Genomic DNA, 138,992 nt, shown 5'->3' on the forward strand with positions numbered 1-138,992 from the left:
GAAGCGACGGTGGATCATCCTGGATTCCGGCGGACATGGAGGGCTTTTTTGGGCTGATTAAAGTGGTTAACCAGGGTATATGTTTGTGTTTTTATTTCTAATAAATGATTTTTTGGGTGTGTGTGTTTATTTACTGTAATTTACAGATTAATCATGGAAGGTGTCTCATAGACGCCTGACATGTTTAATCTAGGACTTATTGGCAGCTATGGGCTGCCAATAACTCCTTATTACCCCGATTTGCCAACGCACCAGGGCAAATCGGGAAGAGCCGGGTACAGTCCCAGAACTGTCGCATATAATGTATGCGGCAATTCTGGGCGGCTGTTGGCTGATATTGTTAGGCTGGGGGGCTCCCCATAACGTGGAGCTCCCCATCCTGAGAATACCAGCCTTCAGCCGTATGGCTGTATCTGGCTGGTATTAAAATTGGGGGGGACCGCACGCCGTTTTTCTTAATTATTTAATTATTTAATTCACTGCACAGTATAGACACGCCCACTGGCTGCTGTGATTGGGTGCAGTGTGACACCTGTCACTCAGCGTGGGGGCGTGTCTCACTGTAACCAATCATAGGCGCCGGTGGGCAGGGAATACGAGATTGTTTAATGGGCGGCCGGCTTTTTCAAAACAGTAAAAGCCGCCGGAGCAGTGTGAATGCCGTGCAGTGCCGCGCCGGAGATCGGGGATCGGTGAGTATGAGAGAGGGGGTAAGAGGGATAGACTGACATGGACAGAGGAAGAGGGACAGAGATAGTGACCGACTGACAGAGATTAGTGAATGACAGACATTGTGAGGCGCTTCAGAACGCAGCTTTTCAGCTGCGCTCTGAAGCGGACCTTTTTTAAGCTGCGGTGCAGAGTGCACACCTGCGCACATAGCATCAGACACCAAAATCGTATGAGGGATGTCACACGTTACAATTGACTAGGTTCGTGCAACAAAACGCTCAATTCTAGACAAAGATACGATGTGTTTTGTATCAACGGTTTTGCGTTCAATCCTGATCGCACGTAGATGTCACACGCAGATACCTCACAAACGATGCCGGATGTGCGTCACTTACAACTTGACCCCAACGACGGATTGTGAGATATATTGAAGCGTGTGTTGGGGGCTTAAGAGGTAGGTTCTGCCATCTCTCCACCTCTGTGATTATTTTAGTTATTACAGGGGGGGGAATTCAAATTATACACCCAATCTATTTTCCGCCCCATTTTTATACCCAAGTATTTTATGCTTTTTTTGGCTAAGGGGATATCGCACACTTTTTCACCTCTGTTTTTCTGTTCATCTCTTTCCCTAAGATAAAGTACCTCGCACTTCGCTTTATTTAACACAAACCCAGAAAAAGTACCAAACTCATCCAACAAGTCTAGTACCCTCGGCAAGTCTCTCTCCATTTCGGCCATAAAAAGTATGTCATCTGCAAAGTATGCAGCTTTTAGAGTTTTGCTCCTTATCTTAATTCCTTTGTATGGTCCATGTTGTTCTAGTAACCGTGCCAATGGTTCCAACGCCAGGTCAAAGAGTAGAGGAGATAATGGGCACCCTTGGCGTGTCCCCTTTTGCAACGAGAAAACGCTCGACAAGTGGCCCGGTATTTGCACTCTCGCCAGCGGGTTGGTGTAAATCGCTCTTATATAGGCTCTGAACTGACCTTCCAAGCCCACCTTGTCCAATACTTTTTCCAACCAGCCCCACTGCACATTGTCGAACGCCTTCTCCGCACGCAGAGTCACCAGCGCCGGCTTCCCTCTCTCCTCCACATCCTTGCCTACGGCATCGATCGCCAACAGCGTCCGCCTGATATTTGTAACTGCGCTTCTCCCTTTAATGAAACCAACCTGCGCCGGAGCTTCTATTGCTGGCAGGACTTCTGCTAGTCTATTCGCCATAATTTTGGAAATTAATTTTATATCTTGGTTGATGAGGGAAATTGGCCTATATGATGCTGGGTTTTCCGGATTTTTCCCGTCTTTCGGTATGAGGTTAATATGTGCTAGATTTGACCCCTCTATTAGATTACCACCCTGTAATAAATCATTATACTATTTTGTTAGTATTAGGGTTATCTGCTGGGCCATGGCTTTAAAAAAGTCCCCTGTATACCCGTCCAGACCCGGAGATTTCCCCGACGGCAAAGACTTAATGGCCACCTGGACCTCTCCTTCTGTGACAAGTCTATTTAAATCACTCAGTTGGTCCGCTGTTAGTCTAGGAAGATTTATTCTCTCAAGAAAGGCATTATAGTCTCGCTCCCCAGTCTCTTCTTGGGTGTAAAGTTTTGAATAAAAGCTTTGTAATTCACTAACTATCTCTACTGGGTCAGTAACAATAGTCCCATCTTTCCTTTTTAGCTTTAGGATAGTGCTCCTAGTTTGCCGCCCCTTAGCTAAATTAGCTAAAAGTTTACCTGCCTTATCCCCAAAGCGCCGCAAATCTATGTCTAGTTGTGTTTTCCTCATGAGTTCTCGTTTTTCTGCCCACATATCAAAGTTCTTTTTGGCTTGTTTCCATTTTTCTCTATTTTTTATTGACACATCACTCAAGAATTCTGTATACGCAGCACGTAATTGGGCACTTGTGGTATTAAACTTTGCATTCACTTGCTTTTTAAGCCCAAACACTCGTGTCATCAAGTGCCCTCTCATTACCACCTTTCCAGCCTCCTAATATAGCTGCGGGTTCATCTCCTCTGACGCATTGTGGTATTCAAAGTCACTCCACCACCCCTGCATTACTGTTACAAACTGCTGATTCATAAGCAAAAAGGAGGGGAACCTCCAAATAAAGTCAGTACCCCTAGGATAATGGTCAGCTAAGTCTAATGATATCGGCGCATGGTCGGATATTACCATGTCTTCTATCTTAGCCCCATGCATCTATCCATCAAATCACTACTCGTCAACAGATAGTCAATTCTAGACCATGTTTGATGCGGGTTCGAATAGAAAGAATACTCTCTTTCGCTCGGGAACTCTTTTCTCCATACGTCTACCAGATTTAGATCTGCCACCAGCTACGACAGGGGTGTTGGTCTGTTCCTACGCTCTGTATGGCCATCTTTTGTTTCTTTTCTATCCTCTACCAGCGAAGACACTGAATTAAAGTCTCCTCCCACAACTGTCTTTTGTCCTTCTCCCTGGAGCAATCTTACCCTCAATTTAGCATAGAAGGGCCTCTGTTCAGTGTTTGGTGCATATACATTATGAATTGTCAGTGTGCCCTCCACCCCCTCTAATGTGAGCACCATCCACCTGCCCTCCGAGTCCCGCTCTACTCCTTTAACCTTGTATGCTAAATTTTTGTGCATCAGTATGAGTACCCCTGCTTTCCTCCCTTCTGATAGTGACCCCACTACCTCTCCCACCCACATTTTCTTCATCCTGAAAAAGTCCTCCTTCCTCAAGTGCGTTTCCTGTAGTAGCGCTATGTTTGCCTTTAACTTTTTGAGATCTCTTAATACCATCATACGCTTTCCTGGCGCTTTCAACCCTTTAACATTCCATGAGATGACCTTCATATTATGTGATTGGTATTTCTGGGCTACTTATGCATCCGGTATTCCCTTTGGTGGGTGAACGTCCCCTGCGGTTTCTTATTTGTCTATATTCGTGCTGCTGTGTGATTTCCCCCTTTTAACCCCTCCCATTGACAATATACCCCAAATGCTACTACAACTATCAATAATATCACAAACTTTAACATTGCAAACAAATGTCTTAGTACTCCCTTTTTTCTGGTTTTGCATCCCACCTCTCTACGCTCCCCCCCCCCTGACCTTGTGTAACGTGGTTAGGCAAGGCGAAGGAGAGACAAAAAAAAAAAAAGGGGGGGAGGGAAATCCCTCCACCCATCTTCTCTCCTCCTCCCTCCCATCAAAAAGTCCAAAAATGTGAACCCCCTCTCACATGTCCTTGCGTTTTTCTTCTCCACCGCTTCTATCCACCGAGTCCATGTTAGCCGATCTCATCTCGTTGGTTTGGACTTCTCCACCTGCTTAATAATAAGCCAGCTAAGCAAAGGTATAATAGAAATAGGTGGTGACAATTAAAACGTAGCTTTTAATAGCCTGTAATAAAATATAGAACCACACAACAAGAATTGGTTGTAAATCCAACCATAAAATAATTAGGGCCTAAGTCAGGCTCCTACTATTATAGAGATAGGACAAACGGAGACGGTAGGGAATACCCCCACCGTGACCAAACTCGCAAAGATTGGTAAAGCATTGACACGATCTATTTAAATTCTCCACCTGCTTGCTCTCTTTTTGGCTGGTGTCACCCTTATGGAATGTCTTAAGAGGTCTTTGCCTTTGCATCTTTGGCGATAAACTGTTGAGGCTTGGTCGGTCTCCATCCTTCGAAGCTTGTTCTTTTCCTCTGGGTTGGTCTGGCGATGATCTTTTTGCCTGCCGTTCCTCACTTTCCTTCTCTAAGAGAGAGTCTATGTAGAGCTCCACAGCTTTAGGGTCCTGGAAGTTTTTTGTTGTGCCATCCGTGCACCATATTTTCAAGGTGGCCGGGTAGATCAGTTTAAATTGCACCTGGTTCCTATATAATTTGGTGTAGCTCGCACTGAACATTCTGCGTCGCTTAGTAACCTCCACTGAGAAGTCATTAAAAAGGACAGTTTTGTAACCCTGGAACATCAGGGGTTGTTTACGCTTCCGAAAGGCTCTTATTATGTCCTCTTTATCATTAAAGTCTAGGTATTTTGCAATAGCTTGTCTCGGCTTCTGGGGCCCAGCTTTATCTGCGGTTATTCTCGGCGGTCCCACTCTATGCGCTCTTTCCACTCTTCTCTTAGGTTCCAGACCCAGGGCGGACGGAAGGTCATCCTCAAAGATTCTTTGCAGCTGCCTTTGCTGTATTGTTTCTGGGAGACCCACTAACCGCAAATTGTTCCTGCGGGATCTATTTTCCAGGTCTTCTATCCGATCCAGCAGGATGTGCACATTTTTTTCCAAGAGATCCACATCCCTACTCCTTTGCTCAACCTCATCCTCCAGTCTGCTCACACGGCATTCTGCTTCATCCAGTCTGGCACCTTGTTGCCCAACCTCATCTGTTAACCCTTTCAGGGCATCTTGAAGTGCTGAGGCTATGATCGGGGCTATTTCTGCCTTTAAATATTTTGCAACCTCCTGGGCCATGTCTTTATAATTTATTACTACAGGTCCAGTTGAAGAAACTCTTGTTTGTTTTTGTATGCCATGTGCTACTCCATGTGCTTCACTCTCTCCACTTTTACTTTCGTTTTCACAGTCCTGCATAGGCAGTGTGTTAGGAGCTGCAGCACTGTGTTTGTCATGGTCTGCAGCCTCCTGCTCTGTCTCTACACTCCTTTCCATGCCTGGATCTGCATTTTTATCGTGTGGTTCTTCCTGCCCCAGGATTTGTGCTGTGCCGTGCTCCAGGTCTCCTTCATCTCCCATGCCTCCTCTTTGGCCCTCCATTACATAAGTGCAGGTCACCTCTTTGTCATGCAGAGTGGGATCTCTCACTGCAGCTTCCCTTATCTCCTGTCTCCTGCGGTGTGCATCAGGAGCTGCCTGCACGCCTGACTGCTGACAGCCCTCTGCCATCTTTGAAGTTTCCTGCGCCGCCGGCTCTGTTATCTCTCTCTGCGCTCCCACGCCACTCCGGAGGACATACCGCTCCATCGCTTGGCCGGTAAGCTGATCATCTGTTCCAGTGCCTTATCTATGTGGGGGATTCTCAGTATTTGCTGTGTGAGGGGTGATTTTCGGTCAGGGTACTGCAGAGCTCCTCACTTTCACTCCTCTTCAGCCAGCGCAGGAACAGGAAGTCCGGTACCTTTGATTTTATACAGAATTTACTTTTTGGTGTGTTATGATCATCAGTCCATAGAGTCTACTTGCATTTCTTCCCTAATATACTATACCATTCCGTTTGTGTTGTAATATAGCCTTTCTATTTTGATACTGCTCTGCATGTGCCCTCATTGGTTCTTTTCTTTGCTCCTACACTCATTGGGGCTCTTTTCTAGTGACTCATACATGTGAAGATGACTATCTGACTTAAATAATTGTAAACTTTATTTTATAGGGGTTAATTGCACTGTTTGCCATTGTTTGTGAATTTGTTAAGGATATTGATTGGTGAGAGGCAACAAAGTTTTTTATGGCAGTTTGGTTCACTCTGTTAACCCCATAGCGACGGCCTAATGTCTCAAGACGTCGGAAAAACAGGGTACTTATTCTGTTCCGACGCTTTGAGACGTCAACCCGGAAAAAGCTTGTAGCGCCCCCCCCCCCAGTGACGGAAAATCTCGGGTGTTTCAGCTACCGGAGGTAGCTGAGACCCCCAAGATTATGAATCGGGGTGTTTTTTTTGGACCCTGATAATGTGATCGCCGGTGTACACCGTATACCGCCGATCACATAAAAAAAAAAAATGGCAAATAATACTGATTTCTTTCTCATCTGACATGATAAAACATGTCAGATGAGAAAGAAATATAAGCCCCTAGTGCCCCCAAAGCCCCTGGTACCGGAGAAATCAACCCCCACCACCCCAACCCCCTCCGGAACATCAAAAATGGCGCCGCCGCGCGCCGAAAACTGCCGCCGCCGCTGGCTCTGCATTCATTTCCCTCTGATCTGAAATGATGAAACATTTCAGATCGGAGGGAAATGTCCTACCCTTGAGCCCTCCACCGGGACACCGGAGCTCTCTGGTCTCACGGAGCCCCCACCGGTTCTCCAGAGCCCCCCTCCGGAACATTCAGGATGGCGCCGAAAACTGCAGCCGCCGGCGGTGTATTCATTTCCCTCTGATCTGAAATGATGAAACATTTCAGATCGGAGGGAAATGTCCTCCCCCTGAACCCTCCACCGGGACAACGGAGCTCTCTGGTCCCCCGGAGCCCCCTCCGGTTCTCCAGAGCCCTCCCTCTGGAGCATTCAGGATGGCGCTGACGCGCGCCGAAAACTGCAGCCGCCGGTGTATTCATTTCCCTCTGATCTGAAATGTTGAAACATTTCAGATCGGAGGGAAATGTCCTACCCCTGAGCCCTCCACCGGTACACCGGAGCTGTCTCTGGTCTCCCGGAGCCCCTTCCGGTTCTCCAGAGCCCTCCCTGCGGTCCACCGGGGTCCTATCCGCTATTCCCGGTATCTCCCACCCGATCTGGGATCCCCCGTTCCCCCACCACCCCCGCACAGTACCTCAATAAAGAATCGTTTACCCCCCCGGTCCCCCGTGGCCCCCCTTCCTCCCTTCTCCGGGAAAATGGCGGGCGCATGCGCAGTGTGCTTGGCATAATCTGACTCCTGCACCCGGCAACGAAAAAAAATAAATCTGATTGGCTGTTGTGATTTGAATACTGTGATAGATCCTATCGCAGTAGTCAAATTGCCAATATTTGATAAATATGGCAGCACTTAGGTCTGCCTTTCTCCTCTCTCCCTTGTAGTTGATCTGGGAGAGAAGAGAGAGAGACTACGTGCTGCCATATAGAGAGAAAAAGTTATAAATCTACAAAATTTCTGATAATCAATTCCCAATTTTCTGATCACCTCCCCGTTATCATCCCCCCCCTCCGTCATTCCGTCGTCCCTTGCTGCGCCATTCCCCTAATCAATATTTTTTTTTTTTATAATCATTATAAATCTTTTTTAGGGTTAGGGTTATAAAAAAAAAAATACTAGTGTTAGATTAGGTTCAGGTTTATTTTTTGTTAGGCAGGGATACATAAAAAAAACCAAAAAAAAAACCATGGCCCGCAGAATGTTTACGGCAGAGCAAGCGTACTCACTGCTTGCCTCCGGCAGTTCTGGGTCAGAGACCGAATCAGCCTCAGAAAGAGAGGCGTTTTCGGATAGCGGTGACGATTCGGCTTCCTCCACGGGGTCCCACACCCCGCTAGTCGCCGCTGCTGAAGCATCAGGAGCAGGACCTAGTTCTGCAGTCCCCCATCCTCCCTGATATCCCGACCCGTCCTTTACCCCACAAATTCCCCCTTTCATAGGAGACCCTGGCATCAAAATAAATGTCACCAATTTTGCCCCACTGGATTTTTTCTAAATTTTTGTTACCCAGCATGTGCTTGATCACCCACCACACCAACTTGTGCGCCCGTCAATATATTGCCCAAAAGCCGACATCTGTCCATTCCTGGTCCTAGATCCCCACAAGTGTCCCGGAAATCAAAAAATTTTTAGGCATTACCCTCAACATGGGAATAGTGTAAAAAACCCAGTTTACGCTCCTATTGGCCAACTAAATCTGTCCATGCCACCCCTGTATTTGCAGCCGTAATGCCCAGAACCCGATACGAGACCCTATTGCGATTCCTCCATTTTAGTGATAATTCCCAAGTCCTCCCAAGAACTGACCCCAATTATGACCGCCTTAATAAATTGAAACCCCTAATATCCCTCCTGAAAGAGTCCTTCCTAACTTCCTACAGCCCAGAGGAGAATGTTTCGGTTGACTAGTCCCTAATGAGTTACAAGGGCCGTCTCTCATTCCATCAGTTTATTCCCTCCAAAAGAGCCAAGTATGGCATAAAATTATATAAAGTGTGCGAAAACACCAGCGGGTACACGTGTAACTTTATCATTTATGAGGGTAGGGACCGCCAAATAAGCCCACCCAACTGTCCCCAGACAATTAGCATCCCAGGATAAATTGTCTTGGAGCTAATGACGCCATTTCTTGGTAAAGGTTACCACGTGTACACAGACAACTACTACACCAGTATCCCCCTATACCAATCCCTCAATGCTGCAAATACAGGGGCCTGTGGAACAATAAGGAAAAACCGTGTTGGTTTACCGGCACAGTTAGTGTCCAGACGTCTAGAGAAGGGGGCGTCATTCGCACTGGCAAGTGACAAACTGCTTGCGTAAAGTAGAATGACCGCAAGGACGTCTACATGCTCACCACCCTGCATGAGGACACCACTGTGTCGGTCAGAGAGAGGGGAGCCACCAGGGACAAACAAAAACCCTTCTGTGTGACACAATACAACAGGTTTATGGGTGGCGTGGACCTTTCTGACCAGGTGCTTCAACCATACCTGGTATGGCGGAAAACGAGGGCCTGGTACAAAAAGGTAGCAATCTACCTGGTACAGATTGCTACCTACAACAGTTTTGTACTGTATAAAAAATCCCAAGGGGCCCTCATATTTCTGCAATACCAGGAAAAAATTATTGAGTCCCCCATGTTTGACTCAGCGGCACCAGAGGCAGCCTTCGAGTCAGAGAATGCCTGGAGACTAACAGAACGGCATTTTATGCGTCTCATGCCTCCTACTCCCACCCAAAACCGTCCTAAAAAAGGTGCCGGGTCTGCAGCATGTGCCCATCCCAGCCAGGACTTTGTGTTACCCCCTTGCTTCGAAATCTACCACACATCTCACAATTATTAGATGTCATAAACTATTCCCAAATTGTGTGGTAGGGTTTTTCTTTCACATTTATATTTTCTATGTAGTGAGCCCCTGCGTTACTTGTCAAATAAAATTTACTATTTTCATCAGTAAAACACATTTTACCCCATTTCACAAATAATTCCAGGACTTGATCACTCACATACCGAATTATTATGCAGACAAATTCTTGTTATATGCCCACGTCTGCGTACTCCAGAATGTGGACCCCGCAAATGTTTTTGAAACATCTGATCATCTGACAAATAATTCCAAGATTTGATCACTCACAAAGTTTTAGCACCAGTCATCTTAGTCTGACTGCTATTACAACTATGTCTTGGTGATCCGGGCATGATCATTTTATTGGAGGATCTGAAGCTGTTCTGTAATTTTACACCTTGGGCTTTACTGCATGGTTCTTGCCGAACCTCCTGCACTGGACAATACTTTTATAACCCTGTAGGGGACTGGTTGTTTTGTGCTTGGCAGGTAGGAGCCTGTTATGGTGTACCACGTCGGCTGGCACAATTGTCCCTCATATAGGGATTGATGGTGCTAAACAGACGTTGTACGACCAGTCTCTGAAAAATTACCGTGTCCTTCTAGCCCTCCTGGTGTTCCTTCATCTCTGGAACAAGCACAAGTCTGCCATATAGTTGGCGATATTTTCCTTCACATTTTGCACTTCACTCCAAGATAAAATATACAAAAAATCCATTTATGTGGGTTTTCAGTTGTTCTGATAACACATAGGCTCTGCAAATCAAATAATCCAAAATTTGAAAAGTGCACCTTCCCTTCCAAGTCCTGCCGTTTGCCCAAACAGAAGTTTTTGACTACATGTTGGGTATCGCAGCACTCATAAGAAAGTAGGTAACAAACTGAGGGGTCCACTTTTTGGTGTTACCTCTTGTAAAAGTGGAAAATTTGGTGCTAAAGCATCACTTTGTGAAAAAGAAGAAAATGTTCAATATGACAACGTATTGTTATAAAATTCTGTGAAGTACATGTGGGTTCAAAATGCACACTATACCCCTAGATAAAATCCTTGAGGGGTATAGTTTCCATAATGGGGTCAGTTGTGGGGGAGCTCTACTGTTTAGCCACTTCAGGGGGTCTCCAAACGCAACATGGCGTGCGCTAATGATTCCTGCCAATTTTGCAGTCAAATGGCGCTCCTTTCATTCCGCGCCCTGCCGTGCACCCAGATAGTTGATTTCCACCACATATGATGTATCGGCGATCTCAGGAGAAATTGCAATATACATTTTATGGTGATTTTTTTCCTTTTACCCTTGTGAAAAAAAAGCCACATGGTTGAAGTAACAATTTTGTGTTAAAATTTATTTTTTTTATTTTCATGGCTCAACGTTATAAAAAACTGTGAAGCACCTGGGGGTTCAGGGTACTCACCAAACATCTAAATTCCTTGAGTGGTCTAGTTTCCAAAATGGGGTCAGTTGTGGGGGAGCTCCACTGTTTAGGCACCTCAGGGGGTCTCCAAACACAACATGGCGTTCGCTAATGATTCCTGCCAATTTTGCAGTCAAATGGCGTTCCTTTCATTCCGAACCCTGCCGTGCACCCAGACAGGTGATTTCCACCACATATGATGTATCAGCGAACTCAGGAGAAATTGCACAATACATTTTATGGTGTTTTTTTTCCTGTTACCCTTGTGAAAAAAAAATCTACATGGTTGAAGTAGCAATTTTGTGTTAAAATGTAATTTTATTATTTTCATGGCTCAACGTTATAAAAAACTGTGAAGCACCTGGGAGTTCAGGGTACTCACCAAACATCTAAATAAATTCCTTGAGGGGTCTAGTTTCCAGAATGGCATCAGTCGTGAGGGGTTTCTGCTATTTAGGTACCTTAGCAGACATGTAAATGCAACATGGTGCCCGCAATCTATTTCAGCCAAATTTGCTTTCCAAAATTCAAATATTGCTCCTTCTGTTCCGAGCCCTCCCATTTGTCCAAACAGAGGTTTCTGACCACATGTGGGGTATCACCGCGCTCATAAGAAAGTGGGTAACAAGTTTTGGGGTCCTTTTTGTTGTGTTATTTCTTCTAAAATTGATTACATTTGGGGTGGAGCAACATTTTTAGGTAAAATTTTATTTTTTGCTTTTTTCATTCCACATTGCTCAAAATGTAAACATAGTACTTAGCTTATTCTAGAAGTCCTATGAATGATGTAAATACACCAGGGTCCAGATTGACACCTCAGAACATTTCCCAACGCGTTTCATCCCGATCGAAAGTCACATCGGGGTTCATCAGGGGCTCCCTATTAGGGTGAGAAACACTGGCTACAGTCTGCCACGTGTGGAGCTTGATCACGGTGATGGTTTACATTTTGAGATTTCTTTTGGGCAATGTTCTGAGGTGTCAATCTGGACCCTGGTGTATTTACATCATTCATAGGACTTCTAGAATAACCCCTTAGTGACGGAGCTAATTTTCACCTTAATGACCAGACCAAATTTTGCAATTCTGACCAGTGTCACTTTATGAGGTTATAACTCTAGAACGCTTCAACGGATCCAGGTGATTCTGAGATTGTTTTTTCGTCACATATTGGACTTCATGTTAGTACCAAATTTAGGACAATATTTTTTGCGTTTATTTATGAAAAAAATTGAATATTGGCAAAAATTTTGAAAATTTTGCAATTTTCAACTTTTGAATTTTTATACCGTTAAACCAGAGATTTCTGTGACACAAAATAGTTAATAAATAACATTTCCCACTTATCTACTTTACATCAGACCAATTTTGGAAACAAAATTTTTTTTTGTTAGGAAGTTAGAGGGGTTCAAAGTTTATCAGCGATTTCTCATTTTTACATCAAAATTTACAAAACCATTTTTTTAGGGACCACATCACATTTGAAGTGACTTTGAGAGGCCTAGATGATAGAAAATACCCAAAAGTGACACCATTCTAAAAACTGCACCCCCCAAAGTACTCAAAACCACGTTCAAGAAGTTTATTAACCCTTCAGGTGCTTCACATGAACAAAAGCAATGTGGAATGAAAAAAAGCAAAAATTAAATTTTACCTAAAAATGTTGCTCTAACCCAAATTTATTCACTTTTAGAAGAAATAACACAACAAAATGGACCCCAAAACTTGTTCCCCACTTTCTTATGAGCACGCCGATACCCCACATGTGATCAGAAACCTCTGTTTGGACAAATGGGAGGGCTCGGAACAGAAGGAGCAATATTTGAATTTTGGAAAGCAAATTTGGCTGAAATAGATTGCGGGCACCATGTTGCATTTACAGGTCCGCTAAGGTACCTAAACAGAAGAAATCCCTCACAAGTGACACCATTTTGGAAACTAGACCCCTCAAGGATTCTATCTAGGGGTATAGTGAGCATTTTAGATCCACAGGTACTTCACAGATTTTGTTAACGTTACGTTGTCATATTGAAAATTTTAATAATTTTCTCAAAAATGTTGCTTTAGCATCAATTTTCTCACTTTTTCAAGAGGTAATTCCAAAAATTTGACCTCAAGGTTTGTTAACCACTTTTTTATGAGCGCGGTGATACCTCACATGTGGTCTGAAACCTTTGTTTGGACAAATGGGAGGGCTTGGAACGAAAGGGGCAATATTTGAATTTTGGAAAGGAAATTTGGCTGAAAAAGATTGCGGGCACCATGTCACATTTGGAGGACCCCTAAGGTACCTAAACAGCAGAAACCCCGCACAAGTGACCCCATTTTGGAAACTAGGCCCCTCAAGGAATTTATCTAGATGTTTGGTGAGTACCCTGAACCCCCAGGTGCTTCACAGAATTTTATAACGTTGAGCCATGAAAAAAAAAAAATAAAATTTTACCACAAAAATTGTTATTTATTTTTTTTACAAGAGTAAAAGGAAAATATTCAGCATAACATTTATTGTGCAATTTCTCCTGAGTTTGGCGATACCTTATATGTGGTGGAAATCAACTGTTTGGGTGCACAGCAGGGTTCGGAAGGGAAGGAGTGCCATTTGACTGCAAAATTGGCTGGAATCAATAGCGGACGCCAGGTTGCATTTGGAGAGCCCCTGAGGTGCCTAAACAGTGGCTGTCCCCCACAAGTGACTCCATTCTGGAAACAAGACACCTCAAGGCTTTTATCTAGGTGTATAGTGAGCAGTTTGAATCCACGAATACTTCACAGATTTTGATAAGCTTAGGTTGCCATATTGAAAATCTTCATTTTTTTCACAAAAATGTTGCTTCAGCATCAAATTTCTCACTTTTTCAAGAGACAACAACAAACCGTGGACCCAACAGGTTGTTATCCAATGTCTTATGAGCACAGGGATACCCCACATGTGGCCAAAAACCTCTGTTTGGATAAATGGGAGGGCTTGGAATGGAAGGAGCACCATTTGAATTCTGGAAAAGTTGAGATAAATTGCGGGCACCATGTCACATTTGCAGGGCCCCTTGGGTACCTATACATTAGAAACCCCCCACAAGTGACTCCATTTTGGAACCTGGATTTTATTCAGGAGTATAGTAGCATTTTGAATCCACAGGTACTTCACAAAAATGTTGCTGTAGCAACAAATGTCTCACTTTTAGGCTATGTGGCCATGATCCAGCGACACGGCGTCTAGTACACAGTGTCAGCCTCCTGCAGAGATGTGAGTGTTGTCCACGGGAGAACGCAGCTGCCCATGCCCACGATTTGGGTTCAGGCCGCTGTGGAGCTCTATGCTACCTGCAGAGAACACTCATCTCCGCAGCATAAATTGACATGCTGAGGCTCGGGAAGCTGCCGCCACAGGTCGGTTTATGCTGCGGAGAAGAGAAGTACATTGGGCAAGCACATTGGGCATGGGATTTCTAAAAATCCTTCCACTGTGCTTCTACTGCACAATGCAGCGTTATGGACGCAGGGAAAACACTCTGCGCCCAAAACGCTGCAAATCCCGATTGTGGGCGCACAGCCTAAAATGCTACAATGGATGAATGGATAGATGTCAAACAAATATAACGTCCCACCCCCTGCATATTCTAAGCTGGCGCCCTTTAGTGCCTTTCATGTGGCACTAAAAGGTGCCTAGCCTTGTATTTAGCCCCCCAAAAAATTAATAATTAAAATAAACGACGTGGGGTCCCCCCTATTTTTGATAGCCAGCTAGGGTAAAGCAGACAGCTGTAGCCTGCAAACCACAGCTGACAGCTTCACCTTGGCTGGTGATCAATTTGGAGGGCTCCCCAGGCGTTTTTTAAAAAAAAAACAAAACGTGGGGTCCCCCCAAATTAGATCACCAGCCAAGGTGAAGCAGACAGCTGGGGTCTGGTATTCTCAGGGTGGGAAGAGCCATGGTTATTGGACTCTTCCCAGCCTAAAAATAGCAGGCCGCAGCCGCCCCAGAAGTGGCGCATCCATTAGATGCGCCAATCCTGGCGCTTCGCTCCAGCTCATCCCGCGCCCTGGTGCGGTGGCAGACGGGGTAATATATGGGGTTGATACCAGCTGTAATGTCACCTGGCATCAAGCCCTGGGGTTAGTGATGTCACGGCATCTGAACAGATACCCGACATCACTAACCCAGTCAAGAAATAGAAAAAAATAAAGACAAAAAAATATTTATTTGAAAAAAAAACTCCCCGAAACATTCCTCTTTTACCAATTTATTGTAAATAAATAAATTTCGGTCGCTGTAATCCATTTTTGAGGTCCCACGCCGTCTCTGGATCTTCTAGAATATGGGGGGCACGTTCAGGGAACGTATCCCCCATTTTCTGGAAGAGCAAGCTCTCCATGAGCAGTGTGGGTGCAGTAATCTGAGAATACTGCACTCACACTGCCCCGGTCCAACCTAGGGCAGAGTGACCTGCAGTAACCTCATTCTAGAATATGAGGGGCACGCTCACAGAACGTACCCCCCATTTTCTAGAACAGCAGGCTCTCCATGTGAGGAGTGTGTCTGCAGATTACTGCACTCACCCTCCCCCGGTCCACAGTGGAGCAGCCTACTGCAGCAGCGACGTCAGCGTCCCTGCTTGCAGGGATCCAGCTGACAGCCGCTGTCTGCGCATGCGCCGCCAGCATTCAAGAGAAGGAGGCGGCGTGATCGCGGGGCCGGAGCACCAGCAGCCAGGTAACGTATGACCGGGGGCTGGGGGGGGGTGACGGGGGGTGACGGGGGGACCTGGGGACAACTTTCTGCCGCATGTGACGTGTCACATGCGGCAGAAAGAGTAGGATGAATGCGGCCGCCATTTTCCACGCTCCGGAGGGGAGAGGGGGGAGGCGGCTCTGGAGAACCGGAGGGGGCTCCGGGGACCAGAGATCTCCGGTGTACCGGAGGAGGGGTCAGGGGGAGGACATTTCCCTCCGATCTGAAATGTTTGATCATTTCAGATCGGAGGGAAATGAATGCAGAGCCGACGGCGGCGGCAGTTTTCAGCGCGCGTCGGCGCCATCTTGGATTTTCCGGAGGGGGGGTAGGGGTGGTGGGGGGACTCTCCGGTACCGGGGGCTTTGGGGGCACTAGAGGATTATATTTATTTCTCATCTGACATGTTTGATCACGTCAGATGAGAAATAAATCAATTTTACCGGCCATTTTTTTTTTTTTAATGTTGTCGCCGGTATACGGTGTATACCGGCGATCGCATTAACGGGGTCCAAAAAAAACACCCCGATTCATAATCTTGGGGGTCTCAGCTACCTCCGGTAGCTGAAACCCCCGAGATTTTTCGTCACTGGGGGGCGCTACAAGCTTTTTCCGGCCTGACGTCTCAAGACGTCGGAACAGAATAAGTACCCTGTTTTTCCGACGTCTTGAGACGTTAGGCCGTCGCTATGGGGATAAGCTAAGTACTATGTTTACATTTTGAGATTTCTATTATGGTTACCTGGACCTTATTAACCAAATTATATTCCACTGCATGCACCATCTTCTGTGAAGTTTATTCTGCCTTCTATGAAAGTGTATGATTTGTTCTGCCTTCTGTGAAGTGCGTACCTTCTGATTAATAACGTATACTGTTTGACGTCTCCCAATATATTTTTAGGGAGGACTGTTATGGGACCATCGAGTCTCCAGGAGACTTTTCTTAGAGTAACGTTTGCTCTGGTTTAACGTCAGGAAAAATTACCATTGTCTCCATTCTATCTGTACACAGAAGGTGTTCATAAAATATTTTCACGTACTTCAATACACATAGATAAGGCATTTATGCACTTCTGTGTACTTATCTGTTTAATAAGATTTCCTTTGGGCATTTGCAGATATATATATGTGGACCTATTGAGAACTTAATGACTAATTACAGTTAGGTCCAGAAATATTTGGACAGTGACACAAGTTTTGTTATTTTAGCTGTTTACAAAAACATGTTCAGAAATACAATTATATATATAATATGGGCTGAAAGTGCACACTCCCAGCTGCAATATGAGAGTTTTCACATCCAAATCGGAGAAAAGGTTTAGGAATCATAGCTCTGTAATGCATAGCCTCCTCTTTTTCAAGGGACCAAAAGTAATTGGACAAGGGACTCTAAGGGCTGCAATTAACTCGGAAGGCGTCTCCCTCATTAACCTGTAATCAATGAAGTAGTTAAAAGGTCTGGGGTTGATTACAGGTGTGTGGTTTTGCATTTGGAAGCTGTTGCTGTGACCAGACAACATGCGGTCTAAGGAACTCTCAATTGAGGTGAAGCAGAACATCCTGAGGCTGAAAAAAAAGAAAAAATCCATCAGAGAGATAGCAGACATGCTTGGAGTAGCAAAATCAACAGTCGGGTACATTCTGAGAAAAAAGGAATTGACTGGTGAGCTTGGGAACTCAAAAAGGCCTGGGCGTCCACGGATGACAACAGTGGTGGATGATCGCTGCATACTTTCTTTGGTGAAGAAGAACCCGTTCACAACATCAACTGAAGTCCAGAACACTCTCAGTGAAGTAGGTGTATCTGTCTCTAAGTCAACAGTAACGAGAAGACTCCATGAAAGTAAATACAAAGGGTTCACATCTAGATGCAAACCATTCATCAATTCCAAAAATATGCCAGAGTTAAATTTGCTGAAAAACACCTCATGAAGCCAGCTCAGTTCTGGAAAAGTATTCTATGGACAGATGAGACAAAGATCAACCTGTACCAGAATGATGGGAAGAAAAAAGTTTGGAGAAGAAAGGGAACGGCACATGATCTAAGGCACACCACATCCTCTGTAAAACATGGTGGAGGCAACGTGATGGCATGGGCATGCATGGCTTTCAATGGCACTGGGTCACTTGTGTTTATTGATGACATAACAGCAGACAAGAGTAGCCGGATGAATTCTGAAGTGTACCGGGATATACTTTCAGCCCAGATTCAGCCAAATGCCGCAAAGTTGATCGGTCGGCGCTTCATAGTACAGATGGACAATGACCCCAAGCATACAGTCAAAGCTACCCAGGAGTTCATGAGTGCAAAAAAGTGGAACATTCTGCAATGGCCAAGTCAATCACCAGATCTTAACCCAATTGAGCATGCATTTCACTTGCTCAAATCCAGACTTAAGACGGAAAGACCCACAAACAAGCAAGACCTGAAGGCTGTGGCTGTAAAGGCCTGGCAAAGCATTAAGAAGGAGGAAACCCAGCGTTTGGTGATGTCCATGGGTTCCAGACTTAAGGCAGTGATTGCCTCCAAAGGATTCGCAACAAAATATTGAAAATAAAAATATTTTGTTTGGGTTTGGTTTATTTGTCCAATTACTTTTGACCTCCTAAAATGTGGAGTGTTTGTAAAGAAATGTGTACAATTCCTACAATTTCTATCAGATATTTTTGTTCAAACCTTCAAATTAAACGTTACAATCTGCACTTGAATTCTGTTGTAGAGGTTTCATTTCAAATCCAATGTGGTGGCATGCAGAGCCCAACTCGCGAAAATTGTGTCACTGTCCAAATATTTCTGGACCTAACTGTATGTGCTTGTTTTTTGGAGAGTAACAACTCTGTTGATATGGTCCGTCTTAAACATTATAAATTATTGAACCTCTACTGTTTCATTGGTATGTGTGTGTGAGATCCTTTTTTGAGTGTCTCCCATAAGTGCAACCTCCCTCACCTCCCCCTTTCCCAGATCAGCTGCACATTAGACCAGCGAAGGGAAAGTAGGGTGAGTCTTCGTAGAGCGGGGGCGCCACAGCGTTTAGGTCTAGGGTGCCAACCTCTGCGGTGAGGTAGGGCCACTATAGGGATCTATTGGCCATACCCTGGTTGCACTTTTAGTATTGGCTTTGGTACTCATACACAATACTTGATTGTTCAATGAGCAGTACTAACCGTTTGTTCAATAGGGACATTTGAATAATCCCCCTTTTTCGCCACTTTGACCTGTCAATTATACAAAAGGATCTTTTTGCATATTGGCGAATTTGGGATTGTGTGTCCTAGATATGTGTTTTGTTTGTTTGGGGTTTGTTTTAGCAGTCATAAACAGGAAATATTGCTGGAAAGGGAATTGTTGTTTAGAATTTGGATTACATATATAACCCCAATATGATGCCTTTAATATGGGTACATGTTAGCATTTTTATTAGACCTACAACTTCATGACAACCAACAGTTCAACTAATCTGGACTAGGTTACTATTCTGATCTAAATTCATTTTGATGGCTATTGTGCCCATTACAGGTTTATCACTTTGAACAATCCACATGCAATGTTAAACTCTACTGTGACCTGCTTATTCAACATGTGAGTACAGGCTCTGCCAGTTAGATCCCAACTCATCATTTGCTGATGGCACATCCTAGTGTAGTATCCAAAAAATGTTTTCTTCATATTGTGTTAAAACATGTAAGACTGGATTTGGCATGCAGTTTTTTTTGTTTGTTTTTTTTTTAGCTAAACAGAACATCATTCAGTGGATTTTCTGTAAGGGGTCAGAATTAAAGGGAAATCTCTGTTGCTCTAAACATTGAGTTTCATGCTTATGCACAGAAAATTACAGGAAATGTCCTCTCATTCAGTTACTCGCTAAGTCGGTTCACTGCTGTAACCATTGATCGGCTGAGAAGACATTTCTAGCCATATGCTGGGTTATCATGATGAAGACTAAAGGCTGCTTTACACGGTACGACCGATTGTGCAATTTCACAATCGATTGTACCCGCCCCCGTCCTTTTTGCGTCACGGGCAAATCGCTGCCCGTGGCGCACAAACTCGGTAACCCCCGTCACACGTACTTACCTCTCGTGCGACCTCGCTGTGGGCGGCGAACGTCCACTTCCTGGAGTGGGAGGGACGTTCGGCATCACAGCGACGAAACACGGCTGCCGGCCAATGGAAGCGGAGGGGCGGAGATGAGCGGGACGTAAACATCCCGCCCACCTCCTTCCTTCACATAGCCGGCGGCAGCCGCGTGATGCAGGTGAACTGCTGTTCATCGTTCCCGGGGTGTCACACGGAGTGGCGTGTGCTACCCCGGAAACGATGAACAACTAAATTAAACGATATTATGGAACCTAGCGAGCAGTACACGACTCACGATTTGTGAGCGATACTGCGTCGCTAGGAGGTGTCACACAGGCCGGCATCGCCAGCGATGCCGGATGTGCGTCACAAAAACCGTGACCCCCGACGTTCTATCGCACGATAGATTGTCTGGTGTAAAGCAGCCTTAAGGCTAGGTTCACACTTCCGTTGTTTTGCGTCAGTCACAATCCGTCACCTTGAGGAATTACGGTATCCTGCAAAATATTTTGCAGGAATCCAGTTTTTCCCCATAGACTTCTATTAGTGACGGATTGTGACTGATGATGATGATAACGGACCGCCGTGCGGGAGCAACGCAGCCTCTAACGTTTTTTGAGCAGCGCAATCCGTAGGATTTTGCTGCACATGCTCTCTCTGGTTCCCTGCACCCGTAACCAGGATACACATCGGGTAACCAAGCAATGCGCTTTGGTTAGTTACCCAATATTTACACTGGTTATGTGTGCAGGGAGCCAGCGCTAAGCGGTGTATGCTGGTAACCAAGATAAATATCGGGTAACCAAGCAAAAAGTGCTTTGCTTATACCCGATATTTACCCTGGCTGTGCAGGGAGCCCGACACTTCCCCGCTCGGCTCCGCCCCCTCCCGCACTCAGCATGTACTCACACATTCACACACACTCTCACACACACTCACACACACACACACTCACCTGTCGCCAGCCCTGCAGTCCCCGTGGCACTGACGTCCTCAGTGCCACGGCCTCGCTTGGCTCCACCCACCCCGAACTCCGCCCCCTCACGCTCTGCCCCCCGCACACAACGGAGTCCGACAAAGAATTCTGTTCTTTGTCATCCGTTGTACAACGCATCAGTCACATGCGTTAAGCAACGCATTTGACTGATGCAAAACAACGGAAATGTGAACTTAGCCTAAGAAGTATAAAGCAGCAATAACTGTGACGTAGTGCGGAATCAGTGAAATATGTGTTTTTTTCTTGTTTTCTTGGCCCAGGTGCCTGAAGGGGCTTTAAAGGGAACCTGTCACCAGATTTAGCCCCTATAACCTGCGGTCACCACCAGTGAGCTCTTATATACAGCATTCCAGAATACTGTGTTTAAGAGCCCAGGCCGCGCTGTATAACCTAAAAAACACCTTTATAATACTCACCTAGGAGGCAGTCTGGTCCTATGGGTGTCGCTGCTTACCGATCTAGTGTCCACTCTCTGCGACGATCACAGTCTGCTTTCTTTTGAGGCCTGTGTGCATGACGCGTCCTATGTCATCCACACTGGCCAGCTTTGCATGGCAGATCAATGTGCGGTTACACAGGACCACAAAGCCAGCCTCTGTGGATGATGTAGGACGCATGATCCACACTAGGCTGAGTAGAAGAAGGATGGCGATTGCCGTAAGCTGGACCGGAGAGCAGCGACACCCATTGGACCAGACCACCTAACAGGTGAGTATAACAAAGATGTTTTTTTACGTTATACAGAGTGGCCTGGGCTCTTATATACAGTATTCTGGAATGCTGTATATAAAAGATCACTGGTGGTGGCCACAGCTTATAGGGGTCACATCTGCTGACAGGTTCCCTTTAAGTCTCCTTTGCATATAAACAGGTCACCATTATAATAAATTGCACTTAGTAGGTAGATTTTGCAATGGACTTATGATCTTTTTGTTACACTTTTAGTCTATTCTCACATGAACATATTAAGGATGCTTATGTGAGACTATTATAGGAATGTCCTGGCTTTGGCCCATAAATTCATGGTTAGTCTAGGAGACTTGCCTTTATTATATGCACACATAATACTACTTTGTGAAACTAGCCATTTGACTAATTATTTCTTGTTTATTTTTGGCTCCAGTGGTAGTTAAAAAAAATAATAATGATGTAACCAGGCATATTAACAATGATAAGCATATTGGATTAGCCAAGGCTGTTGCGCAGTCAAAACCAGTATCTACCTTCTTCCCTGCTTCCAATTCCAAATTTGGAGAAAATGTCATTAAAGCAGCAGTCTTATTTACTGTTTTTTTGGTTGAGCATAATATCTCATTAGCCACAAGTGATCATGCACGGCCATTAGTGAAGAGGATGTTTCCAAAGTCACAGATTGCTGATAGATATGCATGCGCAGTAACTAAGACAACCCATATTATTCAGGGTGCTATAGCTCTAGAGGCACTCCAGAATGTTAGAGATGTTATCCAAGGCCAGAAAAAATATTTTGGCATCTCACTGGATGCAAGTTCTGATGAATTTGAAAAGTACTTTCCTGTTCTTATCACTTATGGACATCCAGAAACTGGGCTAATTGTGACGGAATTTTTAGACATGGTGTCATGCCCACCTGGTAAAGCCCAAGACCTTTTTAATGCTGTGGATATCATATTAAAAAAACATCATGTCAACTGGAATATGTGTGCAACATATTCAGCTGATAATGCAGCTAACATGCAGGGAAAACACAATAGTGTGTTGTCAAGAATTAGAAGCGCCCAGAGTGCAGAACAAAAAATTTATGCTGTTGGCCGTCCCTGCCACTTGGTCCATCTAATGGCTGAACATGCAGCAAAACCTTTGTCCATAAGTGTAGAAGACCTTATTGTTGACGTTTACTTTCATTTTCAAAAGAGTTCAAAAAGGGTAAATGCCTTACAGGAATACATGGTGTTGTAACACTGGGGTTAGAAAACTATTAAAACACGTGAAGACTCGTTGGCTGTCACTTGAGAAGTCTGTTGAAAGGACCTTAATTGGGATGCTCTCAAGTCATATTTTTTGTGTACATTTGAGGAAGACATTGGTTTACTTGGTGCTAGGGAAAAGCGCATTCTTGCCAACATGCAAAATCCTATGACAAAAGTGTACCTTTTGTTTTTGCACTCAGTTCTTCCCGTATTCAATTCCTTTAATGTGCTTCTGCAGACAGAAGCTACAATGGTACATCACTTGTACCCAGCAATGTTACATTTGTACCAAGATCTTGTCAGATTTGTCCAGCCAAATGTCATTGCCAGTGCTGAAAACATTTTGGATATTGTGTATTCTGACTCTTATGTTCAGCTCTCCAAAGGGGATATTCTCATTGGATTTGAAACACAAAATTATTCCAGGAGAGAGAACCTGATAGATACCCCAAAGTTCCTGCAATTCATCAAGGAGACTGTTGACTTTTATTGTAAAGCGCTGGGCTATATGAAAAAGGCTATGCCTCTTCAGGACCCAGTTCTTAAAAGTCTTTCTTTTATAAATCCAGATGTGCGGTTGTCATCAAGTATTGAGGACATCCAGACTGTAGTCAACAGGTTCCCAAATGTAATTGGGGCCCAAGAAATGGACAAACTGCTAAGTGAGTTCAGGGACTATTTTAGTTCAGTGATGTTTTAATAAAGTGAAGCATCAGAATTGATGAGTTTTGGCATCAATTATCACAAAGCAAGGATCCAATAACTGAACAATTTCAATACAGTGTGTTATGCAGGCTGGTAAAATTTCTACTTATTCCCCACAGCAATGCTTCATGTGAGAGGTTGTTTAGCATTGTTCGCAAAGTCCTCACAGATCAGCGGAGCACTTGGGAAAAACACAACAGCCGGGCTCAAATGTGTATGAGCCTGTAACTACAGTCAGAAACACACTCTGTGCAATACTGGCCAGAAAAATTAATATTTTTTCCAGCACACCATGTCACAAATGGCAACCACAACTGCTCAAAAAAGCAAAATCTGCAACAGCTGTGGCTTTATCCAGCAGAAGAGAATCTAGTATAGAAGAACACGCAAGTAGTAGTACAGCTGGGCCTTGTACGGAAGAAAGTCAGTGTTACCGAATCTGTGTCTGAAACTACTAGAAGGGAAGCTCCAGATAGACAGCAGATTGAAGACACTAATTTTTCCACCAAGAAGCAAGCATCACTGTTTGAGGTTTCTGATACTTTGTCAAGTAAGAGTACTGCAGCAGCAAAGAAAAAGTACACAACAGTACCACAGAAGGAACAAAAATCTTTTGCAACTAAAAAACTATAATTCGTGCCTAGTAGTGCACAGGCTGCTGCTGATGATGATGATATTGTTATCCTGGATTAGAAAATGAAGGTTTTGCACACTTTAATTTTGTTCATGTTTTGCACATTGTACATGTGAGTACAGTTTAGAATTTGCAGTTATTTATTTCAGTTCTTGCATTTAAAGCCTTTGTAATATAAAAAAAAAATGTATAAGGCTATGTTCACATTTCATTTTTGCCACATGTCAGTGGCTCTGTTGGAGCTTCTGTATGAAACTCTGAAAAAGTTTAGGGCTGTTGCCTTTAATAAGGCAGACAGAGTCAATTTCTATACTGTCTGGCCTCATTTTTGGCAGTATCAACATTTCTGAGGCGAGTGCAAAAGTACAATCGACCATGCTTTTGTGCATTCCTGAGAAAGATGGACAATAACAAAAATGAGGCTGAACAAAGCACAAAGTGACTCTGTCTGCCTTATTAAAGTCAATAGCTGCTTCATGGGTTGTGTTAAAATCCTATTGTTTTTAGGGCTTCAGACAAAAGACCCTGATGGAGCGACTGACATTTGGCGAAAACACAATGTAAACATAGCCTAAGGGGCACTTTGCACACTACGACATCGCAAGCCGATGCTTGCGATGCCGAGCGCGATAGTACCCACCCCCATCGCAGCTGCGATATCTTGTGATTGCTGCCATAGCGAACATTATCGCTACGGCAGCTTCATATGCACTCACCTGCCCTGCGACGTCGCTCTGGCCGGCGAATCGCTTCCTTATTAAGGGGGCGGGTTGTGCGGCGTCACTGCGATGTGACACGGCAGGCGGCAAATAGCAGCGGAGGGGTGGAGCAGAGCGGGACATAAACATCCCGCCCACCTCCTTCCTTCAGCATAGTCGGCATGAGCTGCGGTTAGCAGGTAAGGTGATGTTCCTCGCTCCAACGGCTTTACACACAGCGATGTGTGCTGCCACAGGAGCGAGGAACAACATCGTACCGTCGCAGCAGCGTAATTATGGAATTCAAACTAGAAAGAATGGTTTTTTGAGGCAGTATATCAAATTTTAACTAGCAATCCTACCTTCATTAAATATTTAAAACATCAATTTTAATTAGATACTTTTTTAAAAATACAAAATAATTCCACACCGTGAGTGAATACACACAACCAACATAAACAAAAAAAATAATAAAAATTTCAGACACAATGAGGCCACAGTTGGGGACCTCCTTATATGCGGAGTTATTGTGGAATTCTCGGTACTATATATCTAGATTAGTGCAAAAAATCTGAATACACCCTACATTAATCTGTCCGCTACCTGTCAATGGAGATATAACTTACGTTACACGCACCCTAAAGTTAAAGAGGTGCCCCCATTCCACGGCGGCTAGCCCTTGGAAGCTGCCCCTGAACTCCCTTACTAGTGCAGATATAGGCAGTTTAGGAATATAAGTAATTATTCAAAAAATGGTCACTTATCATAATATTCTTACGGCTGCTAACACAAATACAATCCGCAAATGAGTCCACAGAAAAACGTATGAGGCCACAGTTGGAGACCTCTTCATATGCGGGGTTATTGTGGGAAACCTCAGTACTGTCTATCAAGATCAGGGCAATAAGGATCTAAATACACCCTATAACAGTCTGTCTGCTACCTATCAATGGAGATATAACTTTCGTTACACGCACCCTAAAGTTAAATAGGTGCCCCCATTCCGCGGCGGCTAGCCCTTGAAAGCTGTCCCTAAACTCCCTCACTAGCTCAGATAAAGGCAGTTCAGATATTTAAATAATTATTCAAGATGGTCACTTATCTTAAAAGTTCTCACAGCAGCTTTTCCACATAAATATAGTCCGCAATGAGTCCAAAAGAAAACTCGACGCGTTTCCCCCCCATTAGTGTATATTGGGGTTCATCAGGAGTTTAGAGACACAATCGCCTGTGGAATAAATAATTCAATTACAAATCCTATCCCAAAAAGATACCTCTGCACAGATGGAGGTTCCCCATATCTTATTACGTACCGTTCTGATGTTCAGCTGCACATGTGGCAGCAAGAGTCCCTCAAAGACGGTGCTTGTGGCAGACCAAGTCATATCATGACCTGAAGCTCTTAAATACATTCCCTAATGGCAAAATACAACCCACCTGGATCCGGGCCGCCCACTCTCCATGGATACCTGGTTTGTTTATATGTCAGGGCATCCTGTTCCATCGGAGTCTCAAACAGACCGCCGACCGGGTGGTATCACATGATCAAGCATGTGACCACTCAGTCCCGCCCCCTTTCATCATTCACTATGTTAATATATTATCGTAAGTTATTTTATATTAATAACCGGCCTATTCAGGCTGTCATTTACCTCCTCTGCTGGTGCCATATCCATAGTCCTATTTTGTATTTTCATAGTGGAGCGCTGTATGGTTTCAGAGATGAAACCGGCCGGGCGGCATCATGTGACCGGACATGTGACCGTCCGGTCCCGCCCCATTACGTCATCCACCATGATTACATTATGTCGTGAGATATTTTGTACTTGTAATCAGCCTAATCTGAGTGGTATTGACCTCCTTTGCTAGCGCTATATTCATACTCGTATTTCATGCTATTATAGTGGGGAGTTATAGAGTTTCCAGAGGGGCCGATCAGATGCTATCCCATAACCAAACTTGCCATTAGGGAATGTATTTTGGCCTCATACGTTTTTCTGTGGACTCATTTGCGGATTGTAGTTGTGTTAGCAGCCGTAAGAATATTTATGATAAGTGACCATTTTTTGAATAATTACTTATATTCCTAAACTGCCTATATCTGCACTAGTAAGGGAGTTCAGGGGCAGCTTCCAAGGGCTAGCCGCCGTGGAATGGGGGCACCTCTTTAACTTTAGGGTGCGTGTAACGTAAGTTATATCTCCATTGACAGGTAGCGGACAGATTAATGTAGGGTGTATTCAGATTTTTTGCACTAATCTAGATATATAGTACCGAGAATTCCACAATAACTCCGCATATAAGGAGGTCCCCAACTGTGGCCTCATTGTGTCTGAAATTTTTATTATTTTTTTTGTTTATGTTGGCTGTGTGTATTCACTCACGGTGTGGAATTATTTTGTATTTTTAAAATAATTATGGAATTCCCCGACACTACACCGATGATACGATTACGACGATTTTGCGCTCATCTAGGATTTACACACTACGATGTCGAGAGCGACGCCGGAAGTGCGTCACTTTCAACATGACCCCACCGACATCGCACCTGCGATGTTGTAGTGTGCAAAGTGCCCCTTAAAGTGGCAGGTATTATCTCCCCAATAATGGTAAAAATAATAAAGTGATGTTGGTTAATTGGGTTATCCCACCAGGACTTTTGCAGTTTCATTTCACCTCAGAGGTGATGGTAATGGTTCCCATGATTACAGCAGACAAGGAAATACTACCAAGTTAACATTAATAATTTTCACTACTTGTAAATATTTTTTTTTCTGTTTATAACTATTGTTTATAAAATAATGTGATCATCAGTGCTGAATTGGTGTGGATGGGGAGTGGATATGGGAGTGACTGCTTGCGAAATGGGTGTGGTTAGGGGTGTGGCCTAAAAACTGTCACGGCGCGCGTTGCGCGCCGCCAACTTTGTCCCTCTTTTCCTTCTTTAAAAGTTGGGAGGTATGCAGTACTAATAAAGTTTTAACTCAGGAAAAGTTCAGAAATCAATATTTTGTGGAATAACCATGATTTTTAATCACAGCTTTCATGCGTCTTGGCATGCTTTCCACCAGTCTTTCAAACTGCTTTTGGGTGACCTTATGCCACTCCTGGTGCAAACATTGAAGCAGTTCTTCTTTGTTTGATGGCTTGTGACTATCCATCTTCCTCTTAATTACATTCCAGAGATTTTCAATGTTTATACAGTTGATAGATACACAGTCATCGCTAAAAGTGTTGGCACCCTTGAAGTTGTTCCAGAAAATGAAGTATTTCCCTCAGAAAATTAAGAGTAATTAACCCCTACACTCCCCCTTTCCATAATACACCCTCTACACTGACCCTCTCCATAATACACCCTCTACAGTGCCTCTCTCCCTATTATCTCTCCAACACTGCCCCTCTGTATAATATCCCCCACACAAAAATAAAAACAATTCTTGAAAAAAACTGCTCCAAGAAATGCTTCTACAGAGATTTTTTTTTTTAAAGTATTAAATTTTCAAGTCAATTTTCAGCATTGTTCTTTGTGGGTATTAGCATTTGCATAATAAGCATTTGGAACGTGCTGTATAGGTTTGGTAATAGCACAGTCATAATCACATGAAGTGCTATAACTCCTTCAATCAAGTGATCAGCGCTGGTGTCAGGAGTTGACCCCCCCACTGATCCAATATTGATGGCCTATTATGCATTATGGTGCTGTTGCCAGGAGATGCAGATTTGGTGCAGGAATATGGTGTATAAATTTCAGGACCAAATCTGCATGTCTTGGCAAAAAAAAACACAAAATCAATTTTGATCTCATTTCGGTGCGGTTTTCTGCCAGGAGATGCAAATTTGGTGCTGAAATGTCTGCACCAGATTTCTGCAACAAATTTGCATCTGCTGGCAGAAAAACACAGCTTTCTGCTTTGAGATGTAGGTCTGTGAACTCAGTGACTTCACCTGAGGTGAGGTCAATGAGTTCATTCAGGTTAATTTAGGTCAGTTTACCTGCGGTCCAGGTGGTATACTGTGGGAACCTCCAGCTGTGATAAACAAATAAACAAACAAATAAACTGAGTGACGTAAACGCTCATCGCTGTGGCTCAGTCAGTTTCTGTCTGAAGTCACAGCATGCGGACATGTTCTGTACCTGCGCGCTGTGACTTCAGTATGCATGGCCAGCATTAGGCATGTGCGACTTGTGCGGTCGCACAGGGCGCCGACGGCCATGCTTTGGGGGGGCGCAGCAGAGAGGTAAGAAGTTGTATATTTCCTGGCTCCTCCGGTTCCAGCACAGCGTTTTTACTGTAACCGCTGCCGGTTACTTAACTTTCTGTAGCGCCTGGCCAGCCGGGCCCACCACCTTCACCGAGCCCCAGTCACAGCTGCAGCAGAGGGGCGCGGTGTCGCTTCAGCCACTACTGCAGTCTGCACATGACTAAGGTGCATGCGAAGTCCTCCTAGGGCATCGCATGCAAATTAGCCATGTGGTGGGGGAGGCACTGTGAGTGGAGCAGAGCAGAAAGGTGGCGCGTCATCCCGCACCCCAATGTGATGAGGTCATCACTCTGCACCTCATCAGTGCTGCGGGAAACGCGGAGCTGGCGAGCGCGGGGCATCTGGCAGGGAGAGGTAGGCGCTCTGTGAGCTGAAGATTGCCGGGGTGGTGGGGAACCCGCTGACTCCAGCCGCGGGGGGCAGGGGGTGGGCCGCTGACTACAGCTGCAGGGGGCGGGGGTGTGGGGTTTCCGCTGACTACAGCTGCAGGGGGGCGGGGGGGGCGCTCACTACAGCCGCAGGGGGGCGGAGGGGGGCCGCTGACTACAGCCGCAGGGGGCGGGGGGGGCGCTGACTACAGCCGCGAGGGGAGGGGCCGCTGACTATAGCCGCAGGGGGCACTGACTACAGCCGCGGGGGGAGGGGCCGCTGACTACAGCCGCAGGGGGGCGGGGGGCCGCTGACTACAGCCGCAGGGGGGCGGGGGGCCGCTGACTATAGCTGCAGGGGGCGGGGGGGTGCCGCTGACTACAGCCGTGGGGGGAGGGGCCGCTGACTATAGCCGCAGGGGGCGGGGGGGCGCTGACTACAGCCGCGGGGGGAGGGGCCGCTGACCACAGCTGTGGATGGTGGTGGGGCAGCTGACTACAGCCGCGGGTGGCGGGGGGCCCGTTGACTACAGCCGCGGGGGGTGGGGGGGGCCGCTAAACTACAGCCGCGGGGGGTGGGGGGGACGCTGGCTACAGCCGCGGGGGGTGGGGGGGCTGCTGACTACAGCCGCGGGGGGTGGGGGAGGGGCCGCTGGCTACAGCCGCGGGGGGTGTGGGGGCTGCTGACTACAGCCGCAGGGGCGGGGGGGCCGCTGACTACAGCCGCGGGGGGGGCGCTGACTACAGCCACGGGTGGCGAGGGGGCCGCTAACTACAGCCGCGAGGGGTGGGGGGTTGCTGACTACAGCCGCGGGGGGTGGAGGGGCCGCTGACTACAGCCGCGGGGGCGGGGGGGCCGCTGACTACAGCCGTGGGGGGGCTGCTGACTACAGCCGCGGGTGGCGGGGGGGCCGCTGACTACAGCCGCGAGGGGCAGGGGGGCTGCTGACTACAGGGGCGGGGGGACGCTGACTACAGCTGCGGGGGGAGCTCACTACAGTGGCGGGGGGGGTGGTGGTGGGGCCGCTGACTACAGCTGCAGGGGGCGGGGAGGGGCCGCTGACTACAGCCGCGGGTGGTGGGGTGGGCCACTGACTACAGCCGCTGGTGGTGGGGGGGGCCGCTAACTACAGCCAAGGGGAGCGGGGAGGGGCCGCTGACTACAGCCGTGGGTGGTGAGGAGGCCGATGACTACAGCCGCGGGTGGTGGTGGGGGCTGCTGACTACAGCGGCAGGGGGCGGGGGGCCGCTGACTACAACCACGAGTGGTAGTGGGGGGCCGCTGACTACACAGCCGCAGGGGGCAGGGAGGGGCCGCTGACTTCAGCCGCGGGTGGTGGTGGGGTGGCACTGACTACAACCGCGGGGGGGGGCGGGGTGGGGGGCGCTGACTCCAGCCACGGGGGGCAGGGGAGGGGCACTGACTCCAGGGGTGTGGGGGCAGCGCTGACTCCAGCCACAGAGGGGGCGCTGACTACAGCCGAGGGGCGCTGACTACAGTCGCGGGGGGGGGCGCTGTTCCAGCCCTGGGTTGTGGGGGTGCCTGCTGACTGCAGCCCCTGCCTTGCTTTAGCTGGATGTGTGGAGGGCACACATCCAGCTGAAATGCATCGCTGCTCAGAGAGGACGCTGCAGGATGTGGGAGCCAGGGAGGGTGAGTAAAATGTTTGTTTTTTTTCTTTTTGCAGTAGACAAATATACGAGGAGAAACCCAGGAAAGGCACATATACACAAGAAGGTGGAGATATGTACCAGGAAGGGGACAAAAACAAGGATGGGGACATATATACTAGAATGTGCCCAGGAGGGGAATATACATACATCAGGAGGAGCCTAGGATGTGGATATATATATATATATATATATATATATATATATATATTTGCTGGGAAGGGACAAATAAACCAGGATGGGAACATATACCGGGAGGAGGACATATATACCAAGAAGGGGACAGAAACAAGGATGGGAACATATATACCAGAATGTTCCCAGGAGTGGGGTATACATACCAGGAGGTGCCCAGGATTGGACATATATACCAGGATAGGGACAAATAAACCAGGATGGGGACATGCATACCAGGAAGGGCCTAGGATGCAGACATATATACCAGGACTTGGACATATATACCAGGAGGATATTATACAGAGAGACAATGTGTGTGGGGGGATAGTATACAGAGGGGTAGTGTGTGTGGGGTGATATACAGAGGAGCATTGTGTGTGTGTGTGTGTGTGTGTGTGAGGATATATATAAAGAGGGGCAGCGTGTGTGGGGGATAGTGTACAAAGGGGCAGCGTACATGAGGGAGGGACAGAAACAAGGATGGGAACATATATACCAGAATGTTCCCAGGAGTGGGGTATACATACCAGGAGGTGCCCAGGATTGGACATATATACCAGGATAGGGACAAATAAACCAGGATGGGGACATGCATACCAGGAAGGGCCTAGGATGCAGACATATATACCAGGACTTGGACATATATACCAGGAGGATATTATACAGAGAGATAATGTGTGTGGGGGGATAGTATACAGAGGGGTAGTGTGTGTGGGGTGATATACAGAGGAGCATTGTGTGTGTGTGTGTGTGTGTGTGAGGATATATATAAAGAGGGGCAGCGTGTGTGGGGCATAGTGTACAAAGGGGCAGCGTACATGAGGGAATTTACACAGAGGGTCATTGTGTGTGTAAATATTATACAGAGATGCAGTGTGTGGGGGGTATATAAAGGGGCAGTGTGTGTGTGTGTGTGTGTGTGTGTGGGGATATTATACAGAGGCGCAGTGTGTGCGGGATATTATACAGAGGAGCAGTGTGTGTGGGAGAGATATTATACAGAGGAGCAGTGTGTGTGTGTGTGTGTGTGTGTGTGTGTGATATCTTACAGTGGGGCAGTGTGTGGGGATATTATACACAGGGATATCATGTGGGGGTACACTATACCCCCACACGATAGGGGCAGTGTGTGTGGGAATATTATAAATAGGGGCAGTGTGGGAGAGAGATTATGGAATAGGGATGGTGTAGAGAGTATATTATGGAGAGAGGAGGTGTAGTGGGTGTATTATTAATTTTCTAAGGGAAATGCTTTATTTTCTGGAACAACTTCAAAGGTGCTAACACTTTTGGCCATGACTGTGTGTGTGTGTGTGTGTGTATATATATAATATACACACACGTTTTTCCAAGAATGGTGGTGAGTGTGGAGGGCTTGAGGGGTGGAGTCGGAGCTGGGGTGGGGTGTAATATCCATGGATTCAGCATAAATGGTTGAAATCGGAAGACCTTTAAAAAAACGAGATCAGACGTCATGACATTAATGTGGATTTGACGTGCAGATTTTCCAGCACAAATTTGTAATTTATTGTACATTTGAAGAGATCAATTTTCTTAGGATATAAAAAAAGATGGCCTCCTGTCCTCCTTTGTTTCCTGGATAACTGGTTAAAAAATCAGTAGGGGGGGGGCACCAAAGGGCAGTTTTGCACAGGGCGCCATTCAGGTTAAGGCCGGCCCTGTCAGTATGTATGTAGCAGGGCCAGAATCACTGTGTGACCTCATATGGATTACATTGGAACTGGGTGTTTGGGGTTAATAAAGGGGTGAAAGAGTGTTTCTTTTTTGTATTTAACTTCAAATATAGGATTTTTTCGGTTTATATTTATTTTCACTTACAGTTTAACAATGAAGGTGTCATAGACCCTCCCCATTACTAATCTAAGGCTTAATGGCAGCTGTGAGCTGTTGTTAACCCCTTATATTATCCCGATTGCCACCACACCAGGGCCATTGGGATGAGCCGGGTAAAGTGCTGGGATTGTGGGATCTAATGAATGCAATAATTCTGGGTGGCTGCATACTGCTGTTTTTAGGCTAGGGGGGCCCAAAAACCATGGGTCTCCACAGCCTGAGAATATCAGCCCCAAGCTGTTGGTCTTATCATGGTTGGGTATCAAAATTGGGGATAACCGCACGTCTGTTTTTTAAATTTATTTAAATAATTTAAAAAAGAAAAAGAAAGCCGCATGAGGTTCTTCTTATTTTGATACACAGCCAAGATAAGTGCACAGCTGGGGGCTGCAGCCTGTAATTTTATATCTCGATTTTTCATTTGCATAGATACCAAACACAACGCACCTAGCATGATTTTGTTGGCCAATATCAATTTGTCGGAATACCGGCGATCACCTAGCAAAGTCAAACGGTGCTCCGCATTCAGTGCTTCACTGGGATTCCGACAATATGCTTTTCATTTTTCTAGCATTAACCTGGCACCTAAAAACTGGGTTAATAGCATTTCTACTTAAAAGAACAAAGAAACTTTTTTTGTGTGTACAGATTTGCCTCCAGCTGCTTCCTCCCCCCTGGTTGTAACTACTCTCAGGCCGATCAGATAATGTCGTCATGGCGATCTGTGCTAGTGCTGGGGTGGGGGGGTATAAGGGACCTTAAGGGGTACTTTGCACATTGCGACATCGCTACTGCGATCTCGTCAGGGTCAAATCGAAAGTGACGCACATCCGGCGCCAGTAACGACGTCGCAACGTGTAAAGCCTAGACGTACCGATAAACGATCGCAAAAGCGGCGAAAATCGGTGATCTGTGTAGTGTCGGTCATTTCCATAATTTTGCTGCAGCGACAGGTACGATGTTGTTCCTCGTTCCTGTGGCAGCACACATCGCTGTGTATGAAGCCGCAGGAGCAAGGAACATCTTCATACCTGCGTCCCGGCTGCAATGAGGAAGGAAGGAGGTGGGCGGGATGTTTACATCCCGCTCATCTCCGCCCCTCCGCTTCTATTGGCCGCTTGCCGTGTGACGTCGCTGTGACGCCACATGACCCGCCCCCTTAGGAAGGAGGCGGGTCACCGGCCAGAGCGATGTCGCAGGGCAGGTAAGTCCGTGTGAAGCTGCCATAGCGATAATGTTCGCTACAGCAGCTATCACAAAATATCGCATCTGCGACGGGGGTTGGGACTATCCCGCTTGGTATCGCTACAATCGGCTAGCGATGTCGCAGTGTGCAAAGTACCCCTAAGAGTTTTAACATGACATAAATGTTTATTTCGTGTGGTGTAAGTATATTCACTGACTGCTATGGAACCTCGTCCTGATGCTCCACTAGCTTACATTGTATAAGCAAGCTCACATATTGTGTGCCTTGTGTGATCCGGCAAGTCAGAACATCCATCTAGTGACCCAAAAGAGAAGCAGAGTGAATACTGGGGAAGAGGGTTATCGGTATATTATCACACATTACACTACACTAAATACACTTTTATACACTTACACTGCACTCACAAAGTAAACAGGTTTAAGCAATAAAAAGTTTGGTCGGAGTGCTTCTTTCACTTCTTGATGTTATTTTTGGAATATGGTAATTGAGATTAAAGCCACTAATTTTACCATTACCTCTATTAGGTTAAGCAATTCTTCAACTGAACTTTCCTTCCAAGTTGTTCTAAAAACGAAGTTGCTGACAAAGTATGGCACCCAGATAGCTCCCCAGCTTGCAAAAGATAAGACATCATTACATCACTTGGTTGACACCCATCAGCGTCATCCTTCTTGCATAGGCTGAGGAAAGAAACACGTTTTTTATTCTTTTGACCTCTAAAATGGCACCAAGATACTCTGCTAGCTTGAGAGGTTGCCTTCCATGGGTACTTCTTCTGATAGAGTCAACTTTTCTACTTATATTTATGTTTCTTCTTCCACAAGGCTACAAAATAGAGAAAAATGTAAATAGATATTCAGGTAAGAATTAATTTCTGTATAACTGCATCAATATTATTTTACAAACTTGTTGAGAAATTTAAATATCTTTATGCTAATTTAAATATCGATCCTACAAGACTTATATATCCATTCTTGGTCATTTGAATGTCATTAATTTAGCTAGAGTCTCCTTTTCTGAGTATTTAATGTGTCCTACTTTTGTAATAAACTTTTTTAATATACAAATGTTATATGGATGTATTATAGATAGATTTCAGAAGAACATTTTAGCTTAGTAATTGAGATCTTTTTGTAAAAAGTTGGGAAGTCTCTTAATCAAAATATATTTGCACGTCATTTCTTTCTGAATAAATTAGCTACAAACACTAGGGGCACTGTTCTAGTTCATGAAAGGAAATACATTTCCTTTGGACTCTATGTCAAATGTGGTGTCAGTCCAATTATTTTCTTCAGTAACAACCAAGAATAAACAATAGCTGCAATAACTAATCAAAGACAAATAGTGCAAACTTCTTTATAGAAGTGGAAGCAAAAATGATAACCTTTCAGTGTAAACATGCAGCTGATCACCCGATGAACAAGCAAAATGCTTGTTCATTGGGTGAATCTTTTTTGCAGCACAAAATAGCAAAACACCAAAGAAAGAAGCAAGCCTATGCCAATCACCATAAAAGATCATTTTTATTTAAGAATGATAAAAAGGTACAAGACCAATTATATAACTACAAGAGAACTTCCTTCTCCATTCCCTAATGTTGTATCGGTAATCATACTACTAATAGTAACAAACAACAGAAATTACTTACACTCCCCTTCATACCTTACTTAAACAGTAATCACATTCAAAATGAGAATTTGCAACTATCTTTCCAACAAGGCCTCACTAAGTGAATTTAAAGATCCTGATTTTCTTAATTATTCAGATTTGGATATGGAACCGGTTGTTGTCATCTCACTTAATATTGATGACTTTCAAATAGGTCATTAATATCAGATTAGAATGGGTCTAACCCCTGGCACCACTGCTGATCAGCTATTAACTCTGGCAGTGGCTAAATGTAAACAATATATGGAGATGAACAGCACATCTCTGCTCTATAGAGTGTGTACAGCACATTAGTGGGAACTGTTGAAGTGTGGATTGGACCTTCATTAACTGTTACCATCCAGCCTCTTCAGTAGCTTATAATAACTGAGTGGTGGTGGGCGTGCTGTGTGTCGGACCCCCCACTGATTTCATATAGATCATGTGGATTATTACTATGACATGACTGGACAACCACTGTAAGTTCTTTCTTCTTTTTGGTATAACCGATAACGCCTCAACTTTCCCTTACCCCTTAGGCTGTGTTTGATTGTTTCCCTTCTGTTTACTATGTTATGGAAAAGAAAAAGAGGCAAAATATGAAGAAGAAGTAGACTTTGTAATTATAGATATGAGCCTGGAAAGCCCATTAACATACATTTAAACAATTTAAAAAATATATGATCCTCTTATATCATACAAATATTATCCAATCAGACAACCAAGATGACCAAGATTATTGCCCTTGACTCTTTTATCAATATCATTACAGAGACAATAGTAGAAAAGGGTTTCTATACCGCGCCAATGATCACAAGTCTGGATGTCGGATTGATGTGGCTTTATTGCAGCACCGGTCTACGCGTTTCAGGAGCTCTGCTCCCTTCCTCAGGACCATAGAAACAACATCAAATTGAGATTTGATGTTGTTTCTATGGTCCTGAGGAAGGGAGCAGAGCTCCTGAAACGCGTAGACCGGTGCTGCAATAAAGCCACATCAATCCGACATCCAGACTTGTGATCATTGGCGCGGTATAGAAACCCTTTTCTACTATTGTCTCTGTTATCAGCCTCGCTGGGTTGCCGCTGCCTGGATCCATTTCTAAATTCGATTATAGTAGTTGTGACTTTCACAACTACATTCGGTGAGTATTATTGCTCCCCTTTTCTATTGCCCTGTGCCTATAAGGGTAAGACCCTATTGCGCTTTATTTTTCCACAGCTCTTCTTCTCATTATCAATATCATTATAACATTCATTCAACAGTTCCAAAACATATGTCAGTCTAGGGCATTACCATCGCAGGAGCCAATGTTAGCAATAAATAAGTTCTCTGCTGCATTGAGAACATTGAACCTAATCTGTGGTTTTCTGGAAATATATATAGTTTTCATGGAAATAAATTTGATGATTCAGGTGATTCATGCTGCCCAAAAAATTAATTGCCGTCTGGCTGTGCGATTGCAGCCATGTATGTTATTCTCTGAAACAATCTGGCATTTGAGAAAATATACTTCAAAGATCTGGCCAGAGACCATAGCCGGACAGCAGTCCGGTGTCGCCCATTGCCGAATCTCGGCAATGGGCGTTGTTGTTCGGCGTCACTGCAACGTCACACAGCGGCCGCCCAATAGAAGTGGAGGGGCAGAGATGAGCGGGACGTAAACATCCCGCCCACCTCCTTCCTTCCGCATAGCCGGCGGGTAAGCTGTGTTCATCGTTCCCGGGGTGTCACACGGAGAAATGTGTGCTGCCCGAGTACGATGAACAATATGCGCAAATAAGATTAAATGATTTTTTAAAAATGAGCGACGTGTACACGATACACCATTTACAACCGATTAAAAGTCGTCTTTAGGTGTCACACGAGACGACGTCGTGAACGATGCCGGATGTGTGTCTTGAAAATCGTGACCCCGACGACATATCGCACGATAGATCGTCTCGTGTGACGCCCGCATAAGGCTGCAGACACATTAGCATATGGCATCTGATGTGAGAGCAACAGATGCGATATGCTAATGACCCTCAACTCAGGCTTTGCTGCGAGCATGACCCGAGTGTCATGCAACTGTGACCAGATCTTACGATCGGGTCACATCTGCGACTCTGAGGGCGGGCGCTGCGGAGGAGAGGGAGGGGTTAAACCCCCCCATCTCCTCCATTGTCAGCCTGTGAGTATATTGCAGTGCACAGAGATAACATCCGAGTGCAGTCCGATGTTTATCTCGCACCCATACACTTGAATAGGTGGAAGTGATACGGCTCTCGCAGACAATAGCGGCATGCTGCGATTTTTTTCCTCAGTTCGTTTAGGGCTGAGAACAAAAACGCTGATCTGAGCTGCAGCATTGTCTAACATGGGGCCGAGTGCAATGCGAGAATTTCCGCATTGCACTCGTCCGAATTATATGCTCGTGTGAGCGCACTCTAATACTCATGATAATCTTGTACCATATACCATATATAGTAAGACAAGGATCAGAAGGCCATTTTTTTTCTTATCATAGAATATCAGATCAATTATGCAAATCACAGTCTGATCAGTGTGTGATCTGATTTTCTGTATGGACCCACTGACTTGCATGACCAAGTGCGGTCCAATTTACGGAGACAACTAGGACACATGTTCATTTATTTTCCTTGGACAAGCCTGGTACAAGGAACATATTGGACTTGTGTAAAGCCCCATAGTATAACATTGGTCCAAGTGTGATCCAATGTTTTGTCAGATCGCACTCATACTGAAAATATGGTGGTGTGAGCGAGCCATTATAGTGCTTAAAGGGAACCTGTCAGGTCCCATATGCGTTCTAACATAGAAGCAGGGTGACGTGTGGCCTAGTAACCCCTTCCTACCCATCCCTGTGTTGTAATATTGTGTAATATGAATGTATAAAAATATGTTTCATTACTTACATGTTCCCTATGTAAATGAGCAGGGGCTCTAGCCCCATGGGTATCACATCACCCTGTAGGCATTTGCATGCTTTCTGTGGTATCCCGCCCCTGTGGGCGTGATAGCATAGATTTACATGAGTGACGTCACCATCGCTCCTTGTGATCCCGCGCATGCATGTTTGCCATTCCTGCAGCCTTGTTATCCGGGTGCTTGCTTCTTGGCTTCAGATGTGCTTTGCGCATGCTCAGAAGACTTTACCTTCCGGCATCTTCACCTTTTACCAATACCACTCTGGTCCCACAGTGCCATTTTGTGACAGTAGTGTCTGACTGATTGGAAGTCAGAAATTACGTCACAAACCCTCAATGCATCTCTATGATAGCCAAAGTGAGGCTCTACTAGAGAAATATTGAGCTGTGAAACACTGCAGTGCGCTGACTGGTTACAATCGCCAAGACCAAACAGAGTGGTAGCAATAGAGGGTGAAGCCTCCGTAAGGTGAGGATCAGGCAGGGGTCAGGGGACTAAAATTAAAACCCATACTCCAACAGAAAAAAAGATACAGTGATTTAAATCTAAACGTTCTTCATTACATTGTGGAAAAGACACCCATTCAATTTAAATAACTACTCTACCTGGTTTTATTTTCAGCCCGGGAGTGGCGCTTTAATGTAAGTCCCTGCCCCTGTCATATACTCACTTTCTGGCTCCTTCACCTTTTATTGGTGCTGCTTTGGTCCTAAAGCGCCATCTTCTGTCCAGAACCTCTGACTGGATGGATGTCAGAGGTTACATCACAAGCTCCCAATGCATCTCTATGAGAGCCATAATGAGGCACTCATAGACTTGTATTGAGTTGTGACATCCTGCGCCCTCTATGAAACACTGAAGCTGCTGGCAGGTCACTTTTCACAGGACACCAAGCAGAGTGGCGCTGGAAACTGAAGACAGTGGCAGGTGAGTATAAAATCAAAAGAAGGGAACTTAGATTTAAAGCACCATTCCAGCAGTTGAATAAAGAAAAACCCTGGAGTGAGTAGTGCACATGACATCTCTTTCAGGTGAATTCTTCATGGAATCCACCCCAAAAATAGGTGCAAAAAATGAATATATTGTCAAAATGACATTACTGCTCACATGTTCTGTCTTTAGTCAGTCACTTTTTTTATTCTCTTAACTGTGAAAATTGTGAAACAATTATGCTGGGGCACATGAGCGAATAAAAAAAATAATCGGTCCCATTCTCATCCAGAAAAGTAGGACGAATGTTTTTCTCACTTGTCATCCATGTGCTGTCCATATCCACTGGCAATTTTCTATTTTTACACTTTTGTTTTTTCCTCCCTTTCTTCCAAGAGTCATAACTTTTTTTTATTTTTCTGTAAATATAGCCGTATGATGGCTTGTTTTCTGCAGGATGAGTAATTTTGAATTACATCATTCATTTTATCATATAAGTATTGGAAAATAAAAAAAAATTGCAAAAAAGGTACAATTCCATGATTGTTTTTTTCTACTTTGTTCACTGTATGTTAAAACTGACCTGTCAATATTATTCGCCAGATCAGTATGAGTATGTACAGTAGATACTTTTCTTTCAGTAGTAGTAGTGAAAAAAATAAGAATTTAAACATTTTTGCTTTTGGCGCCATTTTCCAAAGACCTGTAATGTTCTCATTTTCAGGATCTGAGGCTGAGTGATGGCTTATTTTTTGTACCTTAAGCTGACTTTTTACTGATACCATTTTTGGGTAGATGAGATGTTTTGATCTCCTCTAATTGTATTTTATTGCAATGTTGCAGCTGCCTAAAAACATATTTTTTTTCCTTCATTCCTCTGTTTATTAATCAGGTTAATTTTATTTTATACTAGCTGTAGTACCCGGGCATTGCCCGGGATACTAACTGTTTCGCTTCGAGTTTCTGTCTGTCTCTGTGTGTCTGTCTCTGTCTGTCTGTACCAGTCACTGTCTGTCTCTCTCTCTCTGTGTCTCTCTCTCTCTATCTGTGTCTCTGTATCTCTCTATCTCTGTGCCTGTCTGTGTCAGTCTGTCTCTCTCCACGTCTGTCTCTTTCCACATCTGTCTCTTTCCACGTCTGTCTCTTTCCAGGTCTCTCTCTTTCCAGGTCTGTCTCTTTCCCCGTCTGTCTCGTTCCCCGTCTGTCTCGTTCCCCGTCTGTATCTTTCCACATCTGTCTCTTTACTTGTCTCTGTCTCTTTCCCTGCCTCTTTACTTGTCTCTGTCTCTTTCCCTGTCTAGTTACTTGTCTCTTTCCTTGTCTCTGTCTCTTTCCTTGTCTGTCTCTTTCCCGTCTGTCTCTTGTCCAGTCTGTCTCTTTCCATGTCTCTTTCCTTGTCTCTGTCTCTTTCCTTGTCTGTCTCTTTCCTTGTCTCTGTCTCTTTCCCTGTCTGTCTCTGTCTCTCTCTTTCCCTGTCTGCCTGTGTCTTTCCCTGTCTGTGACTGTCTGCCTCTGTCTGTCTCTTTGACTGTCTGTCTCTCTCTCTGTCTCTCTCTATCCGTCTCCCCACCAACATCTTATTACCTCACACATAAGTTTCTTACACTAACAATTTATTTTGTTCCTATAGCAGCCACTGACAGCTCCTATTAATAACCTAATAGCTCGCAGCTCCATTGACTTTAATGGAGGCAGGATTTCTGGAGAGTAACTGTAAAGCGTGGGGTTACATTTTCCCATCCAAACATAGTCTATGACATTCTCTGAGTCACATGGAGTGTCTGTGCAAAATTTCGTGATTGTTAATGCGACAGTGCGGATTCCTTTAGCGGACATACATACGTACACACATACACACATACATACATACACACATACACTCAGCTTTATATATTAGATTTTGATAGATCAGAGAGTTCTGAACACAGCGATACCAAATGTGTATTTTGTTATATTGTCTTACTTTCAATAGGACAAAAGAGGGGTGATTTGAATTTGTTTCTTTTTTTATTATTTACGTAGTTTTTAAAACTTTTTTTTTACTTTTCATTATATTTACTTGACCTTTTAGGGTACTTGAAGTTGCCATCGTCCGATCGCTTGTTCTGTACAGAGCAGGGCATCATCACTGCTCTGTACAGCAGAAATTATGACTTCTTATGAATGCTGTCTTGCAGCCGCTGTTCACAGGAAGTTCATCATCAGTTGACCCCTGGCTGTCATGAGTCATGACAACCCATCAGCGCCCTACAATCACATCATGGGGCAGCTGATGGTAAAAAACACATTGCCTCATTGAATAACATTGGTCTGAAAGCAATCCTCTTTTCCATTGGATTGCACTAGCCCGATTTATAAGCTCTTCTAAGCGAGTCCTTAGAAGAAGTACAGTAGCACGTCCACTCTTCAAAAGGCATTTTTGGAAGTTACCCTCAAAATACAGTACGTGAAAGTATAGAGCAAAGATGCCAACAATGGGTGTGGTAAAAATGACTGTAAAGATGACGCATGCACACATCAGAAAGGAGACACATAAATACCCTAAATACAGTGATGCCAGTTATAAGTTTAGAAGGCATTATATAAACTAATTTATTATGATTAAGGACGCTCTTTTGCGTCAGAAACACGTCAGGGTCTTCTAAATATGGATGGACTTTTTTAATACTATGTGACAATACACAAGAAAGAAATTATTTTACGTTGGATGTGCCGATATCTTTTCCTTCTATTCAAGTTATAATCCACCTGGCAGACTTCATATCGTTGTTCTACATGGATGTGTGGTGACTAGGGATTATCGAATATCACAAATATTCGGCAATATTCGGCTTCGTGAATATCCGACGAATAGGTCGCTGCAATGCGAATATTCAATGCGCAATGTAAGGGTTTCCCATAGACTTACATTGCGCATCGAATAGTCTTAAATAGTCGAATAGTGGCGACCTATTTGGCAAATATGGGCGTTCTCAAATATTTGAGGTATTTGATCATCCCTAGTGGTGACCTATTCCATTGGGAATGTCAAGCTTTCCTCCACCTTGTCTCTTGTAATTTATTTGTATTAATTTGTGGCTGTCCCCATTATATAGAATTAGGTAATATTCCTGATTGCAAAATGACACACATTTGTTTCTACATGTTGAATGGTCTGTATTCCAGGCATGTACTAAATAGTATGTAATCGCCTTGTAGCTGACAAAAAGTTCAGTAAAAAGAGGTGGGGTACAATATCCAAATCAACTGAGTGCAGAGGCATGGATGGCACTGATAACAACAGCCTCGCTTTTTCACTTCAGTTCTACGTAATCAATTCACAGTTACATGTAATGTTTTGGAAATTTGTAAGAAGAAATTACGCTGGTGTTGACAAGTGTATCACCACACATTGCAGATGTAATGCAGAAATTTCTGTAAATGAAATTAATTTAATACAACTGAAATAGAATTCATATTTCTACATGTATTTAGATATCTGCAAACAGCAGCAGAAACGTGGTAGAGAGTTAAAGGGTTATTTCCATCTCCAAGATCTTATCCCAATATGTAGTAGGTGTAATATTATCAAATATCTCCTTGTTTGCAGATCAGAAGCTAAAGGCCAAAGATCTGTAATTATGAGTTATTTACTTAAAGTGCAGAGTTTACAATTTAAACTGCATAAAGTATTGAATAAGTCTTTTAAACCTGACAGAAGATGGTCTAGTTACTTACGAGTAAAAAGCCATGTCAGAATGACTACATAATTCTATTTAAACGTGTTATTGTCTAATATTAAAATGTTTCTAGGGAAACCTTTAAAAAGCTTATAGTGTAGGTAAAAAACCCCGTAGTATCACAATGTAGGAAATAAAAAAATTAAAAGGGAAAAGCATAAGAATGCAAGGAGGCAAAAAAAAAAATAAAAACTAGTATTGGGTCCGAAAGCCAGATCTGAATACTTAAAGGTTTAAATAAATTGTGATATAGGAAGAACAGAAAAAGCTGCTCGCTAGTCACTACTAGTGTGTCAGCAAACCAACCAACAAAATAACAGTGTTGCAATTATGGACTTTAATTTTTAATGTGGCATAAAATCCACAGGGCAGAACCACAACACCTAAGCATTTTCAGCTTAAGACCGAGGCCACACGGGGATCTAATGGGATCCTCGCATGACACTCGGCTCATGCTGGTAGCACAGCAGGAGTCGAGTGTCATGCGAGTGTCACTGCGACTGAGGTCCGATCATACGATCGGACCTCAGCTGTGGGGGCAGGCCAGCTCTGCGGAGGGGCGGGCAGGCGCTGTGGAGGGATGGGAGGGATTTATCACCATCTCTCCTCCGTTGCCAGCTATTGCCATTCTTGCCCTGCACTCGCGATACACCGGTGTTCTGCGAGTGCAGTGCGATTTTTCTCTCGCACCATAAACTTGAATGGGTGCGAGAGAAACAAGACTCGCATTACAATCGCAGCATGCTGTGATTGTTTTTTCGGTCCGATTAGGGCTGAGAAAATAATAGCTCATGGGTGCTGGGATATAGGCTAATATTGGTCCGATTGGAATGCGATAAAACATCGCATTCCACTCGCTCCGATTTTCATGCCGTGTGTCTTAGGCGTAATCCAAACATGAATAAAATAATAACACAAGCTCAAATACTTAGGCATTGTGGTTCTGCCCTGTGAATTTTATGCTCACATTAAATAAAAAATATTTTTTAAAGTAGTTGTGCCAAGTTTAGAGTTATCCCTTATCTACAGGATAAGGAATATCTCACTGATAGCTGAGGATCCGACCCAGCAATCCCAAGAATGGGGCTCCACGTGTAAATGGAGCAGAGGTCGAGCATGGGCACTTCCACTTCATTCATTCTCAATGGGAGACTTGAATATAGCCTGGCCCCTACAGACCTTCAGCAAGATGGACCCCCAGCATTCGATAAGTTATCTCATATCTTGTGGATGGAGATAACATCTAAACCTGGCACAACCCTTTTAATTGGAGCACTGGACAAGTTATAACTAGAGATGAGCGATGTTCGAGGTTCGCCAATTTCATGTTCGAGTGATTTTGGGGGGTGTTCGAGATCGAACTCGAGCTTTTTGCTAAAAGCTCGACAGTTCGAGTTACGTTCGAGAACCATAAACGTGGCTTTTCACAGTAAGGCTATGTGCACATGTTGCTATCTGCATGCGTTCCTGCGTCCCCAGCACAATCCCTCTCTCCTACTTACCAATCACGGGCGCCTCACTCCACGTCTGTCACAAATCTGCGGTGTCTTTTCCTCTTTAGAAAATGGCTGCTGCTTCATTAGTCAATTAGTTATTCTGTGCTTTCCCCGCCCACCGGCGCATATGATTTCTTGCAGTCAGACATGTCCTCAAACTGAGTGACAGCTGTCTCACTGCAACCAATTACAGCCGCCGGCGGGTGGGTCTATATCGTGCAGTAAAATAAATAAAAAATAAAACAAAATTTAAAAAAATGCGGTTTCCCCCATATTTGATACCAGCCAGGATAAAGCCACATGGCTGGAGGCTGTTATTGTCAGGATGGAGAGCGCCACAGTATGGGGAGCCCTCCAGCCTAACAATATCACCCAGCAGCCGGCCGGAATAGCCGCATCCATTAGATGCAACTGTCCTGGGGGACTCTACCCAGCTCATCCCGAATTGCCCTGGTGCGGTGGCAATCGGGGTAATAATGAGTTTAATCATGCCAGGCGTCTCCCCTAGATACCGTCCATGATTAAACTTAAAGTGAAAGTAAAGAAACACACACACCGAAAAATCCTTTTTTTGGAATAAAAGACAAAAAATCACCCTCTTTCACCCCTTTATTAACCCACAAATACCCCTCCAGGTCCGACGTAATCCACACAACACTGTCAGCTCTGCTACAGAATACGAGTGCTCTTAGTTATCAGCTCCATGTAGCAATAAAGTGAATCGTGCGGTCAGCAGAGACTTCAGCAATGCAGAAGTCAAGATTACCAAATCCGCCAATCTTTATCGTTAGAAGCAATAGACTAGTGAATAGAGCGCACGCATGAGGTTGCGAGTTCTAGTCCTGGTAAAGATTTTTTTTTTTTAATTATAATTATTATCTATTTATAAAGTGAAAGTAAATAAACACACCGCGAAAAATCCTTTATTTGGAATAAAAGACAAAAAATCACCCTCTTTCACCCCTTTATTAACCCACAAATACCCCTCCAGGTCCGACGTAATCCACACAACACTGTCAGCTCTGCTACAGAACACGAGTGCTCTTAGTTATCAGCTCCACGTAGCAATAAAGTGAATCGTGCGGTCAGCAGAAACTTCAGCAATGCAGAAGTCAAGATTACCAAATCCGCCTATCTTTATCGTTAGAAGCAATAGACTAGTGAATAGAGCGCATGCATGAGGTCGCGAGTTCTAGACCTGGTAAAGATTTTTTTTTTTAAAATTATAATTATTATCTATTTATAAAGTGAGAGTAAATAAACACACCGCGAAAAATCCTTTATTTGGAATAAAAGACAAAAAAACACCCTGTTTCAGCATTTTATTAAAATCCTTCAATACCCCTCCAGGTCCGACGTAATCCACACGACACTATCAGCTCTGCTACAGAACATGAGTGCTCTATCAGCTCCACGTAGCAATCAAGTGAATCGCGTGGTCAGCTGAGACTTCAGCAATCCAGACTTCAAGATTACCAAATTACTGCCTATCTTTATCATAAGAGGCAGTAGCTGAGTGGATAGAGTGCTCGCCTATGAAGCATGAGGGCGCGAGTTCTGGTTAAGAATTTTTTTTTTATTTTATTTATAATATATTTATAATATATTTATAATTATAATTTAATTATGCACCGAGGGGAGGAGCCGGACATCAGCTGTGAGCTCTCTCTCTCTCTCCTTTCTCTCTCTCTCCTTTCTCTCTCTCCTTTTTTTCTCTCTCTCTTTCTCTCCTTTCTCTCTCTCTTTTCTTTCTCTCCTTTCTCTCCTTTCTCTCTCTCCTTTCTTTCTCTCCTTTCTCTCTCTCCTTTCTTTCTCTTCTTTCTATTCTTTCTCCTCTTTCTCTCTCTCTTCTGTCTCTCTCTTCTTTCTCTTTCTCTCTCTCTCTTCCTTCTCTTTCTCTTCTTTCTCTCTCTCTTCTTTCTCTCTTTCTCTCTTTCTTCTCTCTTTATCTCCCTCTCTTCTTTCTCTCTCTTCTTTCTCTCTTTCTCTCTCTTCTTTCTTTCTTTCTCTCTCTTCTTTCTCTCTTTCTCTCTCTCTCTTCTTTCTCTCTTTCTCTCTCTTCTTTCTCTCTCTTCTTTCTCTCTTTCTCTCTCTCTCCTTTCTCTCTCTCTCTTTCTCTCTCACTTCTTTCTTTCTCTCTCTCTTTCTCAGACCTGGCGATGATCAGCTGATGCGGTCACCTGACGGAATCAGCTGACACTATAAGTCTAGCGGTGAGGCCGGCTTTTTACCGCCCGGCCAGCTAAACTATCAGCTGATGCAGTCGGCCAGGAGTCTAGAAGTGCCATAATCTGGTGCTGTATCCAACTCTTCCAACAGCCCTGGAGCCGGCTGGCTTGCTGGGTAATCATAAGTTAATACTAGCTTTGTTTTACTAGCTAGTATTAAGTCAGAGATTCTTAATGTCAGGCAAGTTTGACCCAGCCATTAAGAATCGCCAATAAAGGGTTAAAAAAAAGACACCACAGAGAGAAAAAATACTTTAATAGAAATAAATACACAGACACACTTAGAGACTCCATGTTTATTACGCCCTGTCAGCCCTCCACGATCCTGCTCTTCTGTCTTCTTTCTCTTTCAACCCATGCAGCTCTGCTACATCAGCAGCGTTGCATGGGGGAAGATGCTGCTGTTCCCGTGCAGTCTTTTCACTCCGTGAGTGACCAGAAGCTGCTGCCTGTAAGCGGTGACGTCACCGCTGACAGGCGCGTTGCTATAGCAACGGTGATCTCCGTTATTGACCGGCTGTGGCAGCCGGTGAATAACGGAACGGGGAAGCAGAACGGGGAGTCGACCGTGTGCCAGAGCATGTCGCCGGTACACGGAGATACACAAACGATCACCGCGTACTGGAGAGATGCACTGACAGGTCCTAGCATGACGTCAAAGCCATGTGAGCAGTCTGTAGCCAATGAGATAATAGACACGTGACTGGTCACATGGCTATTTTGACGTCACGATAGGTCCTATGCTGGTGCTGGTTACCGAAAGGACGCAGCGATTATCGGAAGGAAAAGCGGCGGGAGACAGAGTGCAGGACGCATCGCGGGGACAGGTAAGTGGTATGGCACTGTTTATTAACTGTATGTGTACATTTATAATGTGTTTTTATGTGTTTGTGATTGCCTCCCATTGGTTTCAATGGGGTTCGAGAGGTTCATCGAACGATGAACCGAGTCGAACTTGAGCCTCTAGAGGTTCGCTCATCTCTAGTTATAACTTTTAATGTTTAAAGCAAATGTCCAGTAAAACAGGTGTTTGATAATAATTCATTAAAGCTAGTGTATCACTCCCAAATTAAACCATTGATTCATTCATGTATGGGACTTAGCCCTTATAAAATCATACACAGATATTGTACAGATTTTACTTATTTCATTATATATGTATATATACTGTATGTATGTATATATATATATATATATATGTATATATATATATACAGTATATATATAAGTTTTGTTAGATATGTATAAGGGTCCTTGGCGCACCCTTGGTGTGGCCAAGGGCTCAGCGCACCACTCCGCCCCCTTAATTACAATTCTCCACACATCCCTTTATGTTGACTGACAGCTTTGCTTTGGAGCCAAGCACACACATATTATCAGTGTATGAAGGTGCATTCTCATGCCTCTCTCCAGTCACTGCGCACTGGATTATGGCTGATTTCTACTGTCAGTATGAGAGTGAGCGCACACTGACAACTGCCCACTACTGTGTGATCCTGTGTGCTGCAAGCAGCCACTACAGACAGGAGTGGGGGTGAAAGCACGCTCTTGACACTGTGTTTACTCTCAGCTCTTGCAATGTCTGTGTGTGCAGGGCTAAGAATTCAATTTGAGCTATGATCAAAATGCATCAGGGTGGTGCTGGCCGGGGAGTAGACCTGAATTGATAGAGGTTTCAGCCTCAATTGTGTCGCACCCCGGGGCAGTAGAGCTGCTTGGATCCAGACGGTCCGTGGCTCAAGGGGTCCCGGACCCGGGGGCACCGTCGAACAGTTTTTAAATGAAAAGAAAAAGAAAAATATAGTCCGACTATGCCACTCGCGATTTGCGGCCAGGGATGGTAGGGCTGCCGCTGCGGGTTCCCACTGGGGATGATAGATGGGGGGGTAACGTGGATGGTGGAGCCCTCCACAAGCAGGGCTTTTCCCCAGGGTTAACATGAAGGGTTAAAGTGGAGATGCGCGGCAATAAGTCTGTCCAGACAGGGAGTGCAGTTTGGTTGTTTTTATTTACTGGGTTCGCACCCTGAAGACGTACTGGACCCCAGGTGCGTCTGTGTCCTTTATAGCTGTCCCAGCCGACCTGGTGCCACTCTCCCACCTTTGCACTCTGGTGTATTTGTCAGTCCTCCCTGGCATGGAGCTCCTGGAGGTCCGTCTGGTTTCTGGGTCCTGCCGCAGGCAGCTTGGACTATTTAAGGGAATTTCTCCCGGTCCCCTCTTTGCTGCTGTTGCCTCGGACATTAGTGGTGGCAGATGAGTCCTGGAAACCCACCCGCCTGGCAGAGTTAACAGATGGCTTGAAGTCCTGGTCTGTTCTGGGATCTGCACCCCGTGAATGCAAAGTACTGGTAGCCCTGGATGTCTACCCCACAGGATCCCTCTGTCCTTGGAGATTGATCTCTCACTCTCCAGCTACTTTCTCCTCTGAGTGTCTGATCTTTCTACTGAGGTCTTTGCGGGATCTTTGCTACTTTCACTGTGTCTCAAGAGTCCATTGTCTGTCTTGACACCTGTTCTTTTACTACCGCTCACTTCTCAATCCTCTCCTCTCTACTCCTTTCTCTCTCACTCCTACCAATTAACTAACTCCTCCCGCTGTCTACCCACATTTGTCAGGTCACTCCCTTCCCAGTTGGCTGCCTATTAGCTCACAGTGCCCAGCCCTGTCACCTGGCTCTAAGAGAGGTCTCCCACCCTGGTTGTGAGTGTAAATATCCTGGTGTACTAGTGTGTGTGTGTGTACTGACTGCCACAGTCATGTAGGACCCGAGCTGTTGCTTTGTTGTTACCTTATTTTGTGACATCTGGTTACCGCAGGGGAGTCACAATTGCATATAATGTAACCTCAAGCACTGAATTCTCAATAATGAAGGAACTGATTGACCATGTAGAAATATTGCTGGACTTTGAAATAACTAAATGCATTGAAAATATATGCTCAATTTAGTTGTTTGCTTATTTTATTTATTTCTGTTGCATTTTTCATTATTAGTACTGCAAGATGTGAATGTCATGATTTTCATTGGACTTGGATTCCTGTTTGGATTCTTAAAAAAGTTTGGATTCAGCGGAATTGCTTTTAACTTTTTGAATGGAGTGATGGGATTGCAGTGGGCCATTATTTTAGATACCTTAATATTTAAGAACCCACCTGAAATACAAAACATCGGCATAAACAGGTATGCTATGTAACATGTTTAATATTCTCAAATGCTTCCTATAATGTAATACACTAATGACAAGTGTACTTAGACCAACTGCATAAGTGTGTATATGAGTGCCTTGAAAGAATATACATATCCAGTGAACGTTTCCAAGTTTCTTTCTTTTTTTCATTTATACACACAAAGAGAAATTGCACAATAGATTATGGGGTCAATTTTCTACTGAGTACACCAATACCCCATATATGGTTGAAAACTACTCTTTGGGCACACGGTAGAGCTAGGAAGGGAAGGAGCACCATATGACTTTTGGAACTCAATTTTTGCTGTAGCATTTGGAAAGTCCACCAAGTGTCAAAACAGCAGAGGCCCCCAAGTGACCCTATTTTGGAAACTGCATGCTTCACGGAATTTATCTAGAGGTGGAGTGAGTATTTTAAACCAACATGGGATTTGTAAAAAATGTTAAAATAGAGATTACAATTTTTTTCCACAAAAATGTTGCTTTAGCCGAAAATTTCTAATTTTCACCAAGGTAAAGGGGAGAACAGGGACCCCACAATTTTTTGTGCATTTTCTTCTGCGTTCACTGATATTCCATATTTGGATGAACGTTAATCTTGCTACTTGATTTTTGGAGTGCAGATTTGGCTAGAATAGATTGTAGGCGCGATATCATTTCTATTTACAGAAAAACATTTTTTTTTTCAACAGTGTTACCTTTAGGGGTGATTTTCCATTTTCATTTTTTGCTCCCCTTTTTCCAAGAGCCATAACGTTTTTATTTTTCTGTCAATTTTATCATTTGAGAGATTACTTTTTGTGGGACGAGTTGTACTTTTGAATGCAATCATTAGTTTTATCATATAGTGTACTGTAAATGGGAAACAAATTCCAAGTGGATGAAATTGTAAAAAAAAGTGCAATTGCACAATTGTTTTTGCGGTATTTTATTCACTGTGTTCATTATATGGTAAAACCGATGTGTCGATGTGATGCCTCAGGTTGGTTTGCGTTCATACAATATATATCAAACATGTATACCTTTACTTTTATCTAACAAGTTAAAAAAAATTCAGAATTTGTCCAAAAAGAAAAGAGTAGCGCTTTTGGCGCTATCTTCTGAGACTCGTGGCGTTCTTATTTTTCGGGATCTGGGGCTCATTGATGGCTTAATTTTTGCTTCTTGAGCTGTTTTTAATAATACCATTATATGTGCAGATGCTACCTTTTGATCGCCTGTTATTGCATTTTTAAAAAAAAATTGCGGCAACTAAAAAAATAATTTTGGCGTTTGGAATTTTTTTATCACCACACCGTGTACCGATCAGATTAATTGATTTTATATTTTGATAAATTGGGTATTTCTGAATGCGGTGATACCAAATATGTGCATTTTTTTTAGCTTTTTTATTTTCAGTGGTTTGAATGGGGGATGATTTGATTTTTTTTTTTATTTTTTTTATATTTTTAAAACCCTTTTTCTTTTTACATTTTTAATTTATTTTACTAGTCCCCCTTGGGGACTTTATGGATCCACTGTCTGATTGCTTGTGCATTCTGTTGATCAGAGCTGCACAGCTCTGATCAGCAAAAATCCACTGTTCTTTTAAGAGATGCTGCTCTAACAGTAAGTATGTCATGGTCACTTCAGGGGTTATCACATGACCTCGAACTAACCATGACAACCATCGGCTCCCCGTGATCACATCACATGCTCTCCGATGGTGGCGGGAAATTACGCGATCCCCGTCATGGCCATTTAAAAGGCGCTGTCACATTTTGACAGTGCAATCTAAGTGGCAAGCAGGCGCGGGTGAATCATAGATCCACCTGCGCTTGTCAGCCCCACATGTCTCCTGATCAGATCAGCAGATATGTGCAAGGATCACTGCCTCCTCACTGCAGCAGCCTGTGGTGATTATCACGACACAACCAATGATATACCGTGTTTTTCCAAAAATAAGACCTCCCCCAAAAATAAGCCCTAGCAGGGATTTTCAGCATTTTCGGAGAAAGGCTTAAATATAAGCCCTCCCCCGAAAATAAGCCCTAGTCCCGGATCAATAATGAAGTGTCCGTGCAGCTAAAAAAGTTACAGATACTGCAGGACACTTCATTATACACAGCGGCACCCGGCAATCACACTCACCAGACTCCGAGCAGCAGGACCTGCAGTGATAGCACACCCGCACACATCAGCTCACACACACACAAAATCAGATCACACACACACCAGATCTCACACACAAACATCGGATCGCACACACAGATCGCACACACAAACATCGGATCACACGCAAACATCAAATCACACACACACAAACATCGGATCGCACACACATCGGATCGCATACACACTCACCTCATCTCACCGGGAGAATCCTGAGGCAGTGCGGTGCAGCGCGATGAACAGGACCTGCGGCCGGACACGTGACTTGCTCTCATTCCCTGCTGCCGTAAGTGCTGGATGTGATGTGATGTGTGTGTGTGTGATCTGCTGTGTGTGTCTGCAATCGGCTGTGTGTGTGTCTGCAATCGGCTGTGTTTTTCTGCAATCGGCTTTGTGTATCTGAGATCGGCTGTGTGTGCCTGCGATCGGATGTGTGTATCTGTGATCGGCTGTGTGTGCCTGTGATATGATGTGTGTATCTGTGATCGGCTGTGTGTGCCTGTGATTGGCTGTGTGTATCTGTGATCGGCTGTGTGTGCCTGCGATCGGATGTGTGTATCTGTGATGGCTGTGTGTGCCTGCGATCTGCTGTGTGTGATCTGCTGTGTATATCTGCGATCGGCTGTGTGTATCTGTGATTGGCTGTGTGTATCTGTGATCGGCTGTGTGTGATCTGCTGTGTATATCTGTGATCTGCTGTGTGTGTGTGTGTGTGTGTGTGTGAGATCTGCTGTGTGTGTGATCTGCTGTGTATGTCTGGGATCTTCTGTGTGTGTCAGCGTGTTAGCTAGCAGCAGGGTAGGACGGCGTGCAGCACCAACCAGAGATCACAGGAGGACCTGGGAACCACGCAGACGTCCTGGTCTGGTGAGTATAAGTCTCCTGGGAAGTGGGGGGTCTGCTTTTTTGGGGGGTAAACTTACCCCCAACCGTGTTTCTCCAAGAATAAGACCTCCTTCAAAAATAAGCCCTAGTGCTTTTTTGGGGGGCAAAAAAAATATAAGACAGTGTCTTATTTTTGGAAAAACACGGTACCAGTACGCCATCAGTTGTGAAGGGGTTAAAGCATAACCATCATTTAATTTTTACTTTATAAATCTATAGTACAGATGAAAATAAGCAACTTTGTTATATATTTTATCAGAAAAAAGTGCTTCTTTCTCTGCCAGATTTAATCAGTCATTATAAAAATGCTCAATTCTGAGGTAAATCTGTGTTCAGTGAAGACTTTCCCATTACTGATATAGGAGATGGCAGTTGATACTAAGATTCTATGTAGATAGAAGAGAGACAAGGCGGAGCTCTGCCTCTAGCTCCTCCCTCTGCATCTAGCTCCTCCCTCTGCCTCTAGGTCCACCCTCTGCCTCTAGCTCCTCCCTCTGCCTCTAGCTCTTCTCTATTCCTCTAGCTCTTCCATTGCCTCTAGCTCCTCTCTCCTCGCATCATCTTAAAATCACTTCAGTAACAACTCCTATCTCAGTAATGGGAAAGTCTTCACTCAGTACAGATTTTTCCTCAGAATTGAGAATTTTGATAATGACTGATCAGTCCCAGCAGAGAAAGAAGCAAATTTGTCTGATAAGATATATTACAAAGTTGCTTATATTCATGTGAACTATTAATTTATGAAATACAAATTAAAATGACTGTTACGTTTTAAGGGAAGTGTATGGTGTGACAGATAATCAAGTGGAGGATGCAGTTATGGAAGAAAAAATTTGGGAGTGTTTCTTTAATTGTGGCATTTTATATTTTAATTTTCCATTTTTTTTTAATTCAGCAAATGGAAAAAGTGGAATAATTCAAACATTACGGCTACTTAAACCTGCTATTGGCAGAACGGGCTACTAGCTGTGTGCCATACACTTAAGAGTACCTTACACGCTGTGAAATCGGTACCGATATCGCTAGCGAGCGTACCCGCCCCCGTCGGTTGTGCGACACGAGCAATTCGCTGCCCATGGCGCACAACATCGCTTACACCCGTCACACGGACTTACCTTCCCTGCGACGTCGCTCTGGCCGGCGAACCGCCTTCTTTCTAAGGGGGCGGTTCGTGCAGTGTCACAGCGACATCACACGACAGCCGTCCAATAGAAGCGGAGGGGCCTTCTTTTCCGGTGGACGCAGGTAGGAGATGTTCGTCGTTCCTGCGGTGTCACACATAGCGATGTGTGGTGCCGCAGGAACGACAAACAACATCGTACCTACAGCAGCAACGATATTAAGGAAAGGAGCGACGTGTCAACGATCAACGATTTTTGCCGTTTTTGCGATCGTTGATCGTCGCTCCTTGGTGTCATACGCTGCGATGTCGCTAACGGCGCCGGATGTGCGTCACTAACGACATGACCCCGATGATATATCGTTAGCGATGTCGCAGCGTGTAAAGCACCCTATTGTCTCTTAACAAATGGGATTCTTTTTCACATATTTTTGGAGGAAGGAGATTATCTATGGCATAGCAGGATTTTTGTCACTTTTGCTAGCTCACGAGTGAAAACATCGAAGTAGTGGTAATTGCGCATGTTTACCCTGATTTGTGGATGAGGCTGTGTGTCCATGGAGTATGTTTCACACAATGGTCCACTCATAGTCATCTTCAATTTCTTGCACCATAAATTAAAAACATGTGTATACTTTCCACTAAAGAACTGAATGTGAAAGAAATAGATTATTTTTGTAAAAAGATGTCCATATAGTGCACTTACCATATTGTCTTTTTCACAGTTTAAAAAATGGATTGATGAGCATTTTTCCAGTCTTAATCTCATGTGGAGCTGTTTTAGGAAAAGTGAACCCTCTTCAATTGATTGTAATGACCATCCTTGAATTGCCTTTATTTACCGCAAACAGATATATTATGAAAGAGTATCTTATGGTAAGAGACACCAGTGGTAAAAATAAAAAATAAAAAAAAATAAATGAGAATTTCCACAATGACAAATTGTCAGGATGTTATTCAATCTCAGGTTTTCCTTATCATGCAGGGGTATATCACAATAAACTGAGGAAACCTAATCTTCAAGCTTCTAAATTTCCACTGTGGGTGGTAAATTCTAGAATATTTTAAGAGGTAATCTGGACTACTACCTGATAATAGACAAGAAAGTCACTTCAGGTTCTATGATCACTTGCGGTACTTTATTATTAAAAATTTGTTATTTTGTCCTCTTTATCCTGTGGCATATCATGCCTTAAAGGGAACCTCTCACCAGATTTGGTGACTATAAGCTGCGGCCACCACCAGTGGGCTCTTATATACAGCATTCTAACATGCTGTATATAAGAGCCCAGGCCGCTGTGTAGAACGTAAAAATGAATATATAATACTTACCTAAACGGTCTTCAGAAGAAGGAGGACAAAGATGGCCGAAAGAGGAGATGCCGCACTCGGAGAACGGAGACACCCATCTGACCCATCTGTACCGCACCGACCGTTTAGGTTTTCTAAGCTAAACAAATCTAACTTTTCCTACCTCTCTTCAAATGCGTGTCATGATTTTGACTAGTGTCTCTGCTCTCCTGCAGAGCCAATGTGTGTTTTTGTAGTTTTCTTCAGTAGACTGTTTGTGCCGGTGTCGGGCCCTGTCTGAGGGGCCTATTCATTACAGCTGCATTCCGGGTGATTGCTCTGCTTTAGCTTTGAGTTACTTCCCCTGGAACGTTGACAGTGATAGTTTCTGTATTGCAGCATTTGTTGCTGGCTCCCGTGAGAGACTTTCCTGATCTTGTTCTACTACCTCGTTTCAAGTATCCTCATCCATCCGTCTCCCCATCCTTGCCTCGACTTTGTGACCCCGTGAACCCTAGCTTGTATTCTGACCTCAGCTCCGCTCTCGTCCTCTGTACCTTACGTGACTTTTTGGCTTCCAGACCCCAGCTTCTATTCTGACTTCAGCTCTGCTCTCGTCCTCTGTACCTTATGTGACTTCCTGGCTTCCAGACCCCAGCTTGTATTCTGACCTTGGCTCCGCTCTCCCCTTGGTAATTGATATGTATTCCTGACTCCTGACCTGTGGCTTGTTCTGACTACTCTACTGGTGCATCTAGCGACATCTAGAGTTCAGCATCATAGCTCTCTTCCACTGGTGTGTCTAGCGACACCTTGTGATAGAGCATCACATTGGGCCTTCCATTCCTTGTAATAACCTAGTTGCCCGCCTTTGAATTGATCCTAACTATCCTTTTTAAAATGTGGAGCCCAAAACTGGATCCCATATTCTAGATGTGGCTGTCATGCTTTCCGGGTGTAGGAAGAGTAGCGAGGTGCGCTCAGACCTACGTGCATCTGATGCACAACAAAAAAAAACACAAGAAAAGGGGCACTGGGGACACAAAAACAACGGGAGGCCCTGGAACTAGTGAAAGGAGTAGGTGGGCACCTCCTAACCACACCTGCAGCTGTCTCTCCTCTCCTCCCCAGTCCCTATACAGTCTCTGCAACTGTCGCCGAACAAGAACCTGGGACCCCCGGAAGACCCTATAGTAGCTCTGACAAGTGAGGGGCAGGTGAGGTTCACTAGACCTCACTAACAACACACCAGGGAAGTAAAAACAAACAGGGGGAAAATTAACAACCAAAAGGATATTGCCTGAGCACAGGAACTTGGAGAACCTTCCTCAAAGGTGATCAGTACGCAAATAACTTAGTATCTTCAGCAGGGAATACTGGGATACACCACTATTTAAAGCTGAATGGCATGACTACTTAGTAAGCGCAGCTGATAACTCAGCAAAGAACTGCTTTGGAAAAGCAGCAATAGTAAAACTGACACTTAACCACTTCAGTGCCAAGAGAAATGAATCCCATTTTTAAATGAAGAGAGCCAGATGAGATGCTCTAGTCCAAAGGCTGTTACTGGTCTTAACATGCAGGGAGATGATCGGGACAGGGGCCTTACAAGTGGTTTATAGAGGGTTAACAATACGTTGGGATCACGGATTCTAATCTCTCCTTTATACACCCTAAATTTTTGTTTGCTTTAGCAGCTGCTGCTTGACATTGAGTGCTGCTGTTCAGCTTACTTGTAAACAGAATCCTCAAGTCCTTCTCCTGGTCTGTAGCTGTAGTCCTGAATTTACTTTCATTTCCATCCTAGGTGCATTACTCTACATTTATCAATTTTGAACTTTATCTGCCTTATCTTTGCCCATGCAGACTTTTCATCCAGATCGTTAGTCTAACTCAGTTTTTATTATCCTATTTTTTGTCTTCAGCAAAGACTGACACTATACTTTCAATCCCATCCATAAAGTAAAATTAACAGATTAAAGAAATTTCCTCTAGAATTCCTCTACCTCAACCATTTTTTTTTTATCCATGTGCATATAGTGTCTCCTAGTCCTTGCTTCTGGATCTTCAATTACATTTTTTGTTTCAATATGTGCAGTTTCTAAGATTGTGCATGATCTTGAAATGTTTAGCTTAACTCAAATAATTTCTAATTTACTATTAAATGATAAAGTCGAGTATTATATTAAATTACGGATTTATTTAAGTTTTTGTTTGCTTTGTGGTTTCTAGATGAGTAATCATAATACTATGATGCATGGCCACATTTTTGGGGCATATTTTGGGCTTGCCATGTCATGGGCAATGATACCACCGTTAACTGGAAAAAAAGCCAGCGAAGAGAATGAGAAATTGACACGATTCTCAGAATTATTTTCCATTTTGGGTAGGTGCCAACTTAATTATTGTCTTTTTAATGTCCAAAATCACAAATGAAGATGTGTTACAAGTTGTAATTGCTCTATAGAACATTACTTTATTGTACAGTAAAAACTAGATTAAAACAAAAAAAGGCAGAAAAACATCTAACTACAATTCAGTACATTATAGTACTTGAAATTATTTTTTGTCGTTTTTTTTGTCAGCATCCGGATGAAATAATTTTTCCAGAATGCTGATTCTTCGGTAGAGATGGGTGAATAGTAACTATTTGTGTTCGGATAATGGTTGCCTAATACCAAGTACTATTCCAGTATTCGTCACAACAAGAAAAAGGCTCAGGTTCCCCATTGACTTGCATTAGGTTTGTTATTTGTGATGAATACTGGAATAGCACTTTTGGATACGTAACGAATAATTCGAACACGAATAGTTACTATTCACCCATTACTATTCTTCTGCTTTGGCATACATGTTCTTCAGTAGCATGTTCCTGATCTTTGTAATAACATTAGTCATTATTTTTATTATTAATTATTATAGTGCTGCTTATTCCATGGCGCTTTACATGTGAAAAGGGGTATACATAATAAAATTAAGTACAATAATCATGAACAATACAAGGCACAGACTGACACATGAGGAGAAAGGACCCTGCCCACGAGGACTCACAGTCTACAAAGGATGGGTGAGGATACAGTAAATGAGGGTAGAGCTGGTCAGGCAGTGGTATAGTGAATTGAGGGTTATTGAAGGTTGTTGGCTTGTCAGAACAGGTAGGTCTTCAGGTTCCTTTTGAAGATTGCCATGGTAGATGAGAGTCTAATATGTTTTGGTAGGGAGTTCCAGAGTATGGCGGATGTGCGGGAGAAATCTTGTAAGTGATTGTGGAAAGAGGAGATAAGAGGGAAGTAGAGAAGGAGATGTTCTGAGGATTGGAGGTTGCGTGCAGGTAAGTACGAGGAGACTAGGTAATAGATGTATGGAGGATAAAGGTTGTGGATGGCTTTGTATATCATGGTTAGGATTTTGAACCTTTGAGTAATGGGAAGCCAGTGGAGAGGTTGGGTGAAAAGGCCAGGGAATAGCAAAGGTAGAGGTGGTTTAGTTGGGAGGCAGAGTTTAGGATAGATTGGAGGGGAGCAAGGGTGTTAGAAGGAAAGCCACAGACTAAGAGGCTGCAGTATTCGAGGTGGGAGAGGATGAGGGCATGCACTAGTATATTTGCAGACTCTTGATTAAAGAATGCATGGATTCGGGAAATATTGTTGAGTTGGAGTCTGCAGGAAGTATAAAGGGCTTGGATATGTGGCTTGAAGGGGAGAACAGAGACAAAGGTTACCCCAACACAGTGAGCTTGCGGGACTTTGGAGAGTTAGCAGCCATTGTCTCTGATGAATAGGTCTGTTGAGGGGGTTGACTGAGATGGAGAAAAAATTCTGAATTCTGTTTTGTCCATGTTAAGTTTTAGAAATCAAGCTGAGAAAAAAGATGAAATGGCAGAGAGTCATTGTGGGATTCTGGTTAGTAAGGAGGTGATATAGGGGCCAGAGAGGTAGATGTGCATATTAGCAGCATGGAAATTATGCTGAAAGCCGTAGGACTCTATGAGGTCTCCCTGTGTAGACGGAAAAGAAGAGGGAACCGAACCTTGTGGGACACCGATGGATAGGCGGCAAGATGAGGAGATAGTATGAGGGTGAGGGTGGGAGACTTTGAATGTCCGTTCGGTTAGGTATGAAGAGATCCAAGATAGGGCCAAGTCTGTGATGCCAAGAGATGACAGAATCTGTAATAGGAGGAAATGGTCCACTGTGTCAAAGGCAGAGGACAGGTTCAGGAGGAGGAGGAGACAGTATTGTCGGTTGACAGTAGGCATAACTTATTTTTACATTCTCATTAAATGCCCAAAAGAAAGGGAAAAGAAATGTTAGCATTTCTGACTTTGAGCTATTGAATGAGTCATAGCCATGCCATGTATTCATAGGCCCTATTTCATCTAAGTAATTTTGCAAGAATTCTGGTTTAAATTACTTTGAAATTTAGAAAATGTTAGCAAAACTCAGAGTTTTAGAGAGATTATGACTTTTGATGTTTTCATGAATGTTTATCCCAGCACCATCAAAATGGGTGGATCTGAGACAAAACAGGGGGACATCGAGGGGTGTCATGAGTTAAATGAGCTGTGGTATATATTAAGCAAGAAATCTTACTCCAGCTCCCAAATGGAGAAAGATTAGTGGTGATGCCATTGAGGTGCACACCTCTCGTGTTTGACTCCACCATGCCACCTCATCAAGACCAGCATGAAAATTGCCAGTCTTAATAAATCGGGGTAATAAGGTTTCAAGATACTAGTTGGTAAAAACTTGTCCAAACTGGAACAGTCAAGGATTTTTGGATGTGCACTGCCCATGTAGGATGTAGTCCTTATAGGTAAAAAAAAAACCCCATTAAACAGCCTTCTATAACAGTATATTATATGATGTATTATTGACCAATGTATACTGTAAGAAAAAAAATCATTCAACTTCTCCTGGCACATTATATTTTTACAGCACAGTTTTTTTTTTGTTGTTTAATAAGAGTACTTGTTACCACCAATAGATCAATATTGACACATTTGTGACTTTTAGAGAAGTTATTAGAATTCTCAGCATACATAATAATGACAATAGACTATGTAGAGACCACTAAAGAGATCAAAGGTGGTAAAAGGGTGTTTCTGTCCTCTCTTCTTGCTGGAATCTTCATCTGTGACTGTATAGGACAAATTCATGTATGTAGTTTCTATATAATTCATGCAGTAGAAATAGTTTTCTGTCCATTTATTTGTCCACCTTGTTCTGATTTCTTATCTTTTCTACTTTTCTACTTCTTTGTCCGGATTTTTCCCATCGATATTCCTAATTATGCTATGTGCCCACGGGGGAAAGTGTCCTGCGGTTATATCTGCAGGACATTCCGCAGGATATCCCAGAAAACCGCAGCACAACTGTCTGTTTCCATGCTGCGGTTTTATTGCGGAATGTCCTGCGGATATGCTGTGGGCACTCTACATTGAGCATACAGTACCATGGCTTCAGCACTGCATCCTCAATGCAGAACATGTGCTGGAGTGATCGGGGAGTTCCTACTTACCTCCATCACGCAGCATTTCACTGTCCGGTCGTCAGCGTCTGCACTGTGCAGGAGATGGGCAGGCCTAAACTAGCTTTGGCTGTCACATGACCGGAGCTCGTGCAGGCCCCGCCTACCTCCTGCTTCCTGCTCCTAGCTCCACTGCCGTGACGTCCTCTGCACCAGAAGAAAGTGACGGGGGTCTGCTATCAAGGCAGGTAAGCCTCTATCTCCATAGTGGAGTGCCGGGATTTCCTCAGGTAAATCCGCAGGAATAATTGACATGCAGTTATGTGCGGCTGCGGGACATCCGCAGGATATTCCGCAGCTGCACATTCCGCAACGTGGACACAGACACTCCCCATGTCCCATAGGATAACATGGAGAGTGTCTGTACATGCTGAAACCTGCGGATTTATCTGGAAAATCCAGATAAATCCGCAGGTTTTCCGTGGCAAAATCCGCAGGAGCAAGTTCCCGTGGGCACATAGCCTTAGTGTTCAGGTTTCAGTATGATGTGATTACATATTGGGCCATACCGAGATCAATGGGTCTAAGTGTATACACAATTGCTGAAACTTCTGAAATAAAAATAATCCTATTTCTATGCTACCATAATTGATTCTATTCATTGTTACATTGCTTTGTAAAATATTCTTATCTATATTCTGCAGGAACTCTCTTCCTGTGGATGTTCTGGCCATCATATAACTCTATAATGCTGACAAATCAGTCACAGTTAAGAAACGCTATCTACAATACCTTTTTTGCTCTGGCTACTAGCACTGTAACAGTGTTTTCAGTATCATCACTCCTGAACCAGAAGGGAAAATTTAAAATGGTAAGTAATATTTACTACTATACATATCATACTGTTGAGGATAAGAATTAAGTAACCAAAAATACTTAATTCAGCCATTTCATAGACTCAAATATATAGTTTAGCTGATGTAACCTAACACATATTTATGAATGCTTTTGTTTCTTACTAACACACACATATATATATATATATATATATATATATATATATATATATATATATATACATATATATATATATATATATATATATATATATATATATATATATATATATACTGCATATTCAGTGATTTTCCTTAATACAATATACCAGCACATGTATCTTAAAGATGGCTCCTACATCCTGGACAACGCCCAGGAAGTTGAGAAACAGAGGACTTCCCAAAGTTTGGAACAACCAATCCAGTAGAGACTATGCAAATTCTTATATGTCCTGAGTCCAGCCTGCGATACTTGATTGGACTATATTTTGTCCACACCCTTTACTTCTCCTGAACTATAAATTTTCCCGAACAATAAACTGAAGCAGAAGCTCTGGCGTCTGTCATGGAGATAGTTATAACGGACTCGTAGTCCGTTATTTTAGTCTCCTGTGCACTTTAATATAATAACAGATAATATTATAAAACAGTTCCAGTCCCCAAACCCATCAGATACCATTTGTAAAGATACTGATCCCTATTATAACAGAGTAACCTCTGACCCCTTTAGGAACCTGCAACATACAACAAGCCGTCAGCTCAAATCTTGCCTCCACTATCCGGCTTTACATTATCCGGTCTGCTTGGTTGGCTGCATTGAATCCAGAGAGTAGCTTCTGACAAAGGCAGATTCAAAATTTTTCATGGGCTGACAAAAAAATTAAATGCTGTACTACCCTTCCTCACAGTGCAATATACACCTGCAGTGAATAAATACATTTACAATACTGTTTTTTGGGGTTTTGTTTTCACGGCATTCGTTGTATTGTAAAAATGACATGACAGCATCATGTTCCAGGTCAGTACAATTACAGAGATTTGAAAGTTACATTGTTTCATTTTTTTTTTTTTATAAAACTTTGTTAGTTTGTAAAGAAAAAAAAAGCCTTTTGACACCTTTTTCCAAATAACATTATCAACACCAATTTGGGTTACTTACAACATTTTTTATTGTTTTTTGATAGCTCTTTTTTAGAAGGTTAAGTCTCAAAAATTATGGCGTTTGTTTTCCCTCTTTACAGCACTTACTGTACAGGACAATTAATTTTATAATTTGACTGAACAGGCTTTTACAGATGTGGCAATATCAAATGTTTATTTGTTAAAGGGATGTGATTCAAATTTTTATATTTTATATTAAAACTTTTCTTTAAGTTTTTTTTACTGTGTGTATCAAATCACTAATATTATATGCTTCAGTATCACAGCATTGTAGTATAACATGAGAATCATGGTCTCCTCTCAAGCTTAGCCTCATTTTCTTTACATTTATTTATAACTGGAAGAAGAGGGGAGATTAGATTTACCGTATACATTTTTTATATCTTATTTCTATTTTGTAAAAAAAAAAACGGGAATTCTTTTCTTTATATTTTTGTTCCCTTAGTGCAAAGGCGGCCAATTAATTTTCCCAAGAGGCTTCCCCTTTACACAGTTTGATGGCTTTCAAGTCCCCCAAACAGTATGATCCCACACAGTATGATGCACCCACAGCCCCCAAACACAGTATAATCCCCCACAGCCCCCCACCAAGCAGTATGATTCTTCACTGCCACCAATACACATTATGATGCCTCGCAAACAGCAAGATCCCCAACAGACATGTCATTACAGCCCCCAAACAGTATTCTCCACCACACACAGTATGATACCTCCCATGGGCTTCAAAAAGTATGATCTCTTACAGTTTTCCCTTACATGGTATGATGCTCATAAAACCCTCAAAAACAGCAAAAATATTTCAGCCCATTAATCATAGTATGATGTTTCCACAGCCCTTTCACAGTATTATGCCCCCACAGGCCACCTAACAGTATGACCTCTCACAGTCCGCTAAACACAGTGTGATCTCATAGCCTCTAAAGCAGTATTATGCCCCACCAAACAATATGATCATACACAGCTCATACACGCAGCATAATGCCGCCACTGCTCCCAACTAGTATGAACCCCCACAGCCCCTCAAGCAATATGATCCCACAGGCCCCCCACACACAATATAATACTCTACACAGCCTCCAAACAGTATGATCCCTTACAGATATCCACACAGTAGTCCAGTCAAAATACGAAAAAAAAATCCTTTACCCTGAACAAATTCCAAGAAAGCATTTTATTGGTTTTTTTTTTGTAGTATTACATGTGGGGAAAAACATACTAAAAGTTTAACAAGATAGGGTTACCACAAAGGGTCCACATGTGACTCGCCTTTCAGTGTCTATCATATATCTTTGACAATTACTATTATTATTATATTTATTATTTAACGATTTATGAATGGCTTGCATGTTGTAAGGTGTTCTGATCAGTACTGGGCAGGCCTAGGTTGCGAGAGAGGGGAGCCAGCACGATCTGAAAATGGCATGCATCATATAAAAAGTGCAAATTCACAGATTTATTTCAACTGTACTGTAATAAAAATGAGATTTTTAGCAAATAATTGATCAATTCTTTGAGCCACCCCTGCCAACGTCACGGCAAATCTCAATAGGGGGGTCCTACTCTATATTCTGTATTTCATGTGCCATGCGGCCTCCTAGATAAAGTTAAAAGCAGAACCATAATGGAGCACACATACCTGTAACCTGTATATATAACCACTTCTATGTTGAAAAAGAGGCAATTGTGGATAGAGGCCAGCCCAGGTCCCAGCATGTGGAGCAAGCTCTACACATACCAGGACTATATCAGAACTGACCCTCCCAGTGCCAGAGAGCAACCATTGATAAAGGCGGACCAGATCCAAGTATGGTGCTTAATTAGCAATGCCTGTGGAAAGGGTGAGGCAACTGAATATGTATAGCTACCAACAGGAGGAATATATTGCAAACCAAGATCAGGCGTGCATAGCATGGTGGTGACCAGCCACCAGACATTTGTAGCATAACTACAACCAAACAGAGAGAGAGGGGAGCCAGCACGATCTGAAAATGGCATGCATCATATAAAAAGTGCAAATTCACAGATTTATTCCAACTGTACTGTAATAAAAATGAGATTTTTAGCAAATAATTGATCAATTCTTTGAGCCACCCCTGCCAACGTCACGGCAAATCTCAATAGGGGGGTCCTACTCTATATTCTGTATTTCATGTGCCATGCGGCCTCCTAGATAAAGTTAAAAGCAGAACCATAATGGAGCACACATACCTGTAACCTGTATATATAACCGCTTCTATGTTGAAAAAGAGGCAATTGTGGATAGAGGCCAGCCCAGGTCCCAGCATGTGGAGCAAGCTCTACACATACCAGGACTATATCAGAACTGACCCTCCCAGTGCCAGAGAGCAACCATTGATAAAGGCGGACCAGATCCAAGTATGGTGCTTAATTAGCAATGCCTGTGGAAAGGGTGAGGCAACTGAATATGTACAACTACCAACAGGAGGAATATATTGCAAACCAAGATCAGGCGTGCATAGCATGGTGGTGACCAGCCACCAGACATTTGTAGCATAACTACAACCAAACAGAGAGAGAGGGGAGCCAGCACGATCTGAAAATGGCATGCATCATATAAAAAGTGCAAATTCACAGATTTATTCCAACTGTACTGTAATAAAAATGAGATTTTTAGCAAATAATTGATCAATTCTTTGAGCCACCCCTGCCAACGTCACGGCAAATCTCAATAGGGGGGTCCTACTCTATATTCTGTATTTCATGTGCCATGCGGCCTCCTAGATAAAGTTAAAAGCAGAACCATAATGGAGCACACATACCTGTAACCTGTATATATAACCGCTTCTATGTTGAAAAAGAGGCAATTGTGGATAGAGGCCAGCCCAGGTCCCAGCATGTGGAGCAAGCTCTACACATACCAGGACTATATCAGAACTGACCCTCCCAGTGCCAGAGAGCAACCATTGATAAAGGCGGACCAGATCCAAGTATGGTGCTTAATTAGCAATGCCTGTGGAAAGGGTGAGGCAACTGAATATGTACAACTACCAACAGGAGGAATATATTGCAAACCAAGATCAGGCGTGCATAGCATGGTGGTGACCAGCCACCAGACATTTGTAGCATAACTACAACCAAACAGAGAGAGAGGGGAGCCAGCACGATCTGAAAATGGCATGCATCATATAAAAAGTGCAAATTCACAGATTTATTCCAACTGTACTGTAATAAAAATGAGATTTTTAGCAAATAATTGATCAATTCTTTGAGCCACCCCTGCCAACGTCACGGCAAATCTCAATAGGGGGGTCCTACTCTATATTCTGTATTTCATGTGCCATGCGGCCTCCTAGATAAAGTTAAAAGCAGAACCATAATGGAGCACACATACCTGTAACCTGTATATATAACCGCTTCTATGTTGAAAAAGAGGCAATTGTGGATAGAGGCCAGCCCAGGTCCCAGCATGTGGAGCAAGCTCTACACATACCAGGACTATATCAGAACTGACCCTCCCAGTGCCAGAGAGCAACCATTGATAAAGGCGGACCAGATCCAAGTATGGTGCTTAATTAGCAATGCCTGTGGAAAGGGTGAGGCAACTGAATATGTACAGCTACCAACAGGAGGAATATATTGCAAACCAAGATCAGGCGTGCATAGCATGGTGGTGACCAGCCACCAGACATTTGTAGCATAACTACAACCAAACAGAGAGAGAGGGGAGCCAGCACGATCTGAAAATGGCATGCATCATATAAAAAGTGCAAATTCACAGATTTATTCCAACTGTACTGTAATAAAAATGAGATTTTTAGCAAATAATTGATCAATTCTTTGAGCCACCCCTGCCAACGTCACGGCAAATCTCAATAGGGGGGTCCTACTCTATATTCTGTATTTCATGTGCCATGCGGCCTCCTAGATAAAGTTAAAAGCAGAACCATAATGGAGCACACATACCTGTAACCTGTATATATAACCGCTTCTATGTTGAAAAAGAGGCAATTGTGGATAGAGGCCAGCCCAGGTCCCAGCATGTGGAGCAAGCTCTACACATACCAGGACTATATCAGAACTGACCCTCCCAGTGCCAGAGAGCAACCATTGATAAAGGCGGACCAGATCCAAGTATGGTGCTTAATTAGCAATGCCTGTGGAAAGGGTGAGGCAACTGAATATGTACAGCTACCAACAGGAGGAATATATTGCAAACCAAGATCAGGCGTGCATAGCATGGTGGTGACCAGCCACCAGACATTTGTAGCATAACTACAACCAAACAGAGAGAGAGGGGAGCCAGCACGATCTGAAAATGGCATGCATCATATAAAAAGTGCAAATTCACAGATTTATTCCAACTGTACTGTAATAAAAATGAGATTTTTAGCAAATAATTGATCAATTCTTTGAGCCACCCCTGCCAACGTCACGGCAAATCTCAATAGGGGGGTCCTACTCTATATTCTGTATTTCATGTGCCATGCGGCCTCCTAGATAAAGTTAAAAGCAGAACCATAATGGAGCACACATACCTGTAACCTGTATATATAACCGCTTCTATGTTGAAAAAGAGGCAATTGTGGATAGAGGCCAGCCCAGGTCCCAGCATGTGGAGCAAGCTCTACACATACCAGGACTATATCAGAACTGACCCTCCCAGTGCCAGAGAGCAACCATTGATAAAGGCGGACCAGATCCAAGTATGGTGCTTAATTAGCAATGCCTGTGGAAAGGGTGAGGCAACTGAATATGTACAGCTACCAACAGGAGGAATATATTGCAAACCAAGATCAGGCGTGCATAGCATGGTGGTGCCCAGCCACCAGACATTTGTAGCATAACTACAACCAAACAGAGAGAGAGGGGAGCCAGCACGATCTGAAAATGGCATGCATCATATAAAAAGTGCAAATTCACAGATTTATTCCAACTGTACTGTAATAAAAATGAGATTTTTAGCAAATAATTGATCAATTCTTTGAGCCACCCCTGCCAACGTCACGGCAAATCTCAATAGGGGGGTCCTACTCTATATTCTGTATTTCATGTGCCATGCGGCCTCCTAGATAAAGTTAAAAGCAGAACCATAATGGAGCACACATACCTGTAACCTGTATATATAACCGCTTCTATGTTGAAAAAGAGGCAATTGTGGATAGAGGCCAGCCCAGGTCCCAGCATGTGGAGCAAGCTCTACACATACCAGGACTATATCAGAACTGACCCTCCCAGTGCCAGAGAGCAACCATTGATAAAGGCGGACCAGATCCAAGTATGGTGCTTAATTAGCAATGCCTGTGGAAAGGGTGAGGCAACTGAATATGTACAGCTACCAACAGGAGGAATATATTGCAAACCAAGATCAGGCGTGCATAGCATGGTGGTGACCAGCCACCAGACATTTGTAGCATAACTACAACCAAACAGAGAGAGAGGGGAGCCAGCACGATCTGAAAATGGCATGCATCATATAAAAAGTGCAAATTCACAGATTTATTCCAACTGTACTGTAATAAAAATGAGATTTTTAGCAAATAATTGATCAATTCTTTGAGCCACCCCTGCCAACGTCACGGCAAATCTCAATAGGGGGGTCCTACTCTATATTCTGTATTTCATGTGCCATGCGGCCTCCTAGATAAAGTTAAAAGCAGAACCATAATGGAGCACACATACCTGTAACCTGTATATATAACCGCTTCTATGTTGAAAAAGAGGCAATTGTGGATAGAGGCCAGCCCAGGTCCCAGCATGTGGAGCAAGCTCTACACATACCAGGACTATATCAGAACTGACCCTCCCAGTGCCAGAGAGCAACCATTGATAAAGGCGGACCAGATCCAAGTATGGTGCTTAATTAGCAATGCCTGTGGAAAGGGTGAGGCAACTGAATATGTACAGCTACCAACAGGAGGAATATATTGCAAACCAAGATCAGGCGTGCATAGCATGGTGGTGACCAGCCACCAGACATTTGTAGCATAACTACAACCAAACAGAGAGAGAGGGGAGCCAGCACGATCTGAAAATGGCATGCATCATATAAAAAGTGCAAATTCACAGATTTATTCCAACTGTACTGTAATAAAAATGAGATTTTTAGCAAATAATTGATCAATTCTTTGAGCCACCCCTGCCAACGTCACGGCAAATCTCAATAGGGGGGTCCTACTCTATATTCTGTATTTCATGTGCCATGCGGCCTCCTAGATAAAGTTAAAAGCAGAACCATAATGGAGCACACATACCTGTAACCTGTATATATAACCGCTTCTATGTTGAAAAAGAGGCAATTGTGGATAGAGGCCAGCCCAGGTCCCAGCATGTGGAGCAAGCTCTACACATACCAGGACTATATCAGAACTGACCCTCCCAGTGCCAGAGAGCAACCATTGATAAAGGCGGACCAGATCCAAGTATGGTGCTTAATTAGCAATGCCTGTGGAAAGGGTGAGGCAACTGAATATGTACAACTACCAACAGGAGGAATATATTGCAAACCAAGATCAGGCGTGCATAGCATGGTGGTGACCAGCCACCAGACATTTGTAGCATAACTACAACCAAACAGAGAGAGAGGGGAGCCAGCACGATCTGAAAATGGCATGCATCATATAAAAAGTGCAAATTCACAGATTTATTCCAACTGTACTGTAATAAAAATGAGATTTTTAGCAAATAATTGATCAATTCTTTGAGCCACCCCTGCCAACGTCACGGCAAATCTCAATAGGGGGGTCCTACTCTATATTCTGTATTTCATGTGCCATGCGGCCTCCTAGATAAAGTTAAAAGCAGAACCATAATGGAGCACACATACCTGTAACCTGTATATATAACCGCTTCTATGTTGAAAAAGAGGCAATTGTGGATAGAGGCCAGCCCAGGTCCCAGCATGTGGAGCAAGCTCTACACATACCAGGACTATATCAGAACTGACCCTCCCAGTGCCAGAGAGCGACCTAGTCATCGAGCAAGCTCTGATGCGCTCCCTAAAAAGTGCAGGAGGACTCACCAGAGGAAGTGGAATGTCCAAACATCAGAGGGCCTTGTGGAATCTGTCTGTGCCAGTGTCCTCTTCAAAAAGTGATGCAATGCAGGGTTTCACTCGCCAGAGCTTTGTCACCAGTGAACAACATAAGGAGGCAAGAACGTCAAGGACGAGAAGAGATCATGAAGTCCTGGAGAAAATTGCAGATAAACTCAAGACCTTTTCACCTTTCTCTGATGAAGTGTCTCTTCGCAACATTATCACCGGTGTCAATGCAAATAAGGATGTGAATGTCCATAACCTGTTCACCATTGGCAGAGAAATAGTGGCAACAATGGAGGGTCAATCACTGTTTTCAGTTAAGTACAAGCGGTCAATGAAAGCCAAGACCCTGGCATCCAGTGAGGCAATTGACGTTGCTAAGGACAAAACAATAGACCCCGCTCTTTTGTTCCAAAGGTTTTTGTGGTGTCTCAAACTGCTGATCTTTTCCTTGATGAGGTGATGGCTTATGAACTTTCACCATACCCACCATCCCTCTTTGAGGCAAAACATCTCTTACGCAAACCAAACAAAGCACAACTGATGGCTGCTATAAAAGAACAGAGTTCAGATGACTAAGTCACTAAGGACATTACCCATCAGCGACGGTGCAAAAATCGAACAAGTAACAAAGTGAACATTGCTGAAGGAACGAAATTTGTCGGGGAAAACGAGGACTTCCTTTCGAATGTGGAGAACAAACAGTCTCTTATCAATCTCGTTTCAGCTTTATTTCTACTCGGATAAAGGGAGTCCTGCAACAGTATACGACATTAAGGTTATGAAGAAGTTCCTGGGAAACCATGTCTGCAGCAGTCTTCTGTTCCTGCATGCATTCACGGGTTGCGATACAACTTCCGCGGTTTTTGGAATCGGGAACAAAACTCGGTCTACACAAGGTTTTGAAGGGAGACTCTGTCTTAAATAGCTGTGCTAAAATGTTTTCCACACCTAAGAAAAACATAGCTAAGATTGAAGACGCTGGGTGTAAAGCGATGGTGGCATTGTTCGGGGGCAAACCTGGAGACAATCTGTCTGCAATGAGGTATTCTACTCTTTGCAAAAAAGTTGGTTCAGCCAAAATCTTTGTTACACCTGAACGCCTGCCACCGACCTCCTCTGCAACGAAGTATCATGCCCTTCGGAGTTACCTCCAAGTGATGCTTTGGATGGACAATGGTGAGGCCATGGACACTACTGAATGGGGATGGGAATTGCAGAACAACAGTCTAGTTCCAGTGATGATGGATACTTCACCCGCACCAGAAACACTTCTGAAAATAATTCAATGCAATTGTTCTCGTGGTTGTAGTACACTTCGGTGCACTTGCAAAGGACACAGATTTACCTGTTCACGGGTATGCGAACCATGTCAAGAAGGGCATTGTGACAATATGAGTGAGGAAGCAGTGTCTGATGATGAAAATAGTGACTATTGACCTGACATGGTTATTCAGTGATGAAGTAGGTCTTAAAATGCACTGTGTATTAATTCTATAATTTCCAGAAATGTACATGTATGTCATGACGTCATTGATGACGTCATGTCCTCGCCTGTCCATGTAGTTAATATAAAACTTTGTCTAAAAATTGTTATATGAAAATATATAGTATAAAAAATGCAAACTCTTCTGTAACCTACAGCTACAGCTGTAAATAGGGAAATATTCGTTATTTTTAGTGCGATGGCTGTCATCGTCTTATGATGTCATAGTTAGGACCTTTGTGGTGATCAACTTTTGGAAAACTTTTAATATGTTGTTCCCCACATATAATAGTAAAAAAAATGATAAAATGCTTTTTTGGAATTTGTTCCGGGTCTACCCGTATTTTGACTGGACTACAGAGTGGGGCTGTATTTCTCTGTTTATATGTTGTGTAGCCATGGCAGCTTGCACTTGTTCACACTTGCTTTATTCTTCTTGTAGGTACTGGTCAGTTTTTTTGTATTTTGTTATACTTTGTTCTTATAAACTATGATGCTCTCATAGCCCTCCCCCCCAAAAAAAGGAAAATGCCCCCACAGTTATCAGCTCACAATATGATATCCCCACAACCTGCCACACATAGTCTGATGCCCCCACACCTCACCCACACAGTATGATCCCCTACAACTCCCCACATACAGTATAATCCCCAACAGTTCCCCACTCAGTCTGATGTTTCCACAACCAGAAACAAAATATCATACTGCTCACAGTTTTCTCCAACAGGTACTGAGTGACCATGGAAATAAACAACAACATACTACCCATTCTCTAATGCTCAGCTCTTTGCTGCGTTTACTGAGGCTCCGTGCAGCAGGCATGATCTAGCGATATCATCACACATGTTGCACTGAGACTCAGAAGCACACATTGAATGCTGAATCAGGGAACCAACTGTCATGGTTCGCCTCCCTGTCCACATGACTAGGGGCCTTCTCTCGAGCCTCACTTCCAGACCCTGGATGCCTTAAAAGCTGTCATTTCCAGTGAACCAGTGCCGGCTAGAAGCTTAGCACTGCTTTGCCTGTGATTGCTGGTCCTGTGAGTGATATCCTGATCTGTCTGTTCCTGTGCCCCCCTGCCCTTGTCTGTGTTCCATCCCCTGGTCGTCCCTCCTGTCTTCTGTCCCCTCTCCTATTTCCCCACTCGGTTGCTTCCTCCGGTACTGACCTTGGCCTGACTTTGACTCCGCTTTAGCTCGTTCTTCCGGTCGTGCTTCTGCCCGTACGGTGTTTGACCCAGCCTGCCTGACTATTCCTTGCATGCTCTGCAGCTCTGCTTCTCAGCTGTGCTTTGAGGTAATGCATGAGAACGCTGTGAATTCACTTCCTGGTTCTCATTGCTCTGTGTAGTGTATTATGCTACAGAGCTCTGGCTCCCCCTGGTGGCAGCATTACAGTATAGCCGGCCACTATAGGCTTTATCTCCCATAGGGTAAAAAAAAAAAAAAAAAAAGAAATTTATTTCTTGGTAGTGGGATCCAACTTTACAGCATAAAAAACTGTAATGAATCCACTCAGTACCTTGTGCGAGCAAGTAGCCAACCTTACGCAGCTGGTGCAGGATTTGGCTGCAGAGCATCGCACCCTGGTAGCTTCACACAATATGCTGCAGAGTGAGGTCTCCGCTTCTGCAAGGGCCACCTCAGTGGCAGCTACCTCACAAATCGTAGGACAGCATAGTCCCATGGATGTCCAACTGACCTCCCCCGAACCCACGGTGATGCTCACCGATAAATTCTCGGGGGAGAAAAACCTATTTCGGACATTTAGGGAGAGTTGCAGGCTCCTTTTCACTCTCCGGCCTCGGTCCTCGGGGAATGAGACACAGCGGGTGGGGATCATCATGTCGTTACTTAGAGGGGGTCCCCAGACCTGGGCGTTTTCCCTACCCCCTTCGGCCCCGGAACGGCATTCGGTTGACCTCTTCTTTGATTCCCTCGGGGTGGTATACGACGAACCAGACCGTGTACGAGTGGCTGAGGACAGGATCATGTGTCTCACTCAGGGAAATCACACTGCTGAGCTATATTGTTCTGAGTTTCGGCAGTGGTCCACTGAGGTACGATGGAATGATTCTGCACTTAGGTGCCAATTCCGGAGAGGTCTTTCGGACTCACTGAAAGGCGCTTTGGCTCTGCACCCACCTCCCAGCACCTTGGATGATGCGATGACGGAGGCAGTTCATATGGACCGCAGATTACGGGAAAGAAGGGGCACCATGCGTGACATTCCGTCCCCTCTACCCAGGGCACCTTCTTTGCCGGCTACGGAACACATGGAAGTTGGAGCCATCAGTCCGGATGAGAAGGAGAGGAGAAGACGCCGGGATCTCAAGCTGTGCTTCTATTGTGGACACCATGGACACTGGAGGAAAGACTGCCCGGCTTGCCCCTCCGCTAAACAGTCGTCGGGAAACTTCTAAGTCTGAGTAACGGTCGAGGAGGTTGCCCAGACTATCAGGTACCTTTCCTCTCCTCCAATAAGATACTTCTGAATGTTGACCTCCGGGTCAAGGAGTCGGTCTGGTCTGCTACTGCCTTTGTTGACTGTGGGTCCGCTATGAACTTCATTGACTCTGAGTTGGTCCAAAGATTAGAGTTAGGGACAGTGAGGTTAGAAGGACCCATTCAACTCCTGGCAATTGATAAAACACCGCTGCCTTAAAACCTCATTCGGTTTGCTACTGAAAAATGTACTCTTGTGATCGGGTCTCTGCATTCTGAAACTATTTCTTGTTTTGTAATGGCCAATCTCCCTGCTGGATTAGTGTTGGGGTATCCATGGTTGATGTTACATAATCCTGTTATTGATTGGGAGTGTCGTACCATAGTCAAATGGAGTCCTGCTTGTCATAAAAGATGTTTACAATCGGTACCTGTGTTCTCCGTAAGTCCTGAGGGTCTTCCGGAATACCTGAGGGACTACGGAGACGTATTCTCGGAATCAGAGGCCGAGGTTTTGCCGCCTCTTCGCCCATATGACTGTGCCATCGATTTGCGGACGGTGAGGAGGAGTACGAGATCCAGCGTATTATTGATTCTCGTTGGGTTTGTCGTTCCCTCCAGTATCTGATCCATTGGAAGGGTTACGGTCCGGAGGACAGGTCATGGGTGCTGGCTCGATCCGTTCGGGCCGATCGGTTAATTGCGGCTTTCCACCGGAAGTATCCTGGGAAGCCTGGGGGTCCGGTGGCCCCCCCTTGAGGAGGGGTTACTGTCATGGTTCGCCTCCCTGTCCACATGGCTAGGGGGCGGAGCCTTCTCTCGAGCCTCACTTCCAGACCCTGGATGCCTTAAAAGCTGGCATTTCCAGTGAACCAGTGCCGGCTATAAGCTTAGCACTGCTTTGCCTGTGATTGCTGGTCCTGTGAGTGATATCCTGATATGTCTGTTCCTGTGCCCCCGTGCCCTTGTCTGTGTTCCATCCCCTTGTCGTCCCTCCTGTCCTCTGTCCCCTCTCCTATTTCCCCACTCGGTTGCTTCCTCCGGTACTGACCTTGGCCTGACTTTGACTCCGCTTTTGCTCGTTCCTCCGGTCGTGCTTCTGCCCGTACGGTGTTTGACCCAGCCTGCCTGACTATTCCTTGCATGCTCTGCAGCTTTGCTTCTCAGCTGTGCTTTGAGGTAATGCATGAGAACGCTGTGAATTCACTTCCTGATTCTCATTGCTCTGTGTAGTGTATTATGCTACAGAGCTCTGGCTCCCCCTGGTGGCAGCATTACACCAACGGCTCCCTTTGCCATCATTGTTAAAATCAAGAAGCTGGATAAGGGGACTGCAGTACCAGGATGCTCCAAATCACAATTTGCATACCACTGATGTTCCAGTCCGCCGAATGACAGGAAGAGCCAAAAAATCAGATGTGGTCATGGGCTGCAGTTTACAATCATCTCCATCACTTGTACTATACAGTGTGTCCACCCATATCCTGTCCACCGCCATTAACTTCAGAACGGCGGCAGCTATAAGCATAGAAGTGGTGTCTAGGTATAGTAAAGTAGCCATGCACTACGCAATGAAACCACCTATAGCGCCACCTGGTGGAAAACAACGGAGTTAGAATTTCTATTTTGAAAACGGAACGAGATAGAGAAAAAAAAATAAATTACAAAGTTGTAGGGCATCATCAATTCAATACGAATTGACAACTTGCATACAGAAATGCTATGAATGTGTAAAACTCACAAGGCTGTGGACGTGAAGCGATACCTCATGGAGACCTTCCTACATGTCATTGGGTATGGTGGCTGCGTGGAGTGGCCTCCACGCTCAACTGACCTAACCCCATTGGACTTCTTTCTGTGAGGTTACATCAAACAGCAGGTGTATGTGACCCCTCTACCAACAATGCAGGACCTACGAAGACGTATCACAGATGCTTGTGCAAACGTGTCACCTACCATATTGCACAACGTGCAGCAAGATACAGTATGCTGTTCAGAGTCCAGATGTGCATTGCAGCTGACGGTGGCCACTTTGAGCATCAAAGTTAAATGAGCGCCATATGCGTAACCAGCATTCAATGTTTTGGGTGGTCATGGGTTTCCTATCATAGCATTTCTGTATGCAAGATGTCGATTCGTATTAAATTGATGATGCCCTACAACTTTGTAATTCACTTTTTTTCTCTATCTTGTTCCGTTTTTGAGATAAAAATGCTAACTCCGTTGTTTTCCACCAGGTGGCGCTATAGGTGGCTTCATTGCGTACACATGGCTACTTTACTATACCTAGACACCACTTCTATGCCTATAGCTGCCGCCGTTCTCAAGTTAATGGCAGTGGACAGGATATGGGTGGACACATTGCATACTAATACCACAGTATCATGGTATATGGGACGGGACAAATCATAATCTCCTATGAAGAGCCAAAATATCAGCCGATGCTACTGTGCACTACCATGGCCTTTAGCGCCTCCTCCAAACTTTTCTATCATCGAGCAAATTGGAGACATCATTGACTGGCAACTACAAATAGAGCTTGCAGCAGCAGAGCTTGATGACTTGTGAGCCCATGAAGTGCATTAAGCATAGCAGAACAATCCTCAAGCAACCATTACTAATGTCATTGATAGCATGCCAAGACATGAACTGTATTATTTGGATTATAAAATGCACTTTTCCTCCCAAAAATTTGGGAGGAAAATGAGGGGTGCGTCTTACAATCCAAATGTAGCTTACTGGGAGGTGGTGCAGAGGGGTAGCAGAAGGCTGGGGCAATGTTGTGGGCTGCGAGTGCTGTGCTGGGGCTGTGGGTGCTGTGCTGGGTGGCGGGCGTTGTGCTGCGAGCTGCTGTGCTACTGGTGGTGAGGCAGGGGCCATCCTGAAAATGTTGGAGGTGCTGGCTTCAAATAATGGCACCTGGAGTTGGCATGTGCGCATATGGAGCTCTCAGCTCAAGATCTCATCTGCGCACATGCTGCCTCCGGCCCATTGATCTCCAAGCAGCAGACTTAAGGAAAATGGTACCCAGAAGTGGTGCGTGCAAAGATGAGATCTCGACATGCCATTGATCCAATAGCTCAATCTCGCCGACTCCGGGGGCCATTTCATTGAAGCCCACACCGCTGACAGTTTCTGGATGTTGCCTACCTCACAGCGCCCTCAGCGAGGATCTGGGATACCCGCCACACCGCCCGCAGCATCGCCCCGATAAGACAACACCAGATTATAAGACATGACCCATTTTCGTAACCTTTATTTTTTCTAAATTTGGCGTGCGTCTTATAATCTGGTGCGTAGTATAAACTGAAAAATATGGTAAGTGTATTTCTCAGTGTGGCACTCATACTCTATGCTGAATATATTGAGATGTTTTGAAAATGTTGTTACCTTGTTTTATCATTTGCTTATAATTAACAATGTCTATTAATCCTGTGATGTCTATAATTCCATGACTTTTCCTTAGGGCTCCGCCACACATCCGTGAAAACCACGTCCGTGTAAAACGGGCCGTTTTTCGGGTCCGTTTTCCGTTTTTTAGGTCCGTTTTTATGGTATGTGTGGCCTGCGTGTGTATCCCGTATGCTAGCCGTATGTGCGTGTGGAATGTCCGTGTGTGCGTGAGTGAAATAACTGACATGTGTGTGTGTTGTCCGTGTGAAATGTACGTGTGTGATGCAAAATGTCGTTACTACATGTCGGAAGACAGAGTAGCGGGATGAGAATGAACTCGGGTGAACTTCACCCGACTTCATTCTCATGCCGCGGCTCTGTCTTTGTGCCGTGTACTGATTAGCGGTCACCTGTGAAGGATTCACCGGTGACCGCTAATCCCCCGAGTGACTGAAGTGTCCCCCCCTCTCTCATACTCACCGTTCCCCGATCACCAGCGCTGCACGGCGTTCACACTGTTCCGGCGGCTTTTTCTAATTTGAAAAAGCCGGCCGCTCATTAAACAATCTCGTATTCCCTGCTTTCCCCGCCCACCGGCGCCTGTGATTGGTTGCAGTCACACACGCCCACCACGCTGAGTGATAGCTGTCTCACTGCACCCAATCACAGCAGCCGGTGGGCGTGTCTATACTGTGCAGTGAAATAAATAAATAATTAAAAAAACGGCGTGCGGTCCCCCCCCATTTTAATACCAGCCAGATAAAGCCATACGGCTGAAGGCTGGTATTCTTAGGATGGGGAGCTCCACGTTATGGGGAGCCCCCCACCCTAACAATATCAGTCAGCAGCCGCCCAGAATTGCCGCATACATTATATGCGACAGTTCTGGGGCTGTACCCGGCTCTTCTCGATTTGCCCTGGTGCGTTGGCAAATCGGGGTAATAAGGAGTTATTGGCAGCCCATAGCTGCCAATAAGTCCTAGATTAATCATGTCAGGCATCTCCCCGAGATTCCTTCCATGATTAATCTGTAAGTGACAGTAAAAAAACACACACACCCGAAAAATCCTTTATTAGAAATAAAAAACACAAACAAATTCCCTCATTACCAATTTATTAACTCCGACAAACCCTCCATGTCCGGCGTAATCCACGGACTCCAGCGTCGCTTCCAGCTCTGCTGCATGCAGGTGACAGGAGCAGCAGAAGACACCGCCGCTCCGGTCACCTCCACGCAGCTAATGAGATGAGTAGCGCGATCAGCTGCGAGTTACCTGACTGACAGCAGCTGATCGCGCTACTCATCTCATTAGCTGCGTGGAGGTGACCGGAGCGGCGGTGTCTTCTGCTGCTCCTGTCACCTGCATGCAGCAGAGCTGGAAGCGACGCTGGAGTCCATGGATTACGCCGGACATGGAGGGTTTGTCGGGGTTAATAAATTGGTAATGAGGGAATTTGTTTGTGTTTTTTATTTCTAATAAAGGATTTTTCGGGTGTGTGTGTTTTTTTACTGTCACTTACAGATTAATCATGGAAGGAATCTCGGGGAGACGCCTGACATGATTAATCTAGGACTTATTGGCAGCTATGGGCTGCCAATAACTCCTTATTACCCCGATTTGCCAACGCACCAGGGCAAATCGGGAAGAGCCGGGTACAGCCCCAGAACTGTCGCATATAATGTATGCGGCAATTCTGGGCGGCTGCTGACTGATATTGTTAGGGTGGGGGGCTCCCCATAACGTGGAGCTCCCCATCCTGAGAATACCAGCCTTCAGCCGTATGGCTTTATCTGGCTGGTATTAAAATGGGGGGGACCGCACGCCGTTTTTTTTAATTATTTATTTATTTATTTATTTCACGGCACAGTATAGACACGCCCACCGGCTGCTGTGATTGGGTGCAGTGAGACAGCTGTCACTCAGCGTGGTGGGCGTGTGTGACTGCAACCAAACACAGGCGCCGGTGGGCGGGGAAAGCAGGGAATACGAGATTGATTAATGGGCGGCCGGCTTTTTCAAAATAGTAAAAGCCGCCAGAGTTATTATAACAGCCGTGCAGCGCCACGCCGGAGATCGGGGAACGGTAAGTATGAGAGAGGGGGGGGAACTGACCGACAGACAGCTAGAGGGACAGATAAGACAGAGAGACCGACCGACAGACATAGAGACCGACCGACGGGCTGAGGGAGAGAACGAAACAGAAAAAGAAAAAAGACCGACATCACATGAAAAAAGCACAAAACGTACAGGGAGCAAACAGAGATGCGTCCGTGTCACTTGGACGTGCGCACAGACCCATTGACTTTCATTGGGTCCGTGATGCGTGTTGCGTGCAGAAAACGGACATGCTGGCGTGAGACACGGACCAAAAAACGCATCACGGAGACGGACTCACGGACATAACCAAAAACGCAATTGTAACCGCTGAGATATAGTAACATTGGTGCACGTTTGGCCGTGTCTCCAGTATACACGGAAACGGACCAAACACGCACGTGTTTCACGGATGTGTGTTTCAGGCCTTATTGGTAATGCAATTTCAATGTTCAGTGGTGTAGTATCTCAGTTCCTAAGCTAAAACATCTCTCCCCATCATCTGCTGTTGGGCAAAGTTTGCTCACATCACCTTAAATTATTGGCCAGTCTACCGAAGTCTGCAAGTTTAGATGCATTTTACCTAATAAGTACAGTAGTATCCCCAAACTCCAGTCCTCAAGAGCCACCAATATATCATGTTTTCAGGATTTCCTTAGCATTACACAGGTGATGGACAATATTAAGTAAATTCTGAAAACATGATCTGTTGGTGGCTCTTAAGGGCTGGAGTTGGAACTCTGACGTACAATATGGCTATCTTTAGCTTATGATCGTAAGAATTGATTTTTGAAAGTTGCATTAATTGCATCTTCCCAGAAGGATCAGTGATCTCTCTTTTAGTTTGTGCTTTTGCTTTGTTTTTAGGCCATTGTCCGAAATGCAATACTGGCAGGAGGGGTTTCATCTGGATTTATCGCTTATATGGTTCAATATCCATGGATTTCTATGACGCTAGGGTTAATATCTGCAATAGTCTCCACAATTGGTTTTACATACTTACAGGTAAGCTATTAATTTATGATACCCTTTCTAAAGTGTAAAATTATTATTATTATTTCTTTGTTTTTTTTTTTTTTTTTAAAGAGTCAAACTAATTTTTCCCCAACTCTTGCCCAATAATTATAACTTAAGGGCCCGTTACACGCTACGATATATCTAACGATATGTCGTCGGGGTCACGTCGTTAGTGACGCACATCCGGCATCGTTTGACATATCGTAATGTGTGACAGCTACGAGCGACTGTGAACGAGCAAAAATACTCACCTTATCGTTGCTCGTTGACACGTCGCTTATTTTCAAAAAAACGATCGTCCTTCTGCGTGCCGGTTGTTCATTGTTCCCGAGGCAGCACACATCTTTCCGTGTGACACCTCGGGAATGATGAACTGCAGCTTACCTGCGGCCGTCGGCAATGCATAAGGAAGGAGGTGGGCGGGATATTACGTCCCGCTCATCTCCGCCCCTATTGGGCGGACGCTGTGTGACGTCGCTGTGACGCCAAATGTCCCTCCCCCTTCAGAAAAGGATGTTCGCCGCCCACAGCGAGGTCGTTCGGGACGTAAGTACGTGTGACGGGGGTTACCGACTTTGTGCGCGGTCAGCGTCACCTTCCGGGCTTGAGGTGGGCTACCCTCCACCTCTGTACTGGCCGGGCGGACTGCCGGGGCCTCTTCGAGTACGGCCGCCTCCGGGCTGGAGGGCTCCCTTTGGGGCACCCTCCAGGGGAGTGGGGTCGGTGCTGGCCGGGCAAGCTGTCGTTCGTGGGCAGCACCTGCAGGTGGATCTTCGCAGGCGAGAGAGATGTCATCTATTGCCGGGTTTGGGAGCAGTGGGCCGACCAGCGGGGTGGCGCCGACCAATACGGGCAGCGGGGAATGCAGCAGGCTGAGAGACGGCAGACCGGGCCCCTCGGCCGCAGCGACTGGTCCCTCCGGGACACAGGGGCATGGGTCACTCACCCGCTCCTTCGACTCTGCTTTCGCCTCGCAGGCCTGCACGTTCATCACCACTTCCACCATTCCAGCCTCCCATTCTTGCACTAGGAGCTGGAGCCGGGTCTGCAGCCTGCGGCTTAACTGGGCCACCCGAGCCTCCACCCACGCCGCTGTTCCGGGCGTGGGCCTGCTAGACGGGACGGACATCCTTCTTGCTCGGCCTCCAGGAACAGAATATCTTGCAGAGTCCTGGCGTCCCCGCTTTCTATAGCCACGGCTACATTAGGCAGACACACACCCGTCCCCCCTTGGTTCTCTTCAGCACTTCCGCTTGTTGGGTGCGGGGCTTTGCTTTCGCGCCTTCCCTGCTCGGGGAAGACGCTCGAGTGGGAGATTTTCACGCCAAAGATGGCGGCGCTTCAAAATGTTCGGCCGGATGCCGCCGGCGGAGATCACAAGGCGCACTTCTACTGGTAAGTAGATGGGTCCAATCCTGTTCGTGACGCCAAGTTGTCGCGGGTGGGGAGGTACGCCGCTGCTGCGCTCTCACTAACGCTCGGGTCTGGCGCTGCTGCGGTTGCTGCTCGGTGGCTCGAGCGGTGGGCCGGATCCGGGGACTCGAGCGGCGCTCCTCGCCCATGAGTGGAAGGGGTGGTTGGTTTGGGGGATTTAGTCCGTGACGCCACCCACGGGTTGTGGTGAAGATGGGCACCACCGCTGCTGGTGACGGGGATCCCGGGAGCGATGGTGGGGAGCAACTGAGATGTTGTTTTCCCCCTCCGTGGGTAGGGGTCGGTGGTCCTGGGGCCCGGTGGTGTGACGGAGAGGCAGGGTTGGTGAGGTGCAGGGTTGCAGGGGCAGCGCGGCGCGGTGCCGGATGGCACGGGTGTACTCAGTAAGAGATGCACAAAGTCCTTGGTAAACCAAACGGCTGGATGGACGGGTCCCGCAGCCGGCTGCAGTGTCTCCCCCCGGACAGGTGATGGCGGCTGTCTTTCCCTGCACCTTTGTGTACGTGTTTGACTACGATGGATCCCCAACGGTAGTCCGCTCCCCGGTGTATGGATGCCGGAGGAGCCCGTTTGCCCGCAGGCGCTGGCCCTTGGGTTTCTAGCCTTAGGCGGTAGCTGTATACCCTCACGGTGTGGGCGGTTGCCTTCTAACGGGTCTTTGGCTGTTAAGAAACCCCTGGGGTTCCTGTCACACTCGGATTTGACTGTTGACGGTGACTCCAAGCCTAGCCGGGGTCCGATGGCCCTGCCTGTGTGTGCTGGATTCACTTCGCTCCCCGGTCGGTACCGGCGGGCCAACGCCCGGCCCCAGTCCTACGGTTCCGCGTTGATTCACCACTCCTGCAGACGGCCACCACCGTCTGCCAACCTTGTTGTCAGTGCCTGGGCCACAAACCCAGACACTCTCCACTTTACTCCTCTCACTTCAACCTCCAACTTCTAACTGACTGCTTTTCCCACCTCCAGGCCTGTGAACTCCTCGGTGGGTGGGGCCAACCGCTTGGCTCCGCCCCACCTGGTGTGGACATCAGACCCTGGAGGGAGGCAACAAGGATTTTGTGTTTGGCTAATGTTACTGTCTAGTGGGGGTGGGGGTGTTTGTGTGTTACCTGTGACTACCTGGCTAGTCCAGGGCGCCACATAAAATGTGCCAATGTTTCTATAGGATACTGCGTATTCTCATTATTACACATAACAAAAATTATGGACATCTACGGTTTGATTTAGTTGCCTGTGTGGATTGGATGGGTTGTTACCAACATCTGGAGAGAAATTCATGTCAATAGCACCTTTAAAAATATATCTACTTAGAAAATTGGTGACGTGTTCAATAGCTATTTTACCCACTGTATATAGTGATTATTTTGTCACCTGAACAAATCTCTCTCTTGTGACTTGTTGAATGCATGATACTATTATGTAGTTTCTATACAGGATTACATTTATGCTTTTATATATTGGTTATGTGTATTTTACTTGTTGGTGGAGATTTTTGTGAACCATTATCTTCACCCCATGATTGGCTTTGTTTACCTTTTTTGTTTTTCTTGTGATGTAATGAAGTATTGTTACATTTAAAACATATGTGGATGTGCACTTTACTTTTATTTCTAGATTTCCTCTTCTTTGTATTTTTGAATAATGTTTGCACATTCTCTGCACTCCACTTTTCATCTAGCTGTGCCCACCTTGTTTGGGTGCTCAAAAAGTGATAACCTGCCCTATAGTTACAAGGATAACAGGGGAAAGAATGTCTTAAATAAAGATTTCATATGTTGCACATTTTAAATTCTTCAGAGCAAACTGATTTAAGGCTCTTTTCGGATATGCATTCTTCCTTTCTTGTCCTGCTCTGACATTAGCTGATGACAGTGTATCCACATCATGACGAACACCAGTGATGCCCAACATATTGTGTTGATTCTATCGGATTTATGTAAAGGTGTCCGTCCTTTTACTGGACAATAATAACACAATTTTGTCTACCTGAACTTGCAACATAATTTTTGAGGAGCCAATAACACTAATGAGAATAGAGCCTACTGCTATGTCCACACATTGTGTTTTTATTGCTTTTTTATCGCATTTTTTATGCGTTTTTCAGTGCGGCTTTGTCACAAAACCTGAAGGGAATCCTGATGCCAGCAAAGTCAATGAGAATCCTGAAATGTAATGCACATGTAGAGTATTTTTGGTTTGCAGATTTGGTGCAGAAATTAATCTGCAGCATGTCAATTCTTGCAGTGCTTTTGCTGCAGCTTTCACTCATACTAATGGATGGATAAAATCTGTATTACAAACGCAACACAAAACAGAAAATGCAGCAAAATCTACCATTTTTGCTACTGGGTTTTTTCTGCCAAGAGATGCTGACACGTGCCCATACCCTCAAAGGGGTTGTCCACTACTTGAACAACCCCTTCTCATTCCCCTTGTTCACCCCCGTATAAATAAGCTTATACTCACCTCAGGTGCGGCTGCAGTTCCAGCGGTGTCTGAAGCAGCATTCCTGGAGCCCATGTGACATTATTATGTCCCACGACCAATCAGATTCAACTTCCTTCTCCCCGCCTTCGGATGTTTGAGCAGGAAGTCAGTGCAGCGCTTACATCCTACTCAAATGTCTGAATGTGTTGAGACAGATAGCGGGTGCTGATTGGTTGTTGGGCTCGCATGTCATAACAATGTCACGTGGGCCCGGGGGAACGCAGTTCCAGACATCACAGAAACCGCGGCCGCATTGGAGGTGAGTATAGGCTTGTTTATTTTTATGAGGGCAAACAAGGGGAATGAGAAGGGGTTGTCCAAGTAGTGGACAACCCCTTCAAGATGCGTGTCAATGCAATATGCCACACATCGAAATATATACAGTTAGGTCCAGAAATATTTGGACAGTGACACAAGTTTTGTTATTTTAGCTGTTTACAAAAACATGTTCAGAAATACAATTATATATATATAATATGGGCTGAAAGTGCACACTCCCAGCTGCAATATGAGAGTTTTCACATCCAAATCGGAGAAAGGGTTTAGGAATCATAGCTCTGTAATGCATAGCCTCCTCTTTTTCAAGGGACCAAAAGTAATTGGACAAGGGACTCTATGGGCTGCAATGAACTCTGAAGGTGTCTCCCTCGTTAACCTGTAATCAATGAAGTAGTTAAAAGGTCTGGGGTTGATTACAGGTGTGTGGTTTTGCATTTGGAAGCTGTTGCTGTGACCAGACAACATGCGGTCTAAGGAACTCTCAATTGAGGTGAAGCAGAACATCCTGAGGCTGAAAAAAAAGAAAAAATCCATCAGAGAGATAGCAGACATGCTTGGAGTAGCAAAATCAACAGTCGGGTACATTCTGAGAAAAAAGGAATTGACTGGTGAGCTTGGGAACTCAAAAAGGCCTGGGCGTCCACGGATGACAACAGTGGTGGATGATCGCTGCATACTTTCTTTGGTGAAGAAGAACCCGTTCACAACATCAACTGAAGTCCAGAACACTCTCAGTGAAGTAGGTGTATCTGTCTCTAAGTCAACAGTAAAGAGAAGACTCCATGAAAGTAAATACAAAGGGTTCACATCTAGATGCAAACCATTCATCAATTCCAAAAATGGACAGGCCAGAGTTAAATTTGCTGAAAAACACCTCATGAAGCCAGCTCAGTTCTGGAAAAGTATTCTATGGACAGATGAGACAAAGATCAACCTGTACCAGAATGATGGGAAGAAAAAAGTTTGGAGAAGAAAGGGAACGGCACATGATCCAAGGCACACCACATCCTCTGTAAAACATGGTGGAGGCAACGTGATGGCATGGGCATGCATGGCTTTCAATGGCACTGGGTCACTTGTGTTTATTGATGACATAACAGCAGACAAGAGTAGCCGGATGAATTCTGAAGTGTACCGGGATATACTTTCAGCCCAGATTCAGCCAAATGCCGCAAAGTTGATCGGACGGCGCTTCATAGTACAGATGGACAATGACCCCAAGCATACAGCCAAAGCTACCCAGGAGTTCATGAGTGCAAAAAAGTGGAACATTCTGCAATGGCCAAGTCAATCACCAGATCTTAACCCAATTGAGCATGCATTTCACTTGCTCAAATCCAGACTTAAGACGGAAAGACCCACAAACAAGCAAGACCTGAAGGCTGCGGCTGTAAAGGCCTGGCAAAGCATTAAGAAGGAGGAAACCCAGCGTTTGGTGATGTCCATGGGTTCCAGACTTAAGGCAGTGATTGCCTCCAAAGGATTCGCAACAAAATATTGAAAATAAAAATATTTTGTTTGGGTTTGGTTTATTTGTCCAACTACTTTTGACCTCCTAAAATGTGAAGTGTTTATAAATAAATGTGTACAATTCCTACAATTTCTATCAGATATTTTTGTTCAAACCTTCAAATTAAACGTTACAATCTGCACTTGAATTCTGTTGTAGAGGTTTCATTTCAAATCCAATGTGGTGGCATGCAGAGACCAACTCGCGAAAATTGTGTCACTGTCCAAATATTTCTGGACCTAACTGTATGTATCCCTAGATTTATTTCAATGGCATTGAAAATAAATTTTGAATGCTTATGGACAAGTATATAACTCTCTAGTGACCTAGCAGCTAGGCATTTTGGGAATATTGTCGAGGGAAAAGTTACTGCATGTTAGGATGTAGTTTCATATTAGTTTTAAATACTAGATCTTTGCCAGAACCTACACAGCAAAACCTTGAGCACAATTAACAAATTTTATAACTATAGTTATACTGATAAATTAATGTCTATTGTTCTCCATAGTGAGATCATCAGCATTATGTCAGTATATGTCAACATGTTTTGCATAACAATCTCATAAATATAACACACAATATAAATAAAAAATACTGTAATTCTGACAAACATTTTGTTGTTGTTATTTTTCAGAACACAATGAATGTAATCACAATAGTGCATGATACCTGTGGAATTCACTATACTTTTGGAATGCCAGGGCTTCTCGGAGGTATTGTCTATACAGTCATAATCCTAATGGCAGATTTGGGCATTGGAATGTAAGTATACTTTAGAGTAACAAAATGGATGGAAGGGTGTAGGAGGAATCGGTCAGCTAATATATTGCAAACTACCAGAGGTTGGCTTTTAGACATATATAATATTCACAAAAATTTAGGAATAGTTGGCTTTTAGGTAAAATTTCAGAATGATCCTACTGTACTCTAACCTTTTCAGGTGACTTTATTGTGACTTTCTCTAAACTTTTGAATGCCCATGTCCAACTGTTCAATGTTTCAGTACTTTTAGCACAACATGCTAATCTCAAACAAGAGCTTCATAGCAAAATCAAAACAGGGGTTTGATCCTTGAATCGCCCAATACATTTTGAGGTTCAATTATAATAATAATAATAATATAAGTCATCCTCATCATGCTGTTCACATTTTGACATCAGGAGACCAAGACAACACCTAACAAATTGATTAACAGTACTTCACCATTGTGAGGCTGCAAGCAGGATATTCACATGGAAATGGCCACTGGGCTTAGAGTATCATAGAGTGTCATCAGCAGGTTGCAACAGAGAAACTGGAAGAGTCACAGAAAGGCATAGAAATGGATATCCTTTGGCCACATTCTACACTGATGACCACTTCATTGTGAAAAATGCCCTTTGGATCCAGATGATGAATGCCACACAACTCCAGGCACATTTAAGGGAGGGGAAAGACACCCAAGTCTCACGTCAGACCATTCAAAACCATTTACATCAGCATGGTATGTGTGCTAGATGACCTTCAAGGGTACCTGAGCACACTACCAGGCACAAGACGAGAGACCAGTGGGCCTCAGTGGTGTTCACTGATGAAAATCAATTCACGCTGAACAGAAATGATAGCCACTAGCAATGTTGGAGACGTAAAAGAGAGCGCTATGCATCAGCCACTGTTGTCACCAGATGAGCCTTTAGTGGTGTCGTTATAGTGTGGGCAGGCGTATCTAGTCAATACAGAACTGCCCAACACTGTGAATGGTACAGTGACAAGACCCTACTATTTGAATAACATACCGTAATTTTCAGATTATAAGAAACGCTTTTCCTCCCAAAAGGTTGGGAGGAAAGTGAGGGGTGCATCTTATAATCTGAATGTAGCTTTCCGGGGTGATGGAGAGGGGTCGCAAAAGCCAGGGGAATGCTGCGGTGGCTGTGCGGGGTCTGCAGAGGCTGTGCTTGGTCTGCAGCAGCCGGTGCTAGAGCGCCTGTCCAGGGCCTCCTGCGGCTGGTGCTGGAGTGGCTGTGTGGGGTCTCCAGCGGCTGGACTGGTGCTGCAGGGCGAGCAGTGAGGACTTCAAATAATGCCGTCCGGAGTTGGCGCATGCACAGATGGAGCTCTCAGCTCAAGCACTCATCTGCGCACTGATCTCCCCACAGTGGACTTAAGGAAAATAGTGCACTTGCGAAGATGAGATCTCGGCTTGCCATTGAGCCAAGAGCTCAATCTGCGCTGACTCCGGGCGCCATTTTTATGAAACCCGCCACCTCCACAGCCCGAGCCCCAGCACAGCTGACCCAGCCGCCACAGTTCCAGGCTCTGCCGCAGCAACAGTATAGCCTATAGTTTTTGGGACACCCACCGCTGCTGCCTCCTCCGGTAAGATTATAAGACGGACCCCATTTTTTTTTTTCACTTTTTTTTTTACTCTGAATTTGGGGTGCGTCTTATAATCTGGTGCGTCTTAGAAATCGAAAAATACAGTAATTAACCCAGTCATTGTGCATCTGCATGAACAACACAGGCCTAAAAACCAAATAGAAAAAAGTGGATGGCACTCACCATAGCTTTAAAAACTTCTCCTTCATTCTGTTATAATATTAAAATATTATAATATTAAAACACAGCCGGCAGAGGATGAGATGTGGGCCCAGATGAGCTGCGTCTGTGGCCTGCACAATAAAGGAGAAGTTTTTAAAGCGATCAAACTAAATCCCAAACTATTCTTTAATTATATAAACAGAAAAAAGATTAAAATTGATGGTGTTGGCCCTTTAAAGAATAATGAGGGTAAAATCATAGAAAGCGATGTGGGAAAAGCAAATGTTTTAAATACTTTTTTCTCAACTGTGTTCACACAGGAAAAGCATATGCCAGGGGAAATGCAGAGTGATCATGTAAATGCCCCATTAAGTATGATCTGCCTAACCCAGGAAGAAGTGCAGAACCGACTTAGTAACATTAAAATTGGCAAATCACCAGGCCCTGATGGCATTCACCCTCGGGTATTAAGGGAGTTAAGTAATGTGATAGACAGGCCTCTATTCCTTTTATTTAAAGACTCTATAGAAACTGGGTCTGTTCCACTGGATTGGCGGGTAGCAAATGTGGTACCAATATTCAAAAAAGGGTGCAAAAGGGAACCTGGAAACTATAGGCCGGTAAGCTTAACATCTGTTGTGGGTAAAATGTTTGAAGGGTTTTTAAGGGATACTATTATGGAATGTCTCAATGTTAATAACTGTTTAACTCCATATCAACATGGATTTATGAAGGATCGCTCCTGTCAAACTAACCTGATCAGCTTCTATGAGGATGTAAGCTCTCACATGGACCGAGGAGAATCATTGGATGTCATTTATCTCGACTTCGGTAAAGCATTTGACACTGTCCCACATAAAAGACTGCTAAGTAAAATGAGAAAGCTTGGGCTCGGGGAAAATGTGTGTAGATGGGTAGGTAGCTGGCTTAGTGGTAGAAAACAAAGAGTGGTTATTAATGGTGCATACTCAGATTGGGCCAGGGTTACTAGTGGGGTGCCACAGGGGTCTGTATTGGGCCCCCTACTATTTAATATATTTATTAATGATCTGGTGGATGGTTTACAGAGTAAAATATCAGTATTTGCAGATGATACAAAACTATGTAAGGTAGTTAACACAAAGGAGGACAGTTTGCAACTACAGATGGACTTGAGTAAATTGGAGAATTGGGCTGAAAAATGGCAAATGAGGTTTAACACAGATAAGTGTAAGGTTATGCACATGGGAAGGAGAAACAGATGCTACGATTACTTACTAAATGGGAAACTGCTGGGGAAATCAGACATGGAAAAAGACTTAGGCATCTTAGTGAATAAGAATCTAAATTGGAGTGCCCAGTGTCAGGCAGCAGCCACCAAAGCAAATAGGGTGATGGGATGCATTAGAAGAGGTCTGGGGGCACGAGATGAAAACATCATTCTCCCTCTGTACAAATCACTCGTCAGACCACACTTGGAGTATTGTGTGCAATTTTGGGCGCCGGTGCTGAAGAAAGACATTACTGAACTTGAAAGGGTTCAGAGGCGGGCTACTAAAATAATAAATGGAATGGGTGCATTACAATACACGGAAAGGTTATCAAAATTAGGTCTATTTACTCTAGAAAAGAGAAGACTTAGGGGAGACCTAATAAATATGTACAAATATATCAGAGGGCCATATAGAGATCTCTCCCATGATCTGTTTGTACCAAGGACTATGACAAGAACAAGGGGGCATTCTTTTCGATTGGAGGAAAGAAAATTCCTACATCAGCATAGAAGAGGGTTCTTCACGGTAAGAGCAGTGAGGCTCTGGAACTCTCTTCCTGAGGAAGTGGTGATGGCCAACTCACTGAATGAATTTAAGAGAGGAATGGATGCATTTCTTGTTAGCAAAAGTATAGAAGGTTATAAATAGCATAATCTTACAGGTAGATAGAAGAGCGACCAAGATTATTAGAGGAATGGGTGGGCTGCAATACCAAGACAGGTTATTAAACTTGGGGTTAGTTAGTTAGGAAAAACAAAGGCTTAGGGGGATCTAATCACAATGTATAAATATATGAGGGGACAGTACAGAGACCTTTCCAAAGATCTCTTTACACCTAGGCCTGCGACTGGAACACGGGGGCATCCGCTACGTCTTGAGGAAAGAATGTTTAATCATAATCACAGATGAGGATTCTTTACTGTACGAGCAGTGAGACTATGGAGCTCTCTGCCGTATGATGTTGTATTGAGGGATTCACAAGTAAAATTTAAGCAGAGCCTGATCGCATTAATTGAAAAATATAATATTACCAGTTATGTATATTGGATTTTATGACAGGGTGTTGATCCAGGGAACTAGTCTGATTGCCGTATGTGGAGTCAGGAAGGAATTTTTTTCCGCATTGTAGCTTATTTGACACATTGGGGTTTTTTTGCCTTCCTCTGGATCAACATGTTAGGCTACGGGTTGAACTAGATGGACTTAGAGTCTCCCTTCAACCTTAAAAACTATGAACTATGAATCATAAGTGCATCCACTTTTCTTCTATTTGATTTGAATGACTAACACATGCTGAATGGCTAGGATAGCGCACCATTGTTTAGCAACATTTTTCTACTCCTCTATCATATCCCCCTTACAACTGGGTTTGCCATATGTAGTGGTTGAGGAACTGTTTCTCAATTTTTGAACACAGGCCTAATTTCATCTTCATGAATGGCAATGCTTCAGTACATCAAGGTCACATCATTAGAGATCATCATTGAGGTCATCATCATTAGAGCTGCTGGAAACTGGGGTGTCTCAAATAGAGTGGCCTGCATTTTCTCCAAACCTAAATCCCATAAAAAAAAACCCTATTGAATCAGCTGAGTCGCCATATAACTCTACACCAGAACCTTAATGCCCTTCAAGAAAAGTGGAATGCCATGCCTCAGCAGACAATAACTCAATTTGTGAGCAGCATGAAATATTGTTGTTTTGTGTGTGTTTTCTATGGATCTAATAAAATTACTCATTATTCTATTGGATGTGCACCTCTATTATGTGTGACCCTTTTCTCCAAATGAAATATTGTTTTCAAGCTGTAATTGACGTTCAAGGCCACATGACACATTATTGACATTTTTTGGTGTGGGTATACCCACCACTGTTGTTGGCTTTTGTTTCAATAAATTGTTTGAGATGAGGAAATCACCATTGCATGTATCTACTTTCATGATAAAATATTGTAGAGTGAACTTTTTACGTTTTACATAAATTTCACCTGAAAGTTAGATATCCCTAACTTTTTGTGAGTAGTGTATATGAGGCCTATACAATTTAAATGTCTAAAATAATGAGCTCACACTTAGAATCTGTGTATACTGTATACTCTGTAGCCCCTTTATTATTTTCATCTACACAGCCTCTTGAGAAATGAAATGTGCTACTACAGAGATCATTTAAAACCTACATTCATACTGTGTTTCTACCAAAATAAAACAGGGTCTTATATTATTTTTGGCTCCAAAAAATGCACGAGGGCTTATTTTCAGGGGATGTTTCTTATTTTGTATTGGCGTCAGTGATTGGGTTGCCTGTTAATGGGAAATGAATATTCACCCCCTTCCCTCACCCACCCCTCTGTGCTGGCATCTGTGATTAGAATGTGTGTTAGTGGAAATTAATATTCACCCTCTTCCCATCCATACTCCAGCCTACTCCTCTGTGCTGGTGTCAGTGATTGGAATGTATGTTAATCAAGAATGAATATTCACCCCCTCCCCCCAACTATAATCCCGCTTACCCCTCTGTGCCATCGCCAGTGATCGGAAAGTGTGTTAACTGCAAATGAATATTTACTCCATTACCTCACCCATATTCCCACCCACCTCTCTGTGCTGGCATCAGTGTTTCAGTAATTGTCGTATTACTGCTCGAGAATCGCATCGTAATCCTTGGACTGGCCAGAGGATATTCTGATCTGAGCTTGTCAGGGTGTATTTCGTTGCAGCTGTCAAACACAAGTGAGGAAAGCCGTGGATTGCGATACGATAAAATTGGGCAGTAATACGGCATTCTGACTGAATCACTGACCCTGGCACATAGGTGAATGGTAATATTGGTGGTAAGAGGGTGAATATTCATTTGCCATTAACACACATACCAATCATGGACACCAGTGCAAAGGGGTGGGTGGTATTCTGCGTGGGCAAGGGGGTGAATATTCATTTTTCATTGACACAGACACACAGTTCCAATCACTGACTCCGGTGCAGAGAGGTGGGCTTGGGAAGAGGTGAATCATCATTTTCCACTAACTAGCTGGTATGTGACTATAAAATTCCAGGGATTACAGCAACACAATGGGGAAATGTGCACAAATAAAAGTAACATATCCTTAAAGGGTTGCCTGCTAGTGCTTTTTTTCGGGGTAGGTCTTATTTCTGGGGAAATTTGGTAATTTTAGTTTATTCACAGTTTTGACAGTGTTGTGAAAAATTGTAGCAAAATGCAACTTAATTGCACAAAAGAATACACTCCAATTTGTGGCTAATGTGTGAAAAGGGAATCCACGGCCTACTGAAAGTTTGTTCTGTATGTTTAATAAGTGTACTACTTGGCTTTTTTTATTTTTAGATTAAAAAAAAGACTTCTGTCTATCAAGTTTCACCTTTCTCGACCAATTATATCCTCTCTTTTGCTAGATTATTTATAGCTCTTAATGCTATTTGGTAGTAAAGAGGCACCCAGCCCTTTTTTCAATGCTGATAGTGTCACGCCCTGGGCAAGCCAGGGGTCACAGGTCAAAACACCACCACACCCTACACCCCAGTTAGGAACATCTAGGCTAGCCAAAAATCCTTGTTGCCTTCCTCCAGGGGCTGGTGTTCACACCAGGGGGTGGGCCAGGAGGTTGGCTCCGCCCACCGAGGAGTTCACAGCCCTGGAGGCGGGAGAACCAGGCAGATCAGTTAGGGAAGTGAAGGAGTAAACAGCTAAGATGAGTTAAGGAAGTGAAAGTAGAAGGAAGTGAAGTGGTAGAGGAGCTGGAGAGAAAGAGTAAAAAGTGACAGTTGTGAAGCCTGAAGCTGGTCCGGGTGTGTGCCCCGGACTGAGAGACAGCAAGGTCAGCAGACAGCGGTGATAATCCGCAGGGGGACTGCTCGGAGGTTGCTGGAAGGACCGCGGACGGGTGGTGACCCGGCGGTCTGGAGCAGTATACAAAGAACAGTCAGCACCAGGGCAGGGGCCTTTCGGATCCCGGCAAGGCTAGGAGTCGCCATAATTTGCCAAATCCGTCAGTGAAGGGGACAACTGTCTCCCAACAACCAAGTCCCGATTGAAGGCAACAGTCCAACCGTTACAGAGAGACACCGCCACCGCCAGGGCACCAGTTTCTCAGGGCCAGCGCCTGCGGGCAAAGTAGGGCTCCTCCGGCCCATATCCAAGCCGGGGAGCGGGTTACCGGTGGGAACCCATCGCAACCATCATCATCTTAGGTGCAGGAAAAGGGACCGTCACCGTCAACTACTGGGGAAAGCAAGTGCAGCCGTCCGTGGGAACCGTCTTTCCAGCCGTGTGTTTTACCGAGAACTGTGTCATCGTCTCAAGCTGAGTGAGTACCACAGTGCCGCAAGGCACAGAGCTGCCCCCGCGTCCCTGCATCCCACCAAGCCCTGCATCAACCCCCTCATCACTGGGCCCGGGCATCACCAACCCCTACCCACGGAGGGGCAACACAACAACTAGCTGCTTCCTACCATCATTCCCGGGATCCTCATACAGAGCAGCGGTGGTGCCAACATATCACCACAACCGTGGGTGGCGTCACGGACAATAAACTATCCCAAATCCCAATCCCCTTTCACTCACGGGCGAGGAGCGCCGCTAGAGTCCCCGGGATCCGGCCCATCGCTCGAGCCACCAAGCAGCAGGCCGCAGCAGCCGCGGCAGCCGGACCCGAGCAGTGGGAGAGCGCGGCGTCCCCTCCTCCGCCCGCGACAATAGTGTTTGCCATTACTAACTCTTGTGATAGGGTATTCCACAATCTGACTGCTCTAACTGTAAAGAACCTATTTAACTGCCGAAATTATCCTTCACCTACATATTTAAATGTCTCATGGTCCTTTGTAAGGTCATTATAATGTATAAAAATGGTAGTGCTCACTGTAATTTACACAATGCTGTGAATGAACACAATACTCTAATCCTCACATTAGAGCCAGATGTCAGTCAGAGTTAGGGGCGCAGTTACAGCCAACTCTCACAATATGAGAGCGTTGAATGAACCTGTGCTGGAGCCACCTCTATAACTGGAAAACGAACACAGCCAGGAGGAATAAAGTTAATTTCCTTCCAGCAGCGGGACTCTAAGTGCGGGTACTGAGTAGGTTCAAAACATTATTAACCTGCAGATTAACCCCACCTATTGAGGATAATAGCGTTTTTTTCACATGAGAGGTTCCCTTTAAATTACACAATTTACTTAAGTAGTGTGTTAAATGGGGGTACTCCCTTGTTGCCAGAAACTACTTACCTTGTATATTGGATAGTGTGTATCACTTACTGGACTTCTGTCACTTGGATGTTTTTGCAGGCATCTCCAACTGTCATGGCAGTGTCAGGATCTGTGGAAACTACAGATTCTGACATTCTGCCTGCCTAGTTCTATGATGTCTGTGATCAGTGCAGGAAGATATGGGCGTCGGCCTACAGACTTAGGCAGGCTAGCAAGAGTTAATCTCTGCTGGGCTGCTTGTTAGTCTCTTTCATCACGTTCGCTCCCCTCCTATGTATGCTGGCTGGATTATTCCATTAATGCCAGCTATAGCTTACCTATACTGGTCTGGTGAGGTGTTGTGATCCAGACTTATTGGTGATTGTTGTGCATTATTGCTGAGCAGTTGTGGTGTTAACCCTTGTTGTTTTTTTGTTGCTGCCTTCCTGCTTTTGCTTTTCTTCTTAATTTTTTACTTTTTGATACTGTGAGTTTGCAGCGTGTCTGAGTTTTGGTTTTCCCCTCTGTCTTAATCTATGTTTCCATCACTCTTCTGCCCCTTTCTTCCCGGTGGGGTTGGGTGGAGGTAACAGATCAGATATGGTCAGAAGAACAGTAAGTCACCGGACTCTGGCACTTCCTCCTTCAGAGGTGATCTGGAAGTCATGGATAGCCTATGGTCCCCTAGTGTGAGGGACAGTATAGGAGACAAGAAGTTGTCATGATCTGACTGCAGGATAGCGAGGGACAGGGTCCCTCGCTATCCTGCAGTCACATCATGACAACTTCTTGCTGTAGTTTTATCTGCTGCAGTTCTGCTATTCCTCTCAATGATGAGCTCTGCGCAACCCCAGCCTACCATTGCTTAACAGCTTTCTGCCTGTACTGTGCATATGTGATGCCCCTGGACTATCAGGTCATCACAGGGTATTGCACAATCTGCCCTCCCGTGCAGTATCCACCTCCTTCTTGGTTTAGGGTCCCTAACTACATGGTGTTGACTATGTCAGCTAATCAAATCCTAGATACACCCTGCACCACACCAACCAAACACACCAGTGGACGGCTTGAGTGGAATAGGGTCGCCCACCTGGGGGGGTTGGAGAGAAGAGGTCAGGAGTGTCAAGAGGAGAGAGTTTGGTCTGAGAAGTGAAAGTGAGAGGAAGTCAGGAGCGGGGCTCCTGGGAAGCAATCTATGTGGCAGACGGTGGTCTGGGCCTAGAGGAGCTGGACCTCCGGTCGCAGGGGATCGTGGCAAGGGGCATGGATCTGTCGAGGAGGACAGCCGGCGGCCTTGCACCATCACCGGGCTGGGACCAGGACATGACGGGGTACGTGGACCCTAGGTCGGGGAGTCGCTTCAGGCAACCTAATAATTTACCCGAGGAGAATGGAGCCTTCAAGATTCGCTCTCCACCCATTCCAAAATCGGGGCATTAGCGCAACGAGGGGGATAGGACTTTCCAATTCAAAATGGTCCAGAAAATTCCAAGTGTGAGCCCTGAGAGCTAGCTCCCACACTTAGCCATAGTGGGAAGCGGGACCCGGCAAGTTTCATACTACCGGGACCACCAAAGAAGTAAACTTAGTGCCAGGAGGCAAGTCATGGATCACCAGGCAGTACCATTGGGGATGGGACCCAAACTAAGCTCCCCTCAGCGGCATGGCGTCCAGAGACTTGTTTGACCAGTTGTCGGTGTCAGCTTAATGGACTGAGTGAGTACAACAGTGACCCCCTTGCATCCAACGGCACTCCCCCTACCATCACTGAGCCCCGGGGTATCCCCCCTACCTGTGGAGGGTCACAACACCTGGCTCCCCCATTCCATCATCCCCGGGTACTCCCAACTGCAGCGGTGGTACTCCTAATTACCACATACCACGGGTGGCGTCACAAACTCTATAATATCCCTTGTAAATACCCCCCCTTCATTTGAGTGGCCGCACGACCCTCGCATCCGGAGACCCTCGAGCCACTGTGAATCCGGATCCGAGCAGCTTGGCTGCAGGGCACGGGGGCGGCACACATAGGCAGAAAGTTATCAATTAATGGTCAGGACAGGGGTAGCTGGAGCTCATGAATATCAGAACTCACCTAGTAGGAGCTTGTTATCACCTAGAAAATTAGCAGAGCTGCAGCAAATAAAACAGTGTACGAAGCAAGAAGTGAATCAGGGCTGTCCCTACTTTATGCCACAAACCTAGTGACAGGTTCTCTTTAAAAGGAATTGTCCACTACTCAAACATCTTCTTCCTGCATACTACATTCTCCAGTGTAAAATAAAAATAATAAATATGCCATATGGACTATCCTATTGGCATCCATTTTTCACAGATACATTACTATTCCAGAGCATAGGAAGCTTTAAATGGTCTGTAAATGATTGTAAATGAGTAATAACTTCCGAGAAAAAAAACGGATAGGATACGGACAGTATCCGTATGACAAGTAAAAAAAAAATTGTCTGGATGATAATAGGACTGATATTTTATACACTAATGTGAAGGTGACTCTTCTCTTTTTCCATAGATCAAGCTCTCAAGCACTAGTTGGTGTTGGCTGCATCCTTCTAACACTGACGTTAAGCTTAGCTGGTGGAATTCTTACAGGTCAGTACAATATTTATGCTGTACTAAATTTAAGTAAACAATATATGTCCAAAGAACAAGACATATGCAAAAAAATAGCCTAGCATGTACACATGTTATGCATTTGCAGAGATTTCTACACTAAAAACTTGTTATACACACGTTTTTGCGTGAGATATTTTCACATTCATTAGAATTGGTGAAAATGCTGCAATAATGCTGAATTGACTTGCTACAGATCTGAAACTACTTCAAATCTGCAAGGACAAAGATTTCAGGAATGTCCTTCACTTTTCTGAGGCAGTAAAACGCTAAATTTTTTGTCTGGGAAATATGTGCTTGAAAACATGCAACAATAACACAACACGTGAACATACCTTAAGACTATGTGCCCACGATCCGGACGCAGCATGTCCTCACCTCTGGGGCTGCGAGTCTCTTCCACAGGAGACCTCAGCTGTCCGTGTCTATGATCAGGGTACGGGCCGCTGCGGTCTTTGACTCTGTTCTCCCAGTGGAGAACACTCGCGGATCCGCAGCATAAAGTGACATTCTTGGCTCGAGAAGCCACACCACAGGTCAGTTTATGCTGCGGGCAAAACAAGTACAGTGGGCACGGGATTTGTAGAAATCCCACCTAATGTGCTTGTACTGTACATCACAGAGTTTTGGACACAGCGAAAACGTGCTGCGTCCAAAACGCTGTGAACCTTGATCGTGGGCACATAGCCTACAGGGCTACTTTCTATTTTGTATCTATCTTGCTGTCTGAGATCAAAAAGACCTATATCAATAGATCATATGAATACAACATTGGAGATAGTAACCATTGTGGTGGTATACTGGGTATTTAGTTAGTCATTTAGAAAATATAAGAAGCTTGTAGGTACATATCTTATTTGGAACATACGGTAAATCGCAAAATAGAAAATACTATATATTTTAAATACTTACTTTGTAGCCTAAATGCAATATTTCAGGATAGTTGTGGTCCAGTGCTAACTGCCCACCAGTTACAGGGCTACCTTACTCATTTTCTAGATATCCATTACCGTACATAAAACCACTTGTCTTCTGGATCATGCTGATTATTTTTCCAATTTAATTCTTCTACAGGTTTTCTGCTTACATGTAAGCTACTAAGGCCCCCCAAGGAATGGCATTTCTTTCATGATCAGCCATATTGGGAGGTAAGGTGTTTAAAAAGCAGTTCATAAAAGGGAATGTCAGCAGGATTTTACTACCTCATCTGAGAGCAGCAACATGTAAAAAAAGACACCGTGATTCCAACGATGTCTCACTCGGTTTAATGGAGCAGTTGTGACACAATCATAGTTTTTAGATGTTGCAGAGCTCAGAAAGCTGCCCCCGCCCACACGCCTGATTAGCAGCTTGCATTGTGCATTGTGCAGTGACAGTAAGCTACTAATTAGTGATTGGTGCAGGGTTAGACCAGAAGACATGCGGGCAGCTAGTCGGACAGTAATGATCTCCTGCTGATAAAACACTCATTGTCAACAGCACACAGCCTAATAAGTGACACATCACTATAAACATTGTCTCAGCCCTTACTTCATAATGTCCTCAGATTACATAGCAAAAACTTGCTGACAGATTCCCTTTAAAGGGGTTAACCATTTATTTACTTATCGTTATTTATGTCCTGTTTTTCCAAAGTTCCAGAATAGTAATGCTGCATGTAAACAATATGGATAGCAGAAAATACATGGGAAGGGGTAAATGCAGCCAACTGTCTAGTAATCTCTGCCAACGAACACTGTGTTCATGTAGATGCAGCCATGTATCACAGCATACTAAAGATATTAAATTGGGGGATTCCCCTTGTCTTTTGCCTTTCATACAGCATAGCAGTCTGAAAAAAAGGTATCAGCAGGAGATTAAAAGAGAAACATCTGAAATGTTGGATAAACAACTAAAAAATTAAAGTAATTTGGCTAAACATAGATGTATTGGAGTAGAATTACCAATGTCACTAGGCCTAACAAAGTTTCCTGCCTAGATGGAACATCTCCCCCGATAAGATTTTAGTCCTAAGGCTCCATCTTCAACTGGCCGTTTATGTAAGCCAGTTTTAAACTATTTATTTATTTGTATAACACACAGATTAATGTTAAAATAATCATAGCAGTAAGGCCCGTTTCAGACATCCGGCATTTCGCCGGATTGGCGGATCCGGCACACTCTAGTACAGTGTAATACAGTACAATTGCATCTGGCAACCTCCCGTCACATGCTGTCATGTGACCGGAGCTTCTCGCGATGCCATTGTACAGTATTCACACTGTACTGGAGTGTGCCGGATCCGGCAATCCGGCGAAATGCCGGATGTCTGAAACGGGCCTAAGGCTCCACATAGTGGCCTCCATTTGACCGTTCTGTAGCCACGTTGTGACTGTCATGAAAGCTTCAGCGGCAGCTTTCAAATTGATATTTAGAAAGTCCGTTACAGAGAAAATATATCTTTGTACCATGTTAGGCAGTAGATAGAATTTTTTTTTCTGTAATTTGAGAGTCCTCAGTGGTTGATACCTTTTAATGGCTAACTGAAAAGATGGTAATAAATAGCAAGCTTTCTAGACTACTCAGGTATCTTCATCAGGCATGGTATAACACAAAATCTGAAGAGTCTCATACGGTATTTATACACAACAGGGCATAGAATAGTGCATTAAATAAGAAAAATGATGTGTTATACTGAGCCCGATGAAGAGACCTGAGCAGTCTGGAAAGCTTGCTATTATTACAATCTTTTCAGTAAGCCATTAAAAGGTATCAACCACTGAAGACTCTCAAATTTTAACATTTTTTTTAGAAATCTAGTGAATTTTTGGCCACTCTGTGGTGCCCTTATCTGAGATGGAGAGTTCATTAGAGGGAATATTTGCAGCAGTAAGATTACAATAAAGAAAGCTATATTTTCCTGGTCACAATACCAATATACTGCAGGATGTACACAGACCCTGATGGTACATGATGGAGGTAACATGGGTGCAAAATATTAATGAATCACTCCATGGGTTGAGGCGAAGCTAAGTGCTTGGTATTATAAATTCACACAGAGAAAAATGACCACACCTACCAGTATGTGGCCACAATAGCAATGTACTGCACTGTATATATAGTAATAGGACAAAGTATTATTTCTCAAGAAACATCTAGCGTCTATTTAAGGTTGAATTCTTTGGTGACCCACAATAGTTATACTTGAATCTGGCTACTATTAAAGAGATATTGTCACCTTGGAATATGGGTATAGGATTAACGTGCAGATAAATAATGTTACAATGCTGCCCGGCCAACTTACTGAAAGTGAACTCACTGTGGGAGAGCTTCCAGGTTTCATTCATGTAGGCATGCATGGGAGCGGCTACAGTAAGCACACCCCAACGCAATGATTGACAGCTGACTCTGCAGCCCGTCTGCGCAGTGTATCTGTTCTGAACTGAGCGCTGACTGTACCCGCTCCATGCATTCCTCCATGACTGATAGCCAATGGCTCCCAGGATTAGGCAAGTTAATTTTTTCCAGGTAGCAGTATTTTCAGTAGGACAGCCGAACACCATTGGAACGCTCTTTCCATGCAGATTGACCCTATATTTGCAGGTAAATAGCATTTTCTGACATGATGGGTTCCCATTAAGGGGTTTGTTTTTATTCTGTGTTTTATGTTTAATTTTCTTTCTATGTACCCTGACACTTCCAGTATGTTGTTTTTTTCTCTTTATCTTGCAGTTTCCCCACGTGGACTCTCATATCTAACAAGAATAACAGATGATTCCTCAGCTGACTGTCTTATCAGATTGTTTTAATTTTTATTTATCATAAATCATCATAATTGTAGCTGATGAAATTGAAAATGACAGTCGATATAATCTGGACTACACTTTTATGCTTGAGGTCAATAGGAAGAAAAAGAAACTGACCAAATAAGTAAAATAAAGGGAGTTTGTCATGTATATTAGATTATTTCTTAAAAAGTAGCCATCATTTTAAATTTTATATCATAAAGCAATAATACACATGAAAATAAGGAACTATGTAATATATCATATCCGACAAATTTGCTTCTTTCTCTGCCAGAATTGATCAGTCATTATCAACATTCTCAATTCTAAAATTTGTAATTAGTGAAGAATTTCCCATCATTGAGATAGGAGATGGCAGCTCTGCATCTAGCTCCTCCCCACTACATAGAATCTTATGAAAACTAACTGCTAAGTGTTCTGCTTATGGCTGGCAGCATGTGGGTGGAGCCACAAACTGCCCAATTAAAGACTTCCATTGAGGTTTGGATCAAGTCACGGTCGCAAACCCAATCTTATCTAAGGTTCAACTGTGCACTGCACACTGAACTTCCAAAGGTTCGCTCATCTCTAGCTATCATGCTCTTGTAGGTGTGATCAACATAATTTGCAAGAGCAGCGCCACTGCCAGGTGTACATACCACGACCATATCGGTGCACTGCTCATGTCCAAAAAGGCAGGGGTAATGTAGGAATTATCCATCCAGTCTCGTCAGCTATCTCCCGGCTGGCTGTGTCCTACATCACTGATGCCTTCCTGGGGTACTATGCTTCACATTATCTGCCTGCAATCATCATCATTAGTGCAGCACACTGCTCAGTAGCCCGTAAAATCTTGAATGTCTGCTAGTACGATCACTACTTTAGTCTTCCTAGAATGGTCCTTTTATAGACATTGGCGACATATCTGTAGGCTATGTCAACTACGCCTAATCAATGTGGGATGACTACTGTGATGCCCATCGATTGCTTGAAAACACTAGCAATAGGGCTACTTTACCTCCTCAGTTAGGCCCGTTTCACACATCCGGTATTTCGCTGGATGCCGGATCCAGCACGCATGCAGTACAGTACATTCATTTACTGGAAGCGTGACACCATGTGGTTGTGTGCTTCATGCACAACCAATTTGTCCGCATGGTGTCGCACTTCCACGGTAAATGAATGTACTGTACTGCATGCATGCCGGATCTGGCATCCGGCAAAATGCCAGATGTGTGAAACGGGCCTTAGGAGTCCTCACTGATTCACTCAGCTTTTTTTCAGGTCATCATATGGATAGGAATCAGAAAAAAAGACTGACTGGAACACCTATGTGTGTGAATTAGGTGCTAGCCTAAAAATACATGACTATAATACAGATAATAAGCTGCACACTAACCACTATAAAAATATAAACATGAAAAATGGTAAAGCATTGCTGCTATAGGGATACTATGAACAATGAAAAATACATTTAGCTATCTGGAAAAAATGAAATACATGAAAAATGGTATTGCAAAAACTGCTATGAATATTTGAAAATAGTAGAGATGTTTAGCAAATGTATTGATCAATGCAAATGAGTCTGAAAACCAAAGACAAGGTAATCTCTAAATTTTCGGGAACCTACTCTTAGGGCAAGCACGCACTTTGCGTTTTCCTACTTGCAGTTCAAGAAGCACCTTTTTCCCCTAATTGATTTGACCAAAGTTGCCTTTTTCAGAAATTTAGCGCTAAAAACGCATGCGTACTTGCCCTACCTTTTTACCTGCGTTTCCACCTGCGTTCTGATAGTTGCGTTTTGAACATAAAGACACTGCTTAATAAAGTTTCAATAGTCAAAATCTTTGAAAAAATGGGAAGAAAAGAATCAAATCTATATTCATAGAAAAAATCATTAAATTAAATTTTGTTCATTAAATTATTGCGGCAATATGATATTTTATGTAAAAATAGCAATAAAGTATTAATTTGCTTTATTTACGGTAAATTCTCGGACTATGTGTGTGTGTAAAGGGACATATGAAATCATTATTTTGAAGTCCAAAACGCATGTTTTCTGCACTGAAAAAGCAGGTAAAACGCAGAAATGTGAATGAATCTTGTTTTTTGCCATTTCTCATTGACTCCAATGTTAGCAAAACGCACCGAAAATGGCAAAAACAACTGACATGTTGCTTCTTTGAACGCATGGTTTTTGCCACAAAATATACAAATTAAACGCAGCGTTTAGAAACGCAAAGTGTGGTTGGAAAATACACATTACATATAGGATAACATGGAAAAGCAGAACGCAAGCCATTTGGCAACAAAAAGGTGCTTCTAAAAACGCTGCGGAAATGCAGGTAAAAACGCAAAGTGCGTGCTTGCCCTTAGTGCCTCTCCATGTGCTATTAAAAATCTGCAGGTATGGGCAGACAGGCTTCTGGCTATATAGGATCATGAATAGAGTCTGGTAATAGGGCGGGGTTCTGGGCTCTCAGTCAGAAGAAACTGCATATTAATCTGAAAAAAACCCACCCTATTACCAGACTCTATTCATGATCCTATATAGCCAGGAGCTTGTCTGCCCATACCTGCAGATTTTTAATAGCACATAGAGAGGCATTAAGGTTAGGTTCCCGAAAAATTAGAGATTACCTTGTCGTTGGTTTCGGGTTCATTTGCATTGATCAATACATTTGCTAAACATATCTACTATTTTCAAATATTCATAGCAGTTTTTGTAATACCATTTTTCATGTATTTAATTTTTTCCAGATAGCTAAATGTATTTTTCATTGTTCACAGCATCCCTATAGAAAGGCCAGAAAGACTAAAACCTTCACCTCCATGTACAACAAAAAGCAATTTACTATTACAACTTTCATTAATTGCAACACTGTCAATGTTATTTATTTGATCAGTTGTGATTTGTGCTCCAAACAGTATTTGGGACAAATTCATTAAAAACTAGGATCCGAAAACATTTATCGGATGCCACCAACTTACCTGTGGTTGGGGCTTCAGTGGTATCTCGCCACTTTAATAAAGTACATGCAGGTGATCTCAACGGTTTTTCTTTCATAGGCACAGAGAAAGTTTTTAAACCTGAGAGAGGGGGAGATATGCAGAAAAAGGTTTTGGCCAGAGAGAACAAGTGGATGTTCACATTAGACACTAGAACACCACATGGTTTTAATAGCAGGATGGATCTTGCGATATATTATTGAAAAAGTATGTTCTTGCTCAGCTTTTAAATTTGATCTTTCTGTCCTGATCTACTGTTGGTCATAAAGATAGTTTGCCCATTACAAAAAAAAAAAATAGCTAAATGTATTTTTCATTGTTCATAGTATCCCTATAGCAGTAATGTTTTACCATTTTTCATGTTTATATTTTTATAGTGGTTAGTGTGCAGCTTATCATATGGATAGGAGCCAAAGTAGCATGGCGCTTTGCTAGAAACCACCAATTAGACAATATTTATACCTTGGTAATCCAAATTGCAAAAAAGGATATTCGTTTAGTAGGCATCATCTAGATTGCTTTCTTTAGATGGCATGTTAATAGTTTTATTCTAAGCGTAGTTTGTTTCATATTCTAAAAAATATATTTGATGTTTCTATATTTTTATTGCAGTTTTGTTTCTCATCGTGTTCTCTATTTTTTCTAATAAATAATTAATGTGGTTTTCCAGGACTTCATTTTTATGTTATACATGTAATTGTATGGTTGTTTAGGTAATGTACAAACATTAGGCCATATTCCAAAGTCAAAAATACTTCTTCCCACAGGTCTTAACACTGAAATATGCAATAACAATGAATTATTGCTTTTTTGCTATTTTTTTTAAGTACTTTCCCCTTTTTCCATGCATTTTGGTGCAGCGTTTTTTAAAGTCTTTGTTTACATGGCTTTTTCTCAGCGTCCCAATAAAAGCCCTTAGGGAAAGACACACCAATAAATGCACTGTTCAGCATGTTCTCATGATGAGTTTTTGCGCTGCGTATTTTCGCTGAACAAAAATAAATGCAACATCTTACAGTTTCAGCAAAGTGGATGGGATTTATATAAATCTTATTCTTGCTGGGGATTTTTTTCTTACTTCGTCACCTGACCTGGGGTTTTCGAAATCTACAAGCCAGGTTCTCTTGCGGGTACGCTGAGTTTAATGTGCAGATTTTAATCTTAGAATTGCATCAGATGTGGAAAATACACTGATATAAAATGTACAAGTCTTTAGTACGTTTGTAGAGGGGCGGCAGGGGCATTGGCCCAGACTCAATCCTTCTGCTGTGAATTGACACTTCACTCTCTTTAGCCCAAGCGGCTATCTTCTCCACAGAGCAAGGGGAAAAGGTTGGTTGGCGGGGCTCCTGGTGGGTTGTGTGGACTTTGTACGTGCAAGCGATAAGTCTACACTGGTCCTCAAAATATCCAGGAGATTCCCCCCAGGGAATGAGACACAAATTCAGTTTTCTTATTCAACAGTCTTTTACTAAGGTATGATTCCACTTGCGTATGACTCGTGCGAGTCTCGCATCAGTATCACGGCGTACAATCTCCTGACAGGAGTGGGTTGGCTGCATGTATTTCCATGCAGCTGAGGCGCTCCTGTCATGAGAGTGTGTGCCGTGCCGGGTGATACCGATGCGAGACTCGCACGAGTCATACGCAAGTGGTTTCATACCCTAACAGTTAGTCACGGTACTTCAGTCACATCATTACTGTGGGCACAACACTTGAACTTTGTAGGCACGATACACTTTACTTCAAATACTGCCAACTGCTTCTTAGTAGAGATGGGCGAACCTGCAGATGTTTACAGACGTTAAAAAAATAAAAGGTCTGGTTCGAAACCACACTTGAACCCAAACCTGAGCTCGGACCCTGAACCTCATATAAGTCCATGAGAACCTGAAATTGTGTGCTGTAAAATGGGGTTAGTAAGAGCTAGGGGCTGCAAAAGAAAGCAACATGGGGATTAAAAGCAGGACAATTATACCTACCGAGTCTCCGCGTGGCTGCCACACTACTTTCATCACTCATTAAATCTCATGCATATTTAGTGCTTCCCCTATCCACCTTCTGTGACAACGTCTGTGAATGGTTGCAGTCAGACTGTTAGCGTGCCGGCATCTATGATTGGCTGCCTTAATACTAGCTGTCTGGGTCCCCAAAGTGGAGTGCAAAAATAAATAAATAATTGGAAAAAATTGCATAGGTTCTCTCATATTTTGATACCCAGCGCAGATAACGCAGACAGCAAGATTCTATAGCCCCCAGCTGTGCATGTTATCTTGGCTGTGTATCAAAATACAAGGGACCCCATGCGATTTTTTTTTTCAAATTATTTAAATAAATAATTGTATAAAATGGCGTGTGGTCCCACAATTTTGATACCTAGCCAAGATAATGCAGACAGCTGGGGGTTGGTATTATCAGGTTGGGGAGGCCATGGTTATTCGGCCCTCTCCAGCCTAAAAATAGCAGCCCACAGCCACCTAAAAAGTGGTGCATCCATTAGATGTACCAATCCTGGCGCTTTACCTAGATCATCCTGACTGCTCTGAAGCGGTGGAAATGGGGGTCATATAAGAGGTTAATGACAGATGTGATTTGTAATTGTGCAAGTCAATATAAATAAATACAAAACACAGAGAAAAATCCTTTATTAAAAAAAACAAAACACTTTTTTCAATTTATTAACCTCCAAAACACCCCTGCATGTCCGATATAATCCACAGACACATAGTCCAATAACTATGCTTTGCAATATCCTGAACTATGAGAGTGGTGACATCAGTGAGTTCACCTGAGGTCACAGCTGGCGGTTCCCACGATATCCCAGTTATGACCTCAGGCGAACTCAGTGAACTTACCTCAAGTGAACTCTATGAACTCAATACCGAATTACCGGCTTAGGCTATGTGAGCATGTTGAGTATTTGGTTGCAACTCCTGGCAGAAAAACTCACCAAAAACGTTTTTGTTTTTTTTAAAATATTTTTATCCTGGCGACCAAACTTGAACAGTAACAGGGACGTCCGTGCTCTGTGTTTGGTATGGACCCCGAACTTTACAGTCACTACTCCTCAGCTCTTGGTACTACTGCTGCTGATACACTGTCCTTTCCTGCACTTTCTGACACCATGGTACCACTCAGTAAAGTCATAAAGTCCTGTTCACCTATGGTTGCATCCAGCTCGTAGGACACCATTCCTACTAATGTTCTTTCAACCTGCACTGCTGATGAATAGCGTTCGTTCATTTAGCTTCTCCATGCCCACCTGTTCTCCCAAGTCTGTGCCAGCCCTTTGCTAAGGACTAGTACCGCTAGACACATTTGCAACTTGGGTTACCCGGGTTAGGGTCTGGTGCTCACTACAGTGGAATAGAGCACTCTGCTGTTCCATCCTACATTACAGTCCCTGCTCTTGGGTCTTGCCTTGTACACCCCTTCTCCGAACCTTAGTTACTGGCTAGCTTGCACACTACCAGTTTTCATTACACTTTTCTTTACACTACTCCTAACTAAACTTTGTCTCTGCCGGTCTATATATTGTTCCAAACTGCTGTTTGATACTGCTGTCACTAGGCAATCTCCAACATCCTGCCAAGGAGCAGTACCTAAAACCGGCCAATGGTTGGCCACATGTGCAACATAAGTATAAACACAACATTATGTACATTACTCTGTTGTCGAGTCCAGCACTACTTTACATGTTTACGCTGCAGAAAAGCACTAAGTACACATGCAATCCGCACATGATGGTATCAGTACAGTTTTGACAAAGCCAAATACTAAAAAGTATAAAAAACAACTAAGCTTTATTTAAAATAGCCCCAAAAAAAGGCAAAACCAACGGCGTAAAAAATGTGACAAAAGTACATGTAAATAAATTAACTCAAAAACACAAAAAGTAAGTAACCTAATTTAGCTAATAGGTGCAGAAAATCTCCAAAATCAAAACCTCACCAAATATTCATCGTGGGAACTTATCTTTAAGGTTTCCACTACTTTGACAACCCCTTCTCCCCTTAAAAATAAATAAGCCTATACTCACTTCCAGTATGGCCACGGTTCCAGCGATGTCTGAAGTCGCCTTCCCGGGGCCCATGTGACATTGTTATGGCACGCAAGCCCAATAACCATTCAATGCCCTGCGTCTGTCTCTCCACCTTCGACATTTGAGCAAGATGTGAACTTTGCTCTGACTTCATGCTCAAATGTCCGAAGATTGGGAGACAGACACCGTGCACTGATTGGTCGTGGGGCTTGCATGTCATAACAGTGTCACATGGGCAACGGGAACTTGCTTTCAGACATCGCTGGAACCACGGCCGCAACAGAGTTGAGTATAGACTTATTTATTTTTACAGGGGAGAACAAGGGGAATGAGAAGGGGGTGTCCAAGTAGTGGACGCCCCTTTAAATGCAGCAGATTTTTGCCAAAGAAAACGAAACAGAAAATAAAGCATTCATGATACGTTTGAACATCAACTAAACACAATAAAGGCCAGATTTTAAAAAAAAATATATCACTACCAAAGACTAATCTGATCACACTGTATGTGAGAATGTAAACAGTATGGACTGTGTCTCTCTGTTCAGATGAATGGAAATAAAAATGTTCAGATCCTTAGAATTTTCATTCTAACTATGCATTCCTCTGTTGTCCTCACCAAATATTTAAGGGTAGGACTCAAACAAAAAATATGGGGCAGAATGAATAGTGTTGTTCAAAAGTACAACTTGTCCCGCAAAATACAAACCTAATATGGATATATTGAAGAAACATAAAAAAAAGTTATGGCTCTTGGAATTATTGGAGGAAAGAAACAAAAAACAGAAAATCGCCCAGAAGTGAAGGGGTTAATTTCCCATTATTATTTCCCAGCGTGATTTTAATGGCCGCTGTGGGGAGCGCTCAGTTGCCTGCCACCAACGAAGGCCCCGTGACGTGATCACAGGGAGCCAATGGTTACTAGCATGGTGTAGAAAAAGACACCAATGTAGGCTGGAATAGATATCGATGACACACCCCAGGGCTATGGGGTACTCGGTCTTGGGCCTTGTATTTACTGTGACGTATCACGGGATGGCCATTGCCCAGTTACATGACCCTGGGGGTCGCTTAAAAGGGGTTTTGTATAAGGTAAAAATAACAATAAAGTGTTTTTCGTGACGCCATTTGCGATGTGCGGCTATATGGGCTATATCGGGTCCCACAGTCTTTCATAGTCTCTCACTGCTGGGGCTGGTGGTATTAGGCAGCTTAGGTGTGATGGTTCTCCGCAAGTAAAGCTAGGCTGCAGGGGAGGATGATGGTGGTTGGAGTATATTGCTGCAGACGTGTAAGAAGAATTCAGACAACACAGGGGCTGCGGTTTAACTTGTGCTTTACTCCCTGATTTGGAGTTGCTGCAACCTGACTGGTGTTAGTCTTTACCAATCCGATATTCCCTTTGTTCCAGTGCCGTGTAGTGAATTGGTGAGCTTTACTTCCATGCACACTGTAGTAGTTGGTGGGTCTCCGTGGCTTGGAGCATTTTTGGGGTCCCCCTCCTGTTGTCTCCGTCCTGGTCCGTACGGCAGGCAGCTTGAACCTCTTGTTGGTCAAACCTCTGTCCCTGTTCCCAGGTTCCCTCTCTGCTGCTTACCAACTAACATTGGTAAGGTCTTTGATGGTCCCCTCACCGGCCAGATTGTTATCAGGTGAGCCTAAAGCATCTTCCTGAACTAAGGCTCTGTACCCCACCGATGCTTGGTCTAGTGAGTACGCTCATCGTACTCTCCCTGGCAACTGTACTCCTTTTTACTCAGTATTCACTTCACACTTTCTGTCAGCACGTTAACTTCTGACCGACTATCTGTGTGACTTTTTACTAACTTACAAGATTTCCATCTTCCGTCCACTCCATTGACTAGCCCCTTCTCCTCCCAGGTTTCTTACTAGTGGATTGGATGAGTCCCAACCAATGGGTGGCCATCTATCAGGTCCATCTCTAACCTGTTACCCAGTCTGAGGAAAAGGGCGTGGTTTTGTGTGTTTTGTGGTGTTTAACGCCACTGATCTTCCAGGAATCCGGGGTTAGATGTAGTACCCTGTGACACCTGACACTCACAGGCGCCACATTCCCCCTTGGTAAATCCCAGCACGTCCTCAGGCTGCAAACATAAACAACAAATTATTACATTTTTTTTTTATATTCAGAAAACTTTCTTCCCATGCAAGGGAGACACTTTGTTTAAATGTTTCTATACATTGAAACATATTTACATGAGGCACCCCTTCTGCCACCCACAACCCGAGGTCCCTGGGAGGCATGTCGCCGGGTGCTATGACGACAGGGTCTCGGCCTCCTCTGCCGCAGACCCTTCCTGTGACCTTTCCTCTCCCAAAACTTTGTTGCAGAATAAGGGTCCTCTTCAAAAGACTTTGCTGCAGAATACAGGTCCTCTTTGAAAGACTTTGTTGCAGAACACAGGTCCTCTTCGAAAGACTTTGCTGAAGTATTACTCTCGTAGTGTGCACAACTAGTGCAACTATTTACAAGGCAAGTTTTTGCTACTACCAGTCCAGTAGCTGGTGGTCCATTTTTTAAAAACCAACATCATGATCCAAAAGTTTATGCAGAAAAGTCTCTGTAGGATCAATACATTGCACACACATGTACAGTTTACAACCATTCTTACTTTCTATGGTTCCCTATGGGTGTCTCTGCTTAGGAGCCCTGGTTTCTACCTCCCAACCGCAGGAGCTTGCTTTTCCTAACTTTATGTTCCTGGGGATGAGTCCAGTTCCTCCACCCTTCTGTACACTACTATTTACAGTCTATTTACATCAGGATACCTTTTTATACTTTCTCATTTTCGAGACTCCCTGTACCTGAGCGGAGGCTGACCAAAGTTGCTACGACTTGACCTACGTAACTCAAGTGTCTCAGCTTGTCCCTGTTGTACTGTGGTGTCTGTACCCTGGGTAGACCTATGTGTTCTAGGTAGACTGGGAAATTGTCTGCAACTCCTTAGTCTCTCTGCAGGATTGACAGGTTCACCGATTGCAGGTTCTTCTGGTTCTGCTACAATAGGTGGTTCTTCTGGAACTTGAACTGGTTCTTCTATTCTTTCTTGGCCTTCTGCTGGTTGTGGGAAAGTAAGTACTGGTACTATGATGGCTCAAGTGTACTGAGGCCAATTTTCAGAAAAGTCTCCAAGTAGTGTATGTATCACCATCTCTTTCTTTTCTTGTTCTTGAGGTGTACAGGGGAATTTTTCTTTAGATTTTAACTGTTCTGGACATTTCTTTGGATGATCTCTTGAGACTGTTGCTGCGGTTTTTCCTTTATCTTTATGATCAAGCAAGTCTTATTATCAAAATTGGAGGATAGTACAGTATAAGGTTCTGCTTCCACTGATCATCAAGTTTATGAACTCTTCTTTTTCTTTTTATAACTATTTCTCCAGGTGTCAAAGAATCAACTTGTGCATTCTTGTTGTAGTCCTTTTTTGTTTTTCTCTTCTTTGGTTTAAACTTTTTTTCTACACAATCTTGTACTCTTCTGTATTGTGCTTGACAATTAGAGTCCCAATCAGCATCTGGTAAATTGACTTCAGGAACTACAATTCCCATTTCTAAGTCCACTGGCAATCTTCCAAGTCTTGCTCTCATGGGGTATGCTGGTGTACAGTTGGTGGAACTCACAGGAATGTTGTTGTACATGTCCACTTAGTCAGGTAACATTTCTGGCCACATGTTTCTTTCTTCCAGTGGCAAAGTTTTCAACAGGTCAACGACTACTTGGTTCATCTTCTCCCACATGCCTTTGGTCTGTAGATGATAAGGCATAGTACGAATTTTCTTACATCCATATAAGTTGGAAAACTCTTGGAATACTTCAGCTTCAAATGCAGGACCTAGATCTGTTAATACCTGTTCTGGGTATCCGTGTGGTCTTCAAAAGTAGGCTTGGAAAGTTTTTGCTGCTGTTTGAGCTGTTAAGTCTTTTACTGGGACTACCACAGGGTTTTTTTTCACAGATGGAGTAGTGCTTTAAACTCACGTCCCCTGCCCCCTTTCTTATAGTTATCCTCCAACGTTTTCACCTTTCTTTAGCGTCGATCTGCTCCAGTGGCGCTATATTGTGCCAATAACGTCTGATTGGCCAAAAGTCAGGAATTACGTCACAAGCTCTCAATGCAAGTCTATGAGAGCCAGAACGATGCTCTCATAGAGTTGCATTGATTTCTGATCTCTGGCATGCTCCATGAAACACTGGAGCTGCCAGCAGGTCACAAAGTGCAGGAAACAAACCGGAACGACACTAAAAACAGATGAAGATGCTGAAAGGCGAGTTTAAGACAGGGGGCACAGGACTTTGATTTACAGCACCACTCCAGAAGGGAAAACAAAAAAAACGCTGGAGTGGGGCCTTACCAGGCTTTACATGGTGGCAGTAACTTCCGATCAGTATGGTGACAGTCAGCTGCCATGGCTTCCATTTCTGCTATGCGAGTTCTTCTACAAAGCACTGCCAGCAAGAAGGGTTTTCCCTTTTTTGCACTCAGTTCACATACTGGGAACTTGTAGAATTATTTTGCTATGTAATTTTTTAATGTACAATGAATAAAAAAAAAAAAAAAAAAAAACCCAGCAGATTTGTTTTCACTGGTTCCCCTCACTTAGAATAATTTTTTTTGCTTTTCAGTATTTTATATTGTAAAATGAAGGGTGTCATTCAAAACTGTAACAACTCTTCCCACAAAAATCAATCCCTCTTGAAAGAAGGGAGAGAAAAATCAAAGCTCAAAAAGGAAAAGTCGCCTGGATTTCAAACCGGTTGTCCAGAATTGGAACAAATTCCGAAAAGGGACAGCATGCACGCTCTCATGGTTTCTTGGTATTTCTGATTAGAGCAGGCAGATACATGATCTCACCAATGCAATTTGCATACATGTGGTCACGTGCCGATTATGAGAAGCCAAACGCATATAGTTGGCTCGTGATTGTTTGTAAATTGCACACATACAGTAACTTGACCACCTGCTCGCAACAGGACAGTTTGACAGTGTCACTCAGCAGACTTTTGTCCAAAGCCTGCACAACCCCATGATTCTTGTACAGTCACCATGAATGGTTAGAAGCACATAAATACATGATCATTTATTTCACAGAGCAATAAACATTCCCATATTGATTTTCTGCACCCTCCTTCACTATTGAGCTGGAGGACTTTGCATATCTCAAAGTGTATATGAACTAGCACATACAGTTAGGTCCAGAAATATTTGGACAGTGACACAATTTTCACGAGTTGGGCTCTGCATGCCACCACATTGGATTTGAAATGAAACCTCTACAACAGAATTCAAGTGCAGATTGTAACGTTTAATTTGAAGGTTTGAACAAAAATATCTGATAGAAATTGTAGGAATTGTACACATTTCTTTACAAACACTCCACATTTTAGGAGGTCAAAAGTAATTGGACAAATAAACCAAACCCAAACAAAATATTTTTAGTTTCAATATTTTGTTGCGAATCCTTTGGAGGCAATCACTGCCTTAAGTCTGGAACCCATGGACATCACCAAACGCTGGGTTTCCTCCTTCTTAATGCTTTGCCAGGCCTTTACATCCGCAGCCTTCAGGTCTTGCTTGTTTGTGGGTCTTTCCGTCTTAAGTCTGGATTTGAGCAAGTGAAATGCATGCTCAATTGGGTTAAGATCTGGTGATTGACTTGGCCATTGCAGAATGTTCCACTTTTTTGCACTCATGAACTCCTGGGTAGCTTGGGCTGTATGCTTGGGGTCATTGTCCATCTGTACTATGAAGCGCCGTCCGATCAACTTTGCGGCATTTGGCTGAATCTGGGCTGAAAGTATATCCCGGTACACTTCAGAATTCATCCGGCTACTCTTGTTTGCTGTTATGTCATCAATAAACACAAGTGACCCAGTGCCATTGAAAGCCATGCATGCCCATGCCATCACGTTGCCTCCACCATGTTTAACAGAGGATGTGGTGTGCCTTGGATCATGTGCCGTTCCCTTTCTTCTCCAAACTTTTTTCTTCCCATCATTCTGGTACAGGTTGATCTTGGTCTCATCTGTCCATAGAATACTTTTCCAGAACTGAGCTGGCTTCATGAGGTGTTTTTCAGCAAATTTAACTCTGGCCTGTCTATTTTTGGAATTGATGAATGGTTTGCATCTAGATGTGAACCTTTTGTATTTACTTTCATGGAGTCTTCTCTTTACTGTTGACTTAGAGACAGATACACCTACTTCACTGAGAGTGTTCTGGACTTTAGTTGATGTTGTGAACAGGTTCTTCTTCACCAAAGAAAGTATGCGGCGATCATCCACCACTGTTGTCATCCGTGGACGCCCAGGCCTTTTTGAGTTCCCAAGCTCACCAGTCAATTCCTTTTTTCTAAGAATGTACCCGACTGTTGATTTTGCTACTCCAAGCATGTCTGCTATCTCTCTGATGGATTTTGTCTTTTTTTTCAGCCTCAGGATGTGCTGCTTCACCTCAATTGAGAGTTCCTTAGACCGCATGTTGTCTGGTCACAGCAACAGCTTCCAAATGCAAAACCACACACCTGTATTCAACCCCAGACCTTTTAACTACTTCATTGATTACAGGTTAACGAGGGAGACGCCTTCAGAGTTAATTACAGCCCTTAGAGTCCCTTGTCCAATTACTTTTGGTCCCTTGAAAAAAAGGAGGCTATGCATTACAGAGCTATGATTCCTAAACCCTTTCTCCGATTTGGATATGAAAACTCTCATATTGCAGCTGGGAGTGTACACTTTCAGCCCATATTATATATATAATTGTATTTCTGAACATGTTTTTGTAAACAGCTAAAATAAAAAAACTTGTGTTACTGTCCAAATATTTCTGGACCTAACTGTATGTATTTTATAATGTCTGTCCAGGCAGGAAGAGGTTAAGTCTGTTTCCTGCCTCACACATGCAGCTTCACACACACGCAGGCAGAGAGAACATTCCTGAGGTGGGGGCACGTGCAGGAGGAAGTTACAAAGGGGACAGTTTGGTTTCACTTTAGTCAGAACACCTTGGGAAAGCAGAGAGAGAACATGTAGTGATCAGGGAGGTAGAGCAGAGGAACCACCAAATCAAGACCGTTTCATCCACCCTTTCCTTACCTGGGACCGGGCGAGTAGATGGCTGAGGACCCCTAAGCTGAGAGAGTGGACAGCGCCAGAAGGCTCCAGGTCCATTAGCCGGCAGAGACCTGGAATGGTAGAGGTGGTTAGCTGGGATGAAGTACAGAGCCTGGGACCGGTAGCCATGTGGCATGGAGGAGAAGAAGGTTACAGAGCCCCGAAGCTTCGGGTGGCAGAGTAGCGGGTCCCAAGAGCTCCAGAGACAAGGAGGGGACCACCACACGAGCGTAGGAGGAGAAAGTCCACAGGCTGCTCCACCAGACTTGACCTCTGTCCTGCCTGGGAACGACCAGAGTCATTGCAGTAATGAAAGAACTGTGAGTAAACAAGATCTGAAACCCGCAACCCAGCGACTCTGACTCCGTTTGTCGTCGCCTTGTGATCTATTGATTCCCAGTTCCCCGTTCTCCCTCCTGGGGGCCACTCTGCCTGTGAGAAGCGATATCATCCCGGCTGCACCCCAACATCTCCCCAGGTGAGGTACCATGCAGCGGCGGCCTTATCCCTGGCTGCACACCACAGGTGGCATAGTCAACATCATCCGTTCCACTCCTGGAGGAGGAAAGGTCGGAGGAAGGGTCATCAGCGGAGGAGGCTGGGACCCCAGTCACCACTGAAACTGGTGACTACTTCTCCAGGACAATCCTTGCTAGCCTCCCTTTTACTGTGCACCACAAGGCCACGGAACCGGGTCAGGCCACGACTTCTACAAACCACTGGCCCGGCGATGGGTATAGAATGTACGGTAAGGTAAGGTAAGCTCCTTTCTTGTGCTCCGTGGGGTGTCACCCATACACAAGGATTCCCTTACCACCCCACCAGGTCCTGGATATATATCCAGCATGTACAAGATACAGCAGGTAGATAATGTATTCTTCAGACCATAAGACACACTTAGGATTTAGAGGAAAATACTAATATTTTGGTAATCCTAATTGACCTAAAACGGGAAAGGTTTATTCTGATTTCATGTCAGATAGTGAGAAAAACCTGCAGATGTGTCTGTTTAGCTAGTCTATGGAAATGTGACGCCCCTGGACTATTAGGTTGTCACAGGGTACTGCACAAGCTGCCCTTCCGTGCAGTATTCCGACTCCCTCTTGATTCTGGGTCCCTATCTAAATAGCGTTGCCTCCAACAGCAAATCAAATCCTAGATACACCCTGCACCAGGTACACCAGTGGATAGCTTGAGTGGAATAGAGCCGTCCACTTGGGGGGTCAGGGAGGGGAGGTGAGGGGTGTAGTGAGTCAGTGAGAGAGTAGGAAGCAGTGAGAGTGAGAGTATGGGAGTGGTGGCTCATGAAGGATCTATCTAGGTTGCAGACGGTGGTCTGGGCCTAGAGGAGTCAGAACCCCGGTCGCAGGGATTGTGGCCAGGTGTCAGGACTTGTCGAGGAGGACAGCCGGCAGCCTGGCACTGTCACCGGTCCAGGACCAAAGGCACGACGGGGTACATGGACCCTAGGTCGGAGTGTAGCTTCAGGCAACCCAATAATTCACCTGAGGAGAACGGACCCTTTATGATCTGTTCCCACCCACTCCAGAATCGGGGCATTAGCGCAACGAGGGGGATAGGACTTTCCAATCCAAAACGGTCCAGAAAATCCCAAGCGTGAACCCTGAGAGCAAGCTCCCATACTTAGTCATAGTAGGGAGCGGGGCCCGGCTAGTTCCATACTACTGGGCCACCAAGTTGAAATAAAACTAAGTGCCAGGAGGCAGGTCACGGATCACCAGGCAACACTATTGGGGATGGGACCCGGGCAAGCTCCCCTCAGCGGCAGCAGTACCCAGAGACTTTTTTTACCCGGTTGTCAGTGTCGGCTTATGGACTGAGTGAGTACGAGAGTGACCCCTGCACTCCACGGCACCCCTCTACACTGAGTCCCGGGGAATTCCCCCACCGATGGAGGGCTACGACACCTTGCTGCCCCACTCCATCACCCTGGGTACTCCCAAAAGCAGCGGCGGTACTTCCCAAAATACCGTACACCACGGGTGGTGTCACGAACTATACATCAACTCCCCTGTAAATACCACCTTCCCTGACATTTGGAGTGGCTGTACGACCCCCGGGTCCGGAGACCCTCGAGACACAGCGAACCCAGATCCGAGCACCTCGGCTGCTGCCACGGGGATGGCACAGAAATTTCTGGTTTCAACTGTATATGTGGCCCATCCTGGTATTTATTTTCCTCATCCTGGTATATATGATTCCCATCCTGAAAGATTTGTCCCACATCCTGGTATATATGTCCCCTATCATCGGCCCATCCTGGTATATACAAGTGTATCTCAATCAATTAGAATATCATCAAAAAGTTAATTTCAGTAATTCCATACAAAAAAGGAAAAAACATATGTCATTACACAGAGATTGATCTACGAGTATTTCAAGTGTTTATTTCTGTTAATGTTGATGATTATGGCTTACAGCCAATGAAAACCCAAAAGTCATTATCTCCGTAAATTTGAATATTATATAAGACAAACTGAAAAAATAATTTTAAACTCAGGAATGTTGGATAACTGAAATGTCTGTACACTAAATGCCTCAATACTTGTTCGGGGCTCCTTTTGCATGAATTACTGCATCAATGCGGCGTGGCATGGAGGCGATCACCCTGTGGCCCTGCTGGGGTGTTATGGAAGCCCAGGTTGCTTTGATAGCAGCCTTCAGCTCATCTGCATTGTTGGATCTGGTGTCTCTCATCTTCCTCTTGAAAATACCTCATAGATTCTCTATGGGGTTTAGGTCAGGCGAGATTGCTGGCCAATCAAGCACAGTGATACTGTGGTTATTAAACCAGGTATTGGTACTTTTCGCAGTGTGGACAGGTACCAAGTCCTGCTGGAAAATTAAACTTCCATATCCAAAAAGCTTGTCGGCAGAGGGAAGCATGAAGTGCTCTGCTCTAAAATTTCCTGTTAGACAGCTGAGCTGACTTTGGTCTTGATAAAACACAGTGGACCTACACCAGCAGATGACATGGTTCCTCAAACCATCACTGATTGTGGAAACTTCATCCTAGACCTCAAGCAGCTTGAATTGTGGCATCTCCAATCTTCCTCCAGACTCTGATTTCCAAATGAAATACAAAATTTACTTTAATCAGAAAACAACACCTTCTACCACTGAGCAACAGTCCAGTTCTTTTTTCTCTTTGGCCCAGGTAAGACGCTTCTGGCGTTGTCTATTGGTCATGAGTGGCTTGACATAAGGAATGCGACAGTTGTAGCCCATAGTCTGGATATGTGTCCATGTCAGTCTATGTGTGGTGGCTCTTGAAGTACTGACTCCAGCAGTAGAGAACTCCTTGTAAATCTCCCCTAAAGTTTTGAATGACCTTTTCTTAACAATCCTATCAAGGCTGCAGTTATGCTTGTGCTCCTTTTTCTACCACACTTTTTCCTTCCACTCAACTTTTCATTAATATGCTTGGATACAGCACTCTGTAAACAGCCAGCTTCTTTAGCAATGATCTTTTGTGGCTTACCCTCCTTGTGGAATGTGTCAATGACTGCCTTCTGGACATCTGTCAAGTCAGCAGTCTTCTCCATGATTGTGTAGCCTACTGAACCAAACTAAGGGGTCATTTTAAATGCTTAGGAAGCCTTTGCAGGTGTTTTGTGGCAATTATCCTAATTTTCTGAGATGACTTTTGGCTTTTCATTGGCTGTAAACCATAATCATCAACATTAACAGAAATAAACACTTGAAATAGATCACTCTGTTTGTAATGACTATATAACATATGCATTTACCTTTTTGTATTGAATTACTGAAGAATTAACTTTTTGATAATATTCTAAATTATCGATATGTACTTGTATGTCCTTCAACCTGTTCACACCTCAGTTTGGTGAGTGCAGTCAGTCTTTTTGTCTATATTAAGAGGGTCATACCTTCTGACCGTGCACCCCTCCCCCAGTTGCCACAGGTAATCTTATCCTATATAGCAAGTTCCTACTTACCCATACACACGAGGTTTTTAACCCAGAGAGAGGCTTCAGCATAGTGTAGGTACCCAGTTACGAGATATGCCGTGAAATGGCAACTGGGCAGATATACAAATGGCCATTTATACAGTCATATGAAAAGGTTTGGGCACCCTATTAATGTTAACCTTTTTTCTTTATAACAATTTGGGTTTTTGCAACAGCTATTTCAGTTTCATCTATCTAATAAATGATGGATTAATATTTCTGGATTGAAATGAGGTTTATTGTACTAACAGAAAATGTGCAATCCGCCTTTAAACAAAATTTGACCGGTGCAAAAGTATGGGCACCTCAACATAAAAGTGACATTAATATTTTATAGATCATCCTTTTGCAAAAATAACAGCCTCTAGTCGCTTCCTGTAGCTTTTAATGAGTTCCTGGATCCTGGATAAAGGTATATTTGACCATTCCTGTTTACAAAACAATTCCAGTTCAGTTAAGTTTGATGGTCGCCGAGCATGGACAGCACGCTTCAAATCATCATACAGATTTTCAATGATATTCAGGTCTGGGGACTGGGATGGCCATTCCAAAACATTGTAATTGTTCCTCTGCATGAATGCTTGAGTAGATTTGGAGCGGTGTTTTGGATCATTGTCTTGCTGAAATATCCAACCCCTGCATAACTTCAACTTCGTCACTGATTCTTGCAGATTATTGTCAAGAATCTGCTGATACTGAGTTGAATCCATGCAACCCTCAACTTTAACAAGATTCCCAGTGCCGGCATTAGCCACACAGCCCCAAAGCATGATGGAACCTCCACCAAATTTTGCTGTGGGTAGCAAGTTCTTTTCTTGGAATGCCGTGTTTTTTTGCCTCCATGCAAAACGCCTTTTTGTATGACCAAACAACTCAATCTTTGTTTCATCAGTCCACAGGACCTTCTTCCAAAATGTAACTGGCTTGTCCAAATGTGCTTTTGCATACCTCAGGTGACTCTGTTTGTGGCGTGCTTGCAGAAACGGCTTCTTTCGCATCACTCTCCCATACAGCTTCTCCTTGTGCAAAGTGCGCTGTATTGTTGACCGATGCACATTGACACAAGATGAAGCTGCAGGTCTTTGGAGGTGGTCTGTGGATTGTCCTTGACTGTTCTCACCATTCTTCTTCTCTGCCTTTCTGATATTTTTCTTGGCCTGCCACTTCTGGGCTTAACAAGAACTGTACCTGTGTTCTTCCATTTCCTTACTATGTTCCTCACAGTGGAAACTGACAGTTTAAATATCTGAGACAACTTTTTGTATCCTTCCCCTGAACAACTATGTTGAATAATCTTTGTTTTCAGATAATTTGAGAGTTGTTTTGAGGAGCCCATGATGCCACTCTTCATAGGAGATTCAAATAGGAGAACAACTTGCAAGTGGCCACCTTAAATACCTTTTCTCATGATTGGATACACCTGCCTATGAAGTTCAAAGCTCACTGAGGTTACAAAACCAATTTAGTGCTTTAGTAAGTCAGTAAAAAGGGTGCCCATACTTTTGCACCAGTCAAATTTTGTTTAAATGCGGATTGCACATTTTCTGTTAGTACAATAAACCTCATTTCAATCCAGAAATATTACTCAATCCATCAGTTATTAGATATCTGAAACTGAAATAGCTGTTGCAAAAACCCAAATTGTTATAAAGAAAAAAGGTTAACATTAATAGGGGTGCCCAAACTTTTTCATATGACTGTATATACTAAATATCTCATTTTTCTTAGATTTTCCTAAGCAGTAATGCAGGTCCATGTTCACACATTCATGGTTTCCATACTTTAGCATTATCAGAGTGCAAACTGTCCTTTTTTTGTATTAAAAGGGGGGCGATCATCAATGACCTGTTGTTTAAATCAGGTTTTGATTGTAATAAACTTTTTTTTTCATATTACATTCTTTATTTTAAAAAGAAAATTTTTTTTTAGTTAACTTGCAGGCTCCTCATCATTTGAAGCTGCAATAAAATTACACCTGTAATTACGTAAAAAAAAAAAAAGACTGACCCGCACTTCCAATAGGTGAGAAAAGGTGCCAGCTGAAAACAAAATATAACTGCAAAATACATTCAGCTGCACTCTAGAATGCTAATAATGAATAAGTGAACTCTGGTATTGCATTACTGCTATAGGAATATTTGGAAAAAAAAAAAAGAAATACAAACTTCTGACGAAAAAATGCAGCATGCAATGCTATCTTCTTGAGTTCTGTCCCTGCGTTTCTCACTTGTGATGGGGGGATTCGCAGATCGGTGGGGATTGATCCCCGGTATCTGGCCAGATGCCAGTCCCCATATAATCTATGGGGACCAGAATCCAGTGCAAAGGGGTTAGGAGGAAGCGCTTCATGCTCCCCGATCACCTTCACGGCTGTCACACTGCTCCCGCGGCATCTTATTAGGCTCATACATATTCATTGCTTCCCACGCCCACCGCGTCTGTGATTAGTTGCAATCAGATGCACCCCCACGCTGTGTGACAGCCTGTCTGCGAGTCTATAGCGTACAGTAAAAATAAAAAAAATAAACGGCGTGTGGTCCCCTCAATTTTGATAAAGAGCCAAGATAAAGTCAGACAGCTGGGGGGCTGGTATTCTGAGGCTTGGGAGACCCACATTATTGGGAGCCCCCTTGCCTAGAAATATCAGCCTGCAGCCGTCCAGGATTGTCGCATCCATTATATGTGACAAACCCAGCACTTTACCTGACTCCTCCCGACTGCCCTGGTGTGTTGGCAATAGGGGTAATAAGGGGTTAATCTCAGCACACAGATGACACTAAGTCCTAGATTAGTAATGGGGGGAGTCTATGAGACACCTCTATCACTAACCTGTAAGTGAAAAGAAACCCCAAAAATTGTCAGTGTTTACCGGAGAGATCGGACAAGCTTGGATGTAGCAAAGCTGAATTGTTGTCGGACCTCATGTGGATTACATCGGACCTGCAGGGACGTTTTTGGGTTGATAAAGGGGTGAAAGAGGGTCTTTTCTTTGTATTTTATTTCAAATAAAGAATTTTTGGGGTGTTTATTTCTTTTCACTTACAGATTAGTGATGGGGGTGTCTCATAGAAGCCTCCCATTACTAATCTAGGGTTTAGTTTCAGCTGTAAACTGAGATTAAACCTTATTACCCCGATTGCCACCGCACCAGGGCAATCAGGAAGAGCCGTGGTGCTGTCTGACTGCAACCAATGACAGACGCCAGTTGGCAGGGGAAGCCGTGAATATGCATGAACCTAATGAGGGGCCCTGGAAGAAGAATAAGGAGCTTCGGGAGCAGTGTACAGCTACATAGGTGGCTCGGTAAGCAAATTGCGCTAGCTTTTTTTTTTCCTTTAGCTTTACTTTATTTTTTTTTTGTTATTTCCCAAGTGTACAACCTCCACAGGTGTCTTTGAACCCGTGGGGGTTGGACTTCACAGTCTGGTCCAGCCATCACTATTTTTTCACAAAAAACGGCATCAAATTCAGAATTAACAAACACAAGCAAAAAACGTGCAAACAAATGCACAATCATTACAAGCGTTATTTTTTTTACATTTTTAGGCACTCTGGGACAAGGTGCAGTTTGGGTGCAGTTACAACTGCAGCATGTGCATATACCATTAAAAACCTAGATGTCTGGGCAAAGCTTTTGTAGGTTTTTTTTTACCCAGAAAGCGGCATTTCAACTTAAGGTCCCGACATATAAGAGATCACCTTGTCGCGTTTATCGGGCTCACATGCATTGGCCAATATACATTCATTTAGCAGTAATGCAATACCAGCGTTCTTTTATTCATTGTTAGCATTCTAGAGTGCAGCTGTATGTATTTTTTGTAGGTAACACCTGTATAACACAGCTGAAAACACAGGATCCACCAATCAGAATAGGCGAGGTCATAGCTACCCCCTTTCCTACTCATTACCTCCATTTGCACCAGGGCTGTGGAGTCGGTAAGCCAAACCTTCGACTCCGACTCTTTGATTTCCCTTGCACCGACTCCGACTCCCACATATATTGCTTATAGTTAAGTGAAAAATTTATTGTAGTACGATGTGAACATTAGACATTTAATCATTTTTATGATACAATAATCAAGATATTTAGATATATTTTATGTTCTATCTAAATATCTTGATTATTGTATCATAAAAATGATTAAATGTCTGATGTTCACATTGTATTACAATACATTTTTCACTTAAATATAAGCAATATACTAAATGTTATTATTTAGTATGTTTTTGTTGAAAACTGTTTTTTGCCACTTACATAGTGTATTTCATAGTGTTATATATAACACTATGTAATACACTATGTAAGTGGCAAAAAAAAGTTTTCAACAAAAACATAGTAAATAACATTTGTGCAGTCTATAAATTTGTTCTAAGAAATAGAATTGCTTCCATCAGACCCTCCTTCATAGATGACCTCAAATCTGACCTAATAATATTAAGGCTAGAGAACAACCTCTCTACACTAAGGGGTACTTTACACGTTGCGACATCGCTACTGATATATCGTCAGGGTCACGGTTGTTGTGACGCACATCCGGCGCTGGTAGCGACATCGCAATGTGTAAATCCTAGAAGCGACGATGAACGAGCGCAAAACAGTCAAAAATCGCTGATCTGTGTCATTTCGTTCATTTTCATAATGTCGCTCCAGCTGCAGATACGATGTTGTATGTCTATCCTGCAGCACCTGTCACGCTCCCCGACTCCCCTGCTAGGCTCCCCGGCTCCCCTGCCATGCTCCCCGGCTCCTCTGCCATGCTCCCCGGCTCCCCTGCCTTGCTTACCGGCTCCCCTGCCACGCTTCCCCGCTCTCAGGTCGCGCTCCGCCGCTCCCGTGCCAGGCTTCCCGGTCCCCCGCTCCACAGCCTTCCTGCTCCATCGCCTGCGGTCCCCAGGCAGCCCGGTCCCCGCTCCCGGCACCCGTCGGCAACTCGGCCCCAGCCCGGCTCTCCTGCCTCCTGCTCACCGCTCCCTGCTCTGGCTTCTGGCACCCGGGCCTCGCGCATGCGCATTAGGGCACGCGCGCGGTCATTGACCCTCTCTTAAAGGGCCAGTGTCCTCCAACAGGATATTGAAGAATCAGGTACAGGGTATATAGGGGGATCCTTTCCAAGTGGGCGGGGCCTGTTCTTCGTGTTTTGCTAAGCTAGGAGTCAGGTCTCCTTGTGTCTTGCGGTATACTTACCTATCTCTCTCCTAGAGCCGCTCCTGCCTCGCCATCCGGTCCTGACGATTCCCGAACCCCGAATGGTGACTGTCCGCCATCCCGTCAGTCCATACCATCTCTGATCCCTGTGGTGACCCATCTTCTCGCTCCGTCGGTTCCGGACTCTGCCTGACAACATCTCGGCCTCCGAACCTGAGCTCCGTCACCCGGACTACCTTCGGTGACTCCGTGGTCCCAGGGACTTCTACACTCCACTCCTTTGAACGGACTGTCCTGCTACCTGTAGTGCTCCGGCTACCGGACCCCTTGCCTTCAGTGAGGTGATCGGCCCAGTGGATCCACCTCCTGGGTCTGCCCGTCCACCCAGCCCTAACAGTAAGAACAGGCCATGGATCCCGCCGAAGCACTAGCGGCCCAGCTGGGCAACTTGCAGCAGGAACTTGGACGTCAGCGCGAGACTCAGTCCCGCATGCAGGCCTTCATGACCTCGGTGGATACCCGCCTGCACACGCTGCAAGCATCTGCCACGTCCCTGGTATCTCAGGTTACCACTGCACAGTCCACGGTCACGGTACCCGTGGCGGCTCCCTCGGAAGCATCTAAACTTCGCTTGGCCTCTCCACCCCGATATGCCGGAGATCCCAAGACCTGCAGAGGATTCTTAAACCAGTGCTCCCTCCATTTCAAGCTGCTTCCGCACCTGTTTGCCTCCGACCAAGCCAAGGTGGCGTTTGTGATGTCCCATCTAGAGGGTGAGGCACTGGCCTGGATGAACCCCTTGTGGGAAAAGGAGGACCCTGTAACCACTAACATCCAGGACTTCCTGCAGGCGTTTAGAACCACCTTCGACGAACCCGGCCGTGCCGCCGCATCTGCCTCATCACTCCTCAGGCTACGTCAGGGGACCATGACGGTGGGGCAGTATGCCATCCGCTTCCGCACTTTGGCCTCAGAATTGGGCTGGAACAATGAAGCCCTCACCGCCGCCTTCTGGGAAGGACTCTCCAGTCGTATTAAGGACGAGCTGGCAGGCCGCGATGTTCCTTCTACTCTGGATGCCCTGATCGCACTAGCCACCCGCGTGGACCTCAGATTCCAGGAACGATCCAAAGAGGTGTCCCGTGAGAGACGTCCGATACGGCATTCCTCTCCTCCGCAGAAGCCCGCCGTACTTCAGTCAGCGTCGTCTGGTGTCTCTGTCCACGAGCCCATGCAGATTGACCGTTTGCGGCAGTCCGAACAACGCCGAGCAGAACGGCTCGCCAAGGGCCTCTGCTTCTACTGCGGAGAGAGCACACACCTTCTACGCTCCTGTCCAGAGAGGCCGGGAAACGTCAAAGCCTAGGGCTGGTAGGAGAGGCCACCCTAGGTGCTGGGACTCTCTCAGACCCGGTTACGTGGACTGTTCAAGTGACAACGGGAGAGACGCGGTTCACGGCCGAGGCGTACCTCGATTCCGGGGCAGCAGGCAATTTCATCCAGCAGGCCACGGTGGACAAGTACCAGGTGCCTGTTACTCCACTCGACAAACCCCTCGTGATTGCCTCTGTAGATGGGAGACCCCTCTCTGACACCATCTCGTGGATCACCAAGCCGGTGGAACTACGTATCGGTGCCCTGCACACCGAGAACATCGATCTCTACGTCCTCCCACACATGTCTCATCAAATGCTGCTGGGACTCCCCTGGTTACGGACACACGAACCGTCAGTCAGCTGGGGTACTGGGGAAATCACCCGATGGGGCTCCTCTTGCCACGAGAACTGTCTGAAGACTATACAGCCCATCCGACGACCTCCGGTTCCGGAGTGCCCTCGGCCTATGGGTCCTTCGCGGACGTCTTTGATAAAAAGGAGTCAGAGGTACTGCCGCCACATCGTCCTTACGACTGTGCCATCGACCTACTCCCGGGAACTACACCACCTCGAGGACGGATATATCCGCTGTCTCCTGCTGAAACAAGGGCCATGTCTACCTACATCACAGAGAACCTGGCAAGGGGATTCATTCGGAGATCCTCCTCTCCTGCTGGAGCAGGCTTCTTCTTTGTTAAGAAGAAAGAGGGCGACCTACGCCCATGCATTGACTACCGGGGATTGAACCAAATCACCGTGAAAAATAAATACCCCCTGCCGCTCATCCCCGAATTGTTTGATCGGCTTAGAGGAGCTCGTGTGTTTACCAAGTTGGATCTTCGGGGTGCCTACAACCTGGTCCGCATCCGCTCTGGGGACGAATGGAAGACCGCATTCAATACTCGCGATGGGCACTATGAATACTGTGTGATGCCCTTCGGCCTGTGTAACGCACCAGCAGTCTTTCAGGAATTGGTGAACGACGTGTTCCGGGACCTTCTCTACGTCTGTGTGGTGGTGTATCTGGATGACATCCTGGTCTTCTCTCCGGACCTCCAGACCCACAGAGAGAACGTGCAGCTGGTACTACAAAGACTGAGGGAGAATCGTCTGTACGCCAAGTACGAGAAGTGTGTCTTCGAGCAGTCTTCTCTTCCCTTGCTGGGCTACGTAATCTCCGATACCGGTCTGCAGATGGACCCGGAGAAGGTCTCTTCCATTCTCAACTGGCCCCCTCCTTCCGGACTGAAGGCAATCCAACGCTTTCTGGGATTCGCAAACTATTACCGTCAGTTCATCCCTCACTTCTCTGCTCTGACTGCACCTCTCTCCGCCTTGACCAAGAAGGGGGCTAATCCAAAGGACTGGTCACCTGCGGCCGACGCCGCGTTTGGCTCCCTGAAACAGGCATTTGCTTCCTCCCCTGTGCTCCACCGTCCTGAGTTAAACCGACAGTTCACCTTGGAGGTGGATGCCTCCTCCTCGGGAGCCGGAGCAGTGCTCATGCAGAAGTCCTCCTCTGGGAAGATGGTTACTTGCGGTTTCTACTCCAAGAGCTTCTCAGCGCCTGAACGCAACTACACCATCGGTGACCGAGAGCTATTAGCAGTCAAACTGGCTCTGGAGGAATGGCGCTACATTCTGGAGGGAGCAGTGTACCCTGTGATCATTTACACGGACCACAAGAACCTGGAATACCTGCGGTCCGCTCAGCGACTGAACCCACGGCAAGCCATGTGGTCCTTGTTCTTTGCCAGGTTCGATTTTCAGCTCCATTTTCGACCCGCGGACAAGAATGTACGAGCAGATGCCTTGTCCAGGTCATTCATGCCCATGGAGCAGGAGGAGGAGACATCCCAGCCCATCATCTGCCCTAGTAAAATCATTCCGGTGGCCCCTGTCACCCTGGCCCAGATACCGCCCGGGAAGACCTATGTCTCTGACACTGACAGGCAAAAAGTGTTGCACTGGGGCCATGCCTCGAAAATAGCCGGCCATGCTGGTCAGAAGAAAACATGGAGTACAATTGTACGTCACTACTGGTGGCCATCCCTTCGCACGGACGTCGCTTCTTTTGTCTCAGCCTGCTCCTCTTGTGCCAGGAACAAGACGCCCAAACACCTGCCATATGGCCGTCTTCTGCCTCTGCCTATACCCTCCGTTCCGTGGCAACACATTGCAATGGACTTTATTACGGACTTGCCCCTGTCCTCCGGACACACAGTTATATGGGTCGTGGTGGATCGGTTCTCCAAAATGGCTCATTTCGTCCCTATGGCTGGACTGCCCTCTGCCCAGGAACTCGCTGACGCCTATGTACAACACATCTTCCGGTTGCATGGCTTTCCATCACACATTGTGTCCGACAGAGGAACTCAGTTCACCTCCCGCTTCTGGAGGGCTCTCTGCAAACATCTGGGAGTGACTCTGGACTTTTCTTCAGCCTACCATCCTCAGTCGAATGGCCAAGTGGAACGAGTCAATCAGATCTTGACCTCCTTCTTACGTCACTACGTCAACGCCCATCACGACGACTGGTCCACGCTTCTTCCTTGGGCTGAATTCTCCCATAACCACCACGTCAGTGAGTCCTCCTCCAGCTCTCCCTTCCATGTCGTTTACGGACGTCAGCCTTCCGTCCCATTACCTGTATCCTCTTCCTCGGATGTCCCTGCTGCTGATGCTGTAGTCCGTGACTTTGCAACCATTTGGGACTCTGTCAAGGCGTCCCTTGGACGTGCTTCCCTGCGGATGAAGAGACACGCAGACAAGAGGCGTCTGGATCCTCCGTGTTTCTCTCCAGGAGATCTGGTCTGGCTTGCTTCCAAGTACGTCCGATTGAAGCTTCCATCATACAAGCTGGGCCCTCGCTACATCGGGCCGTTTAAAGTCTTCAGCAAAATAAATGAGGTCTCCTACAAGCTGCAGCTCCCGGCCACGATGAGAATACCCAAGTCCTTCCACGTCTCCCTGCTCAAGCCGGTTGTCCTTGGTCCCTTCTCTGCTGCTGCCAGTTCTGCTCCTCCTCCTATTGCTGATGATGACATCTATGCGGTAAGGGATATCGTGGCCATGAAAACTGTACGGGGCCGACAGTTCTTCCTGGTGGACTGGGCAGGGTATGGTCCTGAAGATAGGTCCTGGGAACCCCGGGAGAATGTGGGTACTCCTCTGATACGTGCCTTCCTGTCCCGGTTGCGGGGAGGGGGGCGTGGGGGAGGGGGTACTGTCACACTCCCCGTTTCCCCTGCTAGGCTCCCCGGCTCCCCTGCCATGCTCCCCGGCTCCTCTGCCATGCTCCCCGGCCTTGCTTACCGGCTCCCCTGCCACGCTTCCCTGCTCTCAGGTCGCGCTCCGCCGCTCCCGTGCCAGGCTTCCCGGTCCCCCGCTCCACAGCCTTCCTGCTCCATCGCCTGCGGTCCCCAGGCAGCCCGGTCCCCGCTCCCGGCGCCCGTCGGCAACTCGGCCCCAGCCCGGCTCTCCTGCCTCCTGCTCACCGCTCCCTGCTCTGGCTTCTGGCACCCGGGCCTCGCGCATGCGCATTAGGGCGCGCGCGCGGTCATTGACCCTCTCTTAAAGGGCCAGTGTCCTCCAACAGGATATTGAAGAATCAAGTACAGGGTATATAGGGGGATCCTTTCCAAGTGGGCGGGGCCTGTTCTTCGTGTTTTGCTAAGCTAGGAGTCAGGTCTCCTTGTGTCTTGCGGTATACTTACCTATCTCTCTCCTAGAGCCGCTCCTGCCTCGCCATCCGGTCCTGACGATTCCCGAACCCCGAACGGTGACTGTCCGCCATCCCGTCAGTCCATACCATCTCTGATCCCTGTGGTGACCCGTCTTCTCGCTCCGTCGGTTCCGGACTCTGCCTGACAACATCTCAGCCTCCGAACCTGAGCTCCGTCACCCGGACTACCTTCGGTGACTCCGTGGTCCCAGGGACTTCTACACTCCACTCCTTTGAACGGACTGTCCTGCTACCTGTAGTGCTCCGGCTACCGGACCCCTTGCCTTCAGTGAGGTGTTCGGCCCAGTGGATCCACCTCCTGGGTCTGCCCGTCCACCCGGCCCTAACAGCACCACACATCGCTGTGTGTGAAGCCGCAGGAACGACAAACATCTCCTTACCTGCCTCCACTGTCAATGCAGAAGAAAGAAGGTGGGCGGGATGTTATGTCCCGCACATCTCCGCCCCTCCGCTTCTATTGGACGGCTGCTTAGTGACGTCTCGGTGACGCCGAACGCACCTCCTGCTTGAAGGAGGGATTATTCAGCGGCCATCGCGACGTCGCCAACAAGGTATGTGCGTGTGAAGCTGCCGTAGCGATAATGTTTGCTACTGCAGCGATCACCAGATATCGCATGTGCGACGGGGGCGGGTACTATCACGCTCGACATCGCTAGCCGATGCTAGTGATGTTGCAACGTGTAAAGAACCCCTAACTTGGGTTGGAGGCAAAGCCGTAACCACATGGGCAACATCTCTAACAATTTCCAGGTATAAAGGAATTGCCTCATGAACAGTCAGTTTTGATGAACGGTTGAATTTTTCTATTTCTTTGAGAGCAAGTGAAAAATTTTACTGAAATCTGGTCAAGCTGCTGCTATAGGAGACGGAGTGAAATCTTTTTCCTTGTGGCAACACTTTGCTGCTCCATGTCATCCAAATACTTGTCAAAGTTAAACTCCTCATCTGATGAGGATGAAGATATGGCAGCAGTAGCACTGTCAGGTCCCAAGTCCTCTTGCGCCTGGCAGTCCTGTAGCTGCTCATCCTAACTGCAACCTCACTCAAAGCTTCTTTTCCTTTAGTAAGCTGTTGATCATCAAGCAGTATATGATGACTTGGGTCCACATAAACAGCTGCCAGAAGAATTTTATTTTCCAATAGCTGTGTCTCTCTCCGTTTCATTGAAGCAGAACTGCCATCTGCGATTAAACCTCCTCTTTGGGACAGGCAAATAGCAAGTTCTTCCACTCCCTTATGAAAATGCTAGGAGTTAAATCCTCAGCTTGTAATTTTTTAGTCACAGAAAATGGGTGATTAAGCAATCCCTTCAATTCAGCCACCTGTGTCCATTGACCTTCATTTAAGGTTACTTGAGGGTTCACCATATCTATAAGAAACGATTTTAATTCAAGCAATCGCTCAGTCATTATATAAGTGCTGCCTTACCGAGTGGCTTGATCAACAATTGCCTCTTTCCCAGCACGTCTCTTCAAGATGCAATCAATTTTAGGGATTCTGGCGGCAATAACCAACTTCCTCACTTTTCCATTCAGATTTCCAGCATGTCCGCCCAGTTTCACACATCCTGCTTTTCACCGGTTTGACGGATGCGGCGCACGCCAGTACAGTACAATACAGTATAGTGTCAGCGTCACAACTCCCGGGTCGCATGTGACCATCGTTTGTCGCGCTGCCACTGTACTGTATACAGTGATGGCGAACCTATGGCACGCGTGCCAGACAGGGCACGCGCGCTGTCGCTACACTGCGCCACTATGAACTACCGGTGTGATCACTCCAGCAGTTCAAAGTGGTGTTTAGCAGAGGAGACATTTCTGATACACCTCCTCTCCTGGGCTGCAGGCCTGTTGCCTAGGAGACGGAGGAGCATCAGTAGGCGGCGCCGGCGTCTTGTGGCCACGCGGGAACGGAAGTGACTGAGGACGCAGCAGCGGAGGAGTGGGGGCTAGAAGGTGAGCTTTTTTTTATTTTTAAGCTCTCTGCGGCTGTGCCAAGGTGTGGGGGGACAGAGCCAGCACGGGGCAAACATCGGAGCACAGGGCATATACAAACAGAGCGGAAGAGGAAAGGATCCGGCACAGACTCTTCTATGATAAAAACATTATATTCTTTATTCCAAGCATTAAAAAGGTAATGTGGAGATCAAAACGGTGTACAAGCAGGGAAAGGAACTTTACGCGTTTCGGACTACAGTAAAAACAAAGGAGTCCTTAATCATATGTATTTCCTCTCCAACACAAGACTACTGAAATAGACTCACTCATTTAGTTGGACATAGGGGAGGGGAAAAAAATAACATGATTACATGGAGCAGGTGAGCATAGAGGATCACATAGAATCTGGTTGGTTTCAGGCATGCTTACTCTATTCATAACAAATAAAAAAATCCTGGGGAGAAAAAGGATCAGAAATGGAAGAAATTTAGAAGATCAGGTATCATTATTCACGATATGAAAACAGAATGATCAAGAGATTTCAGGTAAGTAAATCGAAAAATAAATAAATAAATGGGTATATCCATCAATTTAATATATAAATACGTTACCATAAAATATGAACTATAAAAAACAAACCATGAAAAAATCGTGAAAAATCATAAAAAATCTCTCCAAGGGATCGTTCAGATGTAAGGTATAGTTCAGTCCTCCCAACAAGGTGTATTATTATGAGCGCATATTAAGGGAGATATTTCTCAGAAAATATACCGTAAATCTGATCGATAATTTAAGCCGTTGGGGTATCTGGAATTAAGTTTCAAGATCCACTTAGCCTCCGCAAGGAGAAGAGCTTGAAACCAATCCCCTCCACGGGGGGGTCTGGGTATATGTTCCATGCCGGTGATAACCAGTGATGAAAAATCTGCCGAGTGTTGTTCTACAAAATGTCTGGTTAATCCAGATAGAGAACGTTTTTTAACTAATACGGCATAGTTTACAGAAGTGGGATCAGAGGCATTAGAAGGTATGCGAACATGCTCAGAAATCCTGGTTCTGAGGGCCCTAGAGGTACAACCAACATAGTCTTTCTGGCATTCAGCACATGTAGCGACATAAATAATATGCGTAGAGGAACAATTAATAAACGAATTAATGGTAAAATTCTCATCTTGATTCCTTACAATAAATTTAACATTGTGCATAAATTTGTAGAGGCCACATCGGCTGGATCCGCATCTATAAGAGCCCGACACACTGAGCTAGAATTTATTACATTTTCTGGAAGTATACATGCTGGGTGCGACCAGGTTGCCCACAGTGCCAGCTCTCTTGGCAACTATATTCACCCCTGGTCGAAGTTTGGAATCAAGTACGGTATCTTGCCTAAAGGAAAAACTCCTTTATGAATTTTGGGCAGGCCGTGGAAAATGGGACACACAGGGGTATCTACGGTAAGATATTCATAAGTTTTATTATTAAAGATTCCCCAATCAAGACCATGTGACAGCAAAACCCGTAAAGTAGATGAAAAGTCTAGTGTTGGATCGCAAGACAGCCGTCTATAGGGGGAGGTGTCATTTAAGATGAAATTGACTTCCCTTTTATATACAGAGTTGTCCAACACCACCACTGAGCCTCCTTTGTCAGCTCCACGGAGAATTATATTTTTGTTGTCCTTCAACAGTTTCAAGGCATTCCTCTCAGATGGTGTCAGATTATCCTGGGTTTGAGATTTCTTAGAGAGAACTCCCCTAACTTCAGTCTCAATGAGATCTTGGAAAGTGTCCATAATTGGGGCCCTGGAGGCAACCGGATAAAAATTAGGATTCTTGGTGACAAAGGGGAGGGGTTTCGATGTGTCCATACAGGTATCGCTGAACTCATGCAATTGTAAGATGGAAATCTGTTCTCTCAAACCCAAGTATAATGGAATGTGGGTTGAATTTTCTGCGGGAGGACAATTCAAATCATCAGTATCCGTCTGCGTGGTGTCGAAAAAATGTCTTTTCACCGTAAGGTTTCTAATGAACCTATTAACATCCTTTAGGATCTGGAATAGGCTGGCCCTGTGGTTAGGGGCAAAGTTCAGTCCTTTTTGTAATATATTAATTTGTGCAGAGCTTAGGATGCAGGCAGATATGTTTTTCTTTATCGCTTCATTGGGGGACACAGGAAACCATGGGGACACAGGAAACCATGGGTGTATGCTGCTGGGACTAGGAGGTGACACTATGCAAATAAGAAAGTTGACTCCTCCCACGTAGTATACACCCACTGACTGGAGCTGAGGAGATCAGTTTTTGCTTAGTGTCCGAGGAGGTTGGACACGCAGGGGCTGCTCTCAGCCCTTCAGGTTTGTATTGTTGTGTTTTATTAATATTTTCCCTTTGTTTTTCAGACACAGCTCATCGGGCGACAGGGTGTAATTGCTCACCCTGCTCTCCCACATAGAGACCGGTCGCACAGAAGTGGGGTCCGTCCGCCACTTCCGTTGTCTTCCGTGTCTGTCTGGCAGGACCCTACCCCCCTAACACTTCCAAGCGGTTTCGGGGGCATCCGCACAGAGGGACAGGCGGATGGTCCTTGCCCCTCTCCCCAAAGACTCTCTCGCTCCCGAGCCTGATTGTGGGGTAGGAAGACGAAGACAGTACCTAGGATGGAGAGGTACCCTTCCGGTCTTCCCTATCCCCGGGACGACCGTCGAGATGTCTTCCCTTGCCTTCCAGGACGCATCCAGGATCAGGACAAGCCGGGACCTCAGGGTAAGTACTCGGCACTCCCCCGTCCCGGGTTATGAGGGGGAGGGATCCCGTCTATATAATCCCCGCAGCCCCCTCGCCATTTGGGTCAGGGGGTCCCATATCTCCCTTAGCGCCCCACCCCAGGCCACCCGTAGCTCCTGTAGTGCGGCCTCTCTGCGTCCCTCCGATCGGCCCCCCTGCCGTGGCGTCCACTACCCGGCGTTCCCCCCCCCCGGCGGCCCATCCCCCGGCGGCCTGTCGTTAAGCTTTAACCCCCGGCCCCATTGCGGCCCGCAGCTCCATTGAGGCACGGCGTCCCTCTCCGGCGGACTACCTTCAAAGTTTAGCCCCTGGCTCTGCGGTCCCATCAGTATCTGCGCGCCCTCCAGCCCGCGTCCCCAGCCGGTATTCTCTCCGCGCGCGCGGGGTTTTTTCAAATCTCCCGCCTCTTTTCCCTTCGCGCGGCCTCAGTCCTCCTCCGGCGTCTGACGTCATTTCCGGGCGCCAACTCTCGGCGCACGTCACCCCTGCGCCTGCTCCGGCCCTCCCCACCGGGTAAACTGCGCTGCCGCCGCCGCGAAATCTGACAGCCTCCGCCCGGGTAGGTTGACTCTGCAGCCGCCGCACCCGTGCTTCCGCCCGGGTGAGCGCTGCTCGCGCCGCCGCCAGGCCCGCTTCTCCGGCCGGGTAAGCGTTCATAGCACCGCTGCGCCCCTCCAGGCCGTCGGTACCGCCACCGCCGCAGGTCCTCCCCGCAGGCAGTGCTGGACCCTGCGCTCCCCACTAGCAGCGATTAGGCCACTGCTCCCCTGACCCCGGGGTCTGTCAGCGTTCTCTCAGCATACAGTGCGCTACATCTGAGCCCTCCAACAGGCCCCTAACCCCCCTCAGGGCTCATTCTCCAGGGTACTGTTCTATCTGAACTACAGTCCTGTTGGTGAGGGAACAGGCCTTTTCACTAGGATACCGCCTTGTGAAGCAGCCGTATGTCGTACAATTTTATTGTTTTTCTGTCTGTGTTGTACACACATCCTCCTAGCCCAGATGTGCTCCTGATTTCTGGGTGTTCATTGTTATTTTGCCATTCTGTCTCCCAGATATTTACCGCCTATAGCACTAATTACTAATCCTAGGCGTCCAGCGGTATTATGCGCCTGTGGCACCACAGCATTCTAAATCTTCCCCAGGCTATTGTCCTTACTCCCGGTTATCCGTCAGGTTACGGATAGATTATAGCGCTCTACCCAGCAATCAGAAGTTCACATCTCGCTACACACGTTGTTACACGGCGGTCCATGACTTGGCCTTCCGTGATCGTTCCAGTGTCTCCGTGAACCGGTCAGTTTCTTTCCAGTGTATCCCATGCTTACGCCCTGTGTATTCATGTATCTGTCCTCTGTCCCACGTGTCAGTGTCTCTGCGTGCCACCTGACGGTTATAGTGCGCAGTTATCATCTGTGCACAAGTGACACCAGTGTGCCTGTGTTTCTTTATGTACTAGTCTTCATCGGTGTGCTAGTCTCCTACTGTCCACTATCCAGCGGACCAGCGGACCTCTTGGCACTGACCTGCTACTGTGTGCCAACGTCCCCCTGTACCTGTTCACTTCCCAGTGTGCCACTGTCTGCGTCAATCCTGATGTTCCATTACCCAGGTGCTTTGGGGAACCTGCCCGCTGTTCCGTGGGCCAGCGTTTCCACATACATTTGTTTGCTTTGGCGTATCAGGGTTTTCACAAGCCCTTACATTACTCAGTGTAACAGGGTTTCTATACGCACCTGTCTACTCCACTGTAACAGCGTTGTGTGAACCTTCCCACTGCTCAGGGGCTCAGGTCTCTATGTGCACCTGTCAGTTTCAGTGTGCTAAAGGGTTTTTTTCTATCAACCCGTCCGCCATTCTGATTGAGGGTTCCATAGACCTGTCCACTTGCCTGTGTACCAGTGTCTCTATATGTCGGCCCATCTCCCAGGGTACCAGTATCCACTATCCAGTGTTTTCTCTATCCACCTACCCACCATCCGGTGTGCTAGTATTTCTAAGACGTACACTCTATATATGTTGTGTGCAGCGTTTCTATATCCCCCTGTCTACTACAGCGTGAGTGATTTGGGGAACCTGCCCTCTTACCTATGGGCCAGCACTTATCAGCACCAGAAGCCGGATACTGCAACAGGCTTGAGTCCCTGTTCAGTCTTCCGCTCATCTTCGACTTAGGCGAGAGCTCCATCCACCACTGCCCCATGAGGCGGCCCGCCAGCAGCTGTCGCATTCAGTGCCAGGATTCAAGATCACTGATCCTGCCCACTATCCAAGGGACTAGCGTTTCTCCTGACCAGAAGCTGGGTACCATAACAGGTATGTGTTGCCCTGCTCACTACCCAGCAAGTCAAACATAATACCTCACCTGGCGGGTCAGGTATCTCCTTCATCTTTGACGGAGACGAGGACTGTGGTCTCAGGTACGGCAGCAACTGTCACATTCAGTGCCAGTATTCAAGGTCGATGATCCGGTCCGCTATCCAAGAGGCCAGCATTCTCTAGACCAGATGCTGGATACCGTAACAGGTAGGAGTTGCCCGCTTACGACCCAGCGAGTCAAACGTGCTACCTCACCTGGCGGCTCAGGTATCTCCTCCTTCTTCGACTGACGCGAGGACTGCGGTCTCCAGGGATCCCTAACATGGTACGGCGGCAACAGTCATCAGGTCGCTTCCCAGTGACCAGTGAGTTTTCTCCTGCTTCAGTCTACTCATTCAAGTAACCTGAAAGAAAGCCAGGATACCCTGGCCAGTTCTCTCTTCAAGCGATCTGCAGACTTTTTCCTACCTCGCACCATACGGGTAACGTGATATTGAGGTAAGGCAACACGCGACCTTCTAACTGGAGGGTCGTGTGATTCACTCCCTGCAGCAACCACGGACCCTTTGACGCAGCACAGCAGCAGCAGCTCTCATTTGGTCGCCTCCCAGTGGCCTGGGACCCTCTCTGACCTCGCACCATTCCTCTTAGGTACCCACATGGTAAGGTTTTTTCCTCTCTTGACCGTACACTGGCTGCATCGCTTCTTGAAGCAGCAGTCATTTGGGTCTTCAAATGAGGTAAGCAGGGTGCAGCTCTGTCCACTAACCAGTAGATTGTCCGTTCTACTTCCTACCACCGTCCCCGGATGGTTCGTGGTAATTCTGGTATCTGCCTATTCCTTGGTCTAGAACTGCCTTGGCCGCACCCCCCACTAGGGTTCCGACCAGGCACTGTAAAGGTTTAAAACCATATATCGTTACTTACATTTTCTCTCTTTCAGATAGAGATCAGATTTTCTTATTCCCTTCACGGTCAACAGGTGGAAGTTAAGAACCAGACACAGGATCGTCTAACCAGTATTGATTCCACGGAGGACCAGCTTCACCAAGGGACTTCTAGTATCCTGACTGCCCAGTCCTTGGGCCCACTCTTCCGGACAAGCTGTAAGGTTTCATATAACTGTCTGTCTACTTTCCACAGCAGAATTCTTCAGGGAGCCCTGAATGCTCAGACCACTGGGTGTTTCCACCCGAATACTCAACACTACAGCGACTGGTCCATGCCTGATCTGCCAATCTCGGTTAACACCTAGACATGACCTGCTTCCTTTTCAGGCCAAGAGGGGTCTTCTTTTCCCCTGCCCCGGGTCTCCCTCTGTTTTCCCCCCTATCGTAGTCATTCGGGTTGGCTCTTGGGGATATGCTAGTTCTCTCCGATGCACCTGACATACCAAATTCCGCGAACACTCGCCACCGCTTGGTCTCAGACGCTTGTGCATTCCTGCAAGTTCCTGCCAGACCATTTATACTCTCATATTCTCACTCATTTCCTTCCATTCGTCGTCACTCCTTGTTGTGACGTGATGACGCGTTCTATAATAATAATAAAAATTTTTCATTCATTCTTCCGTCACATCTTTCTTGCCACCTTCCAGGGATAGGCGTCACTCCCCTGGTTGGCTAGCGCTTCAGCCGACGACATAGTCCGACCCCTTTCTCGGAGTCCCCCTCGAAAGGGTTCTTCCTTCTTCCACAGGTCTTGTGCCTTTTGTCATTCACAGGAGCCCTCTCCCATGGAGGTTCTCCTTCCCATAATTCACCGCAATGGTCACCCAGTACCC

General features: G+C 45.0%; 1 protein-coding gene across 2 annotated transcripts; it reads left to right on the forward strand.

Annotated features, from left to right (window-relative positions):
- Nucleotides 1-5,279: 5,279 nt before the first annotated feature.
- Nucleotides 5,280-102,830, forward strand: LOC142291507 (RH-like protein). 2 transcript variants are annotated; one of them, XM_075336077.1, is made up of 10 exons: nt 5,280-5,682; nt 50,106-50,292; nt 55,181-55,331; nt 57,978-58,131; nt 61,919-62,085; nt 80,498-80,635; nt 86,992-87,119; nt 97,864-97,943; nt 99,039-99,112; nt 101,676-102,830. In XM_075336077.1, the coding sequence occupies exons 2-10, from the start codon at nt 50,126-50,128 to the stop codon at nt 101,700-101,702; spliced, it is 1,086 nt and encodes a 361-aa protein (XP_075192192.1). In that variant the 5' UTR covers nt 5,280-5,682; nt 50,106-50,125; the 3' UTR covers nt 101,703-102,830. The 2 variants fall into 2 exon arrangements, with proteins under 2 accessions (XP_075192192.1, XP_075192191.1); XM_075336076.1 differs by lacking the exon at nt 5,280-5,682 and adding an exon at nt 34,758-35,019.
- The last annotated feature ends 36,162 nt before the right edge of the window (nt 102,831-138,992 follow it).

This window comes from Anomaloglossus baeobatrachus, chromosome 2, assembly GCF_048569485.1.
Source record: "Anomaloglossus baeobatrachus isolate aAnoBae1 chromosome 2, aAnoBae1.hap1, whole genome shotgun sequence".
NCBI lineage: Eukaryota > Metazoa > Chordata > Amphibia > Anura > Aromobatidae > Anomaloglossus > Anomaloglossus baeobatrachus.

Excerpts from the sequence above, each read along its gene's own strand:
- LOC142291507 (XM_075336076.1), top strand. The coding sequence starts at position 34,881 with ATGGCACCAAGATACTCTGCTAGCTTGAGAGGTTGCCTTCCATGGGTA. Across the intron at positions 50,293-55,180 it reads CAAAACATCGGCATAAACAG|TTTAAAAAATGGATTGATGA; the intron begins GTATGCTATGTA and ends TCTTTTTCACAG. Across the intron at positions 62,086-80,497 it reads AGAAGGGAAAATTTAAAATG|GCCATTGTCCGAAATGCAAT; the intron begins GTAAGTAATATT and ends CTTTGTTTTTAG.